The sequence below is a fragment of the Hevea brasiliensis genome, chromosome 2 (assembly GCF_030052815.1).
Source record: "Hevea brasiliensis isolate MT/VB/25A 57/8 chromosome 2, ASM3005281v1, whole genome shotgun sequence".
NCBI lineage: Eukaryota > Viridiplantae > Streptophyta > Magnoliopsida > Malpighiales > Euphorbiaceae > Hevea > Hevea brasiliensis.
In genome coordinates this window covers 47,131,798-47,275,976 of record NC_079494.1, presented here as the reverse complement: position 1 = coordinate 47,275,976, position 144,179 = coordinate 47,131,798, and positions in this window count along the sequence as shown.

Genomic DNA, 144,179 nt, shown 5'->3' with positions numbered 1-144,179 from the left:
AAGTGTGTATCCCAACTGCCCTCAAATTCAATCACACAAGCCCGTAACATGTCCTCCAAGATCTGAATTACCCTCTCAGACTGGCCATCTGTCTGTGGGTGGAATGCAGTATTGAACTTCAATCTAGTTCCTAGGGCTCTCTGAAGACTACCCCAGAATCTAGAAGTGAACCTAGGATCTCTGTCTGATACGATGGATACTGGCACTCCATGTAGTCTTACAATCTCATCAATGTACAACTTGGCCAATCTTTCTAAACTGTAGCCCATCCGGACTGGTAGAAAATCAGCAGACTTGGTCAGTCTATCAATAATGATCCATACTGCATCATGACTCTTCTGTGTCCTCGGAAGTCCCATCACAAAATCCAGTGTTATTCTCTCGCATTTCCATTCTGGCACTGGTAGTGGATGTAACAACCCAACGGGTACTTGATGCTTTGCCTTTACTTGTTGACAAGTTAGGCATTTGAAAACAAACTCTGCCACATCTCTTTTCATACCCATCCACTAGTAATGCTCCTTTAGCCCTCTATACATTTTTGTACCACTAGGGTGCATGGCAAAAGGAGACTCATGTGCTTCCTTCAAAATGATCTGCCTCGAATCAATATCATTAGGAACAAATATTCTGCCCTGGTGTAGTAGTAGACCATCATATCTGATTGAGAATTCTAGTTTCTTGCACTGCCGGACTTCTTCCAACAGCTTCTGATACCTTTCATCATTCTGAGCAGCCATACTGATATGATCAATCAACACTGGCTGTACATGCTATGCAACTGTTGTCTGCCCATCATCATTAATTTCTAAGCTAGCATGTAATGATCTTAACTCATGTACCATAGACAAAGGAGTAACCCTTAGACTTGCCATAGTCTTGCGACTTAAGGCATCAGCCACAACATTGGCTTTCCCTGGTTGATAGTCTATCAGACAATCATAGTCTTTTATTAACTCTAACCATCTCCTCTGTCTCAAATTCAACTCTTTCTGGGTGCCCAAATACTTCAAACTCTCATGATCTGTGTAGATGTAACACTTTTCCCTATACAAATAGTGTCTCCAGATCTTAAGAGCAAACACTATAGCTGCAAGCTCCAAGTCATGTGTCAGATAATTCCTCTCATACAGTTTTAGCTAGCGTGATGCATAGGCAATGACATTTCGATCTTGCATCAATACACAGCCTAACCCATTATGAGAAGCATCACTATATACTGTATATTCTTTACCCGGTGTAGGTAAAGTCAGGACTGGAGTATCAGTCAAGCATTTCTTCAATTCATCAAAACTCTGTTGGCATTTATTCGTCCACTGAAATTTTACATCTTCTCTAAGCAGCTTGGTCAATGGAGATGCCAACATGGAGAATCCTTTCACAAACCGATGATAGTATCCAGCTAAACCCAGAAAACTACGAATCTCTGTGACATTTTTAGGTGGCCTCCAATTAAGGACAACTTCAATCTTACTTGGATATACCTTGATGCCCTCTTCTGATACTACATGCCCCACGAAAGATATTTCCTTCAGCCAAAATTCACACTTCCACAATTTGACATATAGCTGTTTCTTCCTTAAAGTCTACAGTACAATCCGCAGATGTCTATCATGCTCTTCTGCATTCCTCGAATACACCATCAATAAATACCACAACAAACTGATCGAGGTATGGTCTGAAGATAGTGTTCATCAGATCCATAAAAGTAGCCGAAGCATTAGTTAACCCGAATGGCATGACCAAGAACTCATAATGGCCATAGCGGGTTCTAAAGGTAGTTTTAGCAATACTCTGCTCTTGTACTTTCAGCTGATAATAACCTGACCTCAGGTCAATTTTGGAGAACACAGCCGCATCCCTCAACTGATCAAATAAGTCATCAATGCAGGGCAATGGATATCTATTATTTATTGTCACATTATTCAACTGTCGATAATCAATACACAAGCAGAGAGTGTCATCTTTCTTCTTTACAAACAACACTGGCGCTCCCTAAGGTGACACACTAGGGCGGATAAAGCCCTTGTTAAGCAATTCTTGTAACTGCACTTTCAATTCTGCAGGTGCCATTCTATATGGTGTTACGGAGATTGGATCCACACTAGGCATAACATCAAGCTCGAACTGCACCTCTCTTTTTGGAGGTAATCCTGGCAATTCATCAGGAAATACATCCGAAAAATCACATACAGTAGGGATGTCCCTTAGTGCTGGACTCCCCACTTGGGTGTCTATCACATGTGCCAAGTATGCTTCACACCCCTTTCTGATCATTTTTCTGGCTAGTGCAGCTGAAATGACGTTTGATGGCAGTAAATGCCTCTCCCCATGTATTACCACATCACTGTACAAAGGGAGACCAAAAATGACTGTCTTCAGTCTACAGTCAATCATGGCATGATGCCTGGCTAACCAATCCATGCCTAAGATAATATCATAATCTCTAAAGGGCATTTCAATCAAATCTGACAGGAAAACATGTCCTTGGATCACCAAAGGACAGTCTCCATAAATTCTGTTTACCCGGACCTCTTGTCCTAATGGACTAGTTATTAGCACTTTAAAACCCATTTGCACACATGGAATAGCAAGTGAACTGACTATGCTAGCACTAACATATGAATGGGTTGAACCTGGATTAAACAACACAAATACATCTTGATCAGAGATAGAGAATGTACCAGCTACAACATTAAAAGTCTCAGCCTCTTCTCGCTGTCTCATTGTGTAAACTCTGGCTAAAGCACTTCCTTGTGCAGACTGACCAACTGTGCCCTGACTGCCTGAAGCAGTGCCTCTACCTCTGCCTCTTCCTCTGACAACTGACTGTGAACCTCTGAGAGCAGGACTCTGAATAGATCCCTCGGCAGTAGTAGAAGCTGGACCATATCTCGGAGCACTAGTGCATCTTTAGTTATATGGCCCTTGCCTCCACAGTTAAAATAGGCTCCAGTGGCCCAATAGCATTTCCCCATATGCATCTTGCCACAAGTCTCACAGGGGCGGGCAGAATATGAACCCCTGCTCGACTGCTGACCAGACCTATGGGGTCTATGTCTAGAAAATCTGCCCCTACTAAATCTTCCACCTCGACCCTTGCTGGCTCCACTAAATTTCTTCTTTTTCCTAGAAGTACCACCAAAACTTTCTTCAACTGATTTTTCCCTTTTGTCTTTCTCTGATTTTTCAACTTTTTCTGATTTTTCTTTCATTGGGGTCCCTTCTGATTCAATACTTTTTAGCTCAAGTGCTTGAGACATGAGTTCTGAAAAGTTGCTGTGTCTGAATCCCACTACTTGCATTCTCAAACTGGGCTTCAAACCAGTCTCAAATCTCTTACACCTTGCCTTACTGGTGAAAAGGAGACCCCAGCATAATGACTTAAGTGGGAGATCTCCCTTTCATACTCTGCCACTATTCTGTTGCCTTGTTTTAGACTCAGAAACTCTTGTAACTTCTGATCAACATATGTATCAGGGATGTATTTCTGTCTGAACTCCCTGATGAAGTCATCCCAGGTCAGCACTGGTGGTTCAGCCAAGCTATGGGGGATGGTCTTCCACCAATCATACGCATCCCCTTGTAGTAGCGACACAGAATACTCAAACTTCAATTCATCTTGGCAGTGCAGCTTCTTAAATACTCTGTCCATTCTTTCAAGCCATTGCTCTGCCTCTAAAGGGTCCACTGTACCCTTAAATTCTGTAGCCCCATACTTCAGTAATTTATCATACTGTCTAGCTGGAGGTAGTGGTTGTGCCACAGGTGTCTGGGGTGGAGCTTGAGCAAGCATACCCCCAGCCATTTGTTGAAACATTGCAGCCATCTGCTGTGTGAACTGTGCAGGAAACTACGACATTTGTGGGGCTAGTGCTACTGATCCACTGACATTCTGCAGAGCTGGGGCTTCCCCTTGTGCCTCAGCTTCAATAGATTGCTCGATTGAGCGATCTCCTTCTTCCATTTCAATCTGAAGTTAAGGTATCTCCTGAACAAGTAACACATGGAGATTTCCCTCCGTTAGTTCATATGCATGATGTAATGCACTGTATGTAACAAATATGGACATTGAGCAGTTGTACTTAATAAGAAGGCACAAATTCTCAAGTTAAAAGAAACTTCAAAAATTTTGCTCTGATACCACTAAAACATGTCACACCTTACCCCTCTGTATGACATAACATGATCCCGTAGAATACCTAATGAACTACCAAACTTCACCTACCGATAACTCATTAAGTACCCTACAAGGGATTTTAAAACAATTTTCTTACTTTTGATAAGTGGTGAGCATTTTCTAATAGGTATTTAAAACATTTAATTAAATTTAAAACTAGTTAATATTTTTTGTCCATTTTATTTTTTTGCAAATTTTATACAAATTTTGACACAATTCCGTTTATAAATTGAGAAAACAATTCTTCAAATACCTGTAAAAAGCACTTCCAATAAATTTTCTCAATCACTACTTCAATTTCACAATCAATCTCAATCAATTTCAACTCCTTTATCAATTTCCAACAATCATCAAATGCTAATAATAAATTTCATTCAATTCAAAATAAATAAAATAGTTATGTTCATAATTCATTAAGGACAAAACAATTTATATACATCCTTACAAAATTTACATTAAGAGAAATTCAACTAAAACTTATTACAAACTTTACACAAGCTTTATACAAGCTGCTCAAGACCGAATTTACATGTCCATACATTTATGTGCAATACATACATCAAAAGAAATATTTACAGTCAGGGTATAAATTATACCCGATAACTTCAAGCTGATAGATCCTCACACCTCAGCAGCTCAGTCTGCTGCTCCTCTAGTCTCTAAATCTGCGACAGCAATAAAAGCTATCGCTGAGTACTAGGACTCAGTGGTGCACAACATACTAAAATAATCTTTATGCAGAACTTAAATCACATTTATTCAAAAATTTGACTGAACATGAGAATTAAATACAAATCATGCAAAATGAGATTTTAATCCCAAACAATTTCATTTTGAAGTATCAAATCACATTTCATAAAACCCATAGTTAGATCATGCCATTCGAAACAAATAGAATCTCAATAGCCAGAGGCTAAAGAGAAATCACATCACAAGGCTAGCTAGCTCAAATATATGGATATCCATTCACATCCTCTTCTACTGGCACACCTCAACACTTCTCCAGAGAAAGAATCAAAATTTGAAACTAATTACCCCCCACTAGTCGTGCCAGTGAGGTGTTCAAATATATGGTCATGACACTGTGATTTCAAAACTTATCTTAACAATTTGCTAAACATTGTCATTTCAAATATACATAATAACTTTCACAATTTAAATCAAAACATCATAAATAAGGTCACAATAAACTTTCAACAATTCAAAGCAAAAGTAAAATGCATATTTCATTCACTTTATCAACGAATTTTAAAGCATAGTGATGTTGTGCACAAACCTCAAGCGAGTCACCTCTTGGCCTTGATTCGGTTCCTCGGGTTCTTTCTCGGTATTCTTTTTAACTGAAACACACAATTTTACAGTGATTCAGTACCATAACTTAGCATAAATCCAAAAATAAATTTAACTTTACTTTTACCTAGCTCTAACGTGCTAAACTCAACGTTCTTGAAATTTTGTGTTTCGGGGTTACTATTCACTACACTATTCAAGTCAAATTTTTGACTTTCTAAGGCTTAATTGGTATGGGAATTCCAACTTCACCCACATACCACATTTTGGTCACTAAATTTGTTGGTTTTAGTTGTTTATTCAAATTCTAAGTCTTTTAAGCAAGTTTGATAATTTTCAGTTTTGGTGTCTAAGGTTGCACTATTCCATTGGTCATTTTACTATTGGAATTTGGCAAGACTTTATTCATAGAAAATGTTCCCTATTATCTTAAGTTTATTCTCCTTTTGAATCACTCAAATTGGAGTTTTGTAGCTCAAGTTATATCCATTTGAACCATGGCTGCCGGATTTGACTCAACCCAGATTTTCTGGGCAATTTTTTGGTTCAGGCAGATTTAGGTCACCAATTTGGGGTGGCCAAATGACTTTGTTAATGGAATAATTTAGGTTTGTATTCTACATGAAAGTTTTAGGTCTATATCGCATCTAACCACTGGTAAAAGTTTAGGTCATTTAGACCTTCCTAGCTCAAGTTATGACCAAATGAACAAACACTGTTCATTTGGTCACTTTGTACAGGTCAAACTGCAGAATTCCAAGTTTGGTCAATTTGTTCACTAGGTTTTGGTCACTTTTTGGGCATGCTTCCTCAATGAAAATTGTGTCATTTAGTGTCTATTTTCATTCCCAATTAGTCTCATACCAATTGGACTTGTAAAATTTCATTTTTGGTCCCTCAAAGGAAATTTGGTCATGCTGCCAGCAGCATGACCATACTCCATCTGAATTTGTCCTTAACTCCCACCACTCCAACACACTTCATTTGGTCACAAATGACCATTTTTCACTTCACATTAGGTCAAAGACATCATTTACCACTTCCTCACATTTTTGGTCTCTAAACCCTAATGTTCAAAACCCTTATTCACAAACTCATGCATTTAGCTACTTTCAAAGTCTTTAATCCTAACCATTCAACTAATTAAAGTTCCTATACCCATTCAAACCATTCAAATCATGCAAATCACCCTCCCCTTCATGCTGGCTGAATTTCAGTTTGGTCCCTCAATAAATTTTCTTTTCATTTTAAGTTTATTTACAAGTTAATCAAGCTAAAAATACAACAAATAAACTAATTTTGTATCTTAAATCACCAACTTTTTTTTGTTGAATTTCTTCCTCTTCAAATCTCCTTTCTTTCCTCTTTTTTTTGTTGTCAATAGTTTTACCAAGCTTCAAAAACAAAGTTTAATGAAGGGATTTGTGAAATTTATGGCTAGTTTTGGGGTTTAAGAAGCTTGAGAGTAAGCTTCCATGGAGGTTGAAAAATGAAGATGTAAAGGAGAGTGAGAGAGAGACTTCGGCTAGCTTGAAAAGGAAGAAGCAAAAATGAATTTTTGTTTATTTAATTGCATATTTATCCTCTAATTGACTTGGTCAAATTATCTAGTAAATAAAAAAACTTTTTATGACTTCATATGTGATGTCACCTTGATGATGTCACTACCTTTTTTACTTTTCTTTTTCTTTTTTTTTTCTATTTATTTTTTCTATTAGTTCTTTAATTTAATTCTCGATTTTGAAATTTTATTTTCTTCGATTTTATTTGACAGTTAGGTCAGGAGTCAGGTCTCAGGGTCAATTGACAAAATTGCCCCTCGCCTGTTCAACCCAGTTTGCAAATAATTCAATATTTCTTCTGGCTCCCTGACCTAATTATTTGACTGGCTTAACAGTTCTTTTTCGTGATTTTCTCTTTTCCACTATGTATATAATAGTCCTAAGGACTGCAGCGTCACATTTTACGGTTCGAAATTTGAGTTTAAAATGACTTTGCAGTCCTTCCCGAGAAGGTCACACATCGCTGTGACTCTCGGCTCGTTTAACTTCTTATCTTCTGTTTTTCTTATTTATACTTAACTAATTGGCAATTACTAATTATTTGTGTTTATAGCTTATCTAGTTATCTTAAGTGTGGTTCTAATCCCTTTAATTGTCCGGACTGACACCGGTCATCGGAACAGTGAAATATACCAGGCTATACAAATAGGGGTGTTACAGAAAATTTACAAGTCCAATTGGGAATGAAAATAGACACAAAATGGCACAATTTTCATTTAGGAATCATGCCTAAAAAGTGACCAAAACCTAGTGAACAAATTGACCAAATCCGGATTTATGCAGTCTGACCTGTACAAAAATGACCAAATGAACAGTGTTTGTTCATTTGGCCATAACTTGGGCTAGGCAGGTCTAAATGACCTGAAAGTTTACTAGTGGACAGTTGAGATATAGACCTAAAACTTTCATGAAGAACACAAACCCAAATTATGCCCTTAACTAAGTCATTTGGCCACCCAAAATTGGTGACCTAAAATTGCCAGAACCAGTTTGGTGCCCAGAAATCTGGGTTAAGTCCAATCCGGCAGCCATGATTCAAATGGCTATAACTTGAGCTACAAAACTCCAATTGGAGTGATTCAAAAATGAGAATAAATTTAAGACAATAGGGAACATTTTCTATGAAGAAAGGTTTAACAAATTCTAACAGAAAAATGACCAATGGAACAGTACAACTTAAGACACCAAAACTGAATATTTGCAAATTTGCCTAAAAGACTTAGAATTTGAGTAAACAACCAAAAGCAACAAATTTAGTGACTAAAATATGGTATGTGGGTCAATTTGGAATTCCCATACCTATTAAGTCTTAGAAAGTCAACAAATTGACTTGAATAGTATCGTGAATAATAACCCCGAAATACAAATTTTAAAGAACGTCAAGTTTAGCACATTAAAGCTAGGTAAAAGTGAATTTAAATTTATTTTTTTATTTATGCTAAGTTATGGTACTGAAACACTATAAAACTGTGTGTTTCAGTGGAAAGGAATACCGGGAAAGAACCCGAGGAATCGAGTCAAGGCCAAGAGGCGACTCGCTTAAGGTTTGTGCACAACATAGAATTTCTGTAAATTTTCTTCTGCATATTGTTTTGAATAATTTGAAATATTGAATTGTGACATCATTGTGATGAAATATTTATTTTGCTTTTGATTTAAGTTATTGAAAGTTATTTATGTATATTTGAAATGACAATGTTTAGTAAATTATTAAGATAAGTTTTGAAACCACAGTGTCATGACCATATATTTGAACACCTCACTAGCATGACTAGTGGGGCTAATCAATTTCAAATTTTGATTCCTTTTCTAGCTGAAGTGTTGAGGTGTGTGCCAGTAGACGAAGAAATTGAATTGATATCCATATGTTTGAGCTAGCTAGCCTTGTGATGTGACTTCTCCTTAGCCTCTGGCTATTGAGATTATATTTGTTTCGAATGACATGTTATAACTGTGGATTTTATGAAATTGGTTTTGATACTTCGAAATGAACTTGTTTGGATTAAAATCTCATAATTCATGTTTTGTATTTAATTTTCATGTTCAGTCTAATTTTTAAATAAATATGATTTAAATTCTGCATAAAGATTATTTTAGTATGTTATGCATCACTGAGTCCTAGTACTCAGCGATGGCTATTATTGCTGTGGCAGATTTAGAGACTAGAGGAGCAGCAGATTGAGCTACTGAGGATTGAGGAGCTACCTGATTGAAGTTATCGGGTATATTTTATACCCTGACTGTAAAAATTTATTTTGATGTATGTAATATACGTAAAGGTATGGATATGTAAAACTGGTCTTGAGCAGTTTGTATAAAGTTTGTAATAAATTTTAGTTGGATTTTTTCTAATGTAAATTTTTGTAATGATATATATAAATTGTTTTATCTTTAATGAAATATGAATGGAAGTATTTTGTTTTAAATTGAATGAAATTCATTAATGGTATTTTGATGATTGTTGAATATTGGAAATTGTGGATTTGAATTTTTGGAGATTGATAATGATATTGAAATTGATTGTGAATTTGAAGAAGTTGTTGAGACAGATTATTGGAAGTGTTTTTTTTACAGGAATTTGAAGAACTGTTTTTTCAAAATACAGACGGCACTTTGCTAAAATTTTTATAAAATTTACGAAAAAATAAAATGGGCAAAAAAAAAATTTTAACTAGTTTTAAATTTTAATTAAATGTTTTAGTACCTATTAGAAAATGCTCACCACTTATGAAAAGTAAGAAAATTGTTTTAAAATCTCTCGTAGGGTACTTAATGAGTTATCGGTAGGTAAAGTTTGGTAGTTCATTAGGTATTCTACGGGATCATGTTATGCCTCACAGAGGGGTAAGGTGTGACATGTTTCATCAACAGGCATGATTGACTGGATGGATCTATATCCGTCTGATTTGTTGGTTGGTCATAATTCTTTAATTCTAACTCTATTTGCTTTCCTTTGCCACCTTTTTGAATAAACTGTTGTTCAAGCGATATGGCATCTCTGCTTACCACAACCTTTTGTGATGTTGGCTAATAAAAATAATATCCAAAACTTTTTTTTGGATATCCAACAAATTGACCCCTTTTTTATTTGGTTTCCAATTTATCAGTCTTCAGCTTTTTAATGTAAGTTGGACAACCCCAAATCTTAACATGTTTAAGACTTAATTTTCTTCCACGCCATATCTCATAAGGTGTGGAAGAGACTAACTTTGATGGAATCCTATTCAGAATATGCAACTCTGATTCTAATGCAAATCTCCAAAAGGAGATTAACATGTCAGTATAGCTCATCATACTACGTACCATATCTAACAGGGTACGATTTCTCCTTTTAGATAAACCATTTAGTTGTGGCGTTCCTAGAGGAGTCGGCTGAGAGATAATGCCATGTTCTTTCAAGTATTCATTAAATTTACTACTTAAGTATTCACCTCTATGATCTGATCGAAGAGTTTTAATACTTTTTCCTATTTGATTTTCTACTTCAGATTTAAATTCTTTGAACTTTTCAAAGGATTCATGTTTGTATTTCATCAAATACAAATACTCAAACCTTGATTTATCATCAGTAAAGGTAATAAAATAATGAAAACCGCCTCTAACCATTTCCTTAAATGGACCACATACATCACTATGTATAAGTTCTAAAATATTTTCAGCTCTTAACCCTTGTCCAACAAAAGGTGATCTAGTCATTTTGCCTTGAAGGTAGGATTCACAGGTTGGAGTAGGTTCAGAACCTAATGAGGATAAAATTTCTCCAGCTTTGTAATTCTATCTTTTGCAATATGACCTAATCTTAAGTGCCAAATATATTTTGAACTTGAGTTGATTTTCATTATAGCATTACATTCATTTAGATTGCTTGCATTTGATTTGTATTTAACATTATTATCCAAATAATAAAGTCCATCATGCATATAACCCGAGCCAACATATTCATTTCCAAAATAAATATTACAAACATCATTTGTGAACTGAAATTCATAACCATTTCTAGTCAAACTAAATACAGAAATGATGTTCTTAAAAGCATCAGGTATATACAAAATATTATTTAAATATAAAACATGTCCATACATGTATAAAGATTTAGATCCTATGGCTAAAGCTTCAATAGTTGAGCCATTGCCAATCCAGAGTCTAACATCTCGTGTCTGCAAGCTGCTACTACTTGCTAGTTCCTGCATATCAAAAGTAATGTGAGAACTAGCACCAGTATCTAAAACCCAAGCTGTAGATGAACTATAAGCATCATCAGAATCTAAATAATAAGATATAGACATACCTTTTGAAGGTTTATCTTTCTTGTCCTTCAGAGAAGCAAGATACTCTGGGCAGTTCCTCTTCCAGTGCCCATCCTTCTGGCAGTGGAAACACTTTCCTTTGCCTTTGTTAGCTTCAGTCTTGCCCTTCTGTTTGGCTATCTTCTTGGAAGGTCCAGGAACTTAAGGTTTCTTTTCTTACTGCCCTTCTTCTTTTTAGACTTTCTAGCAGAAGAAGAAGATGCAACCAAAGCCACCTCTTTTCTTTTATTGCTCAGCATATTCTTTTAGGCAATAACCAGCATGTTTAGTAAGCCAGCCAGAGTGCATTCTTCCTTAGTCATATGAAAATTTATCACAAAATTCCCAAATGACTCTGGTAGGGATTGAAGGATCAAATTCGTCTGCAGTTGGAAATCCATGTGAAAATCAAGATGTTCCAGCTGCTCAATAAGCCAAATCATCTTATGGACATAATCTCCTACATTCTGTCCCTTTGACATCCTCATGCGGAATAGCTGTCTAGATATCTCATACCTACCATTCCTGCTGTGCTCACCATACAACTCTTACAAGTGAAGAAGGATCTCATTTGCACTTTGCATGTTTTCATGGTGCTTCTGTAACTCATTAGTCATTGAAGCAAGCATGTAACATATGGCTCTCATATCATACTCCTTCCACTTGTCCAAAGTCTCTAATTCCTCTAGAGTGGCCCCTGGAGGTAAGGGACCAAGAATCTTTGAATCTAGAACATGTCCAATACGTTCTAGGTTCAGGACAAGTTTTAAATTTTTGAGCCAGTCAGAAAGATTAGGTCCTATCAACCTATTATGATCAAGTATACTCGCAAGGATATTGGATGGTGTGACACTCTTTACCCGTCTACAGTGTAGTCGAGTAAGATATGCTACACAGTGTATCGGAAGACCATATTTTATTTCAATTATTTTTATCCTTCCTTATTTATTTCTTTCATAGTTATGAAGTACAATGTGTGAGGTATAATTTATTTAAGTCATTTATAGAAAACATCAATTTATTTGAGGTTCCACAAATTTTATAGAAAATTCGGCAGTGTACCGGATAAAAATGGAGAAACAGTTCTTCGGAACCTGTGAAAAACACTTCCAAAATTTTCAATCAATCCCAAACTCCATTTCATCAACAATGTCTCAATATTTTTCAACAATATTTCCATTTCTCAATCATTCATCTCATATGATATTCATGAAAAAGTCATAAATAAATATTCACTTTTTCATTCTTAAACACAATTTTCTCTATTTACATTAATACCAAAATACATTACATAAGTTTCAATTACATATGAGAAAATAAAAGTTAATTACAAAATACCCAAAATGAAACCTGGTGTCCTACCAATGCACTGACGTCAGTGAAGTGACACAGACACTATGCAGAGCTGCAGATGATCTCACCCAATCTATGGTCTACTGGGCTCTCTATCGGTCTCTCCAGAACCTACGCGTGGCAAAAGCAACGCGCTAAGCAATAATGCTTAGTGGTGCCAATAATAAAATAAAAAGAAATAATAGAAAATAAATATGCAGTGCATGTTCTGATGTCTTATGCAGACAATTTTTCGATAATTATTTATAGTCTTATTTATTATGTACTTGTTATATTCATAATTTCATTAAATTTATCCACTTTCATTTTTGGTTGCTCAAGTAACCTATACTGGATGACTGGACTGGATAAACGGGTAAACTGGCACTGGATATCAAGTACTTCGGGCCGTCACACCATCGATCACATATGTATCTCCCGGTGTGCAACAGAACAGCTGATAAGCTGTAATAAATATTAGGCATAAGCCCAAGTATCACCATAATTTCAGAATGGCTAAAAGCCATAAAATCACAGAATGGCATAATGCCATGTGCAGTACTGCTAACTGAACCCTGTTGACATACCAACCTATCCAAACCAATCTTGCTAGGTGCACTAGGGCATGTTACACTTTTAAATTTCACAATTCTTGAAATTGAAGTTTAGGTGTTACTATTCATTTCATTAATCAACTAAAATATTGACTTTTGCATAGACAATAGGTACATTGGTTCTAATATTCCCAACATACCACATTTTGCATTCTAAAGTTATTGGTATTGGTTGCCAATACCATTTCAAAGCTTAGTGTTAGTTATTCATAATTTTCAGATTTCAAGCATTATGTTTACTATTCCATTGGTCATTTGTACAGTAAGAATTTTGCTAAGTTGTCTTCATGAAAGTTGTTCCTTATTGTGTCTAGTTACATTTCCTTTATTGAATCACTCCATTTGGAGTTTTGTAACTCAAGTTATGGCCTAAACACCATAACTAGCCGGATTAGACAGAATCCAAAATTCTGGGCAAAACTAGTTCTACTAGATTTGGTAACCTAAGTTTGGTTGGAAATTTGACTAGGTTATGGTAAGAATTTGGATTTACGTTCTTCATAAAAGTTGTAGGTCAATGTCGCACCTTTCTGCTGGTAAAATTTCAGGTCAATTGGACCTTTCTACACTAAGTTATGACCAAATCAATAAACACTATTTATTTGGTCATTTTGCCCAGGGAGAATGCAAATCACTCGGATTAGGGTAATTTTTAGGTCAACTTGATTTGATTTTCTAGGCAGAGTTTCTTCACCAAAGTTGTGTCATTATGTGTCTCGTTTCATTTCCAATTGATCTTGTACCAATTGAATCTCTACAACTCTATTTATAGCTGCCTAAACCTGCTGTACTCACACTCAGTCCTGCAGGTTAGCCAAGGTAGCTCACCCAAACTCAAATACCAATCCACAACTCACTTCTTTTCCTCCTCACACACATTCAAATGGTCACAAACTGACCATTACAAGGTTAATAAACCATCACATGAACAAACCCTAGAATTGTTCAAGTGTCCAATTTTTTTTTCATTTCATACATGCACAATTCTTGCATTTCATTAACTTAATTATGTTCATTCCCTCATCCACTACCAAAGGCTGCTCATAACCATTTTTCCACCAAGAAAAATCACCAAACCCTAGCTAACCCTAGTTGCCAAAATTTGTAAGGTGCACACAAACACTTGTTTGTTTTATTTTCTTATATTTCCTACACAATTCATGCCATTGAACATGAATTAAAGAAAAAGGAACAAGAATTGGACACTAACCTTGTTGGAGCAGAATTTCAAGCCAACTAAACTCTTTTTTTTCTTCCTCTTTTGGCTGCCTAGAGGATGTTCAAGTTGCTAGGTTAATTTTTTGTGAAGCTAGGTAAGGATTTCAAGTGAGATTTGGTGAGGTTTAAAGCTTTGATAAGCTTTAATGGAGGTTGGGTATGGAGGAGAGGAAACGGCTGGTTGAAGGAAGGAGAAGAAGCAACTAATTTTTTTTTCTTTTTTTCTGCCCATTAAGTCATTTTAAATAAGTTAGTGCCATGTGTCAAAGTTTGATTGGGTGGGAGGATTTTAATGACATCATAATGATGTCATAATTCCAATTTCTTTCATTTTCTTTTCTTTTTTTTTTGTCTACTTAATTTCAATTTAATTTTTAGCAATATTTATTTACATTTTATGTCATAATAATTATTTAATTAACTGGACAAGTTGGCCAAAAATCACCTCTGAAGGCAAAATGACCAAAATGCCCTCCGTTTGGCTTAACAAACCAAAATTATCTATACCGATTGAAAAAAAATTTTAAGCATTTTCTTGACATTCTAATGCCATAGAAACCTCAATGACCCTTATCTGGAGTCTCAAAAATTATTTTATGAATTTTCTCTTGGTTCTAGGACTCCTAGTTGCGAGAACCGCAACTTCCCACTGGGTTACCCATCGCTAGGGCACCTGCTAATTTAACATAGTTGTATTTTATTTTTAAATTTTTTTTAAATTTTTCTTGTTAACATTTGAGTTAATTATGGTTCTTCACTTTAGTTTAAATATTTTTCCAGACGTTCTAGCTGTCTGAACCGACACCAGTCATCGAAACAGCATAATGTATGGAGTTGCTACAGTGAGGGTGTTACAGATGGTGGTGGTTGCTGTGTGCTCATTATTATCAGAAAATAAACTACAGAAATAACAAAATTAATTAGTAAATGTATCAAGTAATTAACCAAAATGATTATAATTTTTTAATCAAATTGGTCCTCCCACTAACTTGGCGAATCCTATACTTCTAATGTAGAAAACGGAAATCCTAGTTGGATGGATTTCTAGTGGGTGATTGAATTTTTATAGTCTTATTGATCATCCTCAGGCACATCCATTATTGGAATCACAATAAGTGAGCAACTCCTTGCCCATCACATCTCATGTGAGGTTTAATCATTTATTTGGCCCCTAATGCTTAAAATCTCTCGCACATCCATTAATGATTTATCTTGTATTAGTTAAGTTTGTAACACCCCTATTGGTATAGCCTGGTATATTTCACTGTTCCGGTGACCGGTGTCGGTCTGGACAATTAATGGGATTAGGGCCACACTTAAAACAACTTGAGAAGCCATAAACACAAATAATTAGCAATGTTTAATTACTTAACTATAAATAAGAAAAACAGAACATAAGAGGTTAAACGAGCCGAGAGTCACAGCGATGAGTGACCTCCTCGGGAACGATTGCGAAGTCGTTTTAAACTCAAATTTCGAACCGTAAAAAGTGACACTGCAGTCCTTAGGACCCTTATGAACACAGTGGAAAAGAGAAAATCACGAAAAAGAACTGTTAAGTCAGTCAAATAATTAGGTCAGGGAGCCGGAAGAAATATTGGATTATTTACAAACCGGGTTGAACCGGCGAGGGGCAATTTGGTCAATTGACCCCGAGAGCTGACTCCTGACCTAACTGTCAAATAAAATCGGAGAAAAGAAAATTTCGGAATCGAGAATTAAATTAAAGAAATAATAGAAAAAAATAAATAGAAAAAAAAAGAAAGAAGATGGAAAAGTCAAAGGTGATGACATCATGAATGATGTCATAAAGAAATTAATTAGTTGAATTATTAATTTGGGATTTGTGGTCTTCCATAAGATAAAGATAAGAAAAGAAAAAAAAAATTAAAAACCTCATTTCCTTCTTCCATTGTGCCGCCCCATTTTCTTCCCAAAAACCTCCATGAATTCTCTTCATCTAAGCTTACATCTAAGCTTGAATTACTTCACGCAATTTACATAACTTCCCTAAAAACTCTACTAAAGTTTGTTATTACTACTTAAGAAGGAGATTACAAGAAGAAAGAAGAGCAAAAGTTAGGGTTTTGAAGATTTAAGAAAGGTTAGTGTGCTAACTTATTATTTTACTTCTTTAAATGCATATGCAATGGTTGAAATGAACTTAGGATTAAGGAAATGAAATAAAAATATGGGGGAAGGACAAACTGAATTTTTGGCCAACTTGAAGGGAGTATGAATTGCATGAATTTAAAGGGTTTGAATGAGTATAATGTTAGTAGTATGCCCTAGAGCATATCATTTAGTATGTATCTTGTATATATTTTATTAATAAAAGGCATTTCCACTTTTCCGTTTACATAATATATTTATGTGTAATAGAAAAGGTCCATTGATATTTTGTTAGAAATATTATTCTTAAGTTGTTAAGAATATGAGTGACAATATTTCTAGCACAAAGTATCATAAATAGGTTCACAATCGAGGATACTTCATAATAAGGACATGACTTATCCAGAAAGATTGTATTCATGTTTGTTCCCAAGTTATTTATATGAGATATAAATAAGATGGAATGGTGAGTCTCATGCCATATAACAAATATGATAGGCACTTATAAATGATAAGTAGGCCGAACCAGTGACACTTATGACAAGCACATGGAGTTTACTCTTGTCAATGTTTTGTCATAAATCATATCAGTGCATATAATCTTTAGACCTGAGATAGCACGGTTATCTTGTATATAGGTAGTTTGAGTTTGATATCGCTTTCATACTTGTACTATGTATGGGTATATGGGCATGTGTTGGCTCTGCTAGTTATATATGGAGGTAGGTGTTGATCAAGATGGAATCTGCTCTCTAAGTAAATAGAGATAAAATCCTATGTTCATTTAATTGTTCTTGATGTTTCAAGTTCTGCCAGACAGATAGATTTATTCGTAAAAGAGTTTCGATGAGAAAATCTTTTAATCAAGAACTGGAATTAAAAGATAACATAATATTCATAGCAAATGGAGTTTGACATAAACCATGACTCCAGATTGAGTTGGGATTTTGTAACAGAGAGATTCTAGTGCATGGTAACATATGATTATAGGTTCATTTAAGGTAAATCTTATTACTAATTGGGTGGCCATGGCATGCTATGCTAGGTGTTAACCATGGTCTATGAGGTTCATAAAATGATTTAGAGAAATCATTTATGGTAAGAAAGAGTTCTGATGATATTAAGAGTTGATATCATGTCTCATTGCCAATTAGTGATGAGCCTAGTAAGTCACACACATACACAAGTTATCACCTATTTAAATATGATTTAATTAATTAATTAAAGAGTTTAATTGATTAATTAAATAGATTTGGTTTGCAATAAAATTGCAAAGTCCCTAGCATGACTTGAAACCAAATCTAGATTATTGGATGTATAATATAAGTTAAATTTATATTTAAAGTGTTTAAATATGAATTTAATTAATGAGAAATTAATTAATAGAGATTAATTAATTAATTTATATTTGATATAAATTAATTAGAAGAAGAAAATAATTATTTTGGGTTAAGAACTCAAAATTAAGACACAGGGGCATTTTAGTCATTTTGCAGTGTGACACGTGGCACCATGAGATGGTGACACATGGCATAACACATAAGCTTGCCAAATGTTTTTTAATCATGTAAGATGATTAAAATCAAGATTAAATATAGGTTTGACACTTGGCACAATGTGATTGGGTCACTTAAACCTAGAGCTAATCAAAAGGTGACATGTGGCTAGGGTTTAATGTGTTAACCTAGCTATTTAAGTGGGGTTATGAAAAGAAAACACAACCAGCAGCCTCTCCTCTCAATTGTCACGCCACTTTGAGCCTCTCCAGCTATTTCTCTTCATCTCTCATAAATTCAAAGAGATTAGCCATCAATCTCTTGAATTAAGAACACTAGAAATTGTTTCTAGTGTCCTGTTTACATCTCTAATCTCTTAAAAGGCAGAACTTGAATTTCTAATTAATAGAAAAGGCTTTAGAAGCTGTTCAAGGGCTGCCATAGGTGTTCTTGGTGTGGACAAGCTAGAGGGACAACATCCGTGTCCTCAAGACGAATCTCAAAGGCGCACGCTGCAGACATCAAGAGGTTAGTGTAATCGTTCTTGATTTAATCTAGGGTTCTAAAATTAATCTGATTAATTTTAAAATCTTAAATGGCAAATACAGATCCAAAAACATATTAAAAGAGTTTTAATATGTTGTTTATCATTGAAATTAAATAGATAAAAATAAATCTTGCATGGTGCATGTGACCCTAGGTGAAAATTTTTGAATTCAATGGTATAATCTTGTGTTTTTCACGCTTCCGTTCCTTCAATTGGTATCAGAGCCACTATATTTGCCATTTAGATTATTGATTATATAATTTAATTGTGTGTTTGATCATGAGATCAAGAGATTCATTGCTGGTTGGATCATGAGATGTGGCGTCACACATGGAGAAGCCACCATTGGTGGCGGCAACAATGGTTCCATGGGTGATTCAAGGTTTGGCTTTTAATTCTGCAATTGTTGTATGATCTAAGGCCTATTCTTTGACTAATTAAAGTGTTTAATTAGTTGTTTTAATCACACAATTAAATTATGATTCAAATCAGAATTTTAAACAATGTTTGAATGTGATTCACATCTGAATTTTAAAAGTTGTTTGAATGAGATTCAAATCTGTGTTTTTAAAGTTGTGTGTATCATATTTAATTCTGATTTTTAAAATTGATTCAATAAAATTCAGATCTGATTTTTAAAAAATATTTGAATGTGATTCAAATCTGATTTTAAAAAATGTTTGAATGTGATTCAAATCTGAATTTTTGAAGTTGTTTGAATGTGATTCAAATCTGAATTTTTAAATTTGTTTGAATGAGATTCAAATCTGAATTTTTAAATTTATTTGAATCATATTCAAATCTAGAATTTTAAGTTGAATATGAGATATTCAATTTAATTTAAGAATGTATGTTTTATTTAATTGTTAAATAGTGATATGCATGATGGATGATCATGGACTATAAAAGACCAATGTGATTGGATTTATTTCTTTTATGTTTCTTTGGGATTGTAAATTAATTAATTTATTTTAATTTATTTTGGGCATGTATTATTAAGTTTGTAATATTTTTTGGGTTGTAATTTCATTTATTTAAGTTCTTGTAAATTCGCCTTGGTATGCCAAGGATTACTATGTAATATTGGATTGCAAGAAGTTCAAGGAGGTCAAGAGCATTGGTGGGACCAGTGGGAGGAATTCAAGATCAAGTGTTGATTATGTACTCCTTCAGCAACTCTTGTAAAATGAATGAATGAAATGCACCTAGGAATGCCCTGATTCAATTCTTGGTGGCTCAGAATTGAATCCCTTAGAAAGTCCATGATCATACCATATTTACTGCTTATCCATGAATGCATGAGATGTATGGGAATGTATGCAATTATATGATATATGCATGCTAAATGGATAATGTGCAAAGTGAGACCTTAATAGTAATTAGGATGGCTATAAAATCTTCCAAACAAATGATTAAGTTGGAAATGCTATAATTAAAGTAATTATAACATAAGCCCTCCATTGGGGCAATTATTTTAAGAAATTTTAAATAGTTGCATGAGATGCAATTAATTTAAGAGATTTTCTTAAGAAATAATTGTTAAGCATGAGATGTTGTAAATATGTAAATGGTTTGGTGGCCAATATTGGATGTACCTGAGGACATTAAAATTATTTGCATAATTACTGGCTCAATGGGATCAACTTAACTAATGCAAGATAAGTCAATAATGGATGTACCTGAGATTTTGAGCATTAGGGGCTAGGTAAATGATTGAACCTCACATGAGATGTGATGGGCAAGGAGTTGCTCACTTATAGTTTATTGTAATTCCAATAATGGATGTACCTGAGGATGATCAATAGAATTATAAGAATTCAATCACCCACTAGAAATCCATCCAACTAGGATTTCCGTTTTCTACTTTGGAAGTGTAGGATTTGCTAAGTTAGTAGGAGGACCAATTTGATTAAAAGACCATAATCATTTTGGTTAATTACATGATACATTTACTAATTAATCTGGTTATTTTCTGCAGTTAATTTTTTGATAAAAATGAGCACAAAACAACCACCACCATCCAATATCCTTGCAAGCATACTTGATCACAACAGGTTGACAGGACCTAATCATGCGATTGGCTAAGAAATTTGAAACTTGTCCTGAACCTTGAACATATAGGATATGTTCTAGATTCAAATGTTCCTGGTCCCTTACCTCCAGAGGCCACACAAGAGGAACATGAAACTTTGGAAAAGTGGAAGGAGCATGATATGAGAGCTAAGTGTTACATGCTTGCTTCTATGAGTAATGAGTTACAGAAGCAACATGAGAACATGCAGAGTGCGAGTGAGATCCTCCTTCACCTACAAGAGTTGTATGGTGAGCACAGCAGGAATGCTAGGTATGAGATATCTAGACAGCTATTCCGTATGAGGATGTCTGAGGGACAAAATGTTGGGGATCATGTCCACAAGATGATTTGGCTGATTGAGCAGTTGGAACATCTTGACTTCAACATGGATTTCCAACTACAAACGGATTTGATCCTTCAGTCCCTTCCTGAGTCTTTTGGGAATTTTGTGACAAATTTCCATATGACTAAACAGGAATGCACCTTAGCTGGTTTACTCAACATGCTGGTTATTGCCCAAAAGAATATGCCAGGCAATAAAGGAAAAGAGGTAGCTTTGGTTGCATCTTCTTCTGCTGGAAAGTCCAACAAGAAGAAGGGCAATAGGAAAAAGAAACCTCAGATTCCTGGTCCTTCCAAGAAAATAGCTAAACAGAAAAGGAAGACTAAAGTTGATGGAGGCAAAGGAAAGTGTTTACATTGCCAACAGGAAAGTGTTTCCATTGCCAATAAGAAAATGTTTCTACTGGACAGAGTATAGCAATCTAAATGAATGCAATGCCATGGTGAAAACCAACTCAAGTTCAAAATATATTTGGCACTTAAGGTTATGTCATGTTGCAGAAGATAGGATTGCAAAATTGGAGAAAATGGGGATTCTATCCTCATTGGGCTCTGAGCCTACTCCAACTTGTGAATCTTGCCTTCAAGGCAAAATGACTAGATCACCCTTTGTTGGACAAGGGCTAAGAGCTGAAAATATTTTGGAACTAATACATAGTGATGTATGTGGTCCGTTTAAAGAAATGGCTAGAGGGGGCTTTCATTATTTTATTACCTTTACTGATGATAAATCAAGGTTTGGGTATTTGTATTTGATGAAATACAAACATGAATCCTTTGAAAAGTTCAAAGAATTTAAATCTGAAGTAGAAAATCAAACAGGAAAAAATATTAAAGCTCTTCGATCAGATCGTGGAGGTGAATATTTGAGTACTGAATTTGATGAATACTTGAGAGAGCATGGCATTGTTTCTCGGTGACTCCTTCAGAACGCCACAACCGAATGGTGTATCTGAAAGGAGAAATCGTACCTTATTGGATATGGTACGTAGTATGATGAGCTATACTGATATGCCAATCTCCTTTTGAGGATTTGCATTAGAATCAGCTTTGTATATTCTGAATAGGATTCCATCAAAATCAGTTTCTTTCACACCTTATGAGATATGGCATGGAAGAAAACCAAGTCTTAAGAATGTTAAGATTTGGGGTTTTCCAGCTTATATCAAAAAGCTGAACAACGATAAATTGGAGACCAGATCGTAAAGAGGTCGATTTGTTGGATATCCAAAAGATAGTTTTGGATATTATTTTTATTTGCCTACTTCACAAAAGGTTGTAATAAGTAGAGATGCCACATTTCTTGAACAACAGTTTGTTCAAGAAGGAGACAAAGGAAGGCAAATAGAGTTAGAATTGGAGAATTCTGACCAACCAACAGATCAGATGGATATAGATCCATCTAGTCAACCTATACCCATTGATGAAACATCTACAGCTGGTCCTCGTAGAACAACCAGGGTATCTCACCCAAAGTTGAGATATGGTTTTCTTCATGAAGAAGAACAAGAGTTGTCTACTCATGAAGAAGTAGATCATGGAGATGATCCACTTACCTATGAAGAAGCTATATCAGATATAGACTCTTCAAAATGGATTGATGCTATGAAATCCGAGATTGATTCCATGTATAAGAATCAAGTTTGGGATCTTGTTGACCCACCTAAAGGTATTGTACCTATAGGGAACAAATGGGTTTTCAAGGAGAAAATTGGTTACGATGGAAAGGTAGAGACCTATAAGGCAAGGCTAGTAGCGAAAGGGTTTCGCCAAAGGCAAGGAATAGACTATGAGGAGACTTTCTGCTTTGTTGCCATGCTTAAATCAATTAGGATTTTATTAGCAATAGTGCATACTATGATTATGAGATTTGGCGGATGGATGTCAAAAGCGGCTTTTCTCAATGGATACATTGAAGAAAACATTTTCATGGAACAACCTAAGGGATTTGAATCACAAGATGGATCCAAGTTATGAAAGCTAAATTGATCCATTTATGGTTTGAAACAAGCTTCGAGGAGTTGGAACATCCTTTTTGATGAAGCCAGTAAATAATTTGGTTTTATCAAAAATGAGGATGAGCCCTGTGTATATAAGAAGGTTACTGACAGAGCTATCACTTTCCTTGTCTTATATGTGGATGACATCTCGTTGATAGGTAATGATACAGTATGTTGACGACTATAAAGGTATGGTTGTCAAATACATTCTCCATGAAAGACTTAGGGAGGCAACCTATATTCTTGGGATTCGCATCTATAGAGATAGATCGAAAGAATAATTGGTTTATCCCAAAATCTATACTTGGAATAGGTGTTAAAGAGGTTTAACATGCTTGATTCCAAGAGAGGATTGTTACCAGTGAGACATGGTATCCACCTTTCTAAAGAGATGTCTCCAAAGACACCTGAAGAAAGAGATAAGATGGCCAGATTCCATATGCTTGGCTATTGGAAGTTTAATGTATGCAATGTTGTGTACTAGGCGGATATCGCATATCTTTGTTAGTTTGACTAGCGGTATCAATCCAATCCAGTTTGGAACCTTTGGATAGTATCAAGAATATTCTTAAGTACTTAAGAAAAACTAAGGATTTATTCTTGATTTATGGAGGTGGAGACTTGCAATTGGATGGTTATCACGATTCGATTTCCAATCGGATATCGATGATAGAAAGTCTACCTCTGGATATGTGTTCATTTGTAATGGAGGTGCGATCGGTTGGAAGAGTTCCAAAGCGAGCACGCATTGCAGATTCCACTCGAGGTGAGTATATTCTTTGCATCGATCTTTGCAAAAGAAGTCATTTGGATAAAAAAGTTCATGACAGAACTTACAGTAGTTCCTTCCATTGAGTCAGCAGTTCCATTACACTGTGACAGTAATGGAGCGATCATCTGAGCTAAGGAACCAAGGTCTCACGTAAATCCAAACACATAGAAAGGCGCTACCACATTATCGTGAGATATAGTTGGGCAAGGCAATATAGCCATGCAGAAAATAGCATCGGTGAAAATCCAACCGATTCATTCACTAAGCCTTTGTCACAAGCTCGATTAGACCGACATCTTGAGAAGATGGGTCTAAGGTATTGTAATGAATGGCTCTAGTGCTAGTGGGAGATTGTTAGTAGTATGCCCTAGAGCATATCATTTAGTATGTATCTTGTATATATTTTATTAATAAAGGCATTTCCACTTTTCCGTTTACATAATATATTTATGTGTAATAGAAAAGGTCCATTGATATTTTGTTAGAAATATTATTCTTAAGTTGTTAAGAATATGAGTGACAATATTTCTAGCACAAAGTATCATAAATAGGTTCACAATCGAGGATACTTCATAATAAGGACATGACTTATCCAGAAAGATTGTATTCATGTTTGTTCCCAAGTTATTTATATGAGATATAAATAAGATGGAATGGTGAGTCTCATGCCATATAACAAATATGATAGGCACTTATAAATGATAAGTAGGCGAACCGGTGACACTTATGACAAGCACATGGAGTTTACTCTTGTCAATGTTTTGTCATAAATCATATCGATGCATATAATCTTTAGACCTGAGATAGCACAGTTATCTTGTATATAGGTAGTTTGAGTTTGATCTGCTTTCATACTTGTACTATGTATGGGTATATGGGCATGTGTTGGCTCTGCTAGTTATATATGGAGGTAGGTGTTGATCAAGATGGAATCTGTTCCTCTAAGTAAATAGAGATAAAATCCTATGTTCATTTAATTGTTCTTGATGTTTCAAGTTCTGGCAGACAGATAGATTTATTCGTAAAAGAGTTTCGATGAGAAAATCTTTTAATCAAGAACTGGAATTAAAAGAGAACATAATATTCATAGCAAATGGAGTTTGACATAAACCATGACTCGGCTTGAGTTGGGATTTTGTAACAGAGAGATTCTAGTGCATGGTAACATATGATTATAGGTTCATTTAAGGTAAATCTTATTACTAATTGGGTGGCCATGGCATGCTATGCTAGGTGTTAACCATGGTCTATGAGGTTCATAAAATGATTTAGAGAAATCATTTATGGTAAGAAAGAGTTCTGATGATATTAAGAGTTGATATCATGTCTCATTGCCAATTAGTGATGAGCCTAGTAAGTCACACACATACACAAGTTATCACCTATTTAAATATGATTTAATTAATTAATTAAAGAGTTTAATTGATTAATTAAATAGATTTGGTTTGCAATAAAATTGCAAAGTCCCTAGCATGACTTGAAACCAAATCTAGATTATTGGATGTATAATATAAGTTAAATTTATATTTAAAGTGTTTAAATATGAATTTAATTAATGAGAAATTAATTAATAGAGATTAATTAATTAATTTATATTTGATATAAATTAATTAGAAGAAGAAAATAATTATTTTGGGTTAAGAACTCAAAATTAAGACACCGGGGCATTTTGGTCATTTTGCAGTGTGACACGTGGCACCATGAGATGGTGACACATGGCATAACACATAAGCTTGCCAAATGTTTTTTAATCATGTAAGATGATTAAAATCAAGATTAAATATAGGTTTGACACTTGGCACAATGTGATTGGGTCACTTAAACCTAGAGCTAATCAAAAGGTGACATGTGGCTAGGGTTTAATGTGTTAACCTAGCTATTTAAGTGGGGTTATGAAAAGAAAACACAACCAGCAGCCTCTCCTCTCAATTGTCACGCCACTTTGAGCCTCTCCAGCTATTTCTCTTCATCTCTCATAAATTCAAAGAGATTAGCCATCAATCTCTTGAATTAAGAACACTAGAAATTGTTTCTAGTGTCCTGTTTACATCTCTAATCTCTTAAAAGGCAGAACTTGAATTTCTAATTAATAGAAAAGGCTTTAGAAGCTGTTCAAGGGCTGCCATAGGTGTTCTTGGTGTGGACAAGCTAGAGGGACAACATCTGGTGTCCTGAAGACGAATCTCAAAGGCGCAGACACGCTGCAGCACATCAAGAGGTTAGTGTAATCGTTCTTGATTTAATCTAGGGTTCTAAAATTAATCTGATTAATTTTAAAATCTTAAATGGCAAATACAGATCCAAAAACATATTAAAAGAGTTTTAATATGTTGTTTATCATTGAAATTAAATAGATAAAAATAAATCTTGCATAGTGCATGTGACCCTAGGTGAAAATTTTTGAATTCAATGGTATAATCTTGTGTTTTTCACGCTTCCGTTCCTTCATATAAAAACCTTAATTAGTTGAATGATGATAGTTTAGAACTTTGAAATTGTTAATGGTAACAAAGTTGTGAGTTTAGGGTCTGAATGTTAGGGTTTGTGAACCAAATTTTGGAGAAATGCATAAATGATATCTTTGACCAATTTTGGAATGAAAAATGGTCAATAATGACCAAAGGAAATGTATGGGAATTGTTAGAATGGAAGACAAATTCGTAGGTCAATTGCAGCATGACCAAACCTACTTTCAAGGACCAAAACGGGAATTTTACAAACCCAATTGATATGCCACAAATTGGAGATGAAAATAGACATAAAATAACACAATTTTCATTGAGGAACCATGGCCAAAAACTGACTAAAACTTGGTGAACCAATTGACCAAAGTGTAATGAGAGCAGGCTGCCACTGCACCAAACTGACCAAATGAACAGTAAATGTTCATTTGGTCATAACTCGAGATAGGAAGGTCAAATTGACCTGAAATTTTACCAGAAATTAGATAAGATATAGACCTAAAACTTTCATGAAGAACACCATCCCAAATTATGCCATTAACCTAGTCAAATTATTGAGCAAAGTGGAGTTACTGTACCTGCGATTCTGCAGAATTGCCATTGAGCAGTAAAGTTCCAATGGCTATAACTCTCTCTAGAAAACTCTGATTTAGGCGATTCTTAAACCGATGGAAACCTAAGACATAGTAGAACATTTCATATGAAGAAAGTTAGACCAAATTATGAACTTAACTTGATCAAATTACTGAACAAAATTGGACCAAAAAGCTGCCAGAATCAAAATCTCAGCATGAACAGTGCACGTGAACAGTAATTATATTTTTGCCATAACTTGAGCTACAAAACTCCGATTGGGGTTATCCAAAAATGAGAATATACTTAAGACAATAAGGAACATTTTCTATGAAGGAAGTTTTGCCAAATTCCAACAGTAGATTGACCAATGGAACAGTGCAACTTCGGAGCACCAGAACCGAAAATTGGCAATTTTGCCAAAATGACCTAAGCTTTGAGAAAATGACCAAAACCAACAAGTTTAATGACCAAAATGTGGTATGTGGGTGAAGTTGGAGTTCCCATACCTATTAAGCCTTAAAAAGTCAATAATTTGACTTGAATAGTGCAGTAAATAGTAACTCGAAACACAAAAACTTCGAGAACGTCGAATTTAACGCAATAGAGCTAGTTAAAATGAAGTGAAATTTATTTTTGGATTTAGGCTAAGTTATGGTACTGAAACACTGTGAAATTGTGTGTTTCAGCTGAAAAAGACTTGGAAGCCCTTAAAGACTGAGTCCAGGCCTAGAGGCAACTCCAGTCAGGTTTGTGGACAATAAATCCTATTGAAGCATTTTACCCTTGAAAAAAATTGATTTAGTATGCATTATAAATTTATGAACTTTTGTGTTGCCACCTTGTGATCAAATTGTAACTTTGGAAATTGATTTGATTTTTGTATGCAATATTTGAAGGAAATGTTTGAAATGGATTTTTGATTCACACTTAGCATGACAGTTACTTATTATTCCTCCTCCATTTATGGGGTTGAGATCGTTTATTTTCCTCCCTCTCTGGCTTGCCAGTTGAGGTTGTAGATCGGATAAGTACTCATTAGCTAGCTAGCCACCTCCCTCATCGGTTTCGATTAATGGGGTTGAGATTGCTTTGTCGTGGTGTACAACGCGGCATTGATCAAAAATTTTGTGTCATGGCTTAAGTTGTGTATGACTTTGGCAACACTGTGTTTATGAAATTGTTTGACTAAACTGTGTTTAATAGATTATTTGATAAAATGGTGTTATTATGAACTTTGATCATTATTGAAATGTGATTGAGAAACATTTGAATTGTGTTTGGCAATGAATGATTTATTTATTGCATTTTAAATTTTTATTGTGCATCACTGAGTATTTTTATACTCAGCGATGGCTTATTTTGCTGTCGCAGATAAGAGCAAGGAGAATGCAGTGAGTGAGTCATTAAATCGAGGACTACTCTGATCATTTTGTACGGGTATTATTTTATACCCTTGTAGATAATCTTGATGTAAATATAAAAATGTTGTATGTATCAATGTAGTTGAGCAGTTGTAAATAAATTGTAATAATATTATTTTGGATTTTCTTCTATAAATTTAATATTTGTACATATGAATTTCCTGCTTTATGTTTTGTGAATGGAAGTATTAAATATTCTGAGTTGACAAATTTGATTTGGATTGTGGAACTGTTTTGGAATGAATTGATTTGAGTTGAATTGTGAATTATTGGAGGTTGGGAGTTGTGAAATATTTTTGGAAGTGCTTTTTACAGGTCTTTGAAGAACTGGTTTCTCAAAATACAGAGGGAACTCTGTCAAAATTTTTATAAAATTTGTGGCAAAATTAAAATGGACAAAAATTTTTGTTAGTATTTAAACTTGAATAAATGATTTTAAATTCTATCAAAATGCTCACCACTTCCAAAATGTAAGAAAATTGTTTTAAAATCCCTTGTAGGGTACTTAATGGGTTATCGGTAGGTGAAGTTCGGTAGTTCATTAAGTATTCTACGGGATCATGTTATGCCTTACGGAGGGGTAAGGTGTGACATGTTTTAGTGGTATCAGAGTATGGTTTTTCAATAAATTTTGACTATGCATGTGAATATTTTATTGATAAGTACAACTGCTCAAGTGTCTTTAATTGATACATATGACATATTTACATCATGAATAGGCACTAACGGAGGTCAACCTCCTTGTGTTTGATCTCAGGAAGTAGAAAATTTTGGAAAACGGAATGGAAGGAGGAGATCATTCCGAAGAACAATCTGTTGAGGCTAAGGTTCAAGGGGAAGCCCCAGCACTCCAGAACGTGAGTGGGTCAGCCACTCCAGCTCCTGCTCTAGCACCGCAGTTTCCTGCTCAATTTGTACAGCAGATGGCTGCGTTCTTCTAACAAATGGCGGGTAATGTGCCACCCCAAGCTCAGATGCCAGTACCTGTAGCACAACCACAGCCCTCAGCTCAGCAATATGAAAAATTGATGAAATTTGGGCCACCGAGTTTAAAGGCACTGTGGATCCACTGGAGGCAGAACAGTGGTTGGAAAGAATGGAACGGGTTTTTAGAAAGCTGCAGTGTACGAAAGAGCTGAAGTTCGAGTATTCAGTATCTCTTCTCCAAGGGGATGCATATGAATGGTGGAAGACCATCCCCCACAGCCTGGTTGAGCCACCTGTGCTGACATAGACAGACTTCCTGAGGGAATTCAGGCATAAATGGGTTCCCGATGCATATATGGATATGAAGTTGCAAGAATTCTTGAGTTTGAAACAAGGGGACCGAACTGTAGCAGAGTATGAGAGAGACTTCTCAAGACTAAGCCACTATGCTGGAAGCTTAGTCTCCACCCCCAGAGACAGATGCAAGAGGTTTGAGTCCGGGCTAAGGCCAAATCTGAGGATGCAAGTTGTGGGTTTCAGACATCAGAATTTCGCTGAATTGATCTCACAGGCCCTGGAACTGGAAAGAATAGAATCAGAAGGGGCAGTGAAGAAGGGTCCACAAGAGAAAACTAAAAAGACTACTGGACAAGCATCTGAAAGTGGTTATGGGAAGAGAAAACAGTTTGGGGGATCTAGCTCCCGTAGAGGCAGAGGCCGATTTTCTGGCCAAAGACCACCTCGGTCTGGTCAGCCGACCTAACAAGCTTCTCGAGGATCTTTATCGGTCCAGCAGTGTGAAACGTGTGGTAGAACTCATGGTGGGGTTTATTTCAAGGCTACTAGTGCATGTTTTAACTGTGGAGGAAGCGGACATTTTGCTAAGGATTGCACTAGTCCACGCCGGTCTGGATCTTTTGCCACATCTGAAGGATCAACCCAAGTCTCTGCACCTAGAGGGTCACCGTCAGTTGCTAGAGGTAGAGGCAGAGGTAGGGGTCCTGGTAACACTCCTGGAAGTCAAAGCACTGTTAACCAGCCAACACCCAGTGGCGCACCAATCAGAGTGTATAACATGCGTCAGAGGGAAGAAGCTGAAACATCAGACGTTGTAGCTGGTATTTTCTCCATCCTTGACCAAGATGTGTATGTGTTATTTGATCCTGGCTCCACACATTCATATGTTAGTGCTAGTGTGATGTGTTCTACTGCTATTCCGTGTATACCAATGGACTATGATGTGCTAGTAACTAGTCCATTAGGCCAGGAGGTCAGGGTAAATAGGCTATATAGGGACTGTCCTTTGGTGATCCAAGGACACACTTTTCTGTCTGATTTAATTGAAATGCCCTTCAGAGATTATGACATTATCTTGGGCATGAATTGGTTAGCCAAGCATCACGCCATGATTGACTGTAGACTGAAGACAGTCACTTTTGGACTTCCTCAGTAGACTGAATACATGGGGAGAGGCAGTTATTGCCTTCAAACATCATTTCAGCTGCACTGGCCAGAAAAATGCTTAGAAAAGGGTGTGAGGCGTACTTGGCACATGTGATAGACACCCAAGTGGGGAGTCCAGCACTAAAGGACATTCCTACTGTATGCGACTTTCCGGATGTATTTCCGGATGAATTGCCAGGATTACCTCCAGAAAGAGAAGTGCAATTTGAAATTGATGTTATGCCTGGTGTGGATCCAATCTCCATAACACCATACAGAATGGCACCAGCAGAATTAAAAGAATTGAAAGTACAGTTGCAAGAATTGCTTGACAAGGGCTTTATTCGCCCTAGTGTGTCACCTTGGGGAAAACCAGTATTGTTTGTTAAGAAGAAGGATGGCACTCTCCGGTTATGCATTGACTATCGGCAGTTGAATAAGGTGACAATAAAGAATAGATATCCATTGCCCCGCATTGATGACTTATTTGATCAGTTGAGAGGGGTAGCTGTATTCTCCAAAATTGACCTGAGATCAGGCTATTATTAGCTGAAAGTACAAGAGCAGAGTATACCTAAAACTGCCTTCAGAACCCGCTATGGCCATTATGAGTTCTTGGTCATGCCATTCGGCTTAACTAATGCTCTGGCTGCTTTTATGGATCTGTGAAATTTCAGTGGACGGACAAATGCCAGCAAAGTTTTGATGAATTAAAAAGATGTTTGACTGAGGCTCCAGTCCTGACTTTACCTACACCAGGTAAAGAATATACAGTTTACAGCGATGCTTCTCACAATGGGTTAGGTTGTGTGTTGATGCAAGATCGAAATGTCATTGCCTATGCATCACGCCAGATGAAACCGCATGAGAGGAATTATCCGACACATGACTTGGAGCTTGCAGCCATTGTGTTTGCTCTTAAGATCTGGAGGCATTATTTGTATGGGGAGAAGTGTTACATCTACACAGATCATAAGAGTTTGAAGTATTTGGGCACCTAGAAAGAGTTGAATTTGAGACAGAGGAGATGGTTAGAGTTGATAAAAGACTATGATTGTTTGAAAGACTATGATTGTCTGAAAGACTATGATTGTCTGATAGACTATCAGCCAGGGAAAGCTAATGTTGTGGCTGACGCCCTAAGTCGCAAGACTATGGCAAGTCTACGGGTTACTCCTTTGTCTTTGGTACATGAGTTGAGATCATTACATGCCAGTTTAGAGATTAATGATGAGGGACAGATAGCAGTTGCATGGCATGTACAGCCAGTGTTGATTGATCAGTTCAGAATGGCTGCTCAGAATGATGAAAAGTATCAGAAGTTATTAGAAGAAGTTCGGCAGGGTAAGAAACCAGAGTTCTTAATCAGAGATGATGGTTTACTGCTACACCAGGGCAGAATGTGTGTTCCTAATGATGTTGATTTGAGGCAGATCATTTTGAAGGAAGCACATGAGTCTTCTTTTGCTATGCACCCTGGTGGTACAAAAATGTATAGAGGGCTAAAGGAGCATTACTGGTGGATGGGTATGAAGAGAGATGTGGCAGAGTTTGTATCCAAATGCCTAACTTGTCAGCAAGTAAAGGCAGAGCATCAAGTACCAACTGGGTTGTTACATCCATCGCCGCGCGAATGGAAATGGGAGAGAATAACAATGGATTTTGTAATGGGACTTGAGGACACGTAAGAGTCATGATGCGGTATGGGTCATTATTGACAGATCGACTAAGTTCGCTCATTTTCTCACAAATCAATGGACTACAGTTTGGACAGATTGGCCAGGTTGTACATCGATGAGATTGTGAGACTTCATGGAGTGCCAGTATCTATTGTATCAGTCAGAGATCCTAGGTTCACTTCTAGATTCTAGGGTAGTCTTCAGAGAGCCCTAGGAACTAGATTGAACTTTAGTACTGCATTCCACCCACAGACAGATGGCCAGTCTGAGAGGGTAATTCAGATCTTGGAGGACATGATACGGGCTTGTGTGATTGAGTTTGAGGGTAGTTGGGATACAAACTTGCCTTAGATTGAGTTTGCTTACAACAACAGCTATTAATCAAGCATTGGGATGCCTCCATATGAAGCTTTGTATGGCAGGAAATGTAGAACCCCGTTGTGTTGGGATGACGTGGGTGAAAGAAAAATGATTGGACCCGAAATTGTTCAACAGGCTGAAGAGAAAATCAGGGTGATCAGAGATTGACTTAAAACTGCATCAGACCGCCAGAAGTCCTACATTGATTTGAAAAGAAGGGATATTGAGTATGCAGTGGGTGAGAAAGTTTTCCTCAAAGTTTCGCCTTGGAAGAGAATTATGAGATTCAACAGGAAGGGGAAACTAAGTCCTCGTTTTATCGGGCCATATGAGGTTCTGGAAAGAGTGGGTCCTTTGGCTTATCGTTTGGCACTACCTCCAGAGTTGGAGAAGATACATAACATTTTCCATGTGTCTATGTTGAGGAGGTATCGATCAGACCCATCTCATGTACTATCAGTAGAAGAAATTGAAGTAAATCTAGACCTCACATATGAAGAAGAACCCATAAAGATTTTGGCTTATGAGGTGAAGCAACTACGGAACAAGCAGATTCCATTGGTAAAAGTGCTGTGGAACCATCATTCAGGCCAAGAAGCTACTTGTGAACGAGAGGAGGACATGAGGAGCCAACATCCATAGCTGTTCAGAGATTGATACCAGGTAAAATTTCGAGACGAAATTTATTTAAGGGGGGGAGAATTGTAACACCCCTATTGGTATAGCCTAGTATATTTCATCACATGGACTGTGTCGGTCCGGACAATTAATGGGATTAGGGCCACACTTAAGACAACTTGAGAAGCCATAAACACAAATAATTAGTAATGTTTAATTAGTTAACTATAAATAAAAAAAACAGAACATAAGAGGTTAAACGAGCCGAGAGTCACAGCGATGAGTGACCTCCTCGAACGATCACAAGTGGTTTTAAACTCAAATTTCGAACCGTAAAAAGTGACGCTGTGGTCCTTAGGACCCTTATGAACACAGTGGAAAAGAGAAAATCATGAAAAAGAACTGTTAAGTTAGTCAAATAATTAGGTCAGGGAGCCGGAAGAAATATTAGATTATTTACAAACCGGGTTGAACCAGCGAGGGGCAATTTGGTCAATTGACCCCGAGAGCTGACTCCTGACCTAACTGTCAAATAAAATCGGAGAAAAGAAAATTTCAGAATCGAGAATTAAATTAAAGAACTAATAGAAAAAAATAAATAGAAAAAAAAAAGAAAGAAGATGGAAAAGTCAAAGGTGATGACATCATGAATGATGTCATAAAGAAATTAATTAGTTGAATTATTAATTTGGGATTTGTGGTCTTCCATAAGATAAAGATAAGAAAAGAAAAAAAAAAATTAAAAACCTCATTTCCTTCTTCCATTGTGCCGCCCCATTTTCTTCCCAAAAACCTCCATGAATTCTCTTCATCTAAGCTTACATCTAAGCTTGAATTCCTTCACCCAATTTACGTAACTTCCCTAAAAACTCTACTAAAGTTTGTTATTACTACTTAAGAAGGAGATTACAAGAAGAAAGAAGAGCAAAAGTTAGGGTTTTGAAGATTTAAGAAAGGTTAGTGTGCTAACTTATTATTTTACTTCTTTAAATGCATATGCAATGGTTGAAATGAACTTAGGATTAAGGAAATGAAATAAAAATATGGGGGAAGGACAAACTGAATTTTTGGCCAGCTTGAAGGGAGTATGAATTGCATGAATTTAAAGGGTTTGAATGAGTATAAAAACCTTAATTAGTTGAATGATGATAGTTTAGAACTTTGAAATTGTTAATGGTAACAAAGTTGTGAGTTTAGGGTTTGAATGTTAGGGTTTGTGAACCAAATTTTGGAGAAATGCATAAATGATATCTTTGACCAATTGTGGACTAAAAAATGGTCAATAATGACCAAAGGAAATGTATGGGAATTGTTAAAATGGAAGACAAATTCGTAGGTCAATTGGTTATGCTGCTGGCAGCATCACCAAACCTACTTTGAAGGACCATAACGGGAATTTTACAAGCCCAATTGATATGCCACCAATTGAAGATGAAAATAGACATAAAATAACACAATTTTCATTAAGGAATTATGGCAAAAAACTTACTAAAACTTGGTGAACCAATTGACCAAAGTGCAATGAGAGCAGGCTGCCACTGCACCAAACTGACCAAATGAATAGTAACTGTTCATTTGGTCATAACTCGAGCTAGGAAGGTCAAATTGACCTGAAATTTTACCAGAAATTAGATAAGATATAGACCTAAAACTTTCATCAAGAACACAATCCCAAATTATGCCATTAACCTAAATTATTGAGCAAAGTGGAGTTACTATACCTACGATTCTGCAGAATTGCCATTGAGCAGTAAAGTTCCAATGCTATAACTCTCTCTAGAAAACTCTGATTTAGGCGATTCTTAAACCGATGGAAACCTAAGACATATTAGAACATTTCATATGAAGAAAGTTAGACCAAATTATGAACTTAACTTGATCAAATTACTGAACAAAGTTAGACCAAAAATCTACCAGAACCAAAATCTCAGCATGAACAGTGCACGTGAACAGTAATTATATTTTGGCCATAAATTGAGCTAAAAAACTCCGATTGGGGTGATCCAAAAATGAGAATACACTTAAGACAATAAGGAACATTTTCTATGAAGGAAGGTTTGCCAAATTCCAACAGTAGATTGACCAATGGAACAGTGCAACTTCAGAGCACCAAAACCAAAAATTGGCAATTTTGCCAAAATGACCTAAGCTTTGAGAAAATGACCAAACCAACAAGTTTAATGACCAAAATGTGGTATGTGGGTGAAGTTGGAGTTCCCATACCTATTAAGCCTTAAAAAGTCAACAATTTGACTTGAATAGTGCAGTGAATAGTAACCCAAAACACAAAAATTTTGAGAACGTCGAATTTAACGCAATAGAGCTAGTTAAAATGAAGTGAAATTTATTTTTCGATTTATGCTAAGTTATGGTACTGAAACACTGTGAAATTGTGTGTTTCAGCTGAAAAAGACTTGGAAGCCCTTAAAGACTGAGTCAAGGCCTAGAGGCGACTCCAGTCAGGTTTGTGCACAAGAAATCCTATTCAAGCATTTTACCCTTGAAAAAAATTGATTTAGTACGCATTATAAATTTATGAACTTTTGTGTTGCCACCTTGTGATCAAATTGTAACTTTGGAAATTGATTTGATTTTTGTATGCAATATTTGAAGGAAATGTTTGAAATGGATTTTTGATTCACACTTAGCATGACAGTTACTTATTATTCCTCCTCCATTTATGGGGTTGAGATCGTTTATTTTCCTCCCTCTCTAGCTTGCCAGTTGAGGTTGTAGATCGGATGAGTACTCATTAGCTAGCTAGCCACCTCCCTCATTAGTTTCGATTAATGGGGTTGAGATTGCTTTGTCGTGGTGTACAACGCGGCATTGATCGAAAATTTTGTGTCATGGCTTAAGTTGTGTATGACTTTGGCAACATTGTGTTTATGAAATTGTTTGACTAAACTGTGTTTAATAGATTATTTGACAAAATGGTGTTATTATGAACTTTGATCATTATTGAAATGTGATTGAGAAACATTTGAATTGTGTTTGGCAATGAATGATTTATTTATTGCATTTTAAATTTTTATTGTGCATCACTGAGTATTTTTGTACTCAGCGATGACTTATTTTGCTGTCGCAGATAAGAGCAAGTAGAAAGCAGTAGAGTGAGCTGCTGTTAAATCGAGGACTACTCTGATCATTTTGTACGGGTATTATTTTATACCCTCGTAGATAATCTTGATGTAAATATAAAAATGTTGTATGTATCAATATAGTTGAGCAGTTGTAAATAAATTGTAATAATATTATTTTGGATTTTCTTCTGTAAATTTAATATTTATACATATGAATTTCCTGCTTTATGTTTTGTGAATGGAAGTATTAAATATTCTGAGTTGACAAATTTGATTTGGATTGTGGAACTGTTTTGGAATGAATTGATTTGAGTTGAATTGTGAATTATTGGAGGTTGGGAGTTGTGAAATATTTTTGGAAATGTTTTTTACAGGTCTTTGAAGAACTGGTTTCTCAAAATACAGAGGGAACTCTGTCAAAATTTTTATAAAATTTGCGACAAAATTAAAATGGACAAAATTTTTTATTAGTATTTGAACTTGAATAAATGATTTTAAATTCTTATCAAAATGCTCACCACTTCCAAAATGTAAGAAATTTGTTTTAAAATCCCTTGTAGGGTACTTAATGGGTTATCGGTAGGTGAAGTTCGGTAGTTCATTAAGTATTTTACAGGATCATGTTATGCCTTATGGAGGGGTAAGGTGTGACAAAGTTGATCCCATTGAGCTAGTAGGCATGCAAATAATATTAATGACCTCAAGCACATCCATTATTGGCCACCAACCATTTACATACTTATAACATCTTATGTTTAGCAATTATTTTTAAGAAAATCTCTTAAACAAATGCTTCATTTCCAAGCTTATATAGCTAATAATGCAAGTATTTAAAATTTCTTAAAATAACTGTCTCAATGGAGGGCCATGATATAATTACCATAATTATACCATTTCTAACTTAATCATTTGTTTGGAAGATTTTGTGATCGGCTTAATTACTATTATGGTCTCACTTTGCACATTATCCAATTGGCATGCATATATCACATACTTGCATACATTCATACACATCTCATGCATACATGGATAAACAAATAATATGGTATGATCATGGACTTTCTAAGGGATTCAATTCTGAGCCACCAAGAATTGAATCAGGGCATTCCTAGGTGTATTTCATTTATTCATTTTATAAGAATTGCTGAAAGAGTACATAATCAACCTTTGATCTTAATCTCCTCCCACTGGTCCCACCAATGCTCTTGACCTCCTTGTTCTTCTTGCAATCCAATTACAATGTAAACCTTGGCATACCAAGGTGAATATACAAGAATATGGACTTTAAAGTCTTTAAATAAATGAAATTATATCCTAAGTTATCATAACATTTATGATACGTGTCATTAAAATAAATTAATTATTTTACATCCCAAAGAAAAATAAAATAAATAAATCCAATTACATTGGTATTTTATTATCCATAATCATCCATCATGCATATTAAAATTTAATAATTAAATAAAATATACATGTTTAAAAATTAAATTGAATATCACATATTCAACTAAAAATTAAATTTGAATCTTATTCAAATAATTTTAAATTTAGAAACTTTTTCAAAATTTAATTCTATGAAAACAATTTTCATAAATTATTTGTGTGATTGAAATTCCTAATTAAACCATATAATTAGGTTTGGGCTTAATTGTGAGCTTTAAATTATACAACAATTGCATAAAAGGCCCAAAAACCAAGCCCAACATGCCCCCTTCAATGAAAACACGGCCCGTGTAATATTTACACGGCCTGAGGCGCGCCAAAACACGGGTACCCCGTGTAAATGCTATCTTCGACATGGGGTGAGGTGCACGAGGGACACGGGCCATGTAGTTGAATGACATGCCCCTGGGCACACGTTAACACGCTCGTGTACGTTGGAAACATGCCTTGGGCTGTGTAAAAACCCAGAACATGGTCCAGGCCATGTTTCTTGCGGTAGTTTGATATTTCTAGGGTTTTCTTGATCCGAACCAACTTCAAATCAACCCAAACTCAACCCAATCACACAATTAAGCCTCAAAATCAATTCTAATGGCAAATATAGTGGCTTTGATACCAATTGAAGGCTAGGAAGCATGGAAATTAGGGCATTAGAACATTGAATTTCAAAAATTAATCTAGGGTTACATTTATCATGCTTGATGAGTTATGTGCCTAATCAATTTTCAATGCCCAAAAGCATACCAAAACACTTTTTAACATGCATTAAACATTCATTTGCCATCAAGAATTGAACTTTAGGAATTTAATTTATTAAACCCTAACTAAAAGAGGGATTTTGAGTACTAACCTCCAAGGTGCACAATTAATCAATCTCTCTTCCTTAGGATGCCTTTAGGACTCCTCTAGCTTGTCCACCATAAGCACACCAAGTAGTACCAATGACAGCCCCAATCTTGACTTACCAAGCCTTGCCAATCACTTGTAATTAGGGTTTTATGCTTTAGTGAGGATGTATAGGTGTATAGGGTAATAGAAACCTTTTCTAGCAATTTTAATTCAAAGGAAACAAGTGTTTTCTCTTTGAATCAATTGAGAAATGAAGAGAGAAGAGTGAAGACCATGGTTGCCGTCCAAATGGAGAGGAAGAAGAATAATTGATTTCTCTTTCTTTCTCTTCCCTTATATACTAAAGTCAACTCTCACTTACTCCTTGCTACATGTCACTACAAGATCCAATCTTGCTTTTGTTTGACTTAATCTCATGAAGCCAAGTGTCAAGCTTCAAATAAATCACAAAAGTGGTATTCCATCATGGGAAAACAAGTGACAAGCTTGTATGGTGCCATGTGTCACCATCTCATGGTGCCATGTGTCACCATCTCATGGTGCCACATGTCACCATGTGAAAAGACCAATTTACCCTTACTTTTTAATTTGAGTTCTCACCCCAAAATTATAATTTCCCTTCTTCAAATTAATTTATATCAAATATAAATTAATTGATTAATTAATCTTCATTAATTAATTTCTCACAATTAAATTCATATTTAAACAATTTAAATATAAATTTAATTTATGCTATACATCCAATAACCTAGATTTGATTTCAAGTCATGCTAGAGACTTTACAATCTTATTGCACACCAAACCTATTTAATTAATTAATTAAACTCTTTATTTAATTAATTAAATCACATTTTACTTGTTGATTAACTTGTGTAGATGTGTGACTTATTAGGCTCATTACTTATTGCCAATGAGAAATGATATTATCTCTTCATATCATTAGAACTCTTACTTACCGCAAATGATTTCTCTAAATTATTTCAGGCATCTCATAGACCATGGTTGACACTATTAGTAGTATGCCCTAGAGCATATCGTTTAGTATGTATCTTGTACATGTTTTATTAATAAAAAGGCATTTTCACTTTTCCGTTTGCATAATGTATTTATGTGTAATAAAAAAGGTCTATTGATATATTGTTAGAAATTCTATTCTTAAGTTGTTAAGAATACGAGTGACATTATTTCTAGCACAAAGTATCATAAATTGGTTCACAATCGAGGATATATAAGGACATGACTTATCCAGAAAGATTGTAATCATGTTTGTTCCCAAGTTATTTATATGAGATGCAAATAAGATGGAATGGTGGGTCTCATGCCATATAACAAACATGATAGGCACTTATGCATGATAAGTAGGCCGAACTAGTGATACTTATGACAAGCACATGGAGTTTACTCTTGTCAATGCATTGTCATAAATCATATCAGTGCACATAATCTTTAGACCTGAGATAACACAGTTATCTTGTATGTAGGTGGTTTGAGTTTGATAATGCTTTCAAACTTATACTGTGTATGGGTATATAGGCATGTGTTGATTCCTACTAGTTATATATGGAGATAGGTGTTGATCAAGATGGAATCTATTACCCTAAGTAAATAGAGATAAAATTCTATGTTCATTTAATTGTTCTTGATGTTTCAAGTTCCTGGCCAGGACACACAGATTTAATCAGAAAAGAGTTTATGATGAGAAAATCTTTTTAATTAAGAATTGGAATTAAAAGAAAACATAATATTCATAGCAAATGGGGTTTGACATAAATCATGACTCCAGCTCAAATTGGGATTTTGTAACAGAGAAATTCTAGTGCATGGTAACATATGATTTTAGGTTTATTTAAAGGTATTCCTTGTTACTGATTGGGTGGCCATGGCATGATATGCTAGGTGTCAACCATGGTCTATGAGATTCCTAAAATGATTTAGAGAAATCATTTATGGTAAGAAAGAGTTCTGATGATATTAAGAGTTAACATCATATCTCATTGCCAATTAGTGATAAGCCTAGTAAGTCACACACATATTAAAAGTTAACATCATATTAAAAGTGTTTAAATATGCAATTGAACACTGAAATCAATTAGGCACATAATGGATGTGGCATGATGCATGAAACCCTTAAAGAAAATTTTTGAATTCAATATTCTAATTTAACAATTTACATGCTTCTGCTCCTTCAATTGGTATTAGAGCCACTATATTTGCTATTTATATTGATTAATATGAGATTTAAATGTGTGATTGGATCAAATTTGATTGATCTATTGCTAGTTGCTTAGAAGAGTGTGGAGGCATCATGCTTGTGCTCCATGGTGTGCATGGTTTTAGCACCACAATGGTGCGCAAGGTATATGGGCTTTGAATGTGTAATTATTGTATGATCTAAGGCCCATCCCATGACTAATTAAAATGTTTAATTAGGAGTTTTAATCACACAATTAAATTTTGATTCAAATATGAATTTTTAAATTTGTTTGAATGAGATTCAAATCTGAATTTTTAAATTTTTTTTGAATAAAATTCAAATCTGAATTTTTAAATTTGTTTGAATGAGATTCAAATCTGAATTTTTAAATTTGTTTGAATGAGATTCAAATCTGAATTTTTAAATTTGTTTTGAATAAGATTCAAATATGAATTTTTAAATTTGGTTGAATGAGATTCAAATCTGAATTTTTTAGTTGAATATGAGATATTCAAATTAATTTTAGTATATATGTTTTACTTAATTGTTAAATTTTAATATGCATGATGGATGATCATGGACAATAAAAGACCAATGTGATTGGATTTATTTCTTTTATTTTTCTTTGGGTTGTAAATTAATTAATTTATTTTGGTGGCATGTATTATAAGTGTTGTAATAATTTTGGGTTGTAATTTCATTTATTTAAGGACTTTAAAGTCCATGTTCTTGTAAATTCACCTTGGTATGCCAAGGATTATAATGTAATTGGATTGCAGAATGATCAAGGAGGTTAAGAGCATTGGTGGGACCAGTGGGAAGAATTCAAGATCCAGTGTTGATTATGTACTCCTTCAGCAACTCTTGTAATATGAATGAATGAAATGCACCTAGGAATGCCCTGATTCAATTCTTGGTGGCTCAGAATTGAATCCCTTAGAAAGTCCATGATCATACCATATTTATTGTTTATCCATGTATGCATGAGATGTATAGGAATGTATGCAAGTATATGATATATACATGCTAATTGGATAATGTGCAAAGTGAGACCATAATAGTAATTAAGCCGACCACTAAATCTTCCAAACAAATGATTAAGTTGGAAATGGTATAATTAAGGTAATTATATCATGGGCCCTCCATTGATATAATTATTTTAAGAAATTTTAAATACTTGCATATGATGTAATTAATTTAAGAGATTTTCTTATGAATAACTGTTAAACATGAGATGTTGTAAATATGTAAATGGTTTGGTGGCCAATAATGGATGTGCCAGAGAACATTAAAATTATTTGCATGCTTACTTGCTCAATGGGATCAACTTAACTAATGCAAGATAACTCAATAATGGATGTACCTGAGATTTTGAGCATTAAGGGCTAGGTAAATGATTGAACCTCACATGAGATGTGATGGGTAAGGAGTTGCTCACTTACAGTTTATTATAATTCCAATAATGGATGTGCCTGAGGATGATCAATAAGACTATAAGAATTCAATCACCCACTAGAAATCCATCCAACTAGGATTTCCATTTCCTATTTTTGAAGTGTAGGATTCGCTAAGTTAGTGGGAGGACCAATTTAATTAAAAGACCATAATCATTTTGGTTAATTACATGATACATTTACTAATTAATCTAGTTATTTTTTGCAGCTAATTTTTTGATAATAATGAGCACACAATAACCACCACCATCCAATATCCTTGCGAGCATACTTGACCATAATAGGTTGACGGGACCTAATCTTTCTGATTGGCTAAGAAATTTAAAACTTGTCCTGAACTTAGAACGTATTGGATATGTTCTGGACTCAAAGGTTCCTGGTCCCTTACCTCTAGAGGCCACTCAAGAGGAACATGATACTTTGGACAAGTGGAAGGATCATGATATGAGAGCTAAGTGTTACATGCTTTCTTCTATGAGTAATGAGTTACAGAAGCAACATGAAAATATGCAATATGCAAGTGAGATCCTCCTTCACCAGCAAGAGTTGTATGGTGAGCACAGCAGGAATGTTAGGTATGAGATATCTAGACAGCTATTCCGTATGAGAATGCCTGAGGGACAGAATATTGGGGATCATGTCCATAAGATGATTCTGTTAATTGAGCAGCTGGAATATCTTGACTTTCACATGGATTTCCAACTATAGACGGATTTGATCCTTCAGTCCCTTCCTGAGTCATTTGGGAATTTTGTGACAAATTTCCATATGACTAAGCAGGAATGTACCTTGGCTGGTTTACTTAACATGCTAGTTATTGCCCAAAAGAATATACTGGGCAATAAAGGAAAAGAGATAGCTTCGATTGCATCTTCTTCTGCTAGAAAGTACAATAAGAAAAAGGGCAATAAGAAAAAGAAACCTCAAATTCCTGGTCCTTCCAATAAGATAGCTAAACAGAAAGGGAAGACCAAAGCTGTTGGAGGCAAAGGAAAGTGTGTTCATTGCCAGAACGATGGGCATTAGAAAAGGTACTGCCCAGAGTGTCTTGCTTCTTTGAAAGACAAGAAGGATACACCTTCAGAAGATATGTCTATATCTTGTTATTTAGAAGTTGATGATGCTCATAGTTCATCTACAGCTTAGATTTTAGACACTGGTGCCAGTTTTCACATTTCTTATGATATGTAGGAACTAGCAAATAGTAGCAGACTGCGTTCTCGAGATGTTAGACTCCGGATTGGCAATGGCTTAACTGTTGAAGCTTTAGCCATAGGATCTAAATCTTTTTACATGTTTGGACATGTTTTATGTTTGAATAATATTTTATATATACCTGATGCTTTTAAGAACATCATTTCTATATCTAGTTTGACTAGAAATGGCTATGAATGTCAGTTCACAGATGATGTTTGCAATATTTATTTTAGAAATAAATATATTGGCTCAAGTTATATGCATGATGGTCTTTATTATTTGGATAATAATGATAAACACAAAATGAATGCAAGCAATCTAAAAGAATGCAATGCCATGGTGAAAATCAACTCAAGTTCAAAATATATTTGACACTTAAGATTAAGTCATGTTGTAGAAGATAGGATTGCAAAACTGGAGAAAATGGGGATTTTATCCTCACTGGGTTCTAAGCCTACTCCAACTTGTGAATCCTGCCTTCAGGGTAAAATGACTAGATCACCCTTTGTTAGATAAGGACTAAGAGTTGAAAATATTTTAGAGCTAATACATAATGATGTATGTGGTCCATTTAAGGAAATGGCTAGAGGTGGTTTTCATTAATTTATTACCTTCACTTATGATAAATTAAGGTTTGGGTATTTGTATTTGATGAAATATAAACATGAATCCTTTGAAAAGTTCAAAGAATTTAAATCTGAAGTAGAAAATCAAACAGGAAAAAGTATTAAAGCTCTTTGATCAGATCATGGAGGTGAATACTTGAGTACTGAATTTAATGAATACTTGAAAGAGCATGGCATTGTTTTCCAGCTGACTCCTCCAGGAATGCCACAGCTGAATGGTGTATCTGAAAGGAGAAATCGTATCCTATAAGATATGGTATGTAGTATGTTGAGCTATACTGATATCCCAATCTCCTTTTGGGGATTTGCATTAGAATCAGCTTTACATATTCTGAATAGGATTCCATCAAAATCAGTTTCTTCCACACCTTATGAGATATGGCATGGAAGAAAACCAAGTCTTAAGCATGTTAAGATTTGGGGTTGTCTAGCTTATATTAAAAATCTGAACACTGTTAAATTGGAAACTAGATCAGAAAAGGGTCGATTTGTTGGATATCCAAAAGAGAGTTTTGGATATTATTTTTATTTGCCTACATCACAAAAGGTTGTGGTAAGCAGAGATGCCACTTTTCTTGAACAACAGTTTATTCAAGAAGGAGGCAAAGGAAGGCAAATAGATTTAGAATTGGAGAATTCTGACCAACCAACAAATCGGATTGATATAGATCCATCTAGTCAACCTACACCTATTGATGAAACATCTACAGTTATTCCTAGCAGATCAACCAGGATATCTCACCCACCAGTGAGTTATGGTTTTCTTCATGAAGATGAACAAGAGTTGTTTACTCATGAAGAAGTAGATCATGGAGATGATCCACTTACCTATGAAGAAGCTATATCAGATATAGACTCTTCAAAATGGATTGATGCTATGAAATCCAAAATTGATTCCATGTATAAGAATCAAGTTTGGGATCTTGTTAACCCACCTCAAGGTATTGTAGCTATAGGGAACAAATGGGTTTTCAAGAAGAAGATTGGTTCTGATGGAAAGGTAGAGACCTATAAAGTAAGGCTAGTAGCGAAAGGATTTCGCTAAAGTTAAGGAATTGACTATGAGGAGACTTTCTCGCTTATTGCCATTCTTAAATCAATTAGGATTCTATTAGCAAAAGCTGCATACTATGATTATGAGATTTGGCAAATGGATGTCAAAATAGCTTTTCTCAATGGATACATTGAAGAAAACATATTCATGGAACAACCTAGGGGTTTTGAATCCCAAGATGGTTCCAAAGTATGCAAGCTGAAGCGATCCATTTATGGGTTAAAACAAGCTTCGAGGAGTTAGAACATCCATTTTGATGAAGCCATTAAGTCATTTGGTTTTATTAAAAATGAGGATGAGCCATGTGTATATAAGAAGGTTAGTGATAGTGCTATCACATTCCTTGTCTTATATGTGGATGACATTTTGTTGATGGGTAATAACATAGGTATGTTAATAGTTGTAAAGGTATGGCTGTCAAATGCATTCTCCATGAAAAACTTAGGGGAGGCAAACTATATTCTTGGGATTCGCATCTATAGAGATAGAGCGAAAAGAATAATTGGTTTATCCCAAAGTCTATACTTGGAAAAGGTATTAAAGAGGTTTAACATGCTTGATTCCAAGAGAGGATTGTTACTAGTGAGACATGTTATCCACCTTTCTAAAGAGATGTCTCCAAAGACACCTGAAGAAAGAGATAAAATGGCCAGGATTCCACATGCTTTGGTTATTAGAATTTTAATGTATGCAATATTGTGTACTAGGCCAGATATCGCATATGCTATTAGTTTGACTAGCAGGTTTCAATCCAATCCAGGTTTGGAATACTAGATAGCTGTCAAGAATATCCTTAAGTACTTGAGAAGAACTAAGGATTTATTCTTGATTTATGGGGTGGTGACTTACAATTGGATGATTATACTGATTCTGATTTCCAATCAGATATCGATGATAGAAAGTCTACCTCTGGGTATGTGTTCATTTGTAATGGAGGTGCAGTCAGTTAGAAGAGTTCCAAACAGAGTACGACTGCAAATTCCACTACAGAGGCTGAGTATATTGCTGCATCAGATGCTGCAAAAGAAGCTATTTGGATAAAGAAGTTTGTGAGAGAACTTGCAGCAGTTTCTTTCATTGAGTCAGCAGTTCCACTCTACTGTGACAACAATGGAGCATTCATACAGGCTAAGGAACCCCAGTCTCAACAGAAATCCAAACACATAGAAAGGTGCTACCACATTATCAGAGAGATAGTTGGGCGAGTTAATGTAACCTTGCAGAAAATAGGATCAACTAAAAATCCAGCTGATCTATTCACTAAACCTGTGTTACAAGCTCAGCTAGACCGACATCTTGAGAAGATGGATCTAAGATATTGTAATGAAAAGCTCTAGTGCTAGTGGGAGATTGTTAAAAGTATGCCCTAGAGCATATCATTTAATATGTATCTTGTACATGTTTTATTAATAAAAAGGCATTTTCACTTTACCATTTACATAATGTATTTATGTGTAATAGAAAAGGTCCATTGATATTTTATTAGAAATTCTATTCTTAAGTTATTAAGAATATGAGTGAGAGTATTTCTAACACAAAGTATCATAAATTAGTTCACAATCGAGGATACTTCACAATAAGGACATGACTTATCCTGAAAGATTGTAATCATGTTTGTTCCCAAGTTATTTATATGAGATGCAAATAAGATGGAATGGTGGGTCTCATGCCATATAACAAACATGATAGGAACTTATGCATGATAAGTAGGCCGAACTAGTGACACTTATGACAAGCACGTGGAGTTTACTCTTGTCAATGCATTGTTATAAATCATATCAGTGCATATAATCTTTAGATATGAGATAACATAGTTATCTTGTATATAAGTGGTTTGAGTTTGATACTGCTTTCATACTTGTATTGTGTATGGGTATACGGGCATGTGTTGGCTCCTACCAGTTATATATGGAGATAGATGTTGATCAAGATGGAATCTGTTACCCGAAGTAAATAAAGATAAAATCCTATGTTCATTTAATTGTTCTTGATGTTTCATGTTCCTGGCTAAGACAGACAGATTTAATCAGAAAAGAGTTTCTGATGAGAAAATCTTTTTAATCAAAAGTTGGAATTAAAAGAGAACATAATATTCATTGAAATGGGGTTTGACTGTAACACCCCTATATTCGGTAGTGCATTCTACTGTTTCGATGACCGGTGTCTGTTTGGATAGCTAGAATGCCTGGAACTACACTTAAATGTTAGTGAGGAAACATGAAATAATGAAATACAATAAAGGAAAATACAAGAGAAACAAAGAAAAAATAAAAGTAATGAAATGTAACTAAGTTAAACGAGCCAAAAATCGTAGCAATGGGTGACCGCACCGGGAAGTTGTGGCGAGGATCGTTGACTAGCCCTGGACCGCGGGGAACCCTGAGAAATATTTTTAGGACTTAAATAAACATCTATTGAGGTATAATTGACTTAGAAAATGCCAAAGAAAATTTAATTAGTACAAAGAAAAATGAAAAATCGAGAAACCGACAAAAATCGGTGTTATCAAAAAATCGAGAATACAAACCGAATAGGGGCATTTTGGTCAATTGACACCCCAAGTTGCCTTTTGACCTAAATGTCCATTAAAAATAAATGATATTAACTTTGAAAATGTCATGAAAATTAAAATTATGGTACATTATAGGAATAGTAAAAGAATTGAGGTAAAATGTGTAAATTTTGAAACTTTGATTTATTAAAGCTTAAAACTAAGTTAGTGCTCCACTAAGGGGAATTAGTGGACATATAATATAGCACATTTGGGACAGAAAATCTGTCATCTTTAACCTTTGGAACAACCAGCCGAAAATCTCCCAAGAAGTTCCTCCATGGCCAAACTTGAAGGACCTCTATGCAACCATGAATTCCACCTCCATTCCACTTGATTTCTTCATTAAAAGTTGTCTATACACCTTGGGCAGTACTTAGGGAGCAAGAAAGAAAGGTTTTGATGAGTTTTTAATAAGCTTCAAATTAAGTAAGTGCTCATTTCCTCTCCCTTTCTTCATTAATGTTTGTCTTTGTGTTGATATAAGTTGATTTATGGAAGAAATTTTGAGGTTTGATGAATTATGGGAGGTGTAACTTTCGGCAGCCATGGAAGTTCAAAATATTTAGCTTGTTTTACATGTAGATGGTGATTGAGGTGTTGATTTAAGTGCTTAAATGAATAGGAGTGATTTACTATGTATAGAGTTTGAATTATAAGTTTGAAAAGTTAAAATGGAAGCTTGATGTATATGCGTTAATTGGGCAGCCTCATGGTGAAGATTGGAAGTGTTTAATGTTAGTAGTATGTCCTAGAATATATCATTTAGTATGTATCTTGTACATGCTTTTATTAATAAAAGGCATTTTCACTTTTCCGTTTACATAATATATTTATGTGTAATAGAAAAGGTCCATTGATATTTTATTAGAAATTCTATTATTAAGTTGTTAAGAATAGAGTGACAATATTTCTAGCACAAAGTATCATAAATAGGTTCACAATCGAGGATACTTCACAATAAGGACATGATTTATCTAGTAAGATTGTATTCATGTTTTTTCCCAAGTTATTTATATGAGATATAAATAAGATGGAATGGTGAGTCTCATGCCATATAACAAACATGATAGGCACTTATACATGATAAGTTGGCCGAACCAGTGACATTTATGACAAGCACATGGAGTTTACTCTTGTCAATGTATTATCATAAATCATATAAGTGCATATAATCTTTAGACTTGAGATAGCACAGTTATCTTGTATATAGGTAGTTTGAGTTTGATATTGCTTTCATACTTGTACTGTGTATGGGTATATGGGCATGTGTTGGCTCCTACTAGTTATATATGGAGGTAGGTGTTGATCAAGATGGAATATGTTCCTCAAGTAAATAGGGATAAAATCCTATGTTCATTTAATTGTTCTTGATGTTTTCAAGTTCCTAGCCAGGACAGATAGATTTAATCAGAAAAGAGTTTCTAATGAGAAAATCTTTTTAATCAAGAACTAGAATTAAAAGAGAACATAATATTCATAACAAATGGGGTTTGACATAAACCATGACTCCAGCTCAAATTGGGATTTTGTAACAGAGAGATTCTAGTGCATGGTAACATATAATTATAGATTCATTTAAGGTAAACCTTATTACTAATTGGGTGGCCATGGCATACTATGCTAGGTGTTAACTATGGTCTATGAGGTGCATAAAATGATTTAGAGAAATCATTTATGGTAAGAAACAGTTCTGATGATATTAAGAGTTAATATTGTGACACCCCTTACCCATCTACAGTGTAGCCGAGCAAGATATGCCACACATTGTGACGGAGTACCAAATCATATTTCAATTCAATTTACCTTTTTTACCTTTTTATTTACAATTTTTGATTAATCTGAATTTTCTGCAAATTTTATAGAAAATCTGGCAGAGTGCCAGCTGTAAATTAGAAAAACAGTTCTTCTGAATCTGTTAAAAACACTTCCAATAAAATCATCAAATCATTTTCAGTCAACCACCAATATATTCTCAGCAATTGCTCAATTGACTTCAGTATCTCAAAATTTAATTCAATTCATATCACAGTCAACTTAATGAGAAATACTCACATTATATTACTGAACATAGTTCATAGATAGTTACATCAAAAACATAATTACAGGAATTTATAATATTCTTTACAGAAGTTTACAAAATACAAAATACCAAAATATCAAAAGTGGCCTAATGTCCTACCAAATGCATTGCAATGTGAGGTGACTTTAGACTCCAGGCGCAGATCTGAAGGCTCACCATGTATGAGGCTTGCTGGACTCCCCAGCTATGTCTCCAGTACCTGCGCGTGGCAAAAGCGACGCGCTAAGCAATTCTGCTTTATGTTTATATATTTGGTAGACTTAATTTCTGATATTTGTTGCAGTATTATTCGATTAAAATTTGGTAAGATTTATTATCATTACCTGAGTAACCCATACTAGTTGACTGGACTGGATAAACGGATAAACTGGCACTGGGTACTAAGTACCTTGGACCATCACACCATCAGTCACATTGTGTCTTCTGGTGTGCAACAGAACAGCTAATAAGTTGTAATAATCATCAAGGATATAATTCAAGTATAATGACTCAATTACCATAGCCAAAGGCTATTTTATCACAAAATGGCATTGGAGGCCATGAAACAAAGAATGGCATGAAGTCATATGCAGTACTGCTAACAGAACCCTATTGGCATGTCAACCTATCCAAACCAATCTTGCTAGGTATACTAGGGCATATTACACTTTTAAGTTTCACCATTCTTGAAATTTAAGTTTTGGGTTACTATTCAATTCATTAGTCGACAAAATGTTGACTTTTATATGGACAATAGGTACGTTGGTTTTAATACTCCCAACATACCACATTTTGCATTCTAAAATTGTTGGTATTTGTTGCTAATACAATTTCTAAGCTTAATGTTAATTGTTCAAAATTTTCAGTTTTCAAGCTTTGTGTTTACTATTCCATTAGTCATTTTTGCAGTGGGAATTTGGCAAAATGTTCAACATGAAAGTTGCTCCTTATTTTGTCTAGTTATATTTCATTTTTTGAATCACTCAATTTGGAGTTTTGTAACTTAAGCTATGGCTCAAAAACCACAACTGGCCGGATTATAATTTTTTCAGAATTTTTGGGCTGACCAAATCTACAGTAATTTGAGCAGTGAATGCAAGTCACTTTTTGAATATGTTATGGTCATAATTTGGGTTAGATTTCTTCATAGAAGTTGTAGGTCTATATCTCATCTTGTTTCTGGTAACATTTTAGGTCAATTGTACCTTTCTACACTGAGTTATGACCAAATGACTGAATACTGTTCATTTAGTCATTTTGCCCAAGCAGAATGCAGGTCACCCGGATTAGGGCAATCTTTAGGTCAACTTGGTTTGGTTTTCTAGGCATGGTTTCTTCACCAAAGTTGTGCCATTAGGTGTCTAGTTTCATGTCCAATTGGCTTTGCACCAATTAAACCTCTAAAACTCCAGTTATTGCTACCCAAACCTGCTGGACTCATGCCTAGTCCTGCAGGTCACCAAGGGCAGCCACACCAAACTCAATTCCCACTACACAACCCACTTCATTTTTTATTCAAACAAAACCAAATGGTCACTAATTGACCATTAAAACCTACTTTCATCATCACATGATCAAAGTCTCATTTTTATCCCAAACCCTAACTCAACTATCTCAAACCATGCATTACAACTTGCATTTCATTGCTCCATTTAAAAGATTAATACTAAGGCAGCCATACTACCATTTTTGTTCCATGAAAACCATCAAAATTTTACCCCAACCAAGGCTGCTGAAAATATGGGATGAGCATACACATGGTATTTATTAAATTCTTTGTAATTTTTGCACTCAATCATACTCCTTTAACATGAATTTAAAGAGAAAATCATGTTTAGGTCACTAACCTCTAATGGAGTGAAATTCCAACTTGCTAGGGTTCTTCTTTTTCTTTTCTTTTTGCTCCTAAGAAGTAAGAACAATTTTTTGTGTTGGAAACATAGGGTAAGAACAATTTTTTGTATTGGAAATATAGGGTTTAGTTGGGTAAAAACTATGAAAATCAAGCTTTAAAAAGCTTGATAATGGTGGCCATGGAGGGAGAGTGTGACGGCAAGAAGAAGGATAAGAGGCTTTTGATTTTTTTTTCTTTTGTTTTTTACCCATTAAGTCTTTTTAAACATATTAGTGCCATGTGTCAACATGTGATTGGGTGGAAGAATAGTAATGACATCATAATAATGTCATAATCCTCTTTTTTTTTTTCTCATTTTCTATCCTTTTCTTATCTATTTAATTTCAATTATATTTTTAACAATATTTATTCACATTTTATGTCATATAAATTATTTATCTAACTGGACAAGTTGGCCAAAAATCATCTCTGAAGACGAAATGACCAAAATGCCCTCCGTTTGGCTTAATGAGCCAAAATTGTGTGTACCGATAGAAAAATTTTTCTAAGCATTTTCTTGGCATTCTAATGCCATAAGAACCTCAATGACCCTTCTTTGGAGTCCCAAAAACTATTTTATAATTTTTCCCTCGGGTCTAGGGTTGTTAACGGCCTTCACCGTCACTTCCCCTTCGAGTTACTCATCACTGAGATTTCGGCTCGTTTAACCTTAGTGTATTTCGTTTCTAAAAATTTTCCTTGATTTTTATGAGCATTATTTAGTTTCTTTATAACTCTTCACTCTAGTCTAATTATAATTTCAAATATTCTAGCTGCCCGGACTGACATTGGTCACTGGAATAGTAGACTGTACGGACTAGCTAAAGTGAGGATGTTACAAATATCATGTCTCATTGCCAATTAGTGATGAGCCTAGTAAGTCACACATATACACAAGTAATCACCAAATTAAATATGATTTAATTAATTAATTAAAGAGTTTAATTGATTAATTAAATAGGTTTGGTTTGCAATTAGATTGCAAAGTCCCTAGCATAGCTTATAACCAAATCTAGGTTATTGGATGTATAATATAAGTTAAATTTATATTTAAAGTGTTTAAATATGAATTTAATTAATGAAAAATTAATTAATAGAGATTGATTAATTAATTTATATTTGATATAAATTGATTAGAAGAAGAGAAATAATTATTTTAGATTGAGAACTCAAAATTAAGACACAGGGTGATGTGAACCCTCAAGTAATTGATAACTTGAAAACCCACATTCAAGAATTAAAGGAACAATATGGAAAGCACTAAATCAAAATGTATGAATTTGATTCTTTGAACTAGCATAATCAGATTGCTGTGTAATTCAAAGAAAATATCAGAAATGGGATTCTTGACCTAATTCATATAAAGAATGAATAAACTAAGAATATTATGCACATTAAACCTTGTAAGATAGAAATCTCAGCAAGTTAATGAGCTTCACAAGAACAAAGGCAACACCCAATTTACTCACTAATGGAGCAGAAACAATCTTTCATTAATATTCAAAGTGTGTCCTCCACTCTCTCATTACACTTGTATTTATAGTCTCTTGGCTCTAAAGCTAAAGACAAAAATATCCCTACTTTAGTAATAGCTGCAAGGAGCTTTAAGTTCAAACAAAAATTAATCTATCAAAAGACTAAAAACTCCTAATAAAAAGCAAATTTAATGCAGCAGCAAATAAGGGCATTTAAGTTCAAAAGAGAGGTGGTTATAACAGTAAAAAATATTCTTTCAAAAAGGTGCCAGTAGATACATGTACATGGGTTGGATCTGGTGCATGCATGTCCACAGGTTATTCCATGTAACCTAATGCTCTATATGACACTTGGTCACTTCCAAGCTTAATTTTCACCAAATTTAATCCTTTATAATTTTCTTCATGTCATTCCAGCTTATAATCCTTGCTTCTTAAGATTTCACAAATTAAATTCTGAAGTGATTTAGCTCTAGCTCTAGTAATTGGACCTTGGATGAAATCCTTTGGCGTGGATGTTGCTTGATTCTCATCATTCACCTCCGCTTCAAAAGGATTCATCCTCAAATCTATTCCTGTATTAACACAAGGAGATAAATCAGCAACATTAAAGGTGGCACAGACATTATACTCACCAGGTAGGTTTATTTTGTAGGCATTATCATTAATTTTGGTCAGCACTTGGAAAGGTCCATCAAATCTTGGTTGTAATTTTGATTTCCTTCGAGAGGGAGACCTTTCTTTGCACAAGTGAACCCATACCCAATCTCCAGGTTGAAATGTAACTTTTTTTCCTTCCTTTGTTGGCTTGACTAGCATATTTTTCATTTTTCTTTTCAATTTGAAGCTTGGCTTGTTCATGGATTTTCTTCACCAATTCTGCTTTTCTTTTTCCATCTAAACTAGCAAGCTCATTCACAGGCAAAGGTAAAAGATCCAAAGGAGTTGAAGGATTGAAACCATACACAATTTCAAATGGAGAATGACCAGTAGAAGAATGCTCATTTCTATTGTATGCAAATTCAACAAGTGGAATGCAATCTTCACATGACTTCAAATTTTCCTTAACCACAGCACGCAAAAGAGTAGTTAGTGTCCTATTTACTACTTCAGTTTGACCATCGGTTTGTAGGTGACAAGTGGTGGAAAATAACAACTTGGTGCCCAATATTTCCTTATAACCTTCCAAAAGTGACTAAGGAATTTAACATCCCTATCACTGACTAAACTCTTAGGTATGCCATGCAACCTAACAATATCTCTAAAGAATAAATTTGCAAAATTTGTAGCATCTTCAGTTTTATGGCATGGAATAAAATGTGCCATTTTTGAAAACTTATCAACAACAATAAAAATTGAATCATGGGCTTGTTTAGACCTAGGTAATCCTAACACAAAATCCATAGACAAATGAATCCAAGGATCACTAGGGGTAGGTAAAGGTGTATACAAACCTTGTGGTAAAACTCTAGATTTAGCCTTAGTACACACAACGCACCTAACACATACTCTTTCAACATCTCTTTTCATATTCGGCTAATAAAAATGTTCCTTTAACACATCTAAAGTTTTGCCAACACCAAAATGACCCATTAATCCACCAGTATGAGACTCATTCACAAGTAACTCACGCATGGAACTCATAGGCACACATAATCTATTTTCTCTAAACAAATATCCATCATGCCTATAAAACTTCTCAAAAAGCATTCTTTTCACAAGCTGCATACACTCTAGCAAAGTCATCATCTTCAGCATATAAATTCTTTCACATATTCGAATCCCAATAACTTTGCATCAAGAAGGGCAAGAAGGTTATACCTTTGAGATAAGGCATCAACCACCACATTTTCTTTCCCATGTTTGTATTGAATCACATATGAGAAGGTCTCAAGGAACTCAACCCATTTCGCATGATGCCTACTCAACTTATTTTGCCCCTTGATATGCTTCAATGACTCATGATCTGTGTGGATGACAAATTGATTTGGCCAAAGGTAATGCTGCCACGTTTCCAAGACACGTACCAATGCATACAACTCCTTGTCATATGTAGAATAGTTCAAAGCTGCTCCATTAAGCTTCTCACTAAAGTATGCTATTGGTCTCTTATCCTACATTAAAACGGCTCCAATACCTATACCTGATGCATCACACTTAATCTCAAAAGTCTTAGAAAAATTAGGTAAAGCCAACACAGAAGCAGAACATAACATGTCCTTAATTTTGTGAAAAGCATCATCTTGTTTCTGTTCCCAAACAAAATTAACATTCTTTTTGACAAGATCATTCAATGGTGTTGTAATGGTACTAAAATTCTTAATAAATCTTCTATAGAAACTAACATACTTTAGATGCTGACTTTGGAATGGGCCAATCTTTAATAGCTCTAATTTTTTCATCATCGACTTCAACACCATTAGCACTAATGACAAATCCTAAAAAGACAACCTTTTCCATGCAAAATGAACATTTATTCAAGTTAGCATATAATTTTTCCTCTCTTAACACATCGAATACAGCTCTTAAATGATGCATATGTTCATTCATGTCTCTACTGTAAACTAATATATCATCAAAATAAACAACAACAAATTTTCTAATAAAAGCACGCAACACATGATTCATCAATCTCATAAAAGTGCTAGGAGCATTAGTTAGCCCAAAAGGCATCACTGACCACTCATATAGTCCATGCTTTTGTTTTAATGCAGTCTTCCATTCATCACCAACTTTCATACGAATTTGATGATATCCTCTTTTCAAGTCAATTTTGATAAAAACACAAGCACCACAAAGTTCATCCAACATAACATCCAATCTAGGTATAAGGTGGCGATATTTTACAGTGATTTTGTTGATCGCCCGACAATCCACACACATGCACCATGTGCCATCTTTCTTTGGTACCAAAAGGACGAGTATAGCACAAGGGCTCATACTTTCTCTCACATAACCCTTAGCTAGCAATTCCTCAACTTGCCTTTGTAATTCTTTAGTTTTTTCAAGGTTAGTTCTATAGGCTGGATGGTTGGGAATAATTGCTCTAGGTACAAAATCAATCTAGTGCTCAATCCCTCGAATAGGTGGTAGTCCAGCAGGCATCTCCTCGGGTAGCACATCCTCATATTCCTACAAAAGGGAGACAACAACACTAGGCAAATTGGGGTCAAGGTCAGATGTGGATAAACAAGAGTCCTTTAACACAATTAATAACATTTGCTTGTTGGCAAACATGGCATTCCTCACATCTCTTCCTTTACCATACAAGCTTAATTTTCTCTCCCCTCTTTCTGCACAGCTCTCCTTTTGTGCTGAAGATTCACCTTTTTCAAGCACTCTTGGAATGTTTTCTTTACTCTCTCTTCTTTCCTCACAACCACCCTTGTCTTGCTCACTCACAACATTTTCACTCAATTTCTTTTCACTCTTTCTTTTCTTCTCTGCTCTCTTTTTGGCCACTCTTGATTTTATCTCACCCATTGCTTGCTTAAGCCTTGTTTGGTCTTCATAAATCTATTTTGGTGTCATAGGTGCCAAAATGATTTTCTTTCCATTCATTTCAAAAGAATACCTATTTTTATACCCATCGTGGATCACCTTTCTATCAAATTGCCATGGTTGGCCAAATAATAAATGGCCAGCTTGCATTGGAACCATGTCACACATAACCTCATCTTGATACTTTCCTATTGCAAAGAAAATTAGCACTTGTTTTGTTACTTTCACCTCATCGCATTCATTCAACCACTGCAATTTATACGGTCTAGGGTATTTCAAAGTCCTCAACCCTAATCCCAGCACCAAAATAGTACTAGCAACATTGGCACAACTTCCCCCATCAATGATGACACTACAAGCTTTGTCTTGGATAAGACACCTTGTATGGAAAATTGTTTCTCTTTGCAATTCATCACCAACATCCTCCTTTACTTGAGTATTTAATGCTCTCATAATCATTAGAGCACTTCCTTCAGCAGCATATTCTACCTCTGCATCCTCTTCCCCTGAAAATGTGGAATCACTCACAATTTCCTCCTCCGTTTCTATCTCACCATTTTCTATCATGATCATGACTCTCTTGTTAAGGCATTGAGAAGCTATGTGTCCACTGCCCAAACACCTAAAACACTTCACATCTCTATTTTGGGTAGTAGTTGCAACCTCCTTTCCTTTACTTTCTATAAATTTCTTCTCTACCTTCTTTTCCTTTTCCTCATTTTTCTTATATTTGCTAACAGCCTTTTCCCTATCCTCCTTCTTCCAATTAGACTTCCAAGATGAAGTACCTGCATTTCCTCCAAATTTTGACTTGCTTTTAAGTTGCCTTTTCTACCTTCATAGCCATGTGGACCATATCCTCCAACTCAACATTGTGATGTAACTCAATAATATGAGCAATCTCCTTGTTTAGCCCATTCAATAATCTAGCCATGGTGGCTTCTCTATCCTCCTCTACATTTGCTCTAATCATAGCAATTTCCATTTCTTTATGATAATCTTCAACACTTTTAAAACCTTGAGTCAATCTTTATAACCTCTGATGTAGCTCTCTATAGTAATGACTAGGAACAAATCTCTTTCTCATTATAGTTTTCATCTCACCCCAAGTTGTAATTGATTGCTCATAATTTCTCCTTCTACTAATCAACACTTGATCCCACCATACCAAAGCATAATCAGTAAATTCTACTGCTGCTAACTTTACTTTCTTCTCCTCTAAATAGTGATGACAATCAAAGACGGCTTCTACCTTCCTTTCCCATTTTAGATACACATTCGGATCATTTTTCCCTTAGAAAGAAGGGATGCTCATTTTAATACTTTTGATATTGTCATTTACCCTATTCCTCTCTCTTTCCTCTCTTCTTATCCTCCTATCCCCATTCCTCCTATCTTCAGCTCTTTTCTCATACCTACCCCTCCTAGGTCTTTCAACCTCAAAATCATAGTTATCAACCTCATCTTCATCAGATTCAACTACTGGAGGTACAAAATCCCTCCTATTTGGCCTTCTCTCATTTTGCCTATCTCTTTGCTCCAATCTTTCCAACCTATCTATGATTCCATTGCACACAACATTCATTCTTTCAAATTGTTGTCTGACAGCCTGCATATAGAGTGGATTTTTACCTTCCCCCTCACTACCATCACCCCTTCTAAACATGTTTTCAGACCTGTAAGAAAATGGTTAGAGTAAAGAAAACACCTCACTCACTCCCTTACATGTTTACACTCAACAGGGGACACTGCACTCGTGTTTAACTCAACAAGGCTTTTCCTCTCTTATGAACTCACCACTCTGTGCCTTTTACCTCTCTTGGCTATGTCCACACGTTCTTATCAAACTCAAGTAACTCAAATCAAGACTGTACTCACAAAAATTTAACACACAATAAAATTCTTGCATGTGAAGGATCAAAAAGACTATCAAGAAAGCAATAATGTGACTCAAGAAGTCAAGAAAAGAAAAGCTCAAGTATGGAAATGTAATGCAATAAGGAATCAAGAAAGAAGACACAAAAATAAAAGAGTAGTAAGTTGGAAAAGAGACAACCTAAAGGAGTGATATCAATCTTAAATATCCAAGTTTACCACCAACTTATCACAACTACCAGCAGTTCACACAATACACCAAGAATTGCATCAATTTAAGATCACTAAGCAAGCGAGTATATTTTGATCTGAAATTGAGTAGGCAAATGCAACCCAATACTGACTAATTGCTGTTAGAATTTCAGGCTTTTCTTGGCAGGTTTACTATGTAAATTGAATTTAATCGTGTCTGCTGCAAAGTTTTGGTTCCCCACACAAACGGTTAAATTTTCCATTGAGATTTAATTTAAGAATAGCTCAAAGGTGGCACAAATAACCTGTAAATTTTCAGGAATTTCTAGGCTGATTTGCTATGTGAACTTAATTTGATCGGGTCTACCACAAAATTTTTGTTCCTCACACAAATGGTTGAATTTTAAATTGAAATTTAAAATTAGCACTACTGAAATGGGGTTTAAACACCCTGTAAATTTTTAGCTATGTGAACTTAATTTGATTGAGTCTGCCACAAAATTTTGGTTCCCCACACAAACGATTGAATTTTAAGTTGAAATTTTATTCGGGAACTACTAAAATGGGGTATAAACACCCTGTAAATTTTTAGGAATTTCTGGGTCTATTTGCTATGTGAATTTAATTTGATCGGGTCTGCCACAAAATTTTAGTTCAGCAGGCAAACAATATCAAACAACCCCCAAAATTTACATCCAACATCTTAAACACACCCAAATAATGCTGGTACAGTTTCAGGCCAAATAAGTAAGTCGATCTCAATGACCCAAATAAGCTCTCATGCTTGATATCAAAATGAAGGAAGCAAAATAGATAGCTAGAATAATGGCTTTGGCTTGAATAACCCAAAACTCTAAGACAAACTCAACAAAACAAATTTTTAAACAAACAGATCATACTAAACCCCAAGAGCCAATTTCATTCAAGGATGCAATGAGCAAAAATGTGAATAACAGAAACATAATAAGAAGCAAAACAAGGTTTAGCAAGAAAGAACAAGGTGCAAGATGAAGAAGAAGAAGAAGCAAATATGAAAAAGGTAACAAACACAAAGTAAGCACAAAGAACAATAAGCAAACAGAGAATCTACCTTGTTTGGACGTCCCTTTGCTCTGATACCAAAACTGATGTGAACCCTCAAGTAATTGGTAACTTGAAAACCCACATTCAAGAATTAAAAGAACAATATGGAAAGCACTAAATCAAAATGTATGAATTTGATTCTTTAAATTAGCACAATCAGATTGCTGTGTAATTCAAAGAAAATATCAGAAATGGGATTCTTGACCTAATTCATATGGAGAATGAATAAACCAAGAATATTGTGCACATTAAACCTTGCAAGATAGAAATCTCAGCAAGTTAATGAGTTTCACAAGAACAAAGGCAACAGCCAATTTACTCACTAATGGAGTAGAAAAAATCTTTCATTAATATTCAAAGTGTCTCCTCTACTCTCTTATTACACTTGTATTGATAGTCTCTTGGCTCCAAAGCTAAAGACAAAAATATTCCTACTTTAGTAACAGCTGCAAGGAGCTTTAAGTCCAAACAAAATTTAATCTATCAAAAGACTAAAAATTCCTAACAAAAAGCAAATTTAATACAGCAGCAAATAAGGGCATTTAAGTCCAAAAGAGAGGTGGTTATAACAATAAGGGATATTATTTCAAAAAGGTGTCAGCAGATGCGTGTACATGGGTTAGATCTGGTGCATGCATGTCCATAGGTTATTCCATGTAACCTAATGCTCCACATGACATCTGGTCACTTCCAAGCTTAATTTTCACCAAATTTAATCCTTTATAATTTTCTTCATGTCATTCCAGCTTATAATCCTTGCTCCTTAAAATTTCACAAATTAAATTCTGATGTGATTTAGCTCTAGTTCTAGTAATTGGACCTTGGATGAAATCCTTTGGCGTGGATGTTGCTTGATTCTTATCATAGGGATATTTTGGTCATTTCATAAGGTGACATGTGGCACCATGAGATGGTGGCACCATGAGATGGTGACACATGGCACTATACATAAGCCTGCCATATGTCTTTTAATCATGTAAGATGATCCAAGTCAAGATTAAATATAGGTTTGACACTTGGCACATTGTGATTGGGTCAATTAAACCTAGAGCTAATCCAAAGGTAACATGTGGCAAGGGTTTTAAGTGGTGACCTAGCTATATAAGTATTGTTATGTAAAAGAAAAATTACAAGCTGCCATTCATCTCTTTGTGCCTCCACCCTTGGCTGCTCTCCCTTCTCTTCTTCTTCATCTCTCATCAATTCAAAGAGATTAGCAAATAATCTCTTGAATTAAAAATACTAGAAATTGTTTCTAGTGTCCTGTTTACATCTTTAATCTCTCAAAAGGCAAAACTTGATTGCCTAATTCATAGAAAAAGCTTTAGAAGTTGTTCAAGGGCTGCCATAGGTGATCTTGGTGTGGACAAGCTAGAGGGACAACATCTGGTGTCCAAAAGATGCATCCCAAAGGTGCTAAACACATTGCAGTGCATTAAAAGGTTAGTGCACTTATTCTTAATCTAATATAGGATTCTAATGAATTAATCTGTTAATTCTAAAATCTTAAATAGAAAATGTAGATCCAAAAATATATTAAAAGAGTTTTAATATGCTGTTTATCATTGAAATCAAATAGATAAAAACAAATCTTGCATGATGCATGTGACCCTAGATGAAAAATTTTAAATTTTAATGATCTAAACTTGTGCTTTTGTGCTTCTGCTCCTTCAGTTGGTATTAGAGCCACTATATTTGCCATTTAGATTGTTCAATATGAGATTTAATTGTGTGATTTGATCAAAAGTTGATCAATTCATTGCTGGTTGGATTCATCAAGGTGGTAGCATTGTGAGTGCACCATGGGTGCGCATGGCTTTAGGCCATTTAAGTGGTGCGCATGAGTCCTTTGGTTCTTTGGGTAATCTTTGTGCAAGTGTTATATGATCTACCCATTTTATGTCTAATTAAATTGTTTAATTAGAGTTTTAATCACACAATTAAATTTTGATTCAAATCTGAAATTTTTAAATTTGTTTGAATGTGATTCAAATCTGATTTTTTAAACTTGTTTTCATATTCAAATCTAGATTTTTAAGTTGAGTATGAGATATTCAATTTAATTTAAGTATGTATGTTTTATTTAAATTGTTAAATAGTAATATGCATGATGGATGATCATGGACTATAAATGACCAATGTGATTGGATTTATTTCTTTTATGTTTCTTTGGGATTGTCAATTAATTAATTTATTTCAATTTATTTTTGGGCATGTATTATTAAGGTTGTAATAATTTTGGGTTATAATTTCATTTATTTAGTTCTTGTAAATTTGCCTTGGTATGCCAAGGATTACTATGTAATTAGATTTCAAGAAGATCAAGTAAGTCAAGAGCATTGGTGGGACCTGTGGGAGGAATTTAAGATCAAGTGTTGATTATGTACTTGTTGACACCATATTTTGGCCGATCCCCAAAATCAATAAAACTTTGAAACCAACCCCCAGTGCTAAGTCTCCCTGTGACAACTAATCACATTTCCGATCCCTCTTTGATAGACAGTCACATTTCCGATCTCTCCTCACAAAGAATTGAATCAATGCTAAGTCCTCACATCAGTCAAAGCCTTATCAGTCTATTAGATCGCTCACCGATCTCTCAAACCCATTGTCGAATCTCCGGACCAGTCAAGTATATTCCTGATCTCTGTTGGCAAACGAAATAAACTGACAATAGATCTCTTCTTACCAGTTTTATTGCCGATCTCTCTTTCAAAAGTTTAAGAATGATTAAACGTTCCATACCGGTTTAATGATGACCCAGATCCTAAGTGTTTAAGCCGATTTTGACCAAGTCCCGTTTACCGATCTCATGCTCATTGTGTTTTCCGATCTCTCACACTTAGGTTAATAATCATCTTCAGTTATTTCAACATACTCAGACAATCAAGTGTTTAATAATTTAGAAATTTTCCGATCATAACCATTCATCGAACAAAAAAGGGCATTCCACTTCATTTCATTTCAAAAAATTTGTACAAGTCATTCGGCTGGGGGATCACCCCCAGCCTGATCTACATTTTGCTCACTTTCTCTCTCACCCTCGGCCTCCTCTTCGCTTTCCTCCTCACCTCCGGGAGCCAGGTCGTCCATCCAAGAGAAGTCCTCCTCTGGGTAACGCTTCTGCAGCTTGGCCAAGAGATCCTTGTGAGCGTTCACATAAGCACCGGCTATTCCTGTCACCATCTCTTCATCTTTTGCCTTAAGCTCCTCAAAGAAGGTGAGCAACTGAGCGACCGTTGGCCGGAGTGCTGGACTTCTCTAAGAGCATGATCCCTTTCGGCGAACATGAGTGCTCGCCGGCTTATCCTCATAGTACTTCATGCGCCCCTCAATTTGAGATATGTAATCCTGAGCGGATGAGAGTTGGGATCGGAGGGATGCCACTTCTTGACTCTTCTTCTTGACCTCCTTACCCAGGCGGTGAGCCTTTTCCCGGACTACATGCTGGTTCACCAGGCACTCTACATTCAAACTCATGGATCGGGTCAGGATGTCGTCAAGATTGTCCGGAGACAGTCTGTCCCGATCCTCCCGAAGGCAGATGGAAGACCCCAAGACTTTGGCAAAATCGGGGTTCTCCCGAACAGTCCGGTTGTTCTCCAGGGAAGCAATCAGCACTTGAGCGCCACGAGAAGGAGGCCTCGCAGGAGGTCGAGAACGACCCCTTTCTGTGCTTGGAGCAATTGGAGGAGGTGGAGGCGGCTCTTCTCGTCGAGGAGGAGATCGGACAGCTTCTGCGATCGGCGGTCCCGAAGGTCGAGGCGGGTCCCCTTGTATCTCCCCAGGTTCATGACCGGGTGTTTGAAGTAGTGCCGAACGCTTCATCTCTTTTACTTTCCGGGAAATCTCTCTTTCTTTCTTCCGCTTCCTAGAACCCTCACCACCCGCCATACCTGCACAAAGAAGAGGTCAGTGAGATCTGAGATGTAAAAAATACCAATGCCGAGGTCAGAGAGCGGAAGTTCTCGATCTTGGCCAGTGATCAGCTGTATGGTCCAATGGTGCAGCTCGACAGTCACCGCATCTAAACAGGAGAACTTCTGAGTGGCCGCCTGATTCTTCAGTTCCATCACTATTAGGCTTTCCTCCTTGTTCAAGGTAATACGCTTCGGAATCAAGGGCCCCTGGTGCCACCAGCTACGGGGGAAGTCCTCAAAGCAGGTCGGATTTTTGCTCCTCAGAATGAAGAAGTGGTTCTTCCAATTCTTAAGGGAGGAGGGCAGATCGATAAAGAGCCCACAATGAGGCTTCGTGTAACACCCTCCCCGTAGCAACTCCGTACATTCTACTGTTCCGGTGACCGGTGTCGGTCCGGACAGCTAGAACGTCCGGAAAAATATTTAAACTAAAGTCAGGAACCATAATTAACTCAAATATTAATAAGAAAAATTTAGTAAAAATTTTTAGGAATAAAATACAACCGAGTTAAATGAGCCGGTGCCCAAGAGAAGGGTAACCAGAGGGAAGTTGCGGTTCTCGCAACGAGGAGCCCTAGACTCGGGGGAAAAATTATAAAATAATTTTTGGGACTCCAGAGAAGGGTTATTGAGGTTCCCATGGCATTAGAATGCCAAGAAAATACCTAGAAAAATTTTTCAATCGGTACAGACAATTTCCACCCGTTCAGCCAAACGGAGGGCATTTTGGTCATTTCGCCTTCAGAGGTGATTTTTGGCCGACTTGTCCAGTTGAGTAAATAATTAATATGACATAAAATATGAATAAACATTGCTAGAAATTGAATTGAAAATGAGTAGAAAAGAAAAGAAAAGAAAATGAAATAAAAGTCATATTTATGACATGAGCATGATGCAATTAAAGTATTTTCACCCAACCAAATTTTGACACATCATTATAAACCACTTAAACATGAATAAAAGGAGATAAAAATTGAAAAAGGTGGACAGCCATCTTCATATTTGGGCTGCAGAAACGTTGAGAGAGAAAGAGAGAAGAAAAAAAAACTCCATGAAAGCTCTTGTTCAAAGCTTGATTTTCCCTAAGCTCTCCACCCCAAAACCCTAAACTTCCTTCACAAAAAAATTATCCCTAAACCTTGAGGAAGCATAAGGCAGCAGAAATTTGAGGAAATTTTGAAGTTAGGCAAGTCCAAGTTAGGTCACAAGTGAGGTTAGTGCATTAGACACTTAAAACTTCTTATTTTCATGAATTGTAACTTGTATTGAGTGAGAATGGCAACTAAAATGAACAAGAATTATGTGTATACATACTATGAACTTTTGGCAGCCCTTGTGAAGGAATTATTTTGATTGTTTTGAAGGACTTAAAGTGGGCTATAGATCAAGTTTAAAGCATGTGTGCATGTGATTATTGAAAGGAGCTAGTATTTAAGGTGTTGTGAAAACCTATAATAGAACAGTGCAACTTCGGAGCACCAAAACCGAAAATTGGCAATTTTGCCAAAATGACCTAAGTTTTGAGAAAGTGACCAAAACCAACAAGTTTTAAATGCAAAATGTGGTACATTGGGAGTGTTAAAACCAATGCACCTATGTTCTATGCAAAAGTCAACTTTTTGTTGACTATTGAAGTGAATAGTAACATAAAAACTTGAAATTCAAAAATTGAAGAATTCAAAAGTATCAAATGCCCTAGTAGGCCTAATGTGATTGGTTTGGATAGGTTGGCATGCCAATAGGGTTCTGATAGCAGTACTACGTATGATGTATGGCTTCATTGCCATTCTGTGATGTGATAGCCTATGGCTATACTGATTTTGATGTTTTACTTGGCTTTATGCCTGAGTGCTGATAGGGCTTCTTAGCCATTCTGTTTGCACACCAGGAGACACCTTGTGCCCGATGGTGTGACGGCCCGAGGTACCTGGTACCCAGTGCTAGTTTACCCGTTTATCCATGCCGTCAATTTGTATAGGTTACTTGGGCATGGAAAAGTATAACTGTAATTGAACTGATTGTTAAAGAAAATACGAAAATTAAATATCAGAAATGATTACGATAGAATACAAAGAAACTCAAGATCATGAAGAAAATAAATAAACAAAATGCATGAAGAAGTTAATATCATAAAACGTAATTAGCCCTCGACTAAACATTAAGTTGGTAATTATTCAGTTCTTATGAACACAATGGCTAAGAAATTATGATTTTTATTTGCATATTATTTCTTTCTATTTTATTATTTGCACCACTAACCTTTATGCTTAGCGCGTCGCTTTTGCAATGCGTAGGTACTGAAGATACTGATCGAGAGCCAGTAGACCACAGATTGGGTAAGTCCATCCTGCAGTTCTGCATAGTGTCCGTGTCACCTCACAGGCTACAGTGCATTGGTAGGACACTAGGTGTCATTTTGGTATTTTGTAATTGATCTTATTTTCTTCATATGTAATTAAACTTGTGTAATGTATATTGATGTATATGTAAATTATGAAAATTGTATTTGTTAATGGAAAAGTAAATGTTTACTTGTGATTTATATGTGAACATCACATGTGAATGATGAATGAGAATAGAAATTGAAATGTTGAAATCTTGATATTGAGTTTTGTGTTGATATTGGAGTTGAGAATGAATGAATTTGTTTATTGGAAGTGTTTTTAACAGGTTCCGAAGAACTGTTTTCTCCATTTTTAGCCGGTACTCTACCGGATTTTCTTTAAAATTTTCGGAACCTCAAATAAGTAATAATTTCGGTAAATGGCTTTAAATGAGTTATATTTTACAAGTTATATTCAAAATTATGATGAAAATTAATTAAGGTATATTAGAGTGTGCCGGTACACCGTGTGGCATTACTTACTCGGGTATACAGTACACGAGTAAGGGGTGTCACACTTCGCCTGAAAAAACCAGTGCTCATCGTCCTTTCGGCGAGTTAGCCTGTGCAGTTCGGCGAACACCTTATCCGTAGGACTGATTCCCTTAGCTCGGCACAGGCCTCGGAAGACTACTAAGATCCGCCACGAGTTAGGGTGAACTTGGGCAATGCACACTCGGTGATATTTTAGGACCTCCTTGAAGAAGTCGTCCAGAGGAAACCGAAGATCGGCCTTTAACTGTTCCTCGTATACCATAACCATGTCATTCTCTTCAAAGAAGTGATCGGCTCGATGATCGCCGTGACACCGGATAAGTTCGTACAAATCAGGACGAATATTATACTCCTGGCTGAACGATTGCAGATAGGATTCTTGCAAGATCGATGGCAGCTCGTCCATAGGAGGATTCTCCCTCCTCGAAGAAGGTGCATGCCTTGATGGTGCAATCCGCCCTCGAGCTGGAACGGAGACCCTAGGAGGTTCTGGTTGTGCGCTCGGCCCGACCACCTCTTCTTCATCAGATGACCACGAGAACTGAATGGAAGGAGGGCTCGTCGCTCTCTGACCTTCGGCGCCACTCATTTTTAAAGGAAATAAAGAATTTAAACTAAAAAGAAGATCAAAGCCCTTACCGGAGTCTGATCGGCGTCGGAAGAACTTGAGAAAACGAGAGAACTTTGAAGTTGTGAGCGAGAGACTGAAAATGACATACAGGAGCAAATGGCTAACCCTTTACCCCTATTTATACTCGTCCGAGCATTTAATGCTCACGATGTCCTAGGCAATTCATCGGTTAACGGGATTCGCCAGCTGTTCTGACACGTCTCTCGAACACTCCAAATTCCATAAAGAGAACGGCTAATTAGAGATCGGCATATTAAGATAAATGTTTCGAATTGCGGATCAGTTAAGGGTTGTTCAGTTAGGAACCAGATCGGATAAACACATCAGAGATTGGAAAATAATCAATGCAATAATAATAAGATGATAATTGACTTTTATTTCCAAAAGATCGGGTTACATCATTTGGGCGATCTCTAGGGATCGGAATAATAGAGATTGGAAGATGGGAGACCAGCATGAGAGATCGGAATAGGAGCGTGTCAAGAAGATCGAAAAGGGGGAGGGATCGGAAGACAAAAAGAATAAGACAAATCCCAAATAACCGTCGTCAGAATCAGAGCCAAGGTAGTTAAAGCGTGGCAAACGAGATCTCCACCGCACGCCTAAGAATCGCCCGCAATGCTGACAGGTGCCAGGGTATGTCATGACAGTCCTGTACATCCCAATCTCCACCGTTGATCTCACTTGTAAGGACGAACCCGGAGCCCTTGGATCAAGAGAGAAGACGACAAGACCAGCGTCTTTCGCTCTTAGCCCTCAGATCGCTCCGGATAAGAGGATTTGAGACCGTCAGATTGAAAGAAGAAAAGGACGAATATTCTGAAGAATAATCTCAGCCGTTCATTTTGGTTCTCTTTAATTCTCAAGCATCCGATCATGTCCTTCAAAATCCAGACCCTCCATCTCCCTCAAAATAAATCCTGACCCTTCATGGGGAGCACCCGATTCCTATAAATACCTGCCTGAAAATTGTTCAAGGGGATGAAAAAAATATATAGACAAGAGGCAGTAACTATAGTGGAATAACTCTGAAACTTAATTCAGTTTGTTACTCTGCTATTTTTTGGAGTTTTCGGAGGAAAAAACTTTTGAAACTAGTTTTCTGAAGTGTTTTCTTGCAAAAGGGATTCTTGAATACTGAAATTTTTCATTTTCAGTTCGTTCATTATCCTGTGGCACTCTCACTTTCTGTCTTTGTTATCCTCTATTTCCATTCATATTGTCTAAGCTCAACTCCACTCAAGCTTGGTTATTTTGACCCGTTTACATTTTAACAAAGAATACTTCATTTTGAGGCAAACCATAGTCCTCCGGCTGCCAACCTGCAATCTTGCTACTTTTTGCGATTCTGTAGTTAGTTCAATAGACTCAACTCCCTACAGGTCAGTGTTAATATCGTCATTTTATTAAGTCTAGTTCTCGTTTCACGTATTTCCTTTGTTCTTTTTTTCTTATGCCTGTTGTTTTCTTTAAGTTCATGTCACGCTAAAGAAAATACAAAGGAAAGATATGCTCTAGTTTACTCCCGTGCTGGCTAACCCACACTTTTGTTAATCTTTATTATTTCTGAACGCAAGTCATCTAGTCCCGAGTTACGTAGAAGTAGCTAGGCAAAATGTAGGTAACTGTGTTTAAAGTGTCTCTTTAAAAAAAGAGGGTATAAATAACACGTCAGGGAAATAGCAAAATTGAATCACTAGGCTGACATGGGAGGCGATCCGGCATAATGCCATAAGGCGGAATAAAAAATCAAAACTCAGATAAGTAAAGGGGTACAGATAGGATACTGGTAAAGTGACCTTAGGGGAGGTCAGCAAAATTCAGTCCGGCGTCCCTTATTTAGTCTCAAAGTACCAACGAGTTAAAAGAAGTCTTATTTCGACCTTTGGCACCTTTAAATACTAGAACTCTTAAACTTAGACTCCTATGATATATGGCTGTGTCCAAATTTCGAAGAGGTCGGAAGAGAGTCTTTATCCGTTCCTCAAACAAAATTTTTAACAAATAGTTTAATAGAGATCGGAGGAGAGTTCTTATCCGGTCTCAACTCAAAATTTTAATAAATATTAAATAGAGATCGGAGGAGAGTTCTTATCCGGTCTCAACTCAAAATTTTAATAAATATTAAATAGAGATCGGAGGAGAGTTCTTATCCGGTCTCAACTCAAAATTTTAATAAATATTGAATAGAGATCGGAGGAGAGTTCTTATCCGGTCTCAACTCAGAATTTTAATAAATATTAAAGAGTTCGGAGAAGAGTTCTTATCCAATTCTTAAATTAAATTTTAATAAAATATTTCTTTCAAATAAAATTAACATACAACAGCAACTCACTAAGGTTGTCTCATTTACTTATGTATCTAGGTGATCCAAATTTAGTGAAAAATCAAATGTTCCTTTACTCAAAAGGATTAACATGTCCATTCAAGCCCTCCTAACTAATGCAAAATTAAATCTACTTATCCTTATTAAGGGACGAGGTGGGGTGCCTAACACCTTCCCCACCCATTTACGGACCCCGAACCTAGAATCTCTGCCTAAAAGTGGTTTCATCTCAATTTATCTTCATAAATGGTTTTCTTTAATTTCCCTCAAAATTAAAGTGGCGACTCCTCACTCTTTCCCACTTCGATGAGGGTTCGTTCAGGCGACCGCAAAACACCTTGCGACAGCTTGGCGACTCCACTGGGGACGTATCCCACTTAACCCCGGTCTAGAGGTCCAAAAGTAGATTTAATTTTCCAATCAAATTATAGTTAGGTGGGCTCACCCGGCGATAGTTTACGTGTTAATTTTTGTTTATTCCTACTAATTGTTCCACTTGTTTTGCTTGTTTTGCTTGTTTTATCCTCCTACAGTGCTCTTCGTTTCGAAAAGGAAAAAGGAAAAAATTGAAAGAATAAAATCCCCCTGAATTGGGAAGAGGTAAAGGTGTCCCTTCACACACTGAACACTCACACGATGTCCTCACACACTTCGGTCCTATACCCGGGCTTTCTTACCCTTTTAGGAAAGTAGGAGGGGGTCATGTAGCGGTACCCGTGGGTTTTACCCCGTTAGTATCCGTGAAGGCTTCTGCTCAGATTGAAACTCGTTCTATCCACTGTGATACTCGTGGAATTTTCCCGATAATATCATGGTTATAGAACGGGGCTCTACTGTTACAGTAGGGGCAATTTGGGAACCTGTGGCTTTTAGAAAATTAGACCTTGAGCTAAACTATCACAATAGCTGAAAGCCGTAGTAAGCTACCTTATAAGATAGAACTATCCAATTAGGTAGCACTCATCCGGTATCAGGAGTCTCCCTATGCTAGGACAAAAGGGGCATACTTACTCTTACCCTGTTCTGCTTTAATTTCCTTTTGTTCATTTTTGTGAGGGTAATCTTGAATTCTACTGAAACACCTACACATTTTCCTACTTTGATAAATGTGTATGTGTCACCCTGCCAACAGTATGATTCAAAATTACCCAAATTTATCTTGCTAACGAGTTTTTCCGCAGGCATCATTAAACCAAGAGTCTGTGAAAAGGATAAGGCATCATTTTTATCATGGCATCCTCGAGTCAGTCGGCAGAAGAAGTTCAGAATGCTAAACTTTGGTCCAAATCAACTCATACTCCAGTACCCTCGCAAAATAATGTTTCCAAGGCACATGCTAGCTTACTACCCTCATGGGATCTAAATAAAATTGAGGTCAGAATGAACAGCCTCGAGGGTCTGTCCAATGGATGGAGGTCGCTTCCCGATCAGGTCAAGGCACGATTTGAAAGGAAATACGAGAAAATTGCAACCCTAATGCGAGTCAAGGTCCAAATCTTGGCATTAAAGGCCATGCTGTCAGTTTGGAATCCTAAGTATGGGGTATTCTCTTTCAATGACATTGATACAGTTCCCACTATGGAAGAATATCAGGCATTACTAGAGATTCCTTACTCAACACAGAATCGGATCTACCTACACCTTGAGCATAGGCAGACCTGGAAACGATTAACAAATTTGTTGGGTATTCCTTCGGAGGAGGCAAAGTCAAAAGAAACGATCAAAGGGAACACGCATGGATGGTATTGGACCTACCTCGAGAAGCGGTTAGATCAATACCTCCAAGAGAAACAGTGGGATCAAGCTTCAGTAGCACTCGCATTGGGAATCTATGGCCTGATTTTGTTCCCGGGACCATTAGGAACCATAACCTGCAGCACGGTGGAAGTATTCTGGGCGGTAGAAAGGCAGGAGGTCAATCCGATACCGGCAATTCTTGCGGAGACCTTATTAACCCTTACCTACTGCAGACAACAGGGTAAAGGGTCCATCAAGTGTTGTTCTCAATTGTTATATCTCTGGATTATCAATCACATATGCCCTGTGGAGACAAAGGGATTAACTTGGTACCTTGACCAGCCTCCCATCGAGAAGATGACCCGGTTAATAATCAGTCCGAAGAATGAACAACAGTGGCGGGAACAGATTTTGAGTTTCAATAGCCATGACTATTGTTGGAGGAAGCTGTGGGCGTCAGGCCAATCCGTTTTGATCAACACGAGAGGAAATCAGTCGGTGTCCCTAATCGGAGTAACCGGATACACAAGTTACACTTCGGCATTGGTAATGAGGCAGTTTGGCTCAACACAGTCCAGAATCGACATTGAAGAATATCACCAAGGTCATTTCTACCATGAGCTCAAGGAAGAGGAAGGGTTGAAAATGGCTCGCAGATCCTGGGAAAACATCTCTCTGATGGAGAGGTCGCCTAAAGGTCCAAGTGCCACATGCGATTATCTTGAACGGAGGGCTGGCAGGGACCGAGAACACTCAACTGTAGAATTCGAAGACAGCGACCCTCGCCGGAACGTCCTATTAGAAGAAGCTGATAGCCATTTGATAAACTCACTACAAAAGGCAAACACCGAAAACTCGCAACTGCAAGAACAAATAAAACAGTTTGAGGACAAACAGCAGATTCTCAAGAGGAAAGTAAGAAGGCTCAGGGAAGAGGCAAGGGCCGAAAAGATGGGTTTTGAAGAGCAAGAGATACGGTGGGAAAAGGAAAAAAACTCTCTCCATGCTGTAATGAAAGAAGTAGAAGCACAGAATAATAAGCTTCAGGAAAAAACGAAATACCAAGAGATACTCGTTGAAGAGTATAAACAGGAAAACAAAAAGAAGAAGCTCGAATTAAAAAAACAGGCACTACTCATCAACGATATCTTGAAAGAATGTGCTAAGGAAAGGAAGGAGAAAGAAAGACAAGCTACTCTCTATCAAGAGCTGAAAGAGAATGTTGACCAGCTGGAGAGAACGATAGCACAAGGAAAGCAAGAACTCCTACCTGAATCCGAGTATGCTCTAAAAACATTCAACCCTACCAAACAAGAAGAAAGGTTATATGAGTATCTCAGAAAATGTCATCTCATTATAAAAAACCTCCCAGAGCCTAGGCCGATGTAAAGAATACGGTGTACAAATTATTCAGTTAATGAAATGATTTTTGGACCATTATTTAGCAAATTTGTGAATGAATAATATGACTCCCGTAGGAACTCCCTCGCTAGGGTTATATGAAAAATTGAATGCGCTATATGGACAGGTATCATAAATGCGCATTCAATCCAGTCATTCACAGTCAGACTATCGAACGATGCCATGATAAAGTTGATGTAATTATCCTTTCGCAGATTTCATTCTGACTCCCAAATGCCACTGTATCCTTCGTCCAGACCAGGACTTTTAGTTTCTTTACAAAATTCAAAATTCATTAAAAATCCTTTTTTCGACTCCCTACAGGAAATCAACATTGCTTCAAACAAGGCAAGTCTGACCAAACACACGGTTCAACCCAAGCGAGTGTACTTAACAAGATCTCGAACAAAGAAGATAATGGAAGATCAGGAACAAGTACAGAACCTACAAGGGCAGGTTTCCGAATTGAAAGATCAGGTCTCAGAACTTATGAGACTAATGAGGGAAATGTCCCAGAATAAACCCACAGCAGAGCCTAGCCTACCACTACCTCCTCCACCACCTCCAACAAATGATCCACACCAAGCTTCAACTTCTTTTACCTTCCATTCACCAATTCCGGACCCGACAATCACTGTCAATCCGGCTGCCATGAATAATGACTTACCTTACTCTCATTACCCAACCGTTTCAAACATCGACCCATACCCTTCCATTCCAATCCCTCCAGTTCACTCCACCCCTCATCTCCCAGCTGGCGGAGCATTTCATGCAATGGGAGGAGAAAATAAGACGAGAGAAAATGAGAAACTATCTGCTCTAGAAGAGAGACTGAGAGCGATAGAGGGGCTGAATATGTATGGCTCAGTTGATGTGGCATCACTTAGATTGGTTCCTGATGTGGTGGTGCCACCTAAGTTCAAGGTCCCTGATTTCGACAAGTACACAGGGAATTCAGATCCTCGCATTCACTTGGCCACCTATATCGCCAAGATGTCTGCTCTGACAGAGGATGACAGACTGCTGGTCCACTTCTTTCATGAGAGCCTCTCCGGGGCAGCTTTGAGGTGGTGTATTCAGTTGGACAGGAGCAAACTGCGCTCCTGGAAGGATTTAGCTGATGCCTTCTTAAAGCAGTACAAATTTAACTGCGATGTGGCCCCCAAAAGGAGGGATCTTCAAAACCTGGTGCAGAGGGACAGGGAAAGCTTCAAGGAGTATGCCCAGAGATGGAGAGAAAAGGCGGCAGAAGTACACCCTCCGGTGACTGACAATGAGCTGTGCTCTCTGTTCATTGAGACGTTGAAAGCCCCCTATTTCAATTTGATGATTGGGAACACTTCCAACAGCTTCTCTGACATCATACAGGCCGGTGAAAGAATAGAGGCCAATCTAAGAATGGGACGGTTGCAGGAGTTGGCTGAGAACCCTGCGAAAAAGACTGCCAGCTTTGGCAAGAAGAAGGAGGGTGATGTGCATTCTGTCACCCATCAAAACAATTATTCCCCATTCCCTCAAAAGAATTATCGGCCATATCCTCCCCCTCATGGCCAAACAGTCGCAAACATTCCACCTCCTTTCCCTAATTATCCACACCCGCGCCCACAATATCCCCCACCTACAAATTACCAACCGAGACCACCTCCTCCTCCTGCTCAACCAAGACCACCACAAAGCAACCCAAGACCCCCAAGAAACCCTGATCCACCTCTTCCCCTTCCACTCAATGAAATATACCGATACCTTGTCGGTATCAACCAAATTGTACCAGTCCCCCTAGACCCAATTCAGCCTCCATATCCCAGGTGGTATGATGCCACTGCCCGTTGTGAGTATCATGGGGGGGCACAAGGGCACTCAACTGACAACTGTGGAGCACTCAGAGGAAGAGTGCACGCTTTAATCCGGAATGGATGGCTAAAAATTGAGGGAAATGGTTCCCTCCCCAATGTTACCTCAAACCCACTGCCTAACCATAATGCGGGCAGTGGTGTAAATATGATAGAGTCTGATGGAGAAGGATCAACACCGGAAGTAGACAAGCTGGTTCCTTACTTTAAAGAAATTTTTGCTGTGGCAATGAGGGAAGGCTACCTTTGCCCTCAGGTAACGGGATTAGAAGAAGGTACAGGGTGTCCTTATCATGGAGGGGCAGCTGATCATGAGCTGCGGGGCTGTGAGGGATTCAGGCAAGAGGTTCAGAACTTGTTGTCTCTCAAGGTTCTGAGATGCCAGACAAGGTCGAAGATGGAAGACGGAGTGAACACAACTAGATACAGCCAGAATGCTTCTACCTCTAAACCCAGAATCACCTTCTCACCCCCAGTAGCCTCGCCGCCAGTAACGGTTATCCGAGCCCCATCTCAGCTCCCTATTACCAACACCCATGCCATACCTTGGAACTACAATTTCCAAGTCTTCACCCAAGGAGCGTCAAGCAGTACACCGGCTCCTAGCCTTGCTTCACCCCCGGAACCTCCCGGAACCTCCTAAGCCATGTTTCACTCCTCATGAACACTTTCAGATGACTTATGCCGGACCTACCACCAGTGCTACTCCCCAGGATAATCCTCAACCTGTCACTACCACAAAATCCTCCTCGCATGAGCAAGAAGTTGAGTTCATAACTCGAAGTGGGAGGTGTTACGTGAACGAAGAAAAAGAAAAGAGAAAAGGGAAAGTAAAGATGGGAGAGTCATTGAAGAATGCAGAAGAGGATGTTGAGAAGACAGAGGAAGTAGAGCCTGCTGAGCATAAAGCAGAGGAGGAACTGCTGCTCCAAATAATGAAACAGAGCGAGTATGATGTGGTGGAGCAGTTGAGAAAGACACCTGCCCGAATTTCGCTGTTATCGCTGATCTTGAGTTCGGAAGTGCACCGACAAGCCTTGTAGAGAATCCTGGATCAGGCCTTTGTAAACCCCGACATTACTCCAGGGCAGTTTGAGAAGATAGTGGGACAAATCCAAGCATCCAGTTTTGTTACTTTCTGAGGATTTAGATAGACTCGCGGGTTTAAGGCACACTAAAGCTCTGCATGTAACAGTGAAGTGTAAGGGTTGTATAGTAGCCAAGGTACTTATTGATAACGGGTCAGCTCTTAATGTACTGCCTAATACCACCTTGGCCAGGCTGCCGGTTGACCAATCTGATATATGTCAGAGTGCTATGGTGGTGAGAGCCTTCGACGGTACAAGGAGAGAAGTGCTGGGAGACATTGACTTGCCAATCCAAGTCGGTGCATGTACTTTCAACGTCACGTTTCAGGTGATGAACATTGAGCCGGCCTACACTATGTTGTTGAGGAGGCCTTGGATCCATTCTGCGAACGCCGTTCCTTCAACTTTGCACCAAAAGATCAAATATATTATGGATGGCAAAATCATCATGGTGAGAGGAGAAGAAGCCATATTAGTCACCAAGCCGCAATCACTCCCTTATGTGGAAGCGGCCGAGGAGTCGTTGGAAAGTTCTTTCCAAGCCCTTGAGTTATAAGACACCGGAAATGATAAGGCTATGGCTATGGTGGCCAAAGTGTTGTCAAAGAATGGATATCAGGAGGGCAAGGGCTTGGGCACCGCATTGCAAGGGATCGTTGAACCTATACCGGCTATTCAGAAGATAGGTCGCTGTGGTTTGGGTTATGAGGAAGATACCCTTATGGATGGGCGATTCTGGATGAGGAAAACATTTCGGGATCAGAGATTCGATCAGAAAATGGGAAAGATGAAAGTAGTCCCGAGAATCACAGAAGTCTTCACTAAACCGGTCATTGAAAATCCGGCAGAGGTGGAAGAATCACCTGATGAACCATCCATCGATGTCATCTACCTGGATTCCTTGTATGAGGCTCTGGTTTCACCAATAGCTGAGGGGCAGGAACTAGACAACTGGACGGCAGAAGACATCCCTGTACTCAATTTCGAGTAAAGTACCTTTGGTTGTCAACACTTGATCATTTTGTCCATGGTGACAAGTGTAATACTGTAAATGGACCTTTTTCTTATGGCATGAACGTTAATGAATTAATAGCGCATTTTAAATCCAATTCTCTCTTTCTTTCCTTTTGAATTCCATCCTTATAATACATTCTATTTTTATTCATTCAGGACCATTCGTCAATTAACACCTAATAATCCAATAGACTCAAAAATTCCTCTGGTTAATTTTGAAATCCCCGTAACTGCCATTACTTCAAGTGATTCTGAGGAAGACCTTGCAGAAGAAAGCAATGAAAAGGATGAACCCTCCCTAGTGCCTTGTGGAGACGAAATGCACACCATAAATTTAGGCACAGAAGAAGTAAAAAGGGAACTTAAGGTAGTTGAGAGTGAAGAATTGGGAGATATGATCAGTCTGCTTAAAGAATTCCTCGACGTATTTTCCTGGAGCTATGATGATATGGTGGGTTTGGACCCTCAGATAGTAACACACAAAATTCCCCTAATTCCAGGGACAATTCCGATAAAGCAGAAGTTAAGAAGAATGAACCCCGACACACTGCTCAAAGTTCGGGATGAAGTCAAGAAACAGTATAACGCTGGGTTCCTGGAAGTGGTCAAATAACCCCAATGGGTGGCTAACGTCATCCCGGTAATGAAAAAGGACAGGAGAGTTAGGGTGTGCGTTGACTACAGGGATCTTAATAAAGCAAGCTTGAAAGACGATTTTCCTCTCCCCCACATTGATGTGTTAGTTGACAATGCTGCAGGATTAGGCAGGTGTTCATGTATTGATGGGGAATCAGGGTACAATCAGATCCTGATGGACGAGAAAGACAAGGATAAGACTGCTTTCATCACTCAATGGGGAGTGTTTTGCTATCGGGTCATGCCTTTCGGGTTGAAGAATGCTGGTGCTACCTACCAGCGCGCAATGGTCACATTATTCCATGATATGATGCATAAAGAGGTGGAAGTGTATGTGGATGATATGATCATTAAATCCAGAGGAAAAGAAAGCCACGTACAGGTGATGAGGAGGGTATTCGAAAGGCTGAGGAAATACCAGTTGAAACTGAACCCTGCCAAATGCATATTCGGAGCTAGATCGGGAAAGTTGTTGGGATTCATAATAAGCGAGAGGGGAATAGAGGTTGATCCAGACAAGGTTCAAGCTATTCAAGAAATGCCATCCCCAAAAACAGAAAGGGAGGTGCGCAGTTTCCTGGGAAAGTTGAACTACATTTCAAGATTTATTTCTAATCTCACTGCCAAAGCTGAGCCTATTTTCATACTACTCCGGAAGAATAATTCTACCCAGTGGGATTCAGTTTGCCAGGAGGCTTTTGAGAAAATTAAGCAATACTTGACCAGCCCACTAGTATTGGTTCCACCCGTGGCAGGAAGGCCTCTTATCCTGTATATGGGGGTCCAACAGAACTCGATGGGGTGCGTTTTGGGACAACATGATGATACCGGCCGAAAGGAGAGGGCTATTTATTACTTGAGCAAGAAGTTCAATGATTGTGAGTCAAGGTACTCTTTCTTAGAAAAGACTTGCTGCGCATTAGCCTGGACAGCAAATCGCCTCAAGCACTACATGCTAAATCACAAGACATGGCTCATCTCCAAGATGGATCCTATCAAATATGTATTTGAAAGCCCATTCGTGCCAGGTAGGATAGCCAAGTGGCAGGTCATACTCTCCCAATATGACATAGTCTATATGACCCGGAAGGCAGTGAAAGGTAGCGTGATCGCTGACCTCCTAGCAGAAAATCCTATCCAGGATTATGAAGCTCGATTTTGAGTTCTCGATGAGCATATTAATGAAGTAGATCAGAAGAAGAGGGGCCACCGATGTATGGGAAATGTATTTCGACTGAGTCACAATTTGTCCTAGAATGGAATTGGAGCTGTATTGATATCCCCAGATGGAAAGCACTTCCCGATAGCCATTAAGTTGAGATTTGACTGCACCAACAACGTCGCAGAATGTGAAGCTTGTGTGAGGGGTCTACAGGCTGCAATCAAAATGAGAATCAGGAAGTTGGAGGTATATGGAGACTCAGCCCTGATTATATACCAAGTCAAGGGAGAATGGCAAACCAAGGATCCCAAGCTAATCCCATATCAGAAGTACTTACTGGAGCTGATTAAGAAATTCGAAGAGATCTCTTTCACTCACCTTAGTAGAGACAAGAATCAATTTGCTGATGCTTTAGCTACTCTAGCCGTTATGGCTCAAATCGAAGAAGGGCAGATGGCTCAGATATTGAAGATTAAGGCAAGGAATGAGCCAGCTTATTGCTTCATGATTGAGGAAGAACCCGACGGTAAACCTTGGTATCATGACATCCTGGTCTACTGCAGAACCAGAGAATTCCCCTCAGGGGCAAACCGAAACGAAAAGAGGATGCTTCGGAGATTAGCATTGGGATACTTCCCCAGTGGTGAAACCCTATACAAGAGAGGGTCCAACGGTGAACTGTTGAGATGTGTGGATGCAAAAGAGGCGAAGAAAATCCTTTTTGAGACTCATGAGGGAAATCGTGCAACCCATGCCAATAGGCACATGATGGCTAAGCAAATCATGCGACGGGGATATTTTTGGACTACAATGGAAAAGGATTGCATCGAGTATTTCCGAAAATGCCATAAGTGTCAAATCTATGCAGATCCGATAAGTGTGCCGCCTCACAAATTGTTCAACCTCGCCTCACCATGGCCCTTCGCAATGTGGGGCATCGATGTGATCGGTCCCATCAACCCTAAGGCATCCAATGGGCACAAATTTATCCTAGTAGCTATCGACTATTTTTCTAAGTGGGTCGAAGCCACGTCATACGCCCATATCACGCAGAACACGTTTTTCAAATTCCTCAGAAATAATATCATCTGCCGGCATGGCCTCCCTAATGAAATCGTCACAAATAACGCTAAGAATCTGAATGGTCCAAGGATTCAGAAATTGTATGATCAATACAAAATTCGACACCTCAATTCCTCCCCATACCGTCCCCAAATGAATGGAGCGGTGGAAGCTGCAAACAAAAACCTCAAGAGGATAATCCAGAAAATGACGGTCACGTATAGGGATTGGCATGATATGCTTCCTTACGCTCTCCACGCATACCGGACTTCTGTAAGAACCTCAACCGGGGCAACTCCATACTCACTGGTTTTCGGGATGGAAGCGGTATCACCTATTGAAGTTGAAATTCCTTCCCTAAGGATTCTGAAGGAATCAGGGATTGATGAGTCAGAATGGATCCAGTCAAGGTTGGATCAGTTAAACTTGCTAGATGAGAAAAGGTTAGCAGTAGCATGTCATGGGTAGTTATACCAGATGAGGATGGCTAGAGCATTTGATAAAAGCATTCGCCCACGCGAATTCCAACCCGGGGACCTAGTTCTAAAGAAAGTGCTGCCGAATCAAAACGATCCTCGGGGCAAATGGTCACCAACCTACGAGGGACCCTATGTGGTTAAAAAGGCATTTTCTGGAGGAGCCTTGATCTTGACCCACATGGACGGTGAAGAGTTTCCGAGACCTGTGAATGCTGACACCGTCAAGAAATACTATGCCTAAAAAAAAAATAAAAAAAAATAAAAAAAATAAAAAAGGGGTAGGAGCGAAAACCCGAAATGGCGCTCCTAGCAAAATGTGTGAAAGAAGGCGAAAACCCCGAAGGGCCACTTTCTGTAAAATGAGTGAAGGATGAAAACCCGAAAGGGCGTCCTGAAAGAGAGCGGAAAAAAAAAAAAAAAAAAAAAAAAACCTAGGGGTGAAAACCCAAAAGGGCATCCCGAGAATAAAAAGGGAGAAATAAGGAATGGGGGGCATGAAACCAGGATGAAGAGGAAACTGTCACGGCATGAGGCTTCAGAGAACTTGAAATAAGGCAGTTAAGGGATTTCAAAATCAGCCACAGGGAATATGTGAGAGCTATCCTTGTACCCTTCTTCTTTGAAACTTCTTCTTTGTTTTTATTAAAACCGTAATAAAATCACACTTCATTCCCCATGTTTCTATCTTTCCCTTATATTTCTGCAATCTCGTTATTTAATGCGCTATTTAAATCAGTTAAAATTTTTGCCATAAGATTAAGATTTGACAATTGATAACCTTACGTACTTTACTATGAGATTTGTAGGGAATGACCTAAAAAAAAAAAAATCAGAGGTGAAAACCCGGAAGGGCACTTCTAGTCATATAGACGAAGGGGAAGTAAAAACCCGGGCGGGCGCTTTTCGGGAGAAAGAAAAAAAAAACAGAAAAGGGGCATTTGAAGAAATGGGGTCATAGGTTAAGTCTTGCAACTCGTCCTCCATTCATCATTGGTCTTCGGGATTCTGTTAAGTACACTTCATTGGGGAGGAACTGCTCGTGTCCAGATTAGGCATTGCTTTGTAAGTGCAATTTAAATTTCCTGTTATCAACCTCTGGTTCCTTGATCTAAGTTGATTTTAATTTCCTGCAATTTACATTTCCTGTTATCAACCTCTAGTTCCTTGATCTAAGTTGATTTTAATTTCCAGCAATTTACATTTCCTGTTATCAACCTTTGGTTCCTTGATCTAAGTTGATTTTAATTTCCTGCAATTTAAATTTCCTGTTATCAACCTCTGGTTCCTTGATCTAAGTTGATTTTAATTTCCTGCAATTTAAATTTCCTGTTATCAACCTCTGGTTCCTTGATCTAAGTTGATTTTTATTTCCTGCAATTTACATTTCCTGTTATCAACCTCTGGTTCCTTGATCTAAGTTGATTTTAATTTCCAGCAATTTACATTTCCTGTTATCAACCTCTGGTTCCTTGATCTAAGTTGATTTTATTTTCCTGCAATTTACATTTCCTGTTATCAACCTCTGGTTCCTTGATCTAAGTTGATTTTAATTTCCAGCAATTTACATTTCCTGTTATCAACCTCTGGTTCCTTGATCTAAGTTGATTTTAATTTCCTGCAATTTACTTTTTCTGTTATCAACCTCTGGTTCCTTGATCTAAGTTGATTTTAATTTCCAGCAATTTACATTTCCTATTATCAACCTCTGGTTCCTTGATCTAAGTTGATTTTAATTTCCTGCAATTTAAATTTCCTGTTATCAACCTCTGGTTCCTTCATCTAAGTTGATTTTAATTTCCTGCAATTTACATTTCCTGCTATCAACCTCTGGTTCCTTGATCTAAGTTGATTTTAATTTCCTGCAATTTACATTTCCTGTTATCAACCTCTGGTTCCTTGATCTAAGTTGATTTTAATTTCCAACAATTTACATTTCCTGTTATCAACCTCTGGTTCCTTGATTTAAGTTGATTTTAATTTCCTGCAATTTAAATTTCCTGTTATCAACCTCTGGTTCCTTGATCTAAGTTGATTTTAATTACCTACAATTTACATTTCCTGCTATCAACCTCTGGTTCTTAAATCCAAGTTGATTTTAGTTCAACTTCTGTTGCCAATTTTTAGGTCACCAACTTAAGTGTGCCTTAGCTCCCTAACTTCGAACACCTAATCGTCCAAAATATGAGTCTGAATCTTTACATAATTCCTACACGGGAAATTTTCCCTTTAATAGAAATTATGTAAAGAGGGGCAGCTGTTGACACCATATTTTGGCCGATCCCCAAAATCAATAAAACTTTGAAACCAACCCCCAGTGCTAAGTCTCCCTGTGACAGCTAATCACATTTCCGATCCCTCTTTGATAGACAGTCACATTTTCGATCTCTCCTCACAAAGAATTGAATCAATGCTAAGTCCTCACATCAGTCAAAGCCTTATCAGTCTATTAGATCGCTCACCGATCTCTCAAACCCATTGTCGAATCTCCGGACCAGTCAAGTATATTCCTGATCTCTGTTGGCAAACGAAATAAACTGACAATAGATCTCTTCTTACCAGTTTTATTACCGATCTCTCTTTCAAAAGTTTAAGAATGATTAAAGGTTCCATACTGGTTTAATGATGACCCCGATCCTATGTGTTTAAGCCGATTTTGACCAAGTCCCGTTTACCGATCTCATGCTCATTGTGTTTTCCGATCTCTCACACTTAGGTTAATAATCATCTTCAGTTATTTCAACATACTCAGACAATCAAGTGTTTAATTTAGAAATTTTTTGATCATAACCATTCATCGAACAAAAAAGGGCATTCCACTTCATTTCATTTCAAAAAATTTGTACAAGTCATTCGGCTGGGGGATCACCCCCAGCCTGATCTACATTTTGCTCACTTTCTCTCTCACCCTCGGCCTCCTCTTCGCTTTCCTCCTCGCCTCCGGGAGCCAGGTCGTCCATCCAAGAGAAGTCCTCCTCTGGGTAACGCTTCTGGAGCTCGGCCAAGAGATCCTTGTGAGCGTTCACATAAACACCGGCTATTCCTGTCACCATCTCTTCATCTTTTGCCTTAAGCTCCTCAGCAAGGTGAGCGACCTGAGTAGATTCGTTGGCCCGGAGCGCCTGGACTTCTCTAAGAGCATGATCCCTTTCAGCCAGAACATGAGTCTGTTCGGCCAGCTTATCCTCATAGTACTTCATGCGCCCCTCAATTTGAGATATGTAATCCTGAGCGGATGAGAGCTGGGATCGGAGGGATGCCACTTCTTGACTCTTCTTCTCGACCTCTTTACCCAGGCGGTGAGCCTTTTCCCGGACTACATGCTGGTTCACCAAACACTCTACATTCAAACTCATGGATCGGGTCAGGATGTCGTCAAGATTGTCCGGAGACAGTCTGTCCCGATCCTCCCGAAGGCAGATGGAAGACCCCAAGACTTTGGCAAAATTGGGGTTCTCCCGAACAGTCCAGTTGTTCTCCAGGGAAACAATCAGCACTTGAGCTCCACGAGAAGGGGGCCTCGCAGGAGGTCGAGAACGACCCCCTTCTGTGCTTGGAGCAACTGGAGGAGGTGGAGGCGGCTCTTCTCATCGAGGAGGAGATCGGACAGCTTCTGCGATCGGCGGTCCCGAAGGTCGAGGCGGGTCCCCTTGTATCTCCCCAGGTTCATGACCGGGTGTTTGAAGTAGTGCCGAACGCTTTATCTCTTTTACTTTCCGGGAAATCTCTCTTTCTTTCTTCCGCTTCCTGGAACCCTCACCACTCGCCATACCTGCACAAAGAAGAGGCCAGTGAGATCGCTAAGGTCCTGAGATCTGAGATGTAGAAAATACCAATGCCGAGGTTAGAGAGCGGAAGTTCGCGATCTTGGCCGGTGATCAGCTGTATGGTCCAATGGTGCAGCTCGGCAGTCATCGCATCTAAACAGGAGAACTTCAGTTCCATCACTATTAGGCTTTCCTCCTTGTTCAAGGTAATACGCTTTGGAATCAAGGGCCCCTGGTGCCACCAGCTACGGGGGAAGTCCTCAAAGCAGGTCGGATTTTTGCTCCTCAGAATGAAGAAGCGGTTCTTCCAATTCTTAAGGGAGGAGGGCAGATCGGTAAAGAGCCCACAATGAGGCTTCGCCTGAAAAAACCAGTGCTCATCGTCCTTTTGGCGAGTTAGCCTGTGCAGTTCGGCGAACACCTTAGCCGTAGGACTGATTCCCTTAGCTCGACACAGGCCTCGGAAGGCTACTAAGATCCGCCACGAGTTAGGGTGAACTTGGGCAATGCACACTCGGTGATATTTTAGGACCTCCTTGAAGAAGTCGTCCAGAGGGAACCGAAGACCGGCCTTTAACTGTTTCTCGTATACCATAACCATGTCATTCTCTTCAAAGAAGTGATCGGCTCGAAGATCGCCGTGACACCGGATAAGTTCGTACAAATCAAGACGAATATTGTACTCCTGGCTGAACGATTGCATATCGGATTCTTGCAAGATCGATGGCAGCTCATCCATAGGAAGATTCTCCCTCCCCAAAGAAGGTGCATGCCTTGATGGTGCGATCTGCCCCCGAGCTGGAATGGAGACCCTAGGAGGTTCTGGTTGTGCGCTCGGCCCGACCACCTCTTCTTCATCAGACGACCACGAGAACTGAATGGAAGGAGGGCTCGTCGCTCTCTTACCTTCGGCGCCGCTCATTTTCAAAGGAAATAAAGAATTTAAACTAAAAAGAAGATCAAATCCCTTACCGGAGTCCAATCGGCGTCGGAAGAACTTGAGAAAATGAGAGAACTTTGAATTTGTGAGCGAGAGACTGAAAATGACATACAGGAGCAAATGGCTAACCCTTTACCCCTATTTATACTCGTCCGAGCATTTAATGCTCACGATGTCCCAGGCAATTCATCGGTTAATGGGATTCGCCAGCTGTTCTGACACGTCTCTCGAATACTCCAAATTCCATAAAGAGAACGGTTAATTAGAGATCGGCATATTAAGATAAATGTTTCGAATTGCGGATCAGTTAAGGGTTGTTCAGTTAGGAACCAAATCGGATAAACACATCAGAGATCAGAAAATAATCAATGCAATAATAATAAGATGATAATTGACTTTTATTTCCAAAAGATTGGGTTACATCATTTGGGCGATCTCTAGGGATCGGAATAATAGAGATCGGAAGATGGGAGACCAGCATGAGAGATCGGAATAGGAGCGTGTCAAGAAGATCGAAAAGGGGGAGGGATCGGAAGACAAAAAGAATAAGACAAATCCCAAATAACCGTCGTCAGAATCAGAGCCGAGGTAGTTAAAGCGTGGCAGACGAGATCTCCACCGCATGCCTAAGAATCGCCCGCAATGCTGACAGGTGCCAGGGTATGTCATGACAGTCCTGTACATCCCAATCTCCACCGTTGATCTCACTTGTAAGGACGAACCCGGAGCCCTTGGATCAAGAGAGAAGACGACAAGACCAGCGTCTTTCGCTCTTAGCCCTCAGATCGCTCCGGACAAGAGGATTTGAGACCGTCAGATTGAAAGAAGAAAAGGACGAATATTCTGAAGAATAATCTCAGCCGTTCATTTTGGTTCTCTTTAATTCTCAAGCATCCGATCATGTCCTTCAAAATCCAGACCCTCCATCTCCCTCAAAATAAATCCTGACCCTTCATGGGGAGCACCCGATTCCTATAAATACCTGCCTGAAAACTGTTCAAGGGGATGGAAAAAATATATAGACAAGAGGCAGTAACTATAGTGGAATAACTCTGAAACTTAATTCAGTTTGTTACTCTGCTATTTTTTGGAGTTTTCGGAGGAAAAAATTTTTGAAACTAGTTTTCTGAAGTGTTTTCTTGCAAAAGGGATTCTTGAATACTGAAATTTTTCATTTTCAGTTCGTTCATTATCCTGTGGCACTCTCATTTTCTGTCTTTGTTATCCTCTATTTCCATTCATATTGTCTAAGCTCAACTCCACTCAAGCTTGGTTATTTTGACCCGTTTACATTTTAACAAAGAATACTTCATTTTGAGGCGAACCATAGTCCTCCGGCTGCCAACCTGCAATCTTGCTACTTTTTGCAATTCTGTAGTTAGTTCAATAGACTCGACTCCCTACAGGTCAGTATTAATATCGTCATTTTATTAAGTCTAGTTCTCGTTTCACGTATTTCCTTTGTTCTTTTTTTCTTATGCCTGTTGTTTTCTTTAAGTTCGTGTCACGCTAAAGAAAATACAAAGGAAAGTTATGCTCTAGTTTACTCCCGTGCTGGCTAACCCACACTTTTGTTAATCTTTATTATTTCTGAACGCAAGTCATCTAGTCCCGAGTTACGTAGAAGTAGCTAGGCAAAATGTAGGTAACTGTGTTTAAAGTGTCTCTTTAAAAAAAGAGGGTCTAAATAACACGTCAGGGAAATAGCAAAATTGAATCACTAGGCTGACATGGGAGGCGATCCGGCATAATGCCATAAGGCGGAATAAAAAATCAAAACTCAGCTAAGTAAAGGGGTACAGATAGGATACTGGTAAAGTGACCTTAGGGGAGGTCAGCAAAATTCAGTCCGGCGTCCCTTATTTAGTCTCAAAGTACCAACGAGTTAAAAGAAGTCTTATTTCGACCTTTGGCACCTTTAAATACTAGAACTCTTAAACTTAGACTCCTATGATATATGGCTGTGTCCAAATTTCGAAGAGGTCGGAAGAGAGTCTTTATCCGTTCCTCAAACAAAATATTTAACAAATAGTTTAATAGAGATCGGAGGAGAGTTCTTATCCGGTCTCAACTCAAAATTTTAATAAATATGAAATAGAGATCGGAGGAGAGTTCTTATCCGGTCTCAACTCAAAATTTTAATAAATATTAAATAGAGATCGGAGGAGAGTTCTTATCCTATCTCAACTCAAAATTTTAATAAATATTAAATAGAGATCGGAGGAGAGTTCTTATCTGGTCTCAACTCAAAATTTTAATAAATATTGAATAGAGATCGGAGGAGAGTTCTTATCCGGTCTCAACTTAGAATTTTAATAAATATTAAAGAGTTTGGAGAAGAGTTCTTATCCAATTCTTAAATTAAATTTTAATAAAATATTTCTTTCAAATAAAATTAACATACAACAGCAACTCACTAAGGTTGTCTCATTTACTTATGTATCTGGGTGATCCAAATTTAGTGAAAAATCAAATGTTCCTTTAGTCAAAAGGACTAACATGTCCATTCAAGCCCTCCTAACTAATGCAAAATTAAATCTACTTACCCTTATTAAGGGACGAGGTGGGGTGCCTAACACCTTCCCCACCCGTTTACGGACCCCGAACCTAGAATCTCTGCCTAGAAGTGGTTTCATCTCAATTTATCTTCATAAACGGTTTTCTTTAATTTCCCTCAAAATTAAAGTGGCGACTCCTCACTCTTTCCCACTTCGATGAGGGTTCGTTCAGGCGACCGCAAAACACCTTGCGACAGTACTCCTTCAGCAACTCTTGTAAAATAAATGAATGAAATGCACCTAGGAATGCCTGATTCAATTCTTGGTGGCTTAGAATTGAATCCCTTAGAAAGTCCATGATCATGCCATATTTACTATTTATCCATGAATGCATGAGATGTACGAGAATGTGTGCAAGTATATGATATATGCATGCTAAATGGATAATGTGGAAAGTGAGACCTTAATAATAATTAGGACGACCACAAAATCTTCCAAACAAAAGATTAAGTTGGAAATGCTATAATTAAAATCATTATAACATGGGCCCTCCATTGAGGTAATTATTTTAAGAAATTTTAAATACTTGCATACGATGCAATTAATTTAAGAGATTTTCTTAAGAATAATTATTAAGCACGAGATGTTGTAAATATGTAAATGGTTTGGTGGCCAATAATGGATGTGCCTGAGGACATTAAAACTATTTGCATGTTTACTGGCTCAATGGGATCAACTTAACTAATGCAAGATAAGTTAATAATGGATGTGCCTAAGATTTTGAGCATTAGGGGGTAGGTAAAATATTGAACCTCACATGAGATGTGATGGGCAAGGAGTTGCTCACTTATAGTTTATTGTGATTCCCATAATGGATGTGCCTGAGGATGATCAATAGGATTATAAGAATTTAATCACCCACTAGAAATCCAACCAACTAGGATTTCCGTTTTCTACTTTGAAAGTGTAGGATTTGCTAAGTTAGTGAGAGGACCAATTTGATTAAAAGACCATAATCATTTTGGTTAATTAAATGATACATTTACTAATTAATCTGGTTATCTTTTGCAGTTAAATTTCTGATAATAATGAGCACACAACAACCACTACCATCCAATATCCTTACAGGCATACTTGATCGCAATAGGTTGACAGGATCTAATCTGTCTGATTGGCTAAGAAATTTGAAACTTGTCCTGAACCTTGAATATATAGGATATGTTATAGACTCAAATATTCCTGGTCCCTTACCTCCAGAGGCCACTCCAGAGGAATATGAAACTTTGGACAAGTGGAAGGAGCATGATATGAGAGCTAAGAGTTACATGCTTGCTTCTATGAGTAATGAGTTACAAAAGCAGCATGAAAACATATAGAGTGCGAGTGAGATCCTCCTTCACCTACAAGAGTTATATGGTGAGCACAGCAAGAATGCTTGGTATGAGATATCTAGACAGCTATTTCGCATGAGGATGTCTGAGGGACAGAATGTTGGGGATCATGTCCGCAAGATGATTCGGCTGATTGAGCAGCTAGAGCACCTTGACTTTAACATGGATTTCCAACTGCAAATGGATTTGATCCTTCAGTCCCTTCTTGAGTTATTTGAGAATTTTGTGATAAATTTCTATATGACTAAACAGGAATGCACCTTGGCTGGTATACTCAACATGCTGGTTATTGCCCAAAAGAATATGCCAGGCAATAAAGGGAAAGAGGTAGCTTTGATTGCATCTTCTTCTGCTGGAAAGTCCAACAAGAAGAAGGGCAATAAGAAAAAGAAACCTCAGATTCCTGGTCCTTCTAAGAAAATAGCTAAACAGAAAGGGAAGACTAAAGCTGATGGAGGCAAAGGAAAGTGTTTCCACTGCCAGCAGGATAGGCACTGGAAAAGGAACTGCCCAGAGTATCTTGCTTCTCTGAAGGGCAAGAAGGATACGCCTTCGGAAGGTATGTCTATATCTTGTTATTTAGATTTTGATGATACTCATAGTTCATCTACAGCTTGGGTTTTAGATACTGGTGCTAGTTCTCACATTTCTTATGATATACAGGAACTAGTAAATAGTAGCAATGTCACACCCTACCCCTCTGTAAGGCATAACATGATCCCGTAGTATACCTAATGAATTACCAACTCCGTCTACTGATAACCCATTAAATACACTACAAGGGATTTTAAAAACTTTTCTTACTTCTTTTACAGTGGTGAGCACTATTTACAGGTGTTAAAAACCTTTTTTGAACTGAAGTGATAGAACTAACATATTTGAATTATTTGGAATTTCTGTAAAAATTTTGGCAAAGTGCCATCTGTATTTTGGATAAAACAGTTCTTCAGAAAACCTGTAAAAAGCACTTCAATATATTTCCAAATCTCAACTCCAACATTTTTCTCAACACAACATTTTTCTCAACTCAAATCCACAGTGATTTTTCAAAGACTGAGATACAAGAAATATAATACAATTTTTACAAGCCAAAATAACTTATAATTATTTTACAACTTCAATGTACAATTTGAATTTACAACTGCTCAAAACCAAGAACACTATGTACATACAGTGGTCATACATTACAGTACAAAATGCAAAATGTGGTATACTCATTATACCCGATAATCTCTCGCTGGATGTACTAGCAGCCTAGTCTACTGTCCTGTCAATCTGTCTACCTGCGACAACAATGAGAAGCTATCGCTAAGACAATGTCTCAGTGGTGCATAACATTAACCAAATACAACTTTAAATCACAGTTCATAAATCATATAAATGATAGATACGTAAAACCATAGTTAAATTCAAGACAATGAATGTCATAAGGAATTTAACACAATATCACAATAAATCCCAGTAATCAAAACGTAGTTAAACTCAAAAGACAGTGAATGTCAATAAGAATTTAAACTCCATTTCACAAATTATCAAAGCTCATAATAACACAATTTAGTCAAATAATTTACGAACACATTGTTGCCAATTCATACACAACTTAAGCCATGACACAAAATTTCTGATCAATGCCGCGTTGTACACCACGACAAAGCAATCACAGCCCCACTAATTGAAATCAATGAGGAAGGGAGCTAGCTATATAATGAGTACTCATCCGATCACCTCAACTGGTAAACCAGAGAGGGAGAAAAATAAATGATCACGACTCCATAAATGGAGAAGGAAAATAAAAGATCACAACCCCATAAATGGAGAAGGAATGATATGATACTGTCATGCTAAGTGTGAACACAAAATCAATTCCAAACATTTTATTCAAATGATTCGTGAGAATCCAATAAATTTCTAAAGTCATAAATTCATTCACAAAATGGCAACACAATTCATAATTAACTTTAAATTTTCACCAATCACATTAAATCAATTTTTCCACAGTTTCAAACCATTTACAATGCTTTTCAAGCAATAAATATCCATTCAAATACATTTCCATAATTGAAAACAATAATATACAAATAGTCATAATTTATTTCAATTGAAAAATTCAAAAGAAATAACTGTTGTGCACAAACCTCTGATAACTGTCTCTTAGCCTTGACTCAGTATTTCCTTCCCTTTCCCTGAGTCTTTGCTAACTGAGAAACATAATTTGAAGTGTTTCAGTACTCATTTAAACTGTCTCTAACGATAATGCTTGATAATTAATTCACTGAATTCTAATATTTTCTTAGTCAACCTAAGATGTTGACCCTCGATGCATTCTAGGTAAATTAGGTTTTAATGTTATTAATATGTCACATTCGATAGTATTTTAGAGTTGGTACATGTTACCAAGTTCATTTCCGTGAATACTGCATTTTCTTGCAATTTGCTAGATTCCGGGATACTAGTTTGACCTAGCCGGACGACCTAGTTCCCTCAGTTTTCGGGTTTCGGTCAAAACTACAAACTTGTAGTTTGGACCCGAACTTGTGAAAGCTGTTTGACTTGCTTATGGTCATTTATGGGCTTTGGTGTCTTCATAAGACTTGTAGATATGGGTCTTAACTATTCATGGTCAAAATTTCAGGTCAATTGGACCTGTTTTGAGTGAGTTATGGCCTAAACACTAACTGCTGCCCAAATGGTCAATTTTCAGGCCTCAATTGCACTTAATCCTGATTTGGTCATTTTTCAAGCTACCTTGCAAGCAGAATTTTGGCAAGCTTCCTTCATGAAAGTTGGCACATTTTGTGCCTAGTTTCACCTCCAATTGGTCTCATACCAATTGGAGCCACACACTTAAAGTTATAGGCCTAAAACACAAACTGCCTTATTACATTTCTTTCATACACATCAAGGATCACTCCTAACATTTACCAAACTCAATATTCAAGTCAATTCTGGTTGTATCATGACCTAAACATAATTCACAACACATTATAGGTCATTTTGGCAGCTTACAATTATATTCAAAGTGCACCAATAAGTGCAGAATTTGTCCAACTCAATTTACAATAATTCAATCACCAATTCATGCTCATTTACATGTCCAACTTCACACCATCATACATGCACTCAAACTGCCATAACCACTATCACAATTCAACACCATTATTTCATAAACCAAGCATGAATTCCAGCATTCCTCAAGAGTTAACAAACTACCACAATGGTACATTTACATTCCATTAATTTCCAAGCTTTAAATTTCATTTCACATTTACATATACTAAGTATACATCACCCAAACAATTTCCTACACAATATACATTTAATCAATCATTTAATTCACCATTTACAAGCACAAATAAACTGCCTTCAAAGTGTTTCTATGGCTGCCAAAAGTACACATCCCCATTCAACATCAAACCTCAAAAATTTCTCCATAAATCAAACACCCATAACATCCTTACAAACTTTAATAAAACAATAATAAAAAACTCAAACTTACCACTTTGGAAATTCTTCAAAACTCCACAAAAACTTTCATTTCTTGCTGCCTATCTACTGCCCATGGTGTGAGGATCATTTTTCATGAAGACTCTTGCAAGAAATTAAGGCTTGATCATGGAGAACTTGAGCTACATGCATGGTGCGGCCATGGGAGAGGTTCGAGAGCTTTCATTCTTCCAAATGAATTTTTCAAGTGGAGAAGATGAATTGCAGAATGTTAGTGGACATTTCTGTCCACTTAGGGTATTATATGGTATATAATAATTTACTTAGGGCTCCACTAACATAGGTTAATAATAAATAATGTTAAACTTTTCATATTCTCACATTAAGTCCCTAATTTTTGCTAATTGAATTAGGTACCACTAATTTAATTTTTCATGACATTTTACAAATATAATATCATGTATTTTTAATGGACATTTAGGTCAAAAGACAACTCGGGGTGTCAAATGACCACAATGCCCCTGTTCGGGTTGCATTCCCGATTTTTCGGTAATACCGGGTTTTGTCCGTTTTTCGATTTCTCACTTTTCTTTGTACTAATTAATTAATTTTTATTTAATATTTCTTATGGTATTTATATTTTTTAGGGTTCCCCGCGGTCCAAGGCTAGTCAACGGTCCACGCCGTGACTTTCCGGTGCGGTCACCCATCGCTAGGGTTCTCGGCTAGCTTAACTTGGTTACATTTCTTTGCTATTATTTTTCCTTTGTTTTTTCTTGTATTTTCTTTTCTTGTATTTCATTATTTTATGTCTCCTCAATCATAACGAAGTGTAGTTCTAGGCATTCTAGCTGTCCGGACAACACTGGTCACCGGAACAGTAGAACACACTACCGAACTTAGGGGTGTTACAAGCAGCTTACGTTCTCGAGATTGGCAATGGCTCAACTATTGAAGCTTTAGCCATAGGATCTAAATATTTTTATATATTTGGACATGTTATGTGTTTGGATAATATTTTATATGTACCTGATACTTTTAAGAACATCATTTCCATATCTAGTTTAACTAGAAATGGCTATGAATTTCAATTCACAGATGATGTTTGCAATATTTATTTTGGAAATAAATATGTTTGTTCGGGTTGTATGAATGATGGTATTTATTATTTGGATAATAATGACAAACACAAGATGAATACAAGTGATCTAAATGAATGCAATGCTATGGTGAAAATCAACTCTAGTTTAAAATATATTTGGCACTTAAGGTTATGTCATGTTGCAGAAGATAAGATTGCAAAACTGGAGAAAATGGGGATTCTATCTTCATTGGGCTCTGAGCCTACTCCAACTTGTGAATCTTGCCTTCAGGGCAAAATAACTAGATCAACCTTTGTAGAACAAAGGCTAAGAGCAGAAAATATTTTAGAGCTAATATATAGTGATGTATGTATGTGGTCCATTTAAAGAAATGGCTAGAGGTGATTTTCATTACTTTATTACATTTACTGATGATAAATCAAGGTTTGGGTATTTGTATTTGATGAAATACAAACATGAATCCTTTGAAAAGTTCAAAGAATTTAAATCTGAAGTAGAAAATCAAATAGGAAAGAGTATGAAAGCTCTTTGATCAGATCGTGGAGGTGAATACTTGAGTACTGAATTTGATGAATACTTGAGAGAGCATGGCAATGTTTCCCAGCTAACTCCTCCAGGAACACTACAGCTGAATGGTGTATCTGAAAGGAGAAATCATACTCTATTGGATATGGTACATAGTATGATGAGCTATACTGATATGCCAATCTCCTTTTGGGGATTTGCATTAGAATCAGCTTTGCATATTCTGAATAGGATTCCATCACAATCAGTATATTCCACACCTTATGAGATATGGCATGGAAGAAAACCAAGTCTTAAGCATGTTCAGATTTGGGGTTGTCCAGCTTATATCAAAAAGCTAAACACTGATAAATTGGAAACCAGATTAGAAAAGTGTCGATTTGTTGGATATCCAAAAGATAGTTTTGGATATTATTTTTATTTGCCTACTTCACAAAAGGTTGTGGTAAGTAGAGATGCCACATTTCTTGAACAACAGTTTGTTCAAGAAGGAGGCAAAGGAAGGCAAATAGAGTTAGAATTGGAGAATTCTGACCAACCAACAGATCAGATGGATATAGATCTATCTAGTCAACCTACACCTATTAATGAAACATCTACAGCTGTTCCTCGTAGAACAACCAGAGTATCTCACCACACCAGTGAGATATGGTTTCCTTCATAAAGAAGAACAAGAGTTGTCTACTCATGAATAAGTAGACCATGGAGATGATCCACTTACCTATGAAGAAGCTATATCAGATATAGACTCTTTAAAATGTATTGATGCTATGAAATCTGAAATTGATTCCATGTATAAGTATCAAGTTTGGGATCTTGTTGACCCACCTAAAGGTATTGTTCCTATAGGGAACAAATGGGTTTTCAAGAAGAAAATTAGTTCTGATGGAAAGGTGGAGGCCTATAAGGCAAGGCTAGTAACGAAAGGGTTTTGCCAAAGGCAAGGAATCGACTATGAGGAGACTTTCTCGCCTGTTGCCATGCTTAAATCAATTAGGATTCTATTAGCAATAGCTGCATACTATGATTATGAGATTTAGCAGATGGATGTCAAAACAGCTTTTCTCAATAGATACATTGAAGAAAACATTTTCATGGAACAACCTAGGGGTTTTGAATCCCAAGATGGTTCCAACGTATGCAAGCTAAAGCGATCCATTTATGGGTTGAAACAAGCTTTGAGGAGTTGGAACATCCGTTTTGATGAAGCCATTAAGCCATTTGGTTTTATAAAAAATGAGGATGAACCTTGTGTGTATAAGAAAGTTAGTGATAGTGCTATCACTTTCCTTGTCTTATATGTGGATGATATTTTATTGATGGGTAATGACACAGGTATGTTGACAACTGTAAAGGTATGGTTGTCAAATGCATTCTCCTTGAATAACTTTGGGGAGGCAACCTATATTCTTGGGATTCACATCTATAGAGATAGAGCGAAAAGAATAATTGGTTTATCCCAAAGTCTATACTTGGAAAAGGTGTTAAAGAGGTTTAACATGCTTGATTCCAAGAGAGGATTGTTACCAGTGAGACTTGGTATCCACCTTTCTAAAGAGATGTCTCCAAAAATATCAGAAGAAAGAGATAAAATGGCCAAGATTCCATATGCTTTGGCTATTGAAAGTTTGATGTATGCAATGTTGTGTACTAGGCCAGATATTGCATATGCTATTAGTTTGACTAGCAGGTATCAGTCCAATCTAAGTTTGGAACATTGGATAGCTGTCAAGAATATCTTTAAGTACTTGAGAAGAACTAAGGATTTATTCTTGATATATGGAGGTGGAGACTTGCAATTGGATGGTTATACTGATTCTGATTTCCAATCAGATATCGATGATAGAAAGTCTACCTCTGAGTATGTGTTCATTTGTAATGGAGGTGCAGTCAGTTGAAAGAGTTCCAAATAGAGTACAACTGTAGATTCCACTACCGAGGCTGAGTATATTGCTGCATCAGATGCTGCAAAGAAAGCTGTTTGGATAAAGAAGTTCATGACAGAACTTGCAGTAGTTCCTTCCATTGAGTCAGCAGTTCCACTTCACTGTGACAACAATGGAGCAGTCATACAGGCTAAGGAACCCCGGTCTCACCAAAAATCCAAACACATAGAAAGGCGCTACCACATTATCAAAGAAATAGTTTGACGAGGCGATGTAGTTATGCAGAAAATAGCATCAGCTGAAAATCCAGCTGATCCATTCACTAAGCTTACGTCACAAACTCAGCTAGACCGATATCTTGAGAAGATGGGTCTAAGATATTGTAATGAATGGCTCTAGTGCTAGTGGGAGATTATTAGTAATATGCCCTAGAGCACATCATTTAGTTTGTATCTTGTACATGTTTTTATTAATAAAAGACATTTTCACTTTTCCATTTACATAATATATTTATGTGTAATAGAAAAGGTCCATTGATATTTTGTTAGAAATTCTATTCTTAAGTTGTTAAGAATATTAGTGACAGTATTTCTAGCACAAAGTATCATAAATAGGTTCACAATCAAGGATACTTCATAATAAGGACATGACTTATCCAGTAAGATTGTATTCATATTTGTTCCCAAGTTATTTATGTGAGATATAAATAAGATGGAATGGTGAGTCTCATGCCATATAACAAATATGATAGGCACTTATACATGATGAGTAGGCCGAACCAGTGATATTTATGACAAGCACATGAAGTTTACTCTTGTCAATGGTCATAAATCATATCAGTGCATATAATCTTTAGACCTGAGATAGCACAGTTATCTTGTAGATAGGTGGTTTGAGTTTGATACTACTTTCATACTTATACTATGTATTGGTATATGGGCATGTATTGGCTTTAACTAGTTATATATGGAGGTAGGTGTTGATGAAGACGGAATTTGTTCCTCTAAGTAAATAGGGATAAAATCCTATGTTCATTTAATTGTTCTTGATGTTTTCAAGTTCCTAGCCACGATAGATAGATTTAATCAGAAAAGAGTTTCTGATGAGAAAATCTTTTTAATCAAGAACTGGAATTAAAAGAGAACATAATATTCATAGCAAATGGGGTTTGACATAAACCATGACTCCAGCTCGAATTGGGATTTTGTAACAGAGAGATTCTAGTGCATGGTAACATATGATTATAGGTTCATTTAAGGTAAGCCTTATTGTCACATCCCGACTTAGCGGGCCCCAGCTCAAGCCCCTCTCTGGGTGGCCATCTTGCCGGCGTACCCCCCTAGAGGCCGGCGGTGCGACTCACAAGGTACTGTCCGCTCTGGTGGAGTTCAATTGGTAAGAGGCGAAGCAAACCCGTGATGTGATATGGGTTCGAATCCTAGCTCTGTAGGGCGAAGGGATTGAACTCCACCAGAGCGGACAGTACCTTGTGAGTCGCACCGCCGGCCTCTAGGGGGGTACGCCGGCAAGATGGCCACCCAGAGAGGGGCTTGAGCTGGGGCCCGCTAAGTCGGGATGTGACAATAAAAAAGCTCAATTGGTAAGAGGCGAAGCAAACCCGTGAGGTGATAAGGGTTCGAATCCTAGCTCTACAGGGCGAAGGGATTGAACTCCACCAGAGCGGACAGTACCTTGTGAGTCGCACCGCCGGCCTCTAGGGGGGTACGCCGGCAAGATGGCCACCCAGAGAGGGGCTTGAGCTGGGGCCCGCTAAGTCGGGATGTGACAATAAAAAAGCTCAATTAGTAAGAGGCGAAGCAAACCCGTGAGGTGATAAGGGTTCGAATCCTAGCTCTACAGGGCGAAGGGATTGAACTCCACCAGAGCGGACAGTACCTTGTGAGTCGCACCGCCGGCCTCTAGGGGGGTACGCCGGCAAGATGGCCACCCAGAGAGGGGCTTGAGCTGGGGCCCGCTAAGTCGGGATGTGACACTTATTACTAATTGGGTGGCCGTGGCATACTATGCTAGGTGTTAACCATGGTCTATGAGGTGCATAAAATGAGTTAGAGAAATCATTTATGGTAAGAAAGAGTTCTGATGATATTAGGAGTTAATATCATTTCTCATTGGCAATTAGTGATGAGCCTAGTAAGTCACACACATACATAAGTAATCACCAAATTAAATATGATTTAATTAATTAATTAAAGAGTTTAATTGATTAATTAAATAGGTTTGGTTTACAATTAGATTGCAAAGTCCGTTGCTTAGCTTGAAACCAAATATAGGTTATTGGATGTATAGTATAAGTTAAATTTATATTTAAAGTGTTTAAATATGAATTTAATTAATGAGAAATTAATTAATAGAGATTAATTAATTTATTTATTTTTGATATAAATTGATTAGAAGAAGAGAAATAATTATTTTGAGTTGAGAACTCAAAATTAAGACACAGGGGTATTTTGGTCATTTCACTAGATGACATATGGCACCATGAGATGGTAACACATGGCACTACACATAAGCTTACCATATATCTTTTAATCATGTAAGATTATCAAAGTCAAGATTAAATATAGGTTTGACACTTGGCACAATGTGATTGGGTCAATTTATTAGTAGTATGCCCTAGAGCATATCATTTAGTATGTATCTTGTATATGTTTTTATTAATAAAAGGCATTTCCACTTTTCCATTTACATAATATGTTTATGTGTAATAGAAAAGGTCTATTAATATTTTGTTAGAAATTCTATTCTTAAGTTGTTAAGAATATGAGTGATCGAGGATACTTCATAATAAGGGTATGACTTATTCAGAAAGATTGCATTCATGTTTGTTCCCAAGTTATTTATATGAGATATAAATAAGATAGAATGGTGAGTCTCATGCCATAAGACAAACATGATAGGCACTTATAAATGATAAGTAGGCCGAACAAGTGACACATATGACAAGCACATGGAGTTTACTCTTGTCAATGTTTTGTCATAAATCATATCAGTGCATGTCACACCCTACCCCTCTGTAAGGCATAACATGATCCCGTAGTATACCTAATGAATTACCAACTCCGTCTACTGATAACCCATCAAATACACTACAAGGGATTTTAAAAACTTTTCTTACTTCTTTTACCATGGTGAGCACTATTTACAGGTATTAAAAACCTTTTTAAATTGTAGTGATAGAACTAACAAATCTGAATTTTTTGGAATTTCTGTAAAAAATTTGGCAGAGTACCATCTGTATTTTGGACAAAACAGTTCTTAAGAAAACCTGAAAAAAACACTTCAATAAATTTCCAAATCTCAACTTCAACATTTTTCTCAACCCAACACAGTTCTCAAGTCAAATTCACAGTAATTTTTCAAGGACTGAGATAAAGAAATATAATACAATTTTTACAAAGTCAAAATATCTCATAATTTATTTTACAACTTCAATGTACAATTTTTATTTACAACTGCTCAAAACCAACAACAATATGTACGTACAGTGAACATACATTACATTACAAAATACAAAATACTGGTATACTCATTATACCCGGTTGTCTCTCGCTGGAGGTACTAGCAGCCTAATCTGCTGCACTGTCGGTCTGTCTACCTGCGACAGCAATAAAAAGCTATCGCTGAGACAATGTCTCAGTGGTGCACAACATTAACCAAATACAATTTAAATCAAAATTCATAAGTCATGTAAACAGTGGATACTTAAAACCATAGTTAATTTCAAGACAATAATTGTCAACAAGAATTTAAACTCCATTTCTCAATATCACAATAAATTTCAATAAGTCAAATCATGGTTGAATTCAAAAGACAATATATGTCAATAAGAGTTCAAATTCCTTTCACAAGCTCACAATACATATTAATAAATCACACACAGCTTTAATCATGTTCCCAAGTTCAATTCATTCCAAAAGCCGATGGCTAATGAGGTATTCAATTCATCCCAAAAGTCAATGACTAATGAGGAATAACATAGCTAGCTAGCAAAAATATGAGTACTCATTCTATTCGTCCTCAACAGGCACACACCTCAACACTTCAGCCAGAGAGGGAATTCAATTCATCCCACTAGACAAGCTAGTGAGGAATACAATCAATGGACATGATAACTGTGGTTTCAAACCAATTACAGTGCTTTTCAATCAATAAGTATCCATAAAAAATCATTCAAACCATTTTTCACAATTTCACAACTTAAAACAATAATATGCAAATCGTCATAATTTATTTCAATTGAAAATAATTCAAAAGAAATAGTTGTTGTGCACAAACCTCTAATAACTGTCTCTCGGTCTGGACTCAGTGTTTCCTTCCCTTTCCCTGAGTCTTTGGTAACTGAGAAACACAATTTGAAGTGTTTCAGTACTAAATTAAACTGTCTCTAACGATAATGTTCGATAAGTAATTCACTGAAGGCTATTATTTGCTCAATCACCTAATATGCCGACCCTCAATGCGTTTTAGGTAAATTAGGTTTTAGTGTCATTAATATGTCATATTCGATAGGGTTTTAGGGTTGGTACATTTTACCAAACTCATTTCTATGTATACTGCGTTTCCTTGCATTTTATTGCAAATTGCTAGATTCCGGGATACTAGTTTGACCTAGCCGGAGGACCTAGTTCCCTCGGTTTTCGGATTTCGGTCAAAACTACAAACTTGTAGATCTATGTCTTATGGAACACGGGGCAAAAGTTTAGGTCAATCCGAGTTAAGTAGACCAAGTTATGGTCATTACACTATTGCTGGTCAAATGGCATCAAATTAGGTCAATTTTAGGTCAATTTGGTCAACTTTGGTTCGGCCAGTTTTTGGACCCGAACTTGTGCAAGCTTTTTGACTTACTTCTGGTCATTTCTGGGCTTTGGTGTCTTCATAAGACTTGTAGGTATGGGTATTAACTATCCATGGTTAAAATTTCAGGTCAATTGGACCTGTTTTGAGTGAGTTATGGCCTAAACACTAACTGCTGCCTAATTGGTCAAATTTCAGGCCTCAAATGTACTCAATCCGAATTAGTCATTTTTCATATCACCTTGCAAGCAGAATTTTTGTATGCTTTCTCAATGAAAGTTGGCACATTTTGTGCCTAGTTTCACCTCCAATTGGTCTTATACCAATTGAGGTTACACATTTAAAGTTATTGACTAAATTGCATACTGCCTTTAATTACTTTGCTTATACATGTATCCATTACACATTTAATTGCTATATGTTCACTCCCCTTACAATTTCTGTTTTGGTACATTACCAAAAACCATATTCCACTTCACTTAAATGTCACTTTGGGTAGATTGCAATTATCCTCAATACACCAATTAAACTCACATTTACAAGTTCTAAGTACAATCACATATACCCTAAACATTACAAATTTTCACATACACTTACACAATCAATCTATACACATATCCATCAATTCTCAAGGTCAATATTCTGCCAATACTTTCATGAACATATACATTTATCCAAGAATCTCAAGGCTGCCGAAAACTTCCTCAACACCAAAATATCCTACAATTCATCAATTTCCATCCAAGTGCAAAAATCACCATATACATATGAAGTAATTTACTAGGATATTAAATCACCATAACCAACATCATTTCTCATCAAATATATCCACAATATTTCATCAAATACATAACTCCATGGCTGTCCAAAATGAACATCTCAATAACTCTTCAAACCTAAAAATTTTCTTCACAAAACCAACACCCATAACATGAACACAAAGTTTAACAAAGCTATCTTCAAAAATGCTAACTTACCTTATGGTTGGAACTTGCCAAACCTTGATTAAACTTCTTAAATTTGGTATCAAGCTCTTCCTTATGATGTGTAGACAAACTTTCATGAAGAACCCTAAGTGATTGGAGTTGAAATGGAGGAGCTAAGAGAGCTCATGCAAAACGCCCATGGAGATTTTCTTTCTCTTCAATTCGGCTAGGTTGGGAAAATGGGGAAGATGAAGTTTCTGCTGGATATAGTGGACTTACATCTACCCCACTATGTGTCTATTTTATTCCTTTAGTGGCCCACTCACTCAAATTTAACTATATAATAAGCTTACATGTGTTATTTACACATTTTCCACTCCATTTTTGGCTATTTGTATTAGGTACCCTCAATTTAATTTTTCATTTTATTTTCTAAGTGTAATATTATTTATTTTTAGTGGACATTTAGGTCAAAAGACAATTCGGGATGTCAAATGACCATAATGCCCCTGTTCGGGTTGCATTCCCGATTTTTCGGTAACACCGGTTTTGTCTGTTTTTCGATTTCTCACTTTTCTTTGTACTAATTATTTAATTTTTCTTTGATCTTTCTAATGATATTTATTCTTCAATAAGGGTCTATTTAAGTCCTAAAAATGTTTTCCAGGGTTCCCCGCAGACCAGGGCTAGTCAACGGTCCACGCCGTGACTTCCCAGTGCGGTCACCCATCGCTAGGATTCCCGGCTCGCTTAACTTGGCTACATTTCTTTGCTATTATTTTTCCTTTGTTTTTCTTGTATTTTCTTTCCTAGTATTTCATTATTTTATGTCTCCTCACTCATTATTGAAGTGTAGTTCTAGGCATCCTAGCTGTCCGGACAGCACTGGTCACCGGAACAGCAGAACGCACTACCGAACTTAGGGGTGTTACAATTCTCCCCCCCTTAAATAAATTTCGTCTCGAAATTTTACCTGGCATTAGTCTCTGAACAGCTGTGGGTGTTGTCTCCTCATATCCTCTTCACGTTCCCAAGTAGCTTGCTGGCCTGAATGATGATTCCACAGCACTTTAACCAGGTGTATCTGTTTATTCCTCAGCTGCTTCACCTCATATGCCATAATTTCTATGGGTTCTTCTTTATATGAGAGGTCTGGATTTACCTCAATCTCTTCAACTGATAGTACATGAGATGGGTCAGATCTGTACCTCCTTAACATGGATACATGGAAGACACTGTGTATCTTTGCTAGCTCTGGAGGTAATGCCAACCGATATGCCAAAGGACCCACTCTTTCCAGAACTTCATATGGTCCGATGAAATGAGGACTCAGTTTCCCCTTTCTGCCAAATCTCATAATCCTCTTCCAAGGAGAAACTTTGAGGAATACCTTATCACCCACTGCGTACTCAATATCTCTTCTTTCCAGATCAACATAGGACTTCTGACGGTCTGATGCAGCTTTGAGTCTATCTCTAATCAATCTAATCTTTTCCTCTGCCTGCTGAACAATTTCTGGCCCAATCATCTTCCTTTCACCTACTTCATCCCAACATAAGGGAGTTCTGCACTTTCTACCATACAAAGCTTCATATGGAGGCATCCCAATGCTTGATTGGTAGCTGTTGTTATAAGCAAACTCAATCAAAGGCAAGTGTGTATCCCAACTACCTTCAAATTCAATCACACAAGCCCGTAGCATATCCTCCAATGTCTGAATAACCCTCTCAGACTGGCCATCTGTCTGTGGGTGGAATGCTGTGCTGAAGTTCAATCTAGTTCCTAGGGCTCTCTGAAGACTACGCCAGAATCTAGAAGTGAACCTAGGATCTCTATCAGACACAATTGATACTGGCACTCCAAGCAGTTTTACAATCTCATATATGTACAATCTGGCCAATCTTCCCAGGCTATAGTCCATCCGAACTGGTAAAAAGTGAGCAGACTTGGTCAATCTGTCAACTATAACCCATACTGCATCATGACTACTCTGTGTCCTTGGAAGTCCTGTAACAAAATCCATAGTTATTCGTTCCCATTTCCACTCTGGTACTGACAAAGGACGTAACAAACCAGCTGGAACTTGATGTTCTGCCTTTACTTGCTGACAAGTTAGGCATTTGGAAACAAACTCAGCTATATCCTTCTTCATGCCCATCCACCAGTAATGCTCTTTCAGCCCTCTATACATTTTAGTTCCACCAGGGTGCATAGCAAATGGAGACTCATGTGCTTCCTTCATAATGATTTGTCTCAATTCCACATCACTAGGAACGCACATTCTGCCCTGATGTAGCAATAAACCATCATCTCTCACAGAGAATTTAGGTTTCTTGCCCTGCTGGACTTCTTTCAGTAGCTTTTGATATTTTTCATCACTCTAAGCAGCCATTCTGATCTGATCAATCAACACTGGCTGTACATGCCAAGCAACTACTGTCTGTCCCTCATCATCAATCTCTACACTGGCATGTTGTGTTTTCAACTCATATACCATGGACATGGGAGAAACTCTGAGACTTGCCATAGTCTTGCGACTTAAGGCGTCAGCCACCACATTTGCTTTCCCTGGCTGATAGTCTATTAAGCAATCATAATCTTTGATGAGTTCTAACCATCTCCTCTGCCTCAAATTGAATTCCTTCTGGGTACCTAAGTACTTCAAGCTCTTGTGATCTGTGTAAATGTAGCATTTCTCCCCATACAAATAGTGTCTCCAGATCTTCAGAGCAAAAACAATAGCTGCTAGCTCCAGATCATGTGTTGGGTAATTCCTCTCATGCGGTTTCAGCTGGCGTGATGCATAAGCAATGACATTCCGATCTTGCATTAGTACACAGCCTAACCCATTGTGAGAAGCATCACTATAAACTGTGTATTCTTTACCTGGAGTAGGCAAAGTGAGGACTGGAGCTTCAGTCAAACACCACTTCAACTCATCAAAACTTTGCTAGCATTTATCTGTCCACTGAAATTTTACATCTTTCCGAAGCAGCTTGGTCAGTGGAGAAGATAACATAGAAAACCCCTTCACAAACCGACGATAATATCCAGCTAGACCCAGAAAACTGCGAATTTCTGTGATGTTCCTGGGTGCCTTCCAATTAAGGATAGCTTCTACCTTGCTGGAATCTACCTTGATCCCTTCAGCTGACACAACATGTCCCAAAAAGGATATTTCTTTCAGCCAAAATTCACATTTCGACAATTTGGCGTATAGTTGTTTCTCCCTTAAAGTCTGCGATACAATCATGGATATGTCTGTCATGCTCTTCTGCATTCCTTGAATATATCAAAATGTCATCAATAAACACCACCACAAATTGATCAAGATATGGTCTGAAGATAGTGTTCATCAGATCCATAAAAGCAGCTGGAGCATTTGTCAACCCGAATGGCATTACTAGAAACTCATAGTGGCCATATCGAGTTCTGAAAGCAATTTTTGGAATACTCTGCTCTTGCACCTTCAACTGATAATAACCAGATCGCAAATCAATTTTGGAGAATACAACTGCACCTTTCAATTGATCAAACAGATCATCAATGCGAGGCAATGGATATCTGTTCTTTATTGTCACCTTATTCAACTGTCGGTAGTCAATGCATAAGTGGAGAGTACCATCCTTCTTCTTAACAAACAACACTGGTGCTCCCCAAGGTGACACACTAGGGCGGATGAAGCCCTTTTCAAGTAATTCTTGCAATTGTATCTTCAACTCCTTCAACTCTGCTGGTGCCATTCTGTATGGCGTTATGGAGATTGGATCCACACCAGGCATAACATTAATTTCAAACTGCACTTCTCTTTCCGGAGGTAATCCTGGCAATTCATCAGGAAACACATCTGGAAAGTCATATACTGTAGGGATGTCTTTCAATGCTGGACTCCCCACTTGGGTGTCTACCACATGTGCCAAGTATGCTTCACACCCCTTTCTGATCATTTTTCTGGCTAGTGCAGCCGAAATGATGTTTGATGGCAATAACTGCCTCTCCCCTTGTATTACCACATCACTGTACTGAGGAAGGTCAAAAGTGACTGTCTTCAGCCTACAGTCAATCATGGCATGATGCCTAGCTAACCAATCCATGCCCAAGATGATATCATAATCTCTGAAGGACATTTCAATGAAATCAGACAGGAAAGTGTGTCCTTAGATCACCAAAGGACAATCTCTATACATTCTATTAACCCTGACTTCCTGTCCTAACGGACTTGTTACTAGCACCTCAAAGTCCATTTTTGTACATGGAACAGCAATGCAATCAATGATGCTAGCACTCACATAAGAATGGGTAGAGCCCAGATCAAATAACACAAACACATTTTGGTTAAAAGTTGAGAAGGTACCAGCCACAACATCAGATGACTCGGCCTCTTCCCTCTGTCTCATTGCATACATTCTGATTGGAGCACTGTCTTGCTCTGATTGTTTCACTGTGCCTTGGCTGCCTGCTGAGCTACCTCTACCCCTGCCTCTACCTCTGCTGGGTGGTTGTGAACTTCTGGTGACAGGGCTCTGAACTGACCCTTCTGCAGTAGTAGGAGGTGGTCCAACTCTGCGACTACTGGTGCAATCCTTGGCAAAGTGTCCTGTGCCTCCACAGTTATAACAGGCTCCAATAGCCTTATAGCATATCCCACCATGATTTTTTCCACAAGTTTCACATTGGCAGGGAGGGTAGGAACTTCTGGTACTCTGCTGACCAGATAGGGGAGGTCTCTGTCCTGAATATCTTCCCCTACCCGATTTCTTGCCACCTCTGCCATGTCACCCATAGTTCTTCCTCTTTCCAGTATGACCACTGGAACTCTGTTCTACTGACTTTCCCTCTTTCTCTGTCTTCTCTGATTTCTTTCTCTCAGGAGCAGTCTCAATCTCAATTCTTTCCAACTCTAAGGCTTGAGAAATAAGTTCAGAGAAGTTAGTGTGTTTGAAGCCGATCACTTGTACTCTGATACTGGGCTTCAAGCCAGTTTCAAACCTCTTGCATCTCTCCCTGCTGGTAGAGAGTAGACTCACTGCATAATGGCTAAGGCGGGAAAATTCTCTTTCATACTCAGCCACTGATCTGCTCCTGCTTTGCACTTAGGAACTCTTGCACTTCCGGTCTACATAAGCATCGTGACATATTTCGTCTCAATTCCCGAGAAAGTCATTCCAGTCAAGACTGCAGTTCTACCAGATCGTGGGGAATGGTTTTCCACCAATCATAAGCATCCTCAGAACAAAGATACAGAGTATTCAAATCTGAGCTCCTCTGTGCAATGCTGTTTCTTGAATACCCTATCCATCCTCTCTAACCACTGTTCAGCTTCTAGAGGATCTACTGTCCCTTTGAACTCTGTAGCCCCATATTTCATTAATTTATCATACTGCCTGGTAGGAGACTGTGGTTGTACCACTGGTGTCTGTATTGGGACTTGAGTAGGCACATTACCAGCCATTTGTTGGAACATTGCAGCCATTTGCTGAGCGAACTGAGCAGGAAATCATGATGCAGGGGCCGGTGTCTTTGAACCACTAACATTTTGTAGGCCTGGGGCATCCCCTTGCACCTCAGCCTCAATAGATTGATTGACTGAACGATCACCCTCTTCCATAGTCAATGTGAGGATTTTAGATCTCCTGAACAAATAACACAAGGAGATTTCCTCCCATTAGTGCATATTTATAATGTAATGTACCGTATGTATTAAACAATGACATTGAGCAGTTGTACTATGAAGGAAGAATATTCAAATAATAGGTGAAAATAGAATTTAAAAACTTTGCTCTAATACCACTAAAACATGTCACACCCTACCCCTCTGTAAGGCATAACATGATCCCGTAGTATACCTAATGAATTACCAACTCCGTCTACTGATAATGAAGGAACGGAAGCGTGAAAAACACAAGTTTATACCATTGAATTCAAAATTTTTCACCTAGGGTCACATGCATCATGCGAGATTTATTTTTATCTATTTGATTTCAATGATAAACAACATATTAAAACTCTTTTAATATGTTTTTGGATCTGTATATGCCATTTAAGATTTTAAAATTAATCAGATTAATTTTAGAACCCTAGATTAAATCAAGAACGATTACACTAACCTCTTGATGCACTGCAGCGTGTCTGCGCCTTTGAGATTCGTCTTCAGGACACCAGATGTTGTCCCTCTAGCTTGTCCACACCAATAACACCTATGGAAGCCCTTAAAGAGCTTCTAAAGCTTTTTCTATTAATTAGAAAATCAAATTCTGCCTTTTAAGAGATTAAAGATGTAAACAGGACACTAGAAACAATTTCTAGTGTTCTTAATTCAAGAGATTGATGGCTAATCTCTTTGAATTGATGAGAGATGAAGAAGAATAGAGGGAGGGCTGCAAAATGGCGTGACAAAGGAGTGTGGCTGCTGGTTATCTTTTATTTTCTCATAACAACACTTAAATAGCTAGGTTAACACATTAAACCCTTGCCACATGTCACCCTTTGATTAGCTCTAGGTTTAAGTGACCCAATCACATTGTGCCAAGTGTCAAACCTATATTTAATCTTGATTTTAATCATCTTACATGATTAAAAAACATTTGGCAAGCTTATGTGTTATGCCATGTGTCACCATCTCATGGTGCCACGTGTCACACTGCAAAATGACCAAAATGCCCCTGTGTCTTAATTTTGAGTTCTTAACCCAAAATAATTATTTTCTTCTTCTAATCAATTTATATCAAATATAAATTAATTAATTAATCTCTATTAATTAATTTCTCATTAATTAAATTCATATTTAAACACTTTAAATATAAATTTAACTTATATTATTCATCCAATAATCTAGATTTGGTTTCAAGTCATGCTAGGGACTTTGCAATCTAATTGCAAACCAAACCTATTTAATTAATCAATTAAACTCTTTAATTAATTAATTAAATCATATTTAAATAGGTGATAACTTGTGTATGTGTGTGACTTACTAGGCTCATCACTAATTAGCAATGAGACATGATATCAGCTCTTAATATCATCAGAACTCTTTCTTACCATAAATGATTTCTCTAAATCATTTTATGAACCTCATAGACCATGGTTAACACCTAGCATAGCATGCCATAGCCACCCAATTAGTAATAAGGTTTACCTTAAATGAACTTATAATCATATGTTACCATGCACTAGAATCTCTCTGTTACAAAATCCCAACTCAAGCTGGAGTCATGGTTTATGTCAAACTCCATTTGCTATGAATATTATGTTCTCTTTTAATTCCAGTTCTTAATTAAAAAGATTTTCTCATCAGAAACTCTTTATGAATAAATCTATCTGTCTCTGCCAGGAACTTGAAACATCAAGAACAATTAAATGAACATAGGATTTTATCTCTATTTACTTAGAGGAACAGATTCCATCTTGATCAACACCTACCTCCATATATAACTAGTAGGAGCCAACAGATGCCCATATACCCATACACAGTACAAGTATGAAATCAGTATCAAACTCAAACTACCTATATACAAGATAACTGTGCTATCTCAGGTCTAAAGATTATATGCACTGATATGATTTATGACAAAACATTGACAAGAGTAAACTCCATGTGCTTGTCATAAGTGTCACGGTTCGGCCTACTTATCAATTATAAGTGCCTATCATGTTTATTATATGGCATGAGACTCACCATTCCATCTTATTTATATCTCATATAAATAACTTGGGAACAAACATGAATACAATCTTTCTGGATAAGTCATGTCCTTATTATGAAGTATCCTCGATTGTGAACCTATTTATGATACTTCGTGCTAGAAATATTGTCACTCATATTCTTAACAACTTAAGAATAATATTTCTAACAAAATATCAATGGACCTTTTCTATTACACATAAATATATTATGTAAACGGAAAAGTGGAAATGCCTTTTATTAATAAAAATATGTACAAGATACATACTAAATGATATGCTCTAGGGCATACTACTAACAGATAACCCATCAATAAAAATATGTACAAGATACTTACTAAATGATATGCTCTAGGGCATACTACTAACAGATAACCCATCAAATACACTACAAGGGATTTTAAAAACTTTTCTTACTTCTTTTACCGTGGTGACCACTATTTACAGGTATTAAAAACCTTTTTAAATTGTAGTGATAGAACTAACACATTTGAATTTTTTGGAATTTCTGTAAAAAATTTGGCAGAGTACCATCTGTATTTTGGACAAAACAGTTCTTCAGAAAACCTGAAAAAAACACTTCAATAAATTTCCAAATCTCAACTTCAACATTTTTCTCAACCCAACACAGTTCTCAAGTCAAATTCACAGTAATTTTTCAAGGACTGAGATAAAGAAATATAATACAATTTTTACAAGTCAAAATATATCATAATTTACTTTACAACTTCAATGTACAATTTTATTTATAACTGCTCAAAACCAACAACAATATGTACATACAGTGAACATACATTACATTACAAAATACAAAATACTGGTATACTCATTATACCCGGTAGTCTCTTGCTGGAGGTACTAGCAGCCTAATCTGCTGCACTGTCTACTCTGCGACAAAGAATAAAGCTATCGCTGAGACAATGTCTCAGTGGTGCACAACATTAACCAAATACAATTTAAATCACAATTCATAAGTCATGTAAACAGTGGATACTTAAAACCATAGTTAATTTCAAGACAATAATTGTCAACAAGAATTTAAACTCCATTTCTCAATATCACAATAAATTTCAATAAGTCAAATCATGGTTGAATTCAAAAGACAGTATATGTCAATAAGAGTTCAAATTCCTTTCACAAGCTCACAATACATATTAATAAATCACACACAGCTTTAATCATGTTCCCAAGTTCAATTCATCCCAAAAGCCGATGGCTAATGAGGTATTCAATTCATCCCAAAAGTCAATGACTAATGAGGAATAACATAGCTAGCTAGCAAAAATATGAGTACTCATTCTATTCATCCTCAATAGGCACACACCTCAACACTTCAGCCAGAGAGGGAATTCAATTCATCCCACTAGACAAGCTAGCGAGGAATACAATCAATGTACATGATAGTTGTGGTTTCAAACCAATTACAGTGCTTTTCAATCAATAAGTATCCATCAAAAATCATTCAAACCATTTTTCACAATTTCACAACTTAAAACAATAATATGCAAATCGTCATAATTTATTTCAATTGAAAATAATTCAAAAGAAATAGTTGTTGTGCACAAACCTCTGATAACTGTCTCTTGGTCTGGACTTAGTGTTTCCTTCCCTTTTCCTGAGTCTTTGGTAATTGAGAAACACAATTTGAAGTGTTTCAGTACTAAATTAAACTCTCTCTAACGATAATGTTCGATAAGTAATTCACTGAAGGCTATTATTTGCTCAATCACCTAATATACCGACCCTCGATGCGTTTTAGGTAAATTAGGTTTTAGTGTCATTAATATGTCATATTCGATAGGGTTTTAGGGTTGGTACGTTTTACCAAACTCATTTCTATGTATACTGCGTTTCCTTGCATTTTATTGCAAATTGCTGGATTCCGGGATACTAGTTTGACCTAGCCGGACGACCTAGTTTCCTCAGTTTTTGGGTTTCGGTCAAAACTACAAACATGTAGATCTATGTCTTATGGAAAGCGGAGCAAAATTTTAGGTCAATCCGAGTTAAGTAGACCAAGTTATGGTCATTACACTATTGCTGGTCAAATGGCATCAAATTAGGTCAATTTTAGGTCAATTTGGTCAACTTTGGTTCGGCCAGTTTTTGGACCCGAACTTGTGCAAGCTTTTTGACTTACTTATGGTCATTTCTGGGCTTTGGTGTCTTCATAAGACTTGTAGGTGTGGGTCTTAACTATCCATGGTTAAAATTTCAGGTCAATTGGACTTGTTTGGGTGAGTTATGGCCTAAACACTAACTGCTGCCCAATTGGTCAAATTTCAGGCCTCAAATGTACTCAATCCGAATTGGTCATTTTTCATATCATCTTGCAAGCAGAATTTTGGTATGCTTTCTCAATGAAAGTTGGCACATTTTGGGCCTAGTTTCACCTCCAATTGGTCTCATACCAATTGAGGTTACACATTTAAAGTTATTGACTAAATTGCATACTGCCTTTAATTACTTTGCTTATACATGTATCCATTACACATTTAATTGCTATATGTCCACTCCCCTTACAATTTCTGTTTTGGTACATTACCAAAAACCATATTCCACTTCACTTAAATGTCACTTTGGGCAGATTGCAATTATCCTCAATACACCAATTAAACTCACATTTACAAGTTCTAAGTACAATCACATATACCCTAAACATTACAAATTTTTACATACACTTACACAATCAATCTATACACATATCCATCAATTCTCAAGGTCAATATTCTGCCAATACTTTCATGAACATATACATTTATCCAAGAATCTCAAGGCTGCCAAAAACTTCCTCAACACCAAAATATCCTACAATTCATCAATTTCCATCCAAGTGCAAAAATCACCATATACATATGAAGTAATTTACTAGGATATTAAATCACCATAACCAACATCATTTCTCATCAAATATATGCACAATATTTCATCAAATACATAACTCCATGGCTTTCCAAAATGAACATCTCAATAACTCTTCAAACCTAAAAATTTTCTTCACAAAACCAACACTCATAACATGAACACAAAGTTTAACAAAGCTATCTTCAAAAATGCTAACTTACCTTATGGTTGGAACTTGCCAAACCTTGATTAAACTTCTTAAATTTGGTATCAAGCTCTTCCTTATGATGTGTAGACAAACTTTCATGAAGAACCCTAAGTGATTGGAGTTGAAATGGAGGAGTTAAGAGAGCTCATGCAAAACGCCCATGGAGATTTTCTTTCTCTTCAATTCGGCTAGGTTGGGAAAATGGGGAAGATGAAGTTTCTGCTGGGTATAGTGGACTTACATCTACCCCACTATGTGTCTATTTTATTCCTTTAGTGGCCCACTCACTCAAATTTAACTATATAATAAGCTTACATGTGTTATTTGCACATTTTCCACTCCATTTTTGGCTATTTGTATTAGGTACCCTCAATTTAATTTTTCATTTTATTTTATAGGTGTAATATTATTTATTTTTAGTGGACATTTAGGTCAAAAGAAAATTCGGGATGTCAAATGACCATAATGCCCCTGTTCGGGTTGCATTCCCGATTTTTCGGTAACACCGGTTTTGTCTGTTTTTTGATTTCTCACTTTTCTTTGTACTAATTATTTATTTTTTCTTTGATCTTTCTAATGATATTTATTCTTCAATAAGGGTCTATTTAAGTCCTAAAAATGTTTTCGGGGTTCCATGATCCGAGGAGCTAGTCAACGATCCACGCCGTGACTTCCCGGTGTGGTCACCCATCGCTAGGATTCCCGGCTCGCTTAACTTGGCTACATTTCTTTGCTATTATTTTTCCTTTGTTTTTCTTGTATTTTCTTTTCTGGTATTTCATTATTTTATGTCTCCTCACTCATTATTGAAGTGTAGTTCTAGGCATCCTAGCTGTCCGGACAATACTGGTCACCGGAGCAGCAGAACGCACTACCGAACTTAGGGGTGTTACAGTGCATATAATCTTTAGACCTGAGATAGCACAGTTATCTGGTATATAGGTAGTTTGAGTTTGATACTACTTTCATACTTGTACTGTGTATGGGTATATGGGCCTGTGTTGGCTCCTACTAGTTATATATGGAGGTAGGTGTTGATCAAGATGGAATCTGTTCCTCTAAGTAAATAGAGATAAAATCCTATGTTCATTTAATTGTTCTTGATGTTTCAAGTTCTTGGCCAGGACAGATAGATTTAATCAGAAAAGAGTTTCTGATTAGAAAATCTTTTTAATCAAGAACTAGAATTAAAAGAGAACATAATATTCATAGCAAATGGAGTTTGACATAAACCATAACTTCAGCTTGAGTTGGGATTTTGTAATAGAGAGATTCTAGTGCATGGTAACATATGATTAGATGTTCATTTAAGTTAAACCTTATTACTAATTGGGTGGCCATGGCATGCTATGCTAGGTGTTAACCATGGTCTATGAGGTGCATAAAATGATTTAGAGAAATTATTTATGGTAAGAAAGAGTTCTGATGATATTAAGAATTGATATTATATCTCATTGCCAATTAGTGATGAGCCTAGTAAGTCACACACATACACAAGTTATCACCTAATTAAATATGGTTTAATTAATTAATTAAAGAGTTTAATTAATTAATTAAATAGGTTTGGTTTGCAATTAGATTGCAAAGTCCCTAGCATGACTTGAAACCAAATCTAGATTATTGGATGTAAAGTATAAGTTAAATTTATATTTAAAGTGTTTAAATATGAATTTAATTAATGAGAAATTAATTAATAGAGATTAATTAATTAATTTATATTTTATATAAATTGATTAGAAAAAGAGAAATAATTATTTTGGGTTAAGAACTCAAAATTAAGACACAGAGGCATTTTGGTCATTTCACTGTGTGACATATGGCACCATGAGATGGTGACACATGGCATTACACATAAGCTTGCCAAATGTCTTTTAATCATGTAAGATGATTAAAATTAAGATTAAATATAGGTTTGACACTTGGCACAATGTGATTGGGTCAATTAAACCTAGAACCAATCAGAGGTTAATATGTGGCAAGGGTTTAATGTGTTGACCTAGCTATATAAGTGTTCTTATGAAAAGAAAATAATATAACCAGCAGCTCCTCATCCTTGGTGCCACCACCCAAGAGTCTCCCTTCTCTTCCTCTTCATCTCTCATCTATTCCAAGAGATTAGCAAGCAATCTCTTGAATTAAAAATACTAGAAATCGTTTCTAGTGTCCTATTTACATCTTTAATCTCTTAAAAGGCAGAACTTGATTTTATAAATAATAGAAAAAGCTTTAGAAGCTGTTCAAGGGCTGCCATAGGTGTTCTTGGTGTGGACAAGCTAGAGGGATAACATCTGGTGTCCTGAAGACGAATCTCAAAAGCGCAAATACACTGCAGTGCATCAAGAGGTTAGTGTGTTTGTTCTTGATTTAATCTAGGGTTCTAAAATTAATCTGATTAATTTAAAAATCTTAAATGGCAAATATAGATCCAAAAACATATTAAAATAGTTTTAATATGTTATTTATCATTGAAATCAAATAGATAAAAATAAAACTTGCATGATGCATGTGACCCTAGGTGAAAATTTTTGAATTCAATGGTATAAACTTGTATTTTTCACGCTTCTGCTCCTTCAATTGGTATCAGAGCCACTATATTTGCCATTTAGATTGTTGATTATATGATTTAATTGTGTGTTTTGATCATGAGATGATTTATCCATTGCTGGTTGCAATGGATATGTGGCGGCATGCTTGAAGAACACCATCAATAGTGTGCATGGTTTGGCTTCATGGGTGGTGCAAAGGTTTGGCTTTTTAATTTGCAATTGTTGTATGATCTAAAAGCTCATCCTATGTCTAATTAAATTGTTTAATTAGAATTTTAATCACACAATTAAATTTTGGTTCAAATCAGAATTTTTAAAATTATTTGAATGTGATTCAAATCTGAATTTTAAAAGTTGTTTGAATGTGATTCAAATCGGAATTTTTAAAATTGTTTGAATCATATTTAAATCTGATTTTTTAAAGTTGTTTGAATAATATTCAGATCTGAATTTTTAAAAATTGTTTGAATGTGATTCAAATCTGATTTTTTAAAAATTGTTTGAATGTGATTCAAATCTGAATTTTTAAATTTGTTTGAATGAGATTCAAATCTGAATTTTTAAATTTACTTGAATCATATTCAAATTTGGATTTTTAAGTTGAATATGAGATATTCAATTTAATTTAAGTATGTATGTTTTATTTAATTGTTAAATAGTGATATGCATGATGGATGATCATGGACTATAAAAGACCAATGTGATTGGATTATTTCTTTTATATTTCTTTGGGATTGTAAATTAATTAATTTATTTTAATTTATTTTGGGCATGTATTATTAAGTTTGTAATAATTTTTGGGTTGTAATTTTATTTATTTAAGTTCTTGTAAATTCGCCTTGGTATGCCAAGAATTACTATGTAATATTGGATTGCAAGAAGTTCAAGGAGGTCAAGAGCATTGGTGGGACTAGTGGGAGGAATTCAAGATCAAATGTTGATTATGTACTCCTTCAGCAACTCTTGTAAAATGAATGAATGAAATGCACCTAGGAATGCCCTGATTCAATTCTTGGTGGCTCAGAATTGAATCCCTTGGAAAGTCCATGATCATACCATATTTACTGCTTATCCATGAATGCATGAGATGTATGGGAATGTATGCAATTATATGATATATGCATGCTAAATGGATAATGTACAAAGTGAGACCTTAATAGTAATTAGGATGACCATAAAATCTTCCAAATAAATGATTAAGTTGGAAATGCTGTAATTAAAGTAATTATAACATGAGCCCTCCATTGGGTCAATTATTTTAAGAAATTTTAAATAGTTACATAAGATGCAATTAATTTAAGAGATTTTTTTAAGAATAATTGTTAACCATGAGATGTTGTAAATATGTAAATGGTTTGGTGGCCGATATTAGATGTACCTGAGGACATTAAAATTATTTGCATAATTACTGGCTCAATGGGATCAACTTAACTAATGCAAGATAAGTCAATAATGGATGTACCTGAGATTTTGAGCGTAAGGGGCTAGGTAAAGGATTGAACCTCACATGAGATGTGATGGGCAAGGAGTTGCTCACTTATAGTTTATTGTAATTCCAATAACGGATGTACCTGAGGATGATCAATAGAATTATAAGAATTCAATTTCCCACTAGAAATCCATCCAACTAGGATTTTCGTTTTCTACTTTGGAAGTGTAGGATTCGCTAAGTTAGTGGGAGGACCAATTTGATTAAAAGACCATAATCATTTTGGTTAATTACATGATACTTTTACTAATTAATCTGATTATTTTTTGCAGTAAATTTTCTGATAATAATGAGCACAGAACAAGCACCACCATCCAATATTCTTGCAAGCATACTTGATATCAATAGGTTGACAGGACCTAATCTCTCTGATTGGCTAAGAATTTTGAAACTTGTCATGAACCTTAAACATATAGGATATGTTTTAGATTTAAATGTTCCTGGTCCCTTACCTCTAGAGGCCACTCAAGAGGAACATGAAACTTTGGACAAGTGGAAGGAGCATGATATGAGAGCTAAGTGTTACATGCTTGCTTCCATGAATAATGAGTTACAGAAGCAGCATGAGAACATGAAGAGTGCAAGTGAGATCCTACTTCACATACAAGAGTTGTATGGTAAGCACAGTAGGAATGCTAGGTATGAGATATCTAGGCAGCTGTTCCATATAAGGATGTCTAAGGGACAGAATGTTGGGGATCATGTCCACAAGATGATTCGGCTGATTGAGCAGCTAGAACATCTTTACTTCAACACGGATTTCAAACTACAAACGGATTTGATCCTTCAGTCCCTTCCTGAATCTTTTGGGAATTTTGTGACAAATTTTTATATGACTAAATAGGAATGCACCTTAGCTGGTTTACTCAACATGCTGGTTATTACCCAAAAGAATATGCCGGGAAATAAAGGAAAAGAGGTAGCTTTGACTGCATTTTCTTCTGCTGGAAAGTCCAACAAAAAGAAAGGCAGTAAGAAAAAGAAACCTCAGATTCCTGGTCCTTCTAAGAAAATAGCTAAACAGAAAGGGAAGACTAAAGCTGATGAAGGCAAAGGAAAGTGTTTCCACTGCCAGAAGGATGGGCACTGGAAAAGGAACTGCCTAGAGTATAGCAATCTAAAAGAATGCAATGCCATGATGAAAACCAACTCAAGTTCAAAATATATTTGGCACTTAAGGTTATGTCGTGTTGCAGAAGATAGGATTGGAAAATTGGAGAAAATGGGGATTCTATCCTCATTGGGCTCTAAGCCTACTCCAACTTGTGAATCTTGCCTTCAGGGCAAAATGACTAGATCACCCTTTGTTGGACAAGGGCTAAGAGCTGAAAATATTTTGGAGCTAATACATAATGATGTATGTGGTCCATTTAAAGAAATGGCTAGAGGTGGCTTTCATTATTTTATTACCTTTACTGATGATAAATCCAGGTTTGGGTATTTATATTTGATGAAATACAAACATGAATCCTTTGAAAAGTTCAAAGAATTTAAATCTAAAGTAGAAAATCAAACAGGAAAGGGTATTAAAGCTCTTCAATCAGATCGTGGAGGTGAATATTTGAGTACTGAATTTGATGAATACTTGAGACAGCACGGCATTGTTTCCCAGCTGACTCCTCCAGGAATGCCACAGATGAATGGTGTATCTGTAAAGAAAAATTGTACCCTATTGGATATGGTACGTAGTATAATGAGCTATATTGATATGCCAATCTTTTTTAGGGATTTGCATTAGAATCAGCTTTATATATTCTGAATAGGATTCCATCAAAATCAGTTTCTTCCACACCTTATGAGATATGGCATGGAAGAAAACCAAGTCTTAAGCATGCTAAGATTTAGGGTTGTCCAACTTATATTAAAAAGCTGAACACTAATAAATTGGAAACCAGATCAGAAAAAAGGTCGATTTGTTGGATATCCAAAAGATAGTTTTGGATATTATTTTTATTTGCCTTCTTCACAAAAGGTTGTAATAAGTAGAGATACCACATTTCTTGAACAACAATTTGTTCAAGAAGGAGGCAAAGGAAGGCAAATAGAGTTGGAATTAGAGAATTCTGACTAACCAACAGATCATATGGATATAGATCCATCTAGTCAACCTACACCCGTTGATGAAACATCTACAGCTGTTCCTCGTAGAACAACTAGGGTATCTCACCCACCAGTGAGATATGGTTTCCTTCATGAAGAAGAACAAGAGTTGTCTACTCATGAAGAAGTAGATCATGGATATGATTAACTTACCTATGAAGAAGCTATATCAGATATAGACTCTTCAAAATGGATTGATGCTATGAAATTTGAAATTGATTTCATGTATAAGAATCAAGTTTGGGATCTTATTGACCCACCTGAAGGTATTGTACCTATAGGGAACAAATGGGTTTTCAAGAAGAAAATTGGTTCTGATGGAAAGGTAGAGACCTATAAGGCAAGGCTAGTAGCAAAAGGGTTTCGCAAAAGGCAAGGAATTGACTATGAGGAGACTTTCTCGCCTGTTGCTATGCTTAAATCAATTAGGATTCTATTAGCAATAGCTGCATACTATGATTATGAGATTTGGCAGATGGATGTCAAAATAGCTTTTCTCAATGGATACATTGAAGAAAACATTTTCATGGAACAACCTAGGGGTTTTGAATCCCAAGATGGTTTCAAGGTATGCAAGCTAAAGCGATCCATTTATGGGTTGAAGCAAGCTTCGAGGAGTTGGAACATCCGTTTTGATGAAGCCATTAAATCCTTTGGTTTTATCAAAAATGAGGATGAGCCATGTGTATATAAGAAGGTTAGTAGCAATGAGGATGAGCTATGTTTCTTATCTTATATGTGGATGACATACTGTTGATGGGTAATGACACAGGTATGTTGACAATTGTAAAGGTATGGTTGTCAAATACATTCTCTATAAAAGACTTAGGGGAGGCAACCTATATTCTTGGGATTCGCATCTATAGAGATAGAGCGAAAAGAACAATTGGTTTATTCCAAAGTCTATACTTGGAAAAGGTGTTAAAGAGGTTTAACATGCTTGATTCCAAGAGAGGATTATTACCAGTGAGACATGGTATCCATCTTTCTAAAGAGATGTCTCTAAAGACACCTGAAGAAAGAAATAAGATGGCTAGGATTCCATATGCTTCGGCTATTGGAAGTTTAATGTATGCAATGTTGTGTACTAGGCCGGATATCGCATATGCTGTTAGTTTGACTAGCAGGTATCAACCCAATCCAGGTTTGGAACACTGGATAGCTGTCAAGAATATCCTTAAGTTCTTGAGAAGAACTAAGGATTTATTCTTGATCTTTGGAGGTGGAGACTTGCAATTGGATGGTTATACTAAGGATTTCCAATCAGATATCGATGATAGAAAGTCTACCTCTGGATATGTGTTCATTTGTAATAGAGGTGTAGTCAGTTGGAAGAGTTCCAAACAGAGCACGACTGCAGATTCCACTATTGAGGCTGAGTATATTGCTGCATCAGATGCTGCAAAGGAAGCCGTTTGGATAAAGAAGTTTATGACAGAACTTACAGTAGTTCCTTCCATTGAGTCAGCAGTTCCACTACACTATGACAACTATGGAACAGTCATACAGGCTAAGGAACCCCGGTCTCACCAGAAATCCAAACACATAGAAAGGCGTTACCATATTATCAGAGAAATAGTTGGACAAGGCAATGTAGCCATGCAGAAAATAGCATCAGCTGAAAATGCAGCTGATCCATTCACCAAGCCTATGTTACAGACTCAGCTAGACCGACATCTTGAGAAGATGGGTCTAAGATATTGTAATAAATAGCTCTAGTGCTAGTGGGAGATTGTTAGTAGTATGCCCTAGAGCATATCATTTAGTATGTATCTTGTACATATTTTTATTAATAAAAGGCATTTCCACTTTTTCGTTTACATAATATATTTATGTGTAATAAAAAAGGTCCATTGATATTTTGTTAGAAATTCTATTCTTAAGTTGTTAAGAATATGAGTGACAGTATTTCTAGTACAAAGTATGATAAATAGGTTCACGATTGAGGATACTTCAAAGTAAGTGTAACACCCCTATGTTCGGTAGTGCGTTGTACTGTTCCTATGACCAGTGTTGTCCGGACAGCTAGGATGCCTAGAACTACACTTCGATATGAGTGAGGAGACATAAAATAATGAAATACAAGAAAAGAAAATACAAGAAAAATGAAGGAAAAATAATAGTAAAAAATGCAACCAAGTTAAACGAGCTGAGAACCCTAGCGATGGGTGACCGCACCGGGAAGTCACAGTGTGGACCGTTGACTAGCCCTGGACCATGGGAAACCCTGGAAAATATTTTTAGGACTTAAATAGACACCTATTGATGTATAAATTCCATTAGAAATATCAAAGAAAAATTAATTAATGAGTACAAAGAAAAGTGAGAAATCGAAAAACGGACAAAACCCAGTGTTACCGAAAAATCGAGAATGCAACCCGAACAGGGGCATTGTGGTCATTTGACACCCCGAGTTATCTTTTGACCTAAATATCCATTAAAAATAAATGATATTACACTTGGAAAATGTCATGAAAAATTAAATTGGTGGTACCTAATGTAAATAGCTAAAGTTAGGAGCTTAATGTGGGAATAAGGAAAGTTAAGATTAAACTAATAATAAATTTTAACATAGTGCTCCACTAACTCACCTAAGTGGACCACTATCTCCTCATTTGGGCAGATTGCATCTTCTTCCTCACCTTGCTAAAGAACCAGCCGTGAGCCTCCATTGAAGAAACTCCATGGCCAAAGCTTAACCAAGCCATGCAACCATGATTTAGCCATATTTTTCACTAGCTTCCTTCATAAAAACGGTTCTACACCACTTGGGCAGTAGGTAGGCAGCAAGAAGATCAAGTTTTGGAGAGATTTTGAAGAGTTTCCAAAGTGGTAAGTTTGTGTTTTTGGGTTATTGCTTCATTAAAGTTAGTAGGAATGTTATGGGTACTTGAATTATGGAGAGATTTTTGAGGTTTGATGTTTAAAGGGAGAGGTGTATTTTTGGCAGCCATGGAAACTCCTTAAGGACAGTTTATTCTTGCTTGTAAATGGTAGATTAAAGGGTTGATTAAGTGTTTATGTGTGTAGGAATTTATTTGGGTGATGTATATTAAATATATGTAAATGTGTACTTGAATTTGGAAGCTTGGAAACTAATGGAGTATGATGTATGAATCGGCAGCTTGATTTGGTGAACCATAAAAATGTTATTTCATGTTTGGTTTATGGAATATTAATGTTGAATTGTGGTGCTTGTTATGGCAGATTGTATATGTGTACAAGGGTTTGAGTTTAGGCATGTAAATAAGCTTGTTATGTAGTTAAATTATGTGTAACTTGGACTTGGTGAATTATGGACTATAATGAGTATATTGAGTGTGGTTATAAGCTGCCAAAACGATCAACAATATGTTGTAAAACATGTTTAGGTTATGGTACAAAACCAGATCGGGTAAGAATGTGTAAATTGGTAAATGCTAAAAGTAATCTTTGATGAGTAATAAAGGAAATGCAATAGGGCAGTTAGGTTTTGGGCTTATACCTTTAAGTGTGTGGCTCCAATTGGTATGAGACCAATTGGAGGTGAAACTAGGCACAAAATGTGCCAACTTTCATTAAGGAAGCTTGCCAAAATTCTGCTTGTAAGGTAACTTGAAAAGTGACCAAATCCGGATTAGTGCAATTAAGGCCTGAAAATTGACTATTTGGGCTGCAGTTAGTTTTTTGGTAATAACTCATTCAAAATAGGTCCAATTGACCTGAAATTTTACTCATGAATAGTTAAGACCTATATCTACAAGTCTTATGAAGACACCAAAGCCCCAAAATGACCATAAGCAAGTCAAACAGCTTGCACAAGTTCGGGTCCAAAAACTAGCCGAACCAAAATTGACCTAAAATGACCTAAAGAGACCAATTTTGATGCATTTTGACCAGCAATAGTAAAATGACCATAATTTGGTCTACATAACTCAGAATGACCTGAAATTTTGCCCCGCGTGCAATAAGACATAAATCTACAAGTTTTTAGTTTTGACCGAAATCCGAAAACCGAGGGAACTAGGTCGTCCGACTAGGTCAAACTAGTATCCCGGAATCCAGCAAGTTGCAATAAAACGCAAAATACATAGAAATGAATTTGGTAACATGTACCAACCCTAAAAGACTATCGAATGTGACATATTAGTAACATTAAAACCTAATTTATCTAGAATGCATCGAGAGTCAACATATTAGGTCGACTAAGCAAATAATAGAATTCAGTGAATTAATTATCAAGCATTATCTTTAGAGACAGTTTAATTAAGTATTGAAACACTTCAAATTGTGTTTCTCAGTTCGCAAAGACTTAGGAAAATGGAAGGAAACACTGAGTCAAGGCTAGGAGACAATTATCAGAGGTTTGTGCACAACAGCAATTTCTTTTGAATTTTTCAATTGAAATGAATTATGATTGTTTGTACATTATTGTTTTAAATTGTGGAAATGTGTGTGAATGGATACTTACTGATTGAAAAGTATTGTAAATGATTTGAAACTGTGAAAAATTGTTTGAATGATATTGATGGATACTTATTGATTGAAAAGCATCAGAAATGGTTTGAAACCACAGCTATCATGTGTATTGATTGTATTCCTCGCTAGCTTGTCTAGTGGGATGAATTGAATTCCCTCTCTGGCTGAAGGGTTGAGGTGTGTGCCTGTTGAGGACGAATTGAATGAGTACTCATATTTTTGCTAGCTAGCTATGTTATTCCTCATTAGCCATCGGCTTTTGGGACGAATTGAATACCTCATTAGCCATCGACTTTTGGGACGAATTGAACTTTGGAACATGATTAAGCTGTGTGTGATTTATTGATATGTATTGTGAGAATGTGAAATGGAGTTTAAATTCTTATTGACATTCACTGTCTTTTGAACTTAACCATGATTTGACTTATTGAAATTCATTGTGATATTGTGAAATGGACTTTAAATTCTTATTGACATTCACTGTCTTTTGAATTTAACTATGTTTTGATTACTGAGATTTATTATGATATTGTGTTAAATTCCTTATGACATTCATTGTCTTGAATTTAACTATGGTTTTAAGTATCCACTATTTATTTAACTTTTGATTTGCGATTTAAAGTTGTATTTGGTTAATGTTGTGCACCACTGAGACAATGTCTCAGCGATAGCCTTTTATTCTTTATCGCAGTAGACAGACAGACAGCGGCGAGACTAAATTTGCTAGTACATTCAGCGAGAGATCATCGGGTATATTGAGTATACCACATTTTGCATTTTGTACTGTAATGTATGTTCACTGTATGTATATATTGTTCAGTTGTAAATTAAAATGTACATTGAAGTTGTAAAATAAATTATGAGTTATTTTGGCTTGTAAAATTTGTACTGTATTTCTTTTATCTCAGTCTTTGAAAAATTATTGTGGATTCGAGTTGAGAAATATATTGTGTTGTTTAACTGTTGGAGTTGAGATTGAGAAATCTATTTGAGGTACTTTTTACAGGTTTTCTGAAGAACTGTTTTATTCAAAATGCAGATGGTACTCCACCAAAATTTTTACAAAAATTACTAATAATTCAAATGTATTAACTGTTTCACTTCAGTTCAAAAAAAATTTTTTAACACCTGTAAATAGTGCTGACCACTGTAAAAAGAAGTAAGAAAAGTTTTAAAATCCCTGGTAGTGTATTTAATGGGTTATCAGTAGAAGAAGTGGGTAATTCATTAGGTATGCTACGGGATCATGTTATGTCTTACGGAGGGGTAGGGTGTGACATGTTTTAGTGGTATCAGAGCTAGTTTTTAAATTCTGTTTTCACCTGTTACTTGAATATTCTTTCTTCATAATGCAACTGATCAATATCATTGTTTGATACATACAGTACATTACATTATAAATATGCACTAACGGGAGGAAATCTCCTTGTGTCATTTGTTCAGGAGGTCTAAGATCCTCGCATTGACCATGGAAGAGGGTGATCGTTCAGTCGAGCAATCTATAGAGGCTGAGGTGCAAGGGGATGCTGACCCTACACAATGTCGATGGTTCAAAGACACCGGCCCAGCATCTGCGATTTCTGCTCGATTCGCTCGATGAATGGCTGCAATGTTCCAACAAATGGCTGGTAATGTGCCTACTCAAGTCCCAATACAGACACCAGTGGTACAACCACAGTCTTTTGCTAGACAGTATGACAAATTGATGAAATATGGGGCTACAGATTTTAAGGGGACAGTAGATCCTCTAGAGGCAAAACAGTGGTTAGAGAGGATGGATAGGGTATTCAAGAAACTACACTGCACGGAGGAGCTCAGATTTGAATATTCAGTATCTTTGCTACAGGGGGATGCTTATGACTGGTGGAAAACCATTCCCCACAATCTGGTAGAACCTGTAGTGCTAACATGGAATGACTTTCTCAGGGAATTCAGGCAAAAATATGTCCCTGATGCTTATGTAAACCAGAAGCTGCAAGAGTTCCTATGTCTGAAACAGGGGAGTAGATCAGTGGCTGAATATGAAAGGGAATTTTCCCGCCTAAGCCATTATGCGATGAAGTCTCATCTATCGGGGAGAGATGCAAGAGGTTTAAAACCGGCTTGAAGCCCAATATCAGATTACAAGTGGTCGGATTCAAACACACTAACTTCTCTGAAATTATTTCTCAAGCCCTAGAGTTAGAAAGAATTGAATCTGAAGCAGCTCCTGAGAAATAGAAATCAGAGAAAACAGAGAAAGAGGAAAAATCAGTAGAACAGAGTCCTAGTGGTCCTATTGGAAAGAGGAAAAACCATGGGGGACACAGCAGAGGTGGCAAAAAGTCTGGTAGGGGAAGATATTCAGGACAAAAACCTCCTTTATCTGGTCAGCAGAGTACCAGGGGTTCCTACCCTCCCTGCCAATGTGAAACTTGTGGAAGAAATCATTGTGGGATATGCTACAAGGTTATTGGAGCCTGTTATAACTGTGGAGGCACAGGACACTTTGCTAAGGACTGCACCAGTGCTCGCAGAGTTGGACCACCTCCTACTACTACAGAAGGGTCAGTTCAAAGCCCTATCACTAGAAGTTCACAACCACCCAGCAGAGGTAGAGGCAGGGGTAGAGGTAGCCCAGCAGGTAGCCAAGGCACAGTGAAACAATCAAAGCAAGACAGTGCTCCAGTCAGAATCTATGCAATGAGACAGAGAGAGGAGGCCGAGACATCTGATGTTGTGGTTGGTACCTTCTCAACTTTTAATCAAGATGTGTTTGTGTTATTTGATCCGGGTTCTACCCATTCTTATGTGAGTGCTAGCATCATTGATTGCATTGCTGTTCCATGTACAAAAATGGACTTTGAGGTGCTAGTAACAAGTCTGCTAGGACAGGAGGTCAGGGTTAATAGAATGTATAGAGATTGTCCTTTGGTGATCCAAGGACACACCTTTCTGTCTGATTTCATTGAAATGCCCTTCAGAGATTATGATATCATCTTGGGCATGGATTGGTTAGCTAGGCATCATGCCATGATTGACTGTAGGCTGAAGACAGTCACTTTTGGTCTTCCTCACTATTGTGATGTGGTAATACATGGGGAGAGGCAGCTATTGCCATCAAACATCATTTCAGCTGCACTAGCCAGAAAAATGATCAGAAAGGGGTGTGAAGCATACTTGGCACATGTGGTAGACACCCAAGTGGGGAGTCCAGCATTGAAAGACATCCCTACAGTATATGACTTTCCAGATGTGTTTCCTGATGAATTGCCAGGATTACCTCCGAAAAGAGAAGTGCAGTTTGAAATTAATGTTCTGCCTGGTGTGGATCCAATCTCCATAACACCATATAGAATGGCACCAGCAGTGTTGAAAGAGTTGAAGATATAGTTGCAAGAACTCCTTGAAAAGGGCTTCATCCGCTCTAGTGTGTCATCTTGGGGAGCGCCAGTATTGTTTGTTAAGAAGAAGGATGGCACTCTTCGTTTGTGTATTGATTATTGGCAGTTGAATAAAGTGATAATAAAGAATAGATATCCATTGCCTCGCATTGATGATCTGTTTGATCAGTTGAGGGGTACAGCTGTATTCTCCAAAATTGATTTGCGATCTGGTTATTATCAGTTGAAGGTGCAAGAGCAGAGTATTCCAAAAACTACTTTCAGAACTCGGTATGGCCACTATGAGTTTCTAGTAATGCCATTGAGGTTAACAAATGCTCCAGCTGCTTTTTTGGATCTGATGAACACTATCTTCAGACCATATCTTGACCAATTTGTGGTGGTGTTTATTGATGACATTTTGAAATATTCGAGGAATGTAGAGGAGCATGACAGACATCTACGGATTGTACTGCAGACTTTAAGAGAGAAACAGCTATACGCCAAATTATCGAAATGTGAATTTTGGCTGAAAGAAATCTCCATTTTGGGACATGTTGTGTCAGCTGAAGGGATCAAAGTAGATTCCAGCAAGGTAGAAGCTATCCTTAATTGGAAGCCGCCCAGGAACATCACAGAAATTTGTAGTTTTCTGGGTTTAGCTGGATATTACCGTCGGTTTGTGAAAGGGTTTTCTATGTTATCTTCTCCACTAACCAAACTGCTTCGGAAAGATGTAAAATTTCAGTGGACAGATAAATGCCAGCAAAGTTTTGATGAGTTAAAAAGGTGTTTGACTGAAGCTCCAATCCTCACTTTACCTACTCCGGATAAAGAGTACACAGTTTATAGTGATGCTTCTCACAATGGGTTAGGCTGTGTACTGATGCAAGATCGGAATGTCATTGCTTATGCATCACGCCAGCTGAAATCGCATGAGAGGAACTACCCAACACATGATTTGGAGCTAGCAGCTATTGTTTTTGCTCTGAAGATCTGGAGACACTATTTGTATGGGGAGAAATGCTACTTTTACACAGAGCACAAGAGCTTGAAGTATTTGGGCACTCAGAAGGAATTGAATTTGAGGCAGAGGAGATGGTTAGAACTGATTAAAGACTATGATTGCTTAATAGACTATCAGCCAGGGAAAGCAAATGTAGTGGCTGACGCCTTAAGTCATAAGACTATGGCAAGTCTCAGAGTTTCTCCTTTATCCATGGTATATGAATTGAAAGCATAGCATGCCAGTTTAGAGATTGATGATGAGGGACAGACAGTAGTTGCATGGCATGTACAGCCAGTTTTGATTGATCATATCAGAATGGCTGCTCAGAGTGATGTTAAATATCAGAAGCTACTGAAAGAAGTCCAGCAGGGCAAGAAACCTGAATTTTCTGTGAAAGACGATGGTTTATTGCTACATCAGGGCAGAATGTGCGTTTCTAATGATGTGGAATTGAGACAGATCATTATGAAGGAAGCACATGAGTCTCCTTTTCTTATACACCCTGGTGGAACTAAAATGTCTGGAGAAATTTGAAAGAGCATTACTGGTGGATGGGTATGAAGAGAGATATAGTTGAATTTGTTTCCAAGTGCCTAACTTGTCAGCAAGAAAAGGCAGAACATCAAGTTCCAGCTGGTTTGTTACATCCATTGCCAGTACCAGAGTGGAAATGGGAGCGGATAACTATGGATTTTATCATCGGACTTCCAAGGACACAGAATAGTCATGATGCAGTATGGGTTATAGTTGACAGATTGACCAAGTCTGCTCACTTTTTGCCAGTTCGGATGGACTATAGCCTGGAAAGATTGGCCAGATTGTACATATATGAGATTGTAAAACTGCATGGAGTGCCAGTATCAATTGTGTCTGACAGAGATCCTAGGTTCACTTCTAGATTATGGGGTAGTCTTCAGAGAGCCCTAGGAACTAGATTAAACTTCAAAGACTGACATTCCACCCCGCAGACAGATGGCCAGTCTGAAAGGGTAATTCAGATATTGGAGGATATGCTATGGGATTGTGTGATTGAGTTTGAAGGTAGTTGGGATACACACTTTCCTTTGATTGAGTTTGCTTATAACAACAGCTACCAATCAAGCATTGGGATGCCTCCATATGAAGCTTTGCATGGCAGAAAAGGCAGAACTCCCTTATGTTGGGATGAAGTAGGTGAAAGGAAGATGATTGGGCCAGAAATTATTCAGCAGACAGAGGAAAAGATCAGATTGATCAGAGATAGACTCAAGGCTGCATCAGACCATCAGAAGTCCTATGTTGATTTGAAGAGAAGAGATATTGAATATGCAGTGGGTGATAAGGTATTCCTCAAAGTTTCTCCTTGGAAGAGGATTATGAGATTTGGTAGAAAGGGGAAACTGAGTCCTCATTTCATTGGACCATATGAGGTTCTGGAAAGAGTGGGTCCTCTGGCATATCGGTTAGCATTACCTCCGGAGTTAGAAAGGATACACAGTGTCTTCCATGTGTCCATGTTAAGGAGGTACAGATCTGACCCATCTCATGTACTATCAGTTGAAGAGATTGAGGTAAATCCAGACCTCTCCAATGAGGAAGAACCCATAGAAATTCTGGCTTATGAGGTGAAGCAGCTGAGGAATAAACAGATACACCTGGTTAAAGTGCTGTGGAACCATCATTCAGGCCAGGAAGCTACTTGGGAACGTGAAGATGATATGAGGAAACAGCACCCACAGCTATTCAGAGCCTAATGCCAGGTAAAATTTCGAGACGAAATTTTTTTAAGGGGGGGAGAATTGTAACACCCCTATGTTCGGTAGTGCGTTCTACTGTTCCTGTGACCAGTGTTGTCCGGACAGCTAGGATGCCTAAAACTACACTTTGATATGAGTGAGGAGACATAAAATAATGAAATACAAGAAAAGAAAATAAAAGAAAAACAAAGAAAAAATAATAGTAAAGAAATGCAACCAAGTTAAACGAGCCGAGAACCCCAGCAATGGGTGGGTGACCGCATCGGGAAGTCACGGCGTGGACCGTTGACTAGTCCTGGACCGCGGAGAACCCTGGAAAATATTTTTAGGACTTAAAAAGAAACCTATTGAAGTATAAATGCCATTAGAAATATCAAAGAAAAATTAATTAATTAGTACAAAGAAAAGTGAGAAATCGAAAAACGGACAAAATTCGGTGTTACTGAAAAATCGGGAATGCAACCCAAACTTTTGACCTAAATGTCCATTAAAAATAAATCATATTACACTTGGAAAATATCATGAAAAATTAAATTGGTGGTACCTAATGTAAATAGCTAAAGTTAGGAGCTTAATGTGGGAATAAGGAAAGTTAAGATTAAACTAATAATAAATTTTAACGTAGTGCTCCACTAACTCACCTAAGTGGACCACTATCTCCTCATTTGGGCAGATTGCATCTTCTTCCTCACCTTGCTAAAGAACCAGCCGTGAGCCTCCATTGAAGAAACTCCATGGCCAAAGCTTAACCAAGCCATGCAACCATAATTTAGCCATATTTTTCACTAGCTTCCTTCACAAAAACTGTTCTACACCACTTGGGCAGTAGGTAGGCAGCAAGAAGATCAAGTTTTGGAGAGATTTTGAAGAGTTTCCAAAGTGGTAAGTTTGTGTTTTTGGGTTATTGCTTCATTAAAGTTAGTAGGAATGTTATGGGTACTTGAATTATGGAGAGATTTTTGAGGTTTGATGTTTGAAGGGAGAGGTGTATTTTTGGCAGCCATGGAAACTCCTTAAGGACAGTTTATTCTTGCTTGTAAATGGTAGATTAAAGGGTTGATTAAGTGTTTATGTGTGTAGGAATTTATTTGGGTGATGTATATTAAATATATGTAAATGTGTACTTGAATTTGGAAGCTTGGAAACTAATGGAGTGTGATGTATGAATCGGCAGCTTGATTTGGTGAACCATAAAAATGTTATTTCATGTTTGGTTTATGGAATATTAATGTTGAATTATGGTGCTTGTTATGGCAGATTGTATATGTGTACAAGGGTTTGAGTTTAGGCATGTAAATAAGCTTGTTATGTAGTTAAATTGTGTGTAACTTGGACTTGGTGAATTATGGACTATAATGAGTATATTGAGTGTGGTTATAAGCTGCCAAAATGATCAACAATATGTTGTAAAACATGTTTAGGTTATGGTACGAACCAGATTGGGTAAGAATGTGTAAATTGGTAAATGCTAAAAGTGATCTTTGATGAGTAATAAAGGAAATGCAATAGGGCAGTTAGGTTTTAGGCTTAGAACTTTAAGTGTGTGGCACCAATTGGTATGAGACCAATTGGAGGTGAAACTAGGCACAAAATGTGCCAACTTTCATTAAGGAAGCTTTCCAAAATTCTCCTTGTAAGGTAACTTGAAAAGTGACCAAATCCGGATTAGTGCAATTAAGGCCTGAAAATTGACCATTTGGGCAGCAGTTAGTGTTTTGGCCATAACTCACTTAAAACAGGTCCAATTGACCTTAAATTTTAACCGTGAATAGTTAAGACCTATATCTACAAGTCTTATGAAGACACCAAAGCCCAGAAATGACCATAAGCAAGTCAAACAACTTGCACAAGTTTGGGTCCAAAAACTGGCCGAACCAAAATTGACCTAAAATGACCTAAAGAGACCAATTTTGATGCATTTTGACCAGCAATAGTAAAATGACCATAACTTGGTCTACATAACTCAGAATGACCTAAAATTTTGCCCTGCTTGCAATAAGACATAGATCTACAAGTTTTTAGTTTTGATCAAAATTCGTAAAATGAGGGAACTAGGTCGTCTGACTAGGTCAAACTAGTATCCCGGAATCCAACAAGTTGCAATAAAACGCAAAATACATAGAAATGAATTTGGTAACATGTACCAACCCTAAAAGACTATCAAATGTGACATATTAGTAACATTAAAACCTAATTTACCTAGAATGCATCGAGAGTCAACATATTAGGTCGACTAAGCAAATAATAGAATTCAGTGAATTAATTATCAAGCATTATCATTAGAGACAGTTTAATTAAGTACTGAAACACTTCAAATTGTGTTTCTCAGTTAGCAAAGACTCAGGGAAAGAGAAGGAAACACTGAGTCAAGGCTAGGAGACAATTATCAGAGGTTTGTGCACAACAACTATTTCTTTTGAATTTTTCAATTGAAATGAATTATGACTATTTGTACATTATTGTTTTAAATTGTGAAAATGTGTTTGAATGGATACTTACTGATTGAAAAGTATTGTAAATGATTTGAAACTGTGAAAAATTGTTTGAATGATATTGATGGATACTTATTGATTGAAAAGCATCAGAAATGGTTTGAAATCATAGCTATCATGTATATTGATTGTATTCCTCGCTAGCTTGTCTAGTGGGACGAATTGAATTCCCTCTTTGGCTGAAGGGTTGAGGTGTGTGCCTGTTGAGGACGAATTGAATGAGTACTCATATTTTTGCTAGCTAGCTATGTTATTCCTCATTAGCCATCAGCTTTTGGGACGAATTGAATACCTCATTAGCCATCGGCTTTTGGGACGAATTGAACTTTGGAACATGATTAAGCTGTGTGTGATTTATTGATATGTATTTTGAGATTGTGAAACAGAGTATAAATTCTTATTGATATTCACTATCTTTTGAATTTAACCATGATTTGACTTATTAAAATTCATTGTGATATTGTGAAATGGACTTTAAATTCTTATTGACATTCACTGTCTTTTGAATTTAACTATGTTTTGATTACTAAGATTTATTATGATATTATGTTAAATTCCTTATGACATTCATCGTCTTGAATTTAACTATGGTTTTAAGTATCCACTATTTATTTAACTTTTGATTTACGATTTAAAGTTGTATTTGGTTAATGTTGTGCACCACTGAGACAATGTCTCAGCAATAGCTTTTTATTGCTATCGCAGGTAGACAGACAGACAGGGCAGTAGACTAGGCTGCTAGTATATTCAGCGAGAGATCATCGGGTATATTGAGTATACCTCATTTTGCATTTTGTACTGTAATGTATGTTCACTGTATGTATATATTGTTCTTGGTTTTGAGCAGTTGTAAATTAAAATGTACATTGAAGTTGTAAAATAAATTATGAGTTATTTTGGCTTGTAAAATTTGTACTGTATTTCTTTTATCTCAGTCTTTGAAAATTTATTGTGGATTCGAGTTGAGAAATATATTGTGTTGTTTAACTGTTGGAGTTGAGATTGAGAAATCTATTTGAGGTACTTTTTACAGGTTTTCTGAAGAACTGTTTTATTCAAAATACAGAGGGTACTCCACCAAAATTTTTACAAAAATTACCAATAATTCAAATGTATTAGCTGTTTCACTTCAGTTCAAAAAAATTTTTTTAACACCTGTAAATAGTGCTCACCACTGTAAAAAGAAGTAAGAAAAGTTTTAAAATCCCTGGTAGTGTATTTAATGGGTTATTAGTAGATGAAGTGGGTAATTCATTAGGTATACTACGGGATCATGTTATGCCTTACAGAGGGGTAGGGTGTGACAATAAGGACATGACTTATCCAGAAAGATTGTACTCATGTTTGTTCCCAAGTTATTTATATGAGATATAAATAAGATGGAATGGTGAGTCTTATGCCATATGACAAACATGATAGGCACTTATAAATGATAAGTAGGCCGAACCAGTGACACATATGACAAGCACATGGAGTTTACTCTTGTCAATGTTTTGTCATAAATCATATCAGTGCATATAATCTTTAGACTTGAGATAGCACAATTATCTTGTATATAGGTAGTTTGAGTTTGATACTGCTTTCAACCTTGTACTGTGTATGGGTATATGGGTATGTGTTGGCTCCTACTAGTTATATATAGAGGTAGGTGTTGATCAAGATGGAATCTGTTCCTCAAAGTAAACAGAGATAAAATCCTACATTCATTTAATTGTTCTTGATGTTTCAAGTTCCTGGCAAGGACAGATAGATTTAATCAGAAAAGAGTTTCTGATGAACTGGAATTAAAAGAGAACATAATATTCATAGCAAATGGAGTTTGATATAAACCATGACTCCAGCTTGAGTTGGGATTTTGTAACAGAGAGATTCTATTGCATGGTAACATATGGTTATAGGTTCATTTAAGATAAACCTTATTACTAATTGGGTGGCCATGGCATGCTATGTTAGGTGTTAACCATAGTCTATGAGGTGCATAAAATGATTTAGAGAAATCATTTATGGTAAGAAAGAGTTCTGATGATATTAAGAGTTGATATTATATCTCATTGCCAATTAGTGATGAGCCTAGTAAGTCACACACATGTGTTATCACCTAATTAAATATGATTTAATTAATTAATTAAATAGTTTAATTAATTAATTAAATAGGTTTGGTTTGCAATTAGATTGCAAAGTCCCTAGCATGACTTGAAACCAAATCTAGATTATTGGATGTAAAGTATAAGTTAAATTTATATTTAAAGTGTTTAAATTTCAATTTAATTAATGTGAAATTAATTAATAGAGATTAATTAATTAATTTATATTTGATATAAATTGATTAGAAAAAGAGAAATAATTATTTTAGGTTAAGAACTCAAAATTAAGACACAGGGGCATTTTGGTCATTTCACTGGGTGACATGTGGCACCTGAGATGGTGGCACATGGCATTACACATAAGCTTGCCAAATGTCCTTTAATCATGTAAGATGATTAAAATTAAGATTAAACATAGGTTTGACACTTGGCACAATGCGATTGAGTCAATTAAACCTAGAACCAATCAGAGGGTGATATGTGGCAAGGGTTTAATGTGTTGACCTAGCTATATAAGTGTTCTTATGAAAAGAAAATAATATAAGCAGCAGCTCCTCATCCTTGGTGTTGCCACCCAAGATTCTTCCTTCTCTTCCTCTTCATCTCTCATCTATTCCAAGAGATTAGCAAGCAATCTCTTGAATTAAAAATACTAGAAATCGTTTCTAGTGTCCTGTTTACATCTTTAATCTCTTAAAATGTAGAACTTAATTTTCTAAATAATAGAAAAAGCTTTAGAAGTTGTTCAAGGGCTGCCATAGGTGTTCTTGGTGTGGACAAGCTAAACGGACAACATCTGGTGTCCTGAAGATGAATCTCAAAGGCGCAAATACACTTCAGTGCATCAAGAGGTTAGTGTATTTGTTATTGATTTAATTTAGGGTTCTAAAATTAATCTGATTAATCTAAAAATCTTAAATGGAAAATACAGATCCAAAAACATATTAAAAGAGTTTTAATATGTTGTTTATCATTGAAATCAAATAGATAAAAATAAATCTTGCATGATGCATGTGACCCTAGGTGAAAATTTTTGAATTCAATGGTATAAACTTGTGTTTTCCACGCTTCCGCTCCTTCACAATTAAGCCTAGAGCTAATCAAAATGTGAAATGTAGCAAGGGTTTTAAGTGGTGACCTAGCTATATAAGGGTTGTTATGTAAAATAAAAATTACAAGCTGCCATTCATCTCTTTGTGCCGCCACCCTTGGCTGCTCTCCCTTCTCTTCTTCTTCATCTCTCATCAATTCAAAGAGATTAGCAAACAATCTCTTGAATTAAAAATACTAGAAATTGTTTCTAGTGTCCTGTTTATGTCTGTAATCTCTAAAAAGGCAAAACTTGATTTTCTAATTCATAGAAAAAGCTTTAGAAGCTATTCAAGGGCTGCCATAGGTGATCTTGGTGTGGATAAGCTAAAGGGACAACATCTGGTGTCCTAATGATGCATCCCAAAGGTGCCAAACACACTGCAGTGCATCAAAAGATTAGTGCACTTGTTCTTGATATAATCTAGGTTTCTAATAAATTAATCTGTTAATTCTAAAATCTTAAATGGAAAATGTAGATCCAAAAATATATTTAAAGAGTTTTAATATGTTGTTTATCATTGAAATCAAATAGATAAAAATAAATCTTGCATGATGCATGTGACCTTAGATGAAAATTTTCGAATTTCAATGATCTAAACTTGTGTTTTTATGCTTCTGTTCCATCATTTAATTTCATGAAAAGTTTATTTAATTATGGTACTAAAAGTGGCAGAATATGTATATGATATAGTAGTAAATATATATGTAATTTTATTATGGAAGTTATATGTAATGGTTATGAGTGTTATGTGGATATATTATTTAGAATTGGATATTGTGAAATGGAAGTGTAAATGGTGCATTGCCAATTGGTTATATTCTACCCAAAGTTACTATAATGTAAAGTAATGAATGGTTGTGGTATGATACAAAAGCAGAATTAGGTTTAGGAAGTGAAGTGTAGCTAATTGAATGTGTGATTGGTTGATGCTTCAAAAATGTGTTAAGGGCAGTATGTGTTTTAGGCTATAAATGGAATTGTGCAACTCCAATTGGTATGAAGCCAATTGGAGGTCAAACTAGGCACAAAATGTGCCAACTTTCATGTTGGAAGCCTACCTAAATTCTGTCCAGAAAGTGACATGAAATTTGACCAAATCCGGATTGATAACATTGCAAACCTGAAAATTGACTATTTGAACAGCAGTCAGTATTTTGGCCATAACTCACTCAAAACAGGTCCAAATGACCTGAAATTTATATGGTTGGAAAGCTTAGACATAGAGCTACAATTTTGGTTAAGACCAATAAACCAAAAATGACCATAAGCAAGTCAAAATGCTTGCACAATTTCGGGTATAAAAACTGCCAGAATTGGAAGTGACCTAAAAATGACCTAAGTTTGCCATTTTAGTGCAACCTATACAGCATTAGTAAAATGACCATAACTTGGTCTACCAAACTCCAAATGACCTAAAATTTGTGGTAAAAGTTCACTAAGACATAGACCTACAAGTTTGTAATTTTGACCAAAACTCAGAAACTGAGGGAACTAGGTCATCCGGCTAGGTCAAATAGCATACCAAAATCCGATAAATTGCAATAAAATGCAATACACTTGGAAATGAAATTGGTAATATATACCAACACTAAAGGACTATAAAATGTGATATATTGGTAACATTAGAATCGACTCACTTAGAGTGCATCAAAGGACAATATTATAGGTTGACTAATGAAAGCAATAGTATTAAATAAATTTTATTATTAAATCTTATTATTAGAAACAATTTAAATGAGTAATGAAACACTTCAAATTGTGTGTTTTAGTTAATAAAGACTCGGAGAAGGGGAAAAAATCACTAAGTCAAGGCCAAGAGGCTACTCATCAGAGGTTTATGCATAACAGTTATTTCTTTTGAATTTTCAATTGAAATAAATTATGACAATTTGTATGTTATTGCTTAAATTGTAGAAAAAATTATTTGAATGGAATTTAATGGATACTTATTGCTTGAAAAATATTGTAAATGGTTTGAAACTACAGCTATCATATATATTTGATTGAATTCCTCGCTAGTTTCTCTAGTGGGATGAATTGGCTTTGAATTCCCTCTCTGGCTGAACTGTTGAGGTGTATGTCAGTTGAGGATGAATAGGATGAGTACTCATATAATTGCTAGCTAGCTATGTTATTCCTCATTAGCCATTGGCTTTTGGGAAGAATTGGACTTTGGAAACATGATTAAGTTGTGTGTGTGATTTATTGATATTCATTGAGACATTGTGAAATGGAATTTAATTCTTTATGACATTCTCTGTCTTTGGAATTTAACTATGATTTTAAGTATCCACAGTTTATATGATTTATAGTTTATGGTTTTAAATTGCATTTTCTTAATGTTGTACATGACTGAGACATTGGCTTAGTGATAGCTTTTTATTGCTATCGCAAGTAGACAGACAGACAGAGAAATAGAGTAGGCTGCTTGTGCTACATTTTGAGATTTTACCGGGCATATTGAGTATACCACCTCCTTGTAATTTTTGTTGTAATGTATATGAACTGTATGTATATATTGTACTTGGTCTTGAGCAGTTGTAAACTAAAGTTATAAATTATTTTGGCCTGTAAAAATGTTGTAATATATTTCTCTTATCTCAGCTTTTGAAACTATAGGAAATTGATGTTGAATTGAGTTTGACTTATGTTGAGAAAATTATTTTGAGTTGAGCCATATTGGAGTTTGGGATTGAACAAATATATTGGAAGTACTTTTTACAGGTTTTTGAAGAATTATTTTATTCAAAATATAGATGGCACTCTGCTAAAATTTTTATAGAAATTATTGACACTTCAGATGTGTTATTTGGTTTTACTTCAGTTAAAAAAAAAAAAAAATTAACACCTGTCAAAAGTGCTCACCACTGTACAAAGAAAAAAGATAAAGGTTTAAAATCCCTTGTAGTGTATTTAATGGGTTATCAGTAGATGAAGTTTGGTAATTCATTAGGTATACTACGGAATCATGTTATGCCTTACGGAGGGGTAAGGTATGACATATTTTAGTGGTATCAAAGGTACTTTTTAAATTTTGTTTTGACCTATAATTTGAATATTCTTTCTTCATAGTACAACTGCTCAATGTTATGGTTTGATACATACAGTACATTACATTATAAATATGCACTAACGGGAGGAAATCTCTTTGTGTTATTGTTTAGGAGGTATAATATCCTCTAATTGAGTATGGAAGAAGGGGACCATTCAGTCGATCAATCAATTGAGGCTGAGGTACAAGGGGAAGCCCCAGCCCTTCATAATTTGAGTGGATCAGCCACACCAGCCCCCTCAGTACCACAGTTCCCTACTCAATTTGCACAGTAGATGGCTGCAATGTTCCAACAGATGGCTGGTAACATGCCTACTCAAGCCCCACTGCAGACACCAGTGGTACAATCACAGCCTTCAGCTAGGCAGTATGACAAGCTGATTAAATATGGGGCTACTGAGTTCAAAGGGATAGTAGATCCACTAGAGGCAGAACAATGGTTAGAGAGAATGGATGGGGTGTTCAAGAAACTACACTGTACAGAGAAGCTAAGATTTGAGTATTTAGTGTCACTACTACAGGGGGATGCATATGACTAGTGGAAAACCATTCCCCATAGTTTGGTGGAACCTCCAGTGCTAACCTGGGATGACTTTCTTCGAGAGTTTAGACAAAAATATGTCTCAGATGCCTATGTGGACTAGAAGCTACAGGAGTTCTTAAGTCTGAAATAGGGAAGTAGATCAGTGGTAGAATATGAAAGGGAATTTTCCCGCCTGAGCCACTATACAGGAAGTCTCCTTTCTACTAGCAAAAAAAGGTGTAAGAGGTTTGAAACTAGCTTGAAGCCCAGTCTCAAACTACAAGTAGTCAGGGGTAGAGGTAGAGGCAGAGGCAGGGGTAGAGGTAATCCATCAGGCAGCCAAGGCACAGTAAATCAGTCAGAGTAAGGCAGTGCTTCAGCCAGAGTCTACACAATGAGACAGAGGGAAGAGGCTGAGATATCTGATATTGTGGCTGGTACCTTCTCAATTTTTAATCAAGATGTGTTTGTGTTTTTTCATCTGGGTTCTACCCATTCCTATATGAGTGCTAACATCATTGATTGCATTGCTGTTCCGTGTGTGAAAATGGACTTTGAGGTGTTAGTAACAAGTCCGCTAGGACAAGAGGTCAGGGTTAATAGAATGTATAGGGATTGTCCTTTAGTGATCCAAGGACATACTTTTCTGTCTGATCTCATTGAAATGCCCTTCAGAGATTATGATATCATATTGGGCATGGATTGGTTAGCTAGGCATCACACCATGATTGACTATAGACTGAAGACAGTCACTTTTGGTCTCCCTCAGTACAGTGATGTGGTAATACGTGGGGAGAGGCAGCTATTACCACCAAACATCATTTCAGCTACACTAGCCAGAAAAATGATCAGAAAGGGGTGTGAAGCATACTTGGCACATGTGGTAGACACCCAAGTGGGGAGCCCAGCATTGAGGGACATCCCTATAGTATATCACTTTTCAGATGTGTTTCTTGATGAATTGCCATGATTAACTCTAGAAAGAAAGGTGCAGTTTCAGATTAATGTTATGCCTAGTGTGGATCCAATCTCTGTAATACCATTTAGAATGGCACCAGCAGAGTTGAAAGAATTAAAGGTACAGTTGCAAGAACTACTTGAAAAGGGCTTCATCTGCCCTAGTGTGTCACCTTGGGGAGTGCCAGTATTATTTGTTAAGAAGAAAGATGGCACTCTCTGCTTATGTATCGACTACCGGCAGTTGAATAAGGTGACAATGAAGAACAGATATCCATTGCTGTAACACCCTCCCGATAATTATTCCGTACATTCTACTGTTCCGGTGACCAGTGTCAGTCCGGACAGCTAGAACGTCCGGAAAAATATTTAAACTAAAGTCAGGAACCATAATTAACTCAAATATTGATAAGAAAAATTTAGTAAAAATTTTAGAAATAAAATACAACCAAATTAAACGAGCCGGTGCCCTAGCGATGGGTAACCGAGGGGGAAGTTGCGGTTCTCGCAACTAGGAGCCCTAGACCCGGGGGAAAAATTATAAAATAATTTTTGGGACTCTAGAGAAGGGTTATTGAGGTCCCTATGGCATTAGAATGCCAAGAAAATACCTAGAAAAATTTTTCAATCGGTACAGACAATTTTGACCCATTAAGCCAAACGGAGGGCATTTTGGTCATTTCGCCTTCAGAGGTGATTTTTGGCCGACTTGTCCAGTTGAGTAAATAATTAATATGACATAAAATATGAATAAACATTACTAGAAATTAAATTGAAAATGAGTAGTGATGAAAAGAAAAGAAAAATGAAATAAAATGCCAAATATGACATATTATGATGTCATTTAAAAAGCTTTCTCCAATCATAATAAAACAACCAATTAATTAAGTAATAAAAGGGACAAAATAAAGACCAAAGGAAACAAAAACACAGCAGCCATCTTTCCCATTCCAGCCGCACCATAGCAAGGAAGAAACCCTCCATTTTTTTTTTCTTCATTCAAGCTTAAGAAACTCTCAAATCTCACCTCAAAACCCTAAGTCACTTTCACTAAAATTCATCCTAGCACCTTGCATAACCTTTTGGTAGCCAAGAAAAGGAAAGGAAGTGAAGTTTTGAGCTTGGGAAAAATCTGCCTACAAGAGGTTAGTGCATATATGTATTTAAAACTCATTAATTCCATGATTGAGACTTGTAATAGATAAGAAATTGTGAAATAAATGAAACAAATTCATGTGTATGTCCACCATAGAATTCTGTAGCCCTAATGAAGGAATGGTTTTGATTGTTTTGTTGGACTTATAGTGGACTAGAAATGATGTTTAAGATATATATCTACATGGATAATAAATTGGTATGCTAACTAAGGCATCTTGTAGATAACATAATGTGAAGCTAGGGTTTTGAGAAGTGAAAATTTGGCTTGGCTTAGGAAATTGTTAGAGAACATTTTAAGGGTCAATTAGTGACCATTTTAGGTAAGTTTACCATAATATGGACTGAAAAATAGCATGGCAAAGAGAATGACTATACTGCCTAGGGACAGCAGCAATGGTGATTGAGATTCTAGTCCAATTAGACAGCCATAACTTTGGCTGTGTTGGTCCAATTTGTGTTTGGCCAATTGGAAATGAAACTAGGCTTATAATGGCACATTTTTGCTGAAGAAACCATGCCCAAAAGACCAAAGCAAGAGGACCAAAAGTTGGCCCCAATCTGGATACCCTGCAACAGCACCTGCAAAAATGACCAAATGAACAGTAACTGTTCATTTGGCCATAATTCACTATAGATTTAGTCAATTGACCTGAAATTTTTACAGCAACAAGTTAAGACATAGACAAACAACTTTCATGAAGGAACATACCCCAAATTATGACCAGAACCAATTCAAAAATGCAATCACAGTCACTATTCATGTTACTATAAATTTGGTAATTCTGCAGTTTTGCCAATCCGGCCAGCTGTGGTTTTTGGACCATATCTGGAGCTACAAAACTCCAAATGGAGTGATTCAAAAAAAGAAATTCAACTAGACAAAATAGGGAACAACTTTCATGTTTGTCATTTCTTCAAATTCCCACTGCAACAGTGCTTAATGGAACAGTAAACTTATGCTTCAAAAACTGAAATTTTCTGCCCTCTTGGTTTTAAGTTAGAAATGGTAATGGTGACCAATTCTAACAAGTTTTAAATGTAAAATGTGGTATATTGGGAGTGCCAAAGTCAATGTACATATTGTCTATCCAAAAGTCAACATTTTTGTTGACCAATGAGGTGAATAGTAACACCAAAACTTGAAATTCACCAATTGAAGAATTTAAAAGTTTCAAATGCCCTAGTATACCTAACAAGATTGGTTTGGATAGTTTGGCATGCCAATAGGGTTCAGTTAGCAGTACTGCACATGGCAATACGCCATTCTGTGATTTCATGGCTTTTAGCCATTCTGACCTTGCATTGAGATTTGGCCTTATGCCTGAGATTATTTACAGCTTGGTAGCTGTTCTGTTGCACACCGAGAGATGCATATGTGACCGATGGTGTGATGGCCCGAGGTACTAGATACCCAGTGCCAGTTTACCCGTTATCCAATCCAGTCGTCTAGTGTAGGTTACTTGGGCAACCAAATGAATGAAAGTGGACAAAGATAATGTAATAGTGGATACACCAATACCAAACAAAGAAATCATACACATTCTATACATACTTATTTTTTTTGCTATTTTCTTTTATTATACTATTGCACCACTAAGCATTATTGCTTAGTGCGTTCCTTTTGCCACGCGTAGGTACTGGAGATACAGATCGTGAGCCCAGTAGACCGCAGACTGGGTGAGTCTGTCGGCGATTACGCACGATGTCCGTGTCACCTCAACTTCTGCAGTGCATTGGTAGGACACTAGGTGTCATTTTGATATTTTGTAGCTAATTTTTACTTTCTCATATGTATTTGAACTTATGTAATGTATTCTGATATTCATGTAAATAATGAAAGTTGTGGCTATGAATGCAAAAATTTGAGCATTTATTTATTTGTTTGTACATGAGTATTATGAGAAATGGATGTTTGAGAAATGAAAAGGTTATTGAGAAATGTTGTGGATATCTTGATATTGAGATTTTGTTGATGAATTGAAGTTGGGATTGTTTGGAAATTATTTGGAAGTGTTTTTAACAGGTTCCGAAGAACTGTTTTCTCCATTTTTAGCCGGTACTCTGCCGGATTTTCTTTAAAATTTTCGGAACCTCAAATAAATTATGATTTCAATAAATGACTTAAATGAGTTATCTTTCACAAATTATATTCAAAAGCATGATATAAATTAATTAAGGTATATTAGAGTGTGCCGGTACACCGTGTGGCATTACTTACTCGGGTATACTGTATACGGGTAAGGGGTGTCACAATTGCCTCGCATTGATGATCTGTTTGATCAGTTAAAGGGTGCAGCTGTGTTCTCCAAAATTGATTTCCAATCTCGATATGGCCACTATGAGTTTCTGGTAATGCCATTCGGGTTAACAAATGCTCCAGTTGCTTTTATGGATCTGATTAACACTATCTTCAGACCATATCTCGACCAGTTTTTGGTGGTGTTTATTGATGATATTTTTGATATATTCGAGGAATGTAGAGGAGCATGATAGACATCTACATATTGTATTATAAACCTTAAGGGAGAAACAGCTATATGCCAAATTATCAAAATGTGAATTTTGGCTAAAAGAAATCTCTTTCTTGGGACATATTGTGTCAGCTGAAGGGATCAAGGTAGATTCCATCAAGGTAGAAGCTATCCTTAATTGGAAGTCACCCAGGAAAATCACTGAAATTCATAGTTTTCTGGGTTTAGCTGGATACTACCACCGGTTTGTGAAAGGATTCTTTATGTTGGCTTCTCCACTGACCAATCTGCTTCAGAAAGATGTGAATTTCAATGGATGGACAAATGCCAATAGAGTTTTGATGAGTTGAAGAAGTGTTTGACTAAAGTTCTAGTCCTTACTTTAACCACTTTAGGAAAAGAATACACAGTTTATAGTGATGTTTCTCACAATGGGTTGGGCTGTGTACTGATGCAAGATCGGAATGTCATTGCTTATGCATCACGCTAGCTGAAACTGCACGAGAGGAACTATCCGACACATGACTTGGAGCTAGCAGCTATTGTTTTTGCTCTGAAGATCTAGAGACATTACTTATATGGGGAGAAGTGTTATATCTACATAGATCACAAGATCTTGAAGTACTTGGGCACCCAGAAGAAAATGAACTTGAGAAAGAGGAGATAGTTAGAACTGATTAAAGACTATGATTACTTAATAGAATATCAACCAAGGAAAGCAAATGTGGTGGCTGACGCCTTAAGTCGCAAGACTATGGCAAGTCTCAGAGTTTCTCCTTTGTCCATGGTACATGAGTTGCAAGCACAGCATGCTAGTTTGGAGATTGATGATGAGGGATGATGAGTTGCATGGCATGTATAGCCAGTTTTGATTGATCAGATCAGAATGGCTACTCAGAATGATGAGAAATATCAGAAGCTACTGAAAAAAGTCTAGCAGGGTAAGAAGCCTGAATTCTCTGTGAGAAATGATGTTTTATTGCTACATTAGGGTAGAATGTGTGTTCCTAATGATGTGGAATTGAGACAGATCATTATGAAGGAAGTATAAGAGTCTCCTTTTGCTATGCACCCTGGTGGAACTAAAATGTACAGAAGGCTGAAAGAGCATTACTGGTGGATGGGTATGAAAAGGGATGTAGCTGATTTTGTCTCTAAATGCCTAACTTGTCAACAAGTGAAGGCAGAACATCAAGTACCAGCTAGTTTGTTACATCCATTGCCAGCACCAGAGTGAAAATGGGAACGGATAACTATGAATTTTGTTATGGGACTTTCAAGGACACAGAATAATCATGATGCAGTATGGGTTATAGTTGAGATACTGACCAAGTCTACTCACTTTCTGCCAGTCCAGATGGACTATAGCCTGGGAAGATTAGCCAGATTGTACATAGATGAGATTGTAAGATTTCATGGAGTGCCAGTATCGATTGTATCTGACAGAGATCCTAGATTTACTTCTAGATTCTGGGGTAGTCTTTAGAGAGCCCTAGGAACTAAATTGAACTGTAGCACGGCATTCCACCTACAAACAGATGGCCAGTCTGAGAGGGTAATTCAGATCTTGGAGGATATGCTATGAGCTTGTGTG